Source organism: Dama dama, chromosome 5 (genome assembly GCF_033118175.1).
Source record: "Dama dama isolate Ldn47 chromosome 5, ASM3311817v1, whole genome shotgun sequence".
NCBI lineage: Eukaryota > Metazoa > Chordata > Mammalia > Artiodactyla > Cervidae > Dama > Dama dama.
This window is the reverse complement of record NC_083685.1, coordinates 80732145-80876323: the sequence shown is the minus strand read 5'-3', so window position 1 is coordinate 80876323 and position 144179 is coordinate 80732145. Positions and strand designations below refer to the sequence as shown.

The 144179-nt window shown below is 45.4% G+C and overlaps 2 protein-coding genes, 1 long non-coding RNA gene, 1 other non-coding gene and 1 pseudogene across 7 annotated transcripts; 3 read left to right on the top strand and 2 right to left on the bottom strand.

The window, feature by feature from the left end:
• The first annotated feature begins 17418 nt into the window (after positions 1–17418).
• Positions 17419–17823, top strand: LOC133055871 (cytochrome c oxidase subunit NDUFA4-like). Its single transcript, XM_061140955.1, has one exon. It carries the CDS (start codon positions 17446–17448, stop codon positions 17692–17694), a length of 249 nt encoding a protein of 82 aa, XP_060996938.1. The 5' UTR covers positions 17419–17445; the 3' UTR covers positions 17695–17823.
• Positions 17824–30257: 12434 nt separating this feature from the next.
• LOC133055870 (ubiquitin-like FUBI-ribosomal protein eS30 fusion protein) lies at positions 30258–30805 on the top strand (annotated as a pseudogene).
• A 17358-nt stretch (positions 30806–48163) lies between these two features.
• LOC133057995 (U12 minor spliceosomal RNA) lies at positions 48164–48313 on the top strand. The gene has a single exon (XR_009693127.1). It is a non-coding gene; the product is annotated as a U12 minor spliceosomal RNA (small nuclear RNA).
• Positions 48314–49912: 1599 nt separating this feature from the next.
• LOC133056848 (uncharacterized) lies at positions 49913–62872 on the bottom strand. The gene is made up of 5 exons (XR_009692920.1): positions 62758–62872; positions 55733–55851; positions 55093–55130; positions 50667–50794; positions 49913–50409 (listed from the first exon to the last, which is right to left on the bottom strand). It is a non-coding gene; the product is annotated as an uncharacterized LOC133056848 (long non-coding RNA).
• A 15582-nt stretch (positions 62873–78454) lies between these two features.
• On the bottom strand, positions 78455–143046 carry YPEL2 (yippee like 2). 4 transcript variants are annotated; one of them, XR_009692919.1, is made up of 6 exons: positions 142941–143046; positions 120401–120714; positions 88358–88401; positions 87236–87344; positions 81404–83255; positions 78455–79031 (listed from the first exon to the last, which is right to left on the bottom strand). XR_009692919.1 is itself a non-coding variant. In XM_061142657.1 (5 exons), the coding sequence occupies exons 2-5, from the start codon at positions 120515–120517 to the stop codon at positions 83166–83168; spliced, it is 360 nt and encodes a 119-aa protein (XP_060998640.1). In that variant the 5' UTR covers positions 120518–120714; positions 142941–143046; the 3' UTR covers positions 78455–83165. The 4 variants fall into 4 exon arrangements, 3 of the variants coding, with proteins under 3 accessions (XP_060998640.1, XP_060998642.1, XP_060998641.1); XM_061142657.1 differs by having other exon boundaries at positions 78455–83255; XM_061142659.1 differs by lacking the exon at positions 142941–143046 and adding an exon at positions 136103–136143 and having other exon boundaries at positions 78455–83255.
• Between the last annotated feature and the right edge of the window lie 1133 nt (positions 143047–144179).

Here is a 144179-nt window from a genome sequence, read left to right as displayed (position 1 = left end):
CCCAGGCCCCAGCTGTGAAAGCACTGAATCCTAACCACTGGACTGCCAGGGGATGCCCAAGAAAAGGCCATTTTTTCCCTCACAATCCTGTTTGCATTGAGTCTTTTGGGCCCAAAGAGATGGATTAAGTATTTGGCTAAAGAGGGACAATGCTACATTCAAAAAGAAAGGACTGAGAGGGGTTTATGAAAGTGTTACTCAGACTTGAAGGGACTGTCCCTAATTTGAAATACTTTAGGATATGCAGTGTTTTTGTTTTTCTAACAGCCATTTTGGTGGTATTTACCTTTTCTACTCTTCTTCTGCAAAACCTTGTACACAAAATTCAATTATTATTTTTATTCTCACTCTTGAACAGGTATGTGTTCCCTTCCCTATCCCCTTTGCCTTCCCTCTACTTCCTCTAATACCTGGCTTCCCATTCTTCTCTGTCTGTTCATTCATCCTCTCTTCGCTCTTTCTTCCCCTTCCTCCTGAACTCCATTTATTTATTAAGCTATGTTGCCTGCCACATACCAGGCACATTTCTCACAATGTCTGAGGCTTTTTCATTTGCTCATCATGAGCAGCCCATGTACTTACTGCCCAGACCTGTTATCCCTGAATCCCTTTCTTCTGTTCATCCCTTCTCGAAAGATACAGCAAGGAACTCTAACGCTGAGAACAGATTCAACCAGAATGAAAATGAAAGCCAAAGAAAATGTCCCCACTTCCCCTTCTCATGGCTATGAGGAAATATATGATGTGGGTCTACATCTGTGTTATCTCAGTTTATACAGTTCATGAGAGAAAGAGATTTGATTCCTGGCTCTGTCACCTACTGTCTGGGTAATCTTGGACAAGTTACTTAAACTAGATGCCTGAAATCCTTTCTGAAACAAGGCAATGGAATAAATAAATAAATGATCTTTCTTAGACTTAATTTCCTAATCATAGCTTAGAGATTAAAAGCACGGAGCTGACTTAAATATACTTGGGTGGCAGTCTGGGACTTTCCACTGACTTGATTGAAAGTCTTTGTTTCCTCATTTGTGAAATGGGGCCACTAATAATGTCAACCGAATAAGGCTGTGGTGAGCTTTGAATAAGATAATGCATTTGTTGTTGTTCTGTCGCTAAGTCCTGTCTGATTCTGCGATCCCGTGGACCACAGCATGCCAGGCCCTCCTGTCCTCCACTGTCTCCTGAAGTTTGCTCAAATTCATGTCCATTGAGTAGCTGATGCTGTCTAATCATCTCATCCTCTGCTTCTCTCTTCTCCTCCTGCCTTCAGTCTTTCCCAGCATCAGGGTCTTTTCCAATGAGTCACTCTTCACATCAGGTGGCCAAAGTATTGGAGCCTCAACTTCAGCAACAGTCTTCCAATGAATATTCAGGGTTGATTTTCTTTAGGAATGACTGGCTTAATCTCCTTGCAGTCTAAGGGACTCTCAGGAGTCTTCTCCAGCACCACAATTCAAGAGCATAAACTCAGTGCTCAGCCTTCTTTACGGGCCAACTTTGACATCCATACATGACTCCTGGAAAAACCATAGCTTTGACTATATGGACCTTTGTCGGCAAAGTGATGTCTCTACTCTTTAACACACTGTCTAGGTTTGTCATAGCTTTACTTCCGAAGAGCAAGCATCTTTTAACTTCATGGCTGCAGTTACCATTTGCAGTGATTTTGGAGCGCTCAAGTAAATATAGTCTGTCACTGCTTCCTCTTTTTCCCCTTCTATTTGCCATAAAATGATGGGACTCGATGCCATGATTTTAGTTTTTTTGAATGTTGAGTTTTAACCCAGCTTTTTCACTCTCCTCTTTGACCCTCATCAAGAGGCTCTTTCGTTCTTCTTCATTTTCTGCCGTGAGAGTGGTATTATCTGCATTTCTGAGGTTACCAATGTTTCTCCCAGCAATCTTGATTCCAGCTTGTGATTCACCAGCCTGGCATTTCGCATGATGTACTCTGCATATAAGTGAAATAGTAGAATGACAATATACTCTTCTAGTTCGTTGTTCCATGTAAGGTTCTAACTGTTGCTTCTTGACCCCCATACAGGTTTCTCATGGGACAGGTAAGGTGGTCAGGTATTCCCATCTGTTTAAGAATTTTCCACAGTTTGTTGTGATTCATGCAGTAAAAAGGCTTTAGCATAGTCAGTGAAGCAGAAGTAGATGTTTTCCGGAATTCCCTTGCTGTCTCCATTAGCCAATGAATGTTGGCAATCTAATCTCTGGTTCCTCTGACTTTTCTAAACCCAGCTTGGACTCTGGAAGTTCTCAGTTCAGGTACTGCTAAAGCTTGAAAGAGTTTGGTACTGCAGGTACTGTTAGCTTGAAAGATTTTGAACATAATCTTGTTAGCGTGTAAAATGAGTGCAATTCTCTGGCAGTTTGAACATTCTATGGCATTGCCCTTCTTTGAGATTTGGGATGAAAACGGACCTTTTCCAGCTCTGTGGCCACTGCTGAGTTTTCCAAATTTGCTGACATACCAGAGCTATTGGTAATTGCCCTCCACTCTTCCCCAGTATTTTATTGGACACCTTCCAATCTGGGGGGCTCATCTTCTGGTGTCATATTTTTTTGCCTTTTCATACTGTCCATGGGGTTCTTCAAAGAAGAATACTGGAGTGGGTTGCTATTTGCTTCTCCAGCAGACCATGTTTTATCAGAACTCTTCAGGTACTGCTAAAGCCTAGCTTGAAAGATTATGACCCGTCTGTCTTGAGTGCCCCTGCATGGCATGGCTCATGGCTCATGGCTTCATTGAGTTATGCAAGCCTCTTCATCATGACAAGGTTGTTTTCCATGAAGGGGAAGATAATGCATAGAAAGATTTTAACATAGTGGCAGGCACTCCATGAATGTTCATTATTATTATCACTGATGCTATTTTTAGTAAAGTAGTATCATGACAATTAAAATCTTGGAGGGTGTATTAAGAACTTAAATGTGAGATATCACTTTTTAAAATTATTTATTTGGTTGTACTGGTTCTTTGTTTCTGAGTTCAGGCTTTCTCTGTTTGCGGCAGGTGGGGGCTATTCTTCATTGAGGTGCACAAGCTTCTTGTTGTGGTGGCCTCTCTTGATGTGGAGCACAGGCTCTAGGACACTCAGACTTCAGTGTTCGCAGCACGCAGTCTCAGCAGGCGAGGCTCTCAGGGCTCAGTGTTATGGCGAATGAGCTTCATTGCTCCGTAACATGTGAAATCCCCAACCAGGGATCGAACTTATGTCTCCTACAGTGGCAGGCGGATTCCTGTCCACAATAACACCAGGAATGTCCGAGATACAACTTTATAGAAATAATCAACTGTGAAACAATAAGAAGAAACACATATATATGTATATATGTTATATAATATGTGTGTGTGTGTGTGTGTGTGTGTATCTGCTCTTGATTCCTGGGATAGAACTCCTAAGATCTTTTTAATTTCCTTAGTGATAGGAGAATCTGACACCAATCTTCCAAATCCTTTAAAATTTCCTGGTTAATAGGGATGTTTTTTGTTCTAATGAGGTGACTCTTGGTGGGCTCCTGGATGGAGGTTGACCCCCCAGAAAGAACATGTTGTGAATAGAAGCTTGAAAATTCCAGTTCCCTCCTCCTGCCTTTCTCCATGGAACTAATGATCAATCATGCCTGTGTAAAGAAGCCTTTATAAACATCCCAATCATACTGGGATCTGACAGCTTCTGGGTTGGTAAGCACATCTACGTGCCAAGAGTTTGCTTTACCCAGTTCGCCAGGAACAGAAGCTCCTATGCTTGGGACACTTCCAGACTGCATCCTGTGTATCTCTGCAGCTGGTGCTCCTTCCCATCTTTTATTATGTTCTTTATAATCAGCCAGTGTACATAAGAGTTCTCCTGAGTCCTGTGACCACTCTTCCTTTTTTTGGCTGTGCTGGGTGTTCCTTGTGACGCACGGGGTCTTTGTTGCTGCGCGTGGACTTTCTCTAGCTGTGGCGACTGGGAGCTAGTCTTTAGTTGCAGTGTGTGGGCTTCCCACTGCGGTGGCTTCTCTTGTCGTGGGGCACAGGCTCTAGAGAGGGCTCAGTAGTTGTGCTGATAGGTTTAGTTGCTGCAAGGCATGTGGGATTTTACTTCCCCACCCAAGGATCGAACCAGCGTCCCCTGTGTTGGCAGGCAGATTCTTCACCAGTGGACCACCAGAGAAGTTCTATTCTTGAAAATTATTGAACCCAAGGAGGGGAGCAGAGGAACACTGATTTATAGCCAGAGGGTCAGAAGTACACTTGAGATTAGCATCTGCAGTGGAAACAGTCTTCTGCAACCGAGCCCTTAACCTGTGGATCAAATGGGTTAAGGAAGCTGCAGGTAGATGGTGTCAGAACTGAATTGGATTGTAGCACACTCAACAGTGTTGGAAGTTGCTTGATGTGTAGAAAACCCACACATTTGGTGTCAGATGTATTGTGTGGTAATAGTTGGAGAATCAAGGAGAAACACAACAGTGTTTTTCCAACTCACCTGCAAGCACATTTAAGTAATACTGTCTCTGCTTTTACTTAGTAACACCCTGTTTTAAAATAAGTTTATTGTCTTTTCTGATTATTGAAGTGAAAACATACTTGGTTGTGTGTTCTATGTTTATTTACACTTTTAAAAATATATATATATATATGCTGTCTACCTGAAACACTTAATATTATGTTACAATTATATCTCAATTTAAAACTTTTTAATGTGCATATATGTATGTATTTATTTTTTTAAAAAATAAGTTCATACTGTACATACTATTTATAATTGCTTTTTTCACATAATAGTACATAATGGACATGTATCTATGTAAACAAATATGTAACATCATAATTTTTTTCCCTTAGAAAAATTCTACCTTGTGAACTGTCTTGATTAAAGAATGTGTCCTTAAGAATATATGTGTGTGTGTATATATATATATATATATATATACATATATATATATATATATATATCTTAGGGTACTATCAGCCTCCAGAAAAAGCCAAGACAACTTACTTGCAACAGTTGCATATGAGAACATCTATACCAACAGTGAGTCTTGGTAAATTTTACATCTTTGCAAATCTGATCACACTGGATCAACCAAAGAGCTGTCAAATGCCTCAAGTTGGGGTCAAACAAACTCTCTTCAGGACTTTTAATCTTGTCTGGAGTGACCCAGAGATGGAAGAAACCTTAGGGGGAGATAGTTGAGCAGTTCTTTCTACCAAGACATTCTGGAATTGCCAGCCTCTTTCCTGTCTTCTTCAACCTTCTCAACCTCTTCTGTTATATCCTCACAGCTTTCCATAAAATTTCCTTTTCCCTAGGTAGTTAAAATTAGTTTATGTAGCTTGTAACCAAATTGAAATATCAAGCAGGTTGTTGAATATATAAATCTGGGGCTCAGTCAAGGGGAAGTCTGGGCAGGAGCTATAAATTTGGGAGATACCAATAATACTATCAACTCCAGAAGGAGATAAAGTTAAATATCCAACTCTTAACCTGCTCCTAAGTACAGCACTAATTTATTTAGAATGAATTTGACTTTTAATTTACCTTGCAGAAAGCAAAGCAAATTAACCATACGGATTCATCTTAAGTATTATAGATGTGTTTGTAATGAAAAAAAAATTTATAGGTAGATATATACAAACACACATATACATATATCTACATACACAAATACGCACACTGATTAACATTGTAAAATTAGTGGGTTATTTTATAATGAAACCACAGTAAGCAAACAAAATTTTTGAACTGGAGCCCAGGTGCACCTTGGACATTTCTTTAAAATTCAAATTAATTTCTCATATTTTCATCATTTTGCCTAAGCAAAAAAGATATCAATTTGTCATTTCATTTAGCTCTTCTCATTTCCAGCTTAAGAACAAAGCCCAAACCCTAAATGTTGGTCCAGAAATGTACCCTAAGATTACTAAACAGTGTTGCATAAAATAATAATGCTATTTATTTTTGTAGCAATTTTGCCATGCAACTACCTAGAATTTAATGCCAACTTCCTCGATATTTATGTACCCAAGCCAATTTCCTTGGTATTTATATACCCAAATGAACAGAGTTCAGTATTGTATATGGTACCTTCTGAATCAAAAGGCCTTTTCTTCGGAAAAGATTAAAAAACCATGAAAAGAGTGTTTTGGTGCCAACTTTCATAAACCTGCAAAAACATGAAGGAAGTTGGGGGAAAGGGCAATTGGGATGTGAGACAGTGTCTTTACTTATGCCATGCCTAAATTTATTCTGAGTGTGTGTGTGTTTTAAAATTTTTTACTGAAGTATAGCTGATTTACAATGTTGTGTTAGTTTCCAGTGTACTGCACAGTGATTCAGTTATACCTAAATTTGGATCAACAAGTTCCCTTAGGAAGTGGGGTGGGTGGGTAAATTAAGAGTATGGGGTTAACAGATACACAGTATCATATAAAAAATAGAGGGACTCCCCTAGTGTGGTTAAGACTTCATCTTCCAATTCAGGCTGTGAGAGTTTGATCTCTGGTCAGAAAGCTAAGATCCCATATGCCACATGGTCAAAAAGCAAAACATAAAACAGGAGTAATATTTAAAAAAGTCAATAAAGAATTTAAAAATGCTCCACATAAAAAAAAATCTTTTAAAAAATGAGTGCATAAAAAACAAATCTAAAATAAAATAGATAAACAACAAGGATTTATTGTACAGCACAAGGAACTATATGCAATGACTTGTAATATCCTATACTGCAGAAGGATTGGAAAAGAAAAGACTATTTTAGTTCAGTCGCTCAGTCATGTCCGACTCTTTATGACCCCATGAACTGCAGCATGCCAGGCTTCCCTGTCCATCACCAACTCCTGGAGTCCACCCAAACCCATGTCCATTGAGTCGGTGATGCCATCCAACCATCTCATCCTCTGTCGTCCCCTTCTCCTCCTGCCTTCAATCTTTCCCAGCATCAGGGTCATTTCCAATGAGTCAGCTCTTCACATCAGGTGGCCAAAGTACTGGAGTTGCAGCTTCAACATCAGTCCTTCCAATGAACACCCAGGACTGATCTCCTTTAGGATGGACTGGTTGGATCTCCTTGCAGTCCAAGGGACTCTCAAGAGTCTTCTCCAACACCACAGTTCAAAAGCATCAATTCTTCGGTGCTCAGCTTTCTTTATAGTCCAACTCTCACAGCCATACATGACCACTGGAAAAACCATAGCCTTGACTAGTCAGACCTTTGTTGAGAAAGTAATGTCTCTGCTTTTTAATATGCTGTCTAGGTTGGTCATAACTTTCCTTCCAAGGAGTAAGTGTCTTTTAATTTCATGGCTTCAGTCACCATCTGCAGTGATTTTGGAGCCCAGAAAAATAAAGTTAGCCACTGTTTCCACTGTTTCCCCATCTGTTTGCCATGAAGTGATGGGACTGGATGCCATAATCTTCGTTTCCTGAATGTTGATCTTTAAGCCAATTTTTTCACTCTCCTCTTTCACTTTCATCAAGAGGGTCTTTAGTTCTTCTTCACTTTCTGCCATAAGGGTGGTGTCATCTGCATATCTGAGGTTGTTGATATTTCTCGCGGCAATCTTGATTCCAGCTTGTGCTTCCTCCAGCCCAGCGTTTCTCATGATGTACTCTGCATAGAAGTTAAATAAGCAGGGTGACAATATACAGCCTTGACATACTCCTTTTCCTATTGGGAACCAGTCTGTTGTTCCATGTCCAGTTCTGACTGTTGCCTCCTGACCTGCATACAAGTTTCTCAAGAGGGAGGTCAGGTGGTCAGGTAGTCCCATCTCTTTCAGAATTTTCCACAGTTTATCGTGATCCACACAGTCAAAGGCTTTGGCATAGTCAATAAAGCAGAAATAGATGTTTTTCTGGAAATCTCTTGCTTTTTCGATGATCCAGCAGATGTTGGTAATTTGATCTCTTATTGCTCTGCCTTTTCTAAAACCAGCTTGAACATCTGGAAGTTCACGGTTCACATATTACTGAAGCCTGGCTTGGAGAATTTTGAGCATTACTTTACTAGCGTGCGAGATGAGTGCAATTGTGCAATAGTTTGAACATTCTTTGGCATTGCCTTTCTTAGGGATTGGAATGAAAACTGACCTTTTCCAGTCCTGTGGCCACTGCTGAGTTTTCCAAATTTGCTGGCATATTGAGTGCAGCACTTTCACAGCATCATCTTTTAGGATTTGAAATAGCTCAACTGGAATTCCATCACCTCCACCAGCTTTGTTCATAGTGATGCTTCCTAAGGCCCTGAAGAAACTGAAGTTGAACATTTCTATGAAGACCTACAAGACTTTCTAGAACTAACGCCCAAAAAAGATGTCCTTTTCTTTATAGGGGGCTGGAATGCAAAAGTAGGAAGTCAAGAAACACCTGGAGTAACAGGCAAATTTGGCCTTGGAGTACAGAATGAAGCAGGGCAAAGGCTAATAGAGTTCTGCCAAGAGAATGCACCAGTCATCGCAAACACCCTCTTCCAACAACACAAGAGAAGACTCTTCACTTGGACATCACCAGATGATGATCAACACCGAAATCAGATTGATTATATTCTTTGCAGCCAAAGATGGAGAAGCTCTATACAGTCAGCAAAAACAAGACCGGGAGTTGACTGTGGCTCAGATCATGAACTCCTTATTGCCAAATTCAGACTGAAATTGAAGAAAGTGGAGGAAACCACTAGATCATTCAGGTATGATCTAAATCAAATCCCTTATGACTATACAATGGAAGTGAGAAATAGATTTAAGGGACTAGATCTAATAAGAGTGCCTGATGAACTATGAATACAGGTTCATGACATTGTACAGGAGACAGGGAGCAAGACCATCCCCAAGAAAAAGACATGCAAAAAGGCAAAATGGCTGTCTGAGGATACCTTACAAATAGCTGTAAAAAGAAGAGAGCTCAAAAGCAAAAGAGAAAAGGAAAGATATACCCATTTGAATGCAGAGTTCCAAAGAATAGCAAGGAGAGATAAGAAAGCCTTCCTCAGCGATCAATGCAAAGAAATAGAGGAAAACAAGAGACTAGGAAAGACTAGAGATCTCTTCAAGAAAATTAGAGATCCCAAGGGAACATTTCATGCAAAGATGGGCTCAATAAAGGACAGAAATGATATGGACCTAACAGAAGCAGAAGATATTAAAAAAGAGGTGGCAAGAATACACAGAAGAACTGTACAAAAAAGATCTTCATGACTCAGATAATCATGATGGTGTGATCGCTCACCTGGAAAAGAATATAGATATATACATATAGATGCATAACCAAATCACTTTGCTTTACCCATGAAACTAAGATAATAATATGTCAACTCTACCTCAGTTAAAAAAAAAAAAAGCCAAATTTCCTTAGATGGTGTAAGAACAGTGCCCAGCACTTGGCAATAGTGCTTGAGTCAAATATTTGTTGAAATTTTTAATAAATGATGCTGTTTAAATGAGAGTTAGTTTGCATAGCAGTGAAAAATTGGATGTATAATGTAAAAAATTCCATTTTTTGTTATCGATTAGAAAATATTAGAACTAGAAGGATTATTAGAAGTGACTCAAGTTGCTTCTTATACCTCAATCATAAGCAAAAGCTTTTCATAAGTCATTAAAATCAAACACAGTACTTACTTTTTAAAAAAATTAAAGGCAGTTTTATTGCTCTTTGTATCCTTAATTTTGGTTCTTCTACCTGATTAGAGTTTCAGTTACAGTTGCTACATAATAAATTACCCCTCAAATTTAGTGACGTAAATCAACAACCATTTGCTTTGGCCTGTGACTCTGAGTCAGGACGCTGACGAGAGCTCTAGGGGGCACTTTTATCTCAGGCTCTCTCACCTGGACGCAGTTAGGTTTTGGCTGGGACTGAAATCATCTGAAGCCCCGAGTGGGTCGGACATGAAAGATGGCTCACTCGAGTGGCTGGCAGTTGCTGCAGGCAGTCGTCTGGGAGCTCAGTTAGGTCTGTCTCCTGAACCATTTACACATGATCTCCCCAGCAAGGTGGCTGACTTCTGGCGGAGCCGTGTTCCAAGAGAACCAGGAGAAAGCTGCAGCAACCTTTTATGACCAGCCTCAAAAGTCGCATACCATCACTTCCTCTGGATGTTATGGGGCAAAACAGTCACAAATTCACCTAGATTCAAAAGCCAGAGACATAGAGGCCACCACTTAATGGGAAAAGTATCAAAGAATTTTGAGGCTGTGTTTTTAAAATCACCACAGCCACATTAGAAAAAGGGTAAGCTATGACCTTACCTTTTATGAGACTTTTCATTTGATTTGGGGCATAACTATCTCTAGGTTACATTTTTTTACACTTTTTATTATAGAGAATTTTAAACATATAAAAGCACGCAGGGACTTCCCTTGTGGTCCAGTGGTTAAGGTCCATGGTCTGGGAAGCTTCCACCCACCACAGGGCAACCAAGACTGTGCTCCGCAACAAGAGAAGCTGCTGCCAGGAGGAGCCTGTACATCCCAGTCAGAGAGCAGCTCCCGCTCACCACAACTAGAAGGAGCCCAAAGGCAGCAACAAAGACCCAGCGCAGCTAACGAACAGACAGACAAAATCAAACCTGAAAGTAGAACTGCCGCTGTTGTTCAGTCACCAACTCATCACGACCCCACGGCCTGCAGCATGCCAGGACTCCCTGTCCCTCACCATCTCCCAGAGTTTGACCGAACTCATGTCCATTGAATCGGTGACGCCATCCAACCATCTCATCCTCTGTCGCCCTCTTCTCCTTCTGCTTTCAGGCTTTCCAAACATCAGGGTCTTTTCCAATGAGTCAGATCTTTGCATCAAGTGGTCAAAGTATTGGAGCTTCAGCATCAGTCCTTCCAAAGAGTATTCAGGGTTGATTTCCTCTAAGATTGACTGGTTTGATCTTGCAGTCCAAGGGACTCTCAAGAGTCTTCTCCAACACCACAGCTCAAAAGCATCAATTCTTCAGCACTCAGTCTTCTTTATGGTCCAGCTCTCACATCTGTACATGACTACTGGAAAGACCATAACCTTGACTACATGGACCTTTGTCAGCGAAGTGATGTCTTTGTTTTTTAGCACACTATCAGGGTTTGTCATAACTTTCCAGCCAAGAAGCAATTGTCTTCTAATTTCAGGGTTGCATTAACAACCCAGAGCCCAAGAAGAGGAAATCTGCCACTCCTTCCACCTTTTCCGCTTTTATTTGCCATGAAGAACTACCATATAACCCAGCAATCCCACTACTGGGCATACACCCAGAGAAAAACATAACTCAAAAAGATATGTGCATCCCAATGTTCATTGCAGCACTGTTTACAATAGCCAAGACATGGAAGAAACCTAGATGTCCATAAACAGAGGAATGAATAAAGAAGATGTGGTCCCTGTATACAATGAAATATTACTCAGCCATAAAAAGAAATGAAATTGGATCATTTGTAGAGACATGGATGGACCTAGAGACTGCCATACAGAGTGAAGCCAGAAAGAGAAAAACAAATATTGTGTATTGATATACCCATGTGGAATCTAGAAAAATGGTATAGATGATCCTATTTGAAGAGCAGAAAGAGAGAACAAATGTATGGACACCAGGGGAAGCAGAGAGTGGGGTGAACTGGAAGACTGGGTCTGTGTAAAATAGATAGGGGCCTTCCTGATGGCTCAGTGGTAAAGAATTCACCTGACAATGCAGGAGACGAGAGTTCGATCCCTGGGTTGGGAAGATCCCTTGGAGAAGGGAGTGGCTACGCACCCCAGTATTCTTGCCTGGAGAATTCCAGGAACAGAGGAGCCTGGCAATCTACGGCCCATGGGGTCACAAAGACTTGGACCCGACTGAGCGACTAACTTTACTTCACTTCACTTCACTTCATAAAATAGATAACTAACGAGAATCCACCATATAGCTCAGGGAACTCTAATCAGTGCTCTGTGGTGACTTAAATGGGAAGAAAATCCAAAAAAGAAGGGATATATGTACACATAGAGATGATTCACTTTGTTTACAGTAGAAACTAATACAACATTGTAAAACAACTATATTCCAATAAAAATTTATTTAAAAAATACAAAATGTGGTATTTTATTTCAAAGATTCTTTCTCCACTTATTATCTGGGAGCTCCATAAAGAGGAATTTTTCCTTACCTGCATTTGGTTACCCAAGAATTCATTTAGCATAGAAAAAGCAGAATGGCAGAACAATGCTTGGTTCATTCCCTATGTTTTCCAGGATTTAAAATGGTTAGTAGATTAGTAGATAAAATTCAAATAAGAATTTATTATGCAAAAAAAAGAACTTTAGAAGGTATACTGTATATGCATCGGTGGTTTTTTGTTTTGTTTTTACATTTTAATGACATATAAAAATAAAATCTAGGAATTTTAAAATTGGCAGTGGTGTACGGCCCCAGAGAACATTCTTCCTAGTCAAGCATACAAAGGAAGATTTTGGGAGCACTCTGGAAAATTATGGAAGTGGCATGTACGAATATTTGAGAGACACAGTTGATTATATAAAGACGACATGCGTGCTCAATCACTTCAGTCATGTCTGACTCTTTGTGACCTCATGGACTGTAGCCCACCAAGCTCCTCTGTCCATAGGATTCGCCAGGGAAGAATACTGGAGTGGGTTGCCATGCCCCCCTCCAGGGTACCTTCCTGACCCAGGGATCGAACCTACATCTCTTATGTCGACTGCATTGGTAGGTTTATCATTAGGGTCACCTGGGAAGACTCATGAGGATGACAGGGGTATCAAAATGCTTGGGGTAATTTGGATAAGTTTATAGACGAATAGGCAAATGAAAAAACATGGCAGTTTTTAACAAAGGAAAAATGTGGATTGTGTGAAAAAGGAGGTATGGTTGTCAATACTACTTGGCTTGCCTGTCAACAACATTTGCTAGGTCATACTAACGTAAACACTGACTTTTAGTTCATTTCTCTTTTATTGGCCTTGCCACTCAGCTTTACGGAATGTCAGTTCCCTGACCAAAGATTGAACCCAGGCCATGGCAGTGAAAATACCAAATCCTTATACTAGACCACCAGGGAACTTCCTATATCTTTGATATAACAAAAATTATGCAGATGACACCACTCTTACGGCAGAAAGTGAAGAAGAACTAAAGAGCCTCTTGATGAAAGTGAAAGAGGAGAGTGAAAAGGTTGGCTTACAGCTCAACATTCAGAAAACTATGATCATGGCATCCAGTCCCATCCATCACTCCATGACAAATAGATGGGGAAACAGTGGCAGACTTTATTTTCTTCGGCTCCAAAATCACTGCAGATGGTGACTGAAGCCATGAAATAAAAAGACACTTACTCCTTGGATGGAAAGTTATGACCAATCTAGACAGCATATTAAAAAGCAGAGACATTACTTTGCCAACAAAGGTCCATCTAGTCAAGACTATGGTTTTCCCAGTAGTCATGTATGGATGTGAGAGTTGGACTATAAAGAAAGCTGAGCACGGAAGAATTGATGCTTTTGAACTATGGTGTTGGAGAAGACTCTTGAGAGTCCCTTGGACTGCAAGGAGATCCAACCAGTCCATCCTAAAGGAGATCAGTCCTGGGTGTTCATTGGAAGGACTGATGCTGAAGCTGCAACTCCAATACTTTGGCCACCTGATGTGAAGAGCTGACTCATTGGAAATGACCCTGATGCTGGGAAAGATTGAAGGCAGGAGGAGAAGGGGATGACAGAAGATGAGATGGTTGGATGGCATCACTGACTCAATGGACATGAATTTGAGTAAACTCTGGGAGTTGGTGATGGACAGGGAGGCCTGGCGTGCTGAAGTCCATGTGGTTGCAAAGTGTCAGACATGACTGAGCAACTGAACTGAACTGAACTGATTGATATGCTTGGATTTCCCATATGGGTCAATGGTAAAGAATCTGTCTGATAGGCAGTAGACACAGGTTCAGTCCCTGTGTCAGGAAGATCCCCTGGAGAAGGGCATGGCAACCCACTTCAGTATTTTTGCCTGGTGGGCTACAGTCCATGGGGTCGAAAAGAGTCAAACACAACGGAGCGCACACACACACACACATACACCCAAACACATTGCATGTGTAAATATAGAAATTAACCTTAAAAAAAGGATATATTGTTCATGCAATATGAAAAATATAGAAAAAAGAGAGCTGCAAAGTAAAGCTTACTCTAAGGTCAGAAAAAAACACACACAGAAATGTTTCAGTTTACATTTTACCTGTGGGTTTAACAGTGATCTCTTTCATCCACTTATAGGGGCTTTCTTAAAAAATCAGAATTTTTTCTTTACTTCCAGTACATTCTCAATCATAATCACTAGCTTCCAAGTCCTTCACAGCTTATTTCAAGTCACTTTATCTTATCATCTCACTCCTAATTCTATACCTGATTTCAAGCTGAATCCTCTTCTGGAAATGGCCTACTAATCAAACTGATCTCTCTGAACTACCCCAATCCATCATGGAGTAGTGGTTAAGGGCTTGGAACTCTGGAATCCAGCAGACCCAGTTCCATCCTTGCTGGGCCACCTGGGGATTGGATGATCTTGGGGAAGTTACTCTGTTTGCCTCAGTTTCTCCGGTTCATGAGAATAGCATTAGTACCTATTCCACAAGTGCTGAGGTTAAAAGAGGCTTTCCAGGTGACTCAGTGGTAAACAATTAACCTGCCAATGCAAGAGATGCCAGAGACTTCGGTTCGATCCCCTGATGTGGGTCAGGAAGATCCCCTGGAGGAGGGCATGGCAAGCCAATATTCTTGCCTGGAGAATCCCACAGACAGAAGAACCTGCTGGGCTACAGTCCATGGTGTTGCAAAGAGTCAGACATGGCTGAGCAATTGAGCACCCACACACACAAAGCTTAAAAGAGAGCTCCCTGCTGGCTCAGTGGTAAAGAATTCACATGCCAATGCAAGAGATGCAGGTTCAGTCCCCGGGCGGGGAAGATCCCACAAGCCACGGAGTAACTAAGCCCATGTGCCACAACCATTGTTCTGCAACAAGAGAAGCAGCTGCAAAGATAAGCTCACACACCACAACGAAGAGTAGCCCCCAATCGTTGGAACTAGAGAAAGCTTGAACAGCAATGAAGACCCAGCATAGCCAAAAATAGATAAATAAAATTATTTTTTAAAAAGTAGAACTGCTTTGCCTTTGGGGAGCTTGAGCCTTTTTAAAAAAAAAAAAAAAGTTAAAAGAGATAACATTTATAAATAGGGTAAGTCTTCCAGGTAAATATGAGCTATTATTGTTAAAAAGCAGGCAGGCATGCCATCAGAGGCGTCTCTCCTAACTCTTATCTAAAAACACTAAATGGTGTTTCTATGCAGGGGACCTGGGATTCATTTACAGGCTAATTGGGAGAGACTAGCACGTGGTAGACACTGGAGGTAGAAGAGAAATAAGACATTACCATGCTTTCAAGAGGCCTAAGACTAGAGGAGAAAGCGGACATACAATGCGGTTGTTGTTCTTCAGTTGCTAAGTTCAGTTCTCCAGTGGACTGCAGCATGCCAGCCTCCTCTGTTCTCCACTGTCTCCGAGTGTTTGCTCAAATTCATGTCCTTTGAGTAGCTGATGCTAACTAATCATCTCATACTCTGCTGCCCCCTTATACTTTTGTCTTCAGTATTTCCCAGCATCAGGGGCTTTTCCAGTGAGTCGACTCTTCACATCAAGTAGCCGAAGTTTTCGAGCCTCAGCTTCAGCATCAGTTCTTCCAGTAAATATTCAGGGTTGACTTCCTTTAGGATTGACTGGTTTGATCCCCTCGTTGTCCAGGGGACTCTCAAGGGTCTTCTCCAGCACCACAATTCGAAAGCATCCTGTGGTAAGTGATAGAATAAAGGTAGAACAGGCAAGATGTTCACCAAGACTGGTAGAGTGGGGCTACCACGATTCTCCACGTGGCAACAGTTGTCTTCTGCAAGAGCGTTGAGAAGGAGGTTGTGAACAGTCTAATGTCCACTGACACAAAGAGGAACTTTTTTTGTAAAGTAGATTTTTTGGCAAACTTTTTTGTCAAGTGGGTTCAGACCTGGAATCTGTTAACACAGTGGCAGGGGTGATGGTTGTGGTGGTTGAACCTCTCAGTGGGTCAAGTCTGCTAAGCTCACACAGATTGCGTCAAATAGCTCCTTAGACTCATTTCAAACTTCGAAAGATGCGTGGATGGTGATAACCCTGGGTTGGGCTGGCTGGGAGAGACATGACTCATCAAGGGGGTCTGATGGATACTAAAAGAACAAAGTAACCATGTAATAAAAAACCAAACTTGCCCAAGAGAGGTCAGGTCCTTTGTCTTCAGCTATAGAGAGGCGGGAAGCCTGGTGTGTTGCAGTCCGTGGGGTCACAAAAAGTTAGACATGATGGAGCAACTGAACAATAGAGAGGTAAACTCTAGGCCCCTGGAATGTCCTACCTGACAGGAGTGTTTTTGTTTGCATAGGGGCTTTGGTCATTGGATAGTTAATATTGTGATTTATGATGAGGACTTTGGGTCACACCATATCAATTCTGAACTCCAGAAGGGGCTGGAGGCTAAAAGTTAGCCATGTAGGAACATCTGACCAAGCCCCAATAAAAACTGGACGTCAGTGGCTTGAGTAAGCTTTCCTTTTTGGCAAGTCTATGAGCGTATTGTCACATCATGGCCAGGACTTCAGGACTCCACCCCTCCATGCAGAGAGGATGACCATGTAGAGAGGATGACCAATGACCTTCGGACCCCTTCTGACTCTGCCCTCACATCTCTTTCCTTGACTGATTTTAATAAAGCTGTAATTGGGTTTACCAGGTGGCTCAGTGGTAAAGAATCCGCCTGCTGATGCAGGAGACACAGGCTCAATCCCTGATCCAGGAAGATCCCACAAGCCTCAGAGCAACTAAGGCCATTTGCCACAACTGGTGAGCCTGTACTCCAGAGGCTGGGAGCCGCAACTAGTGAGGCCCGTGTGCCCTAGAGCTCTGCTCGGCAGCAAGAGAAGCCGCCACAATGAGAAGCCCACACACTGAAACTAGAGAGTAGTCCCGGCTCTCCACAGCTACAGAAAAGCCCACACGGCAGTGAAGGCTCAGCACAGACATCATATATTTAATATAAATATATAAAACCATGAGCACAGCCCTTCCTGAGTTCTGCGACTTGTTCTAGCAAATTATACAAGTTGCCATGATCTAAGGAACCTCTGATTTTGTAGCCATCTAGTCTGAAGGGAGAGAGGTCCTGGGAATCCACATATTTACAGCTAACGCCTAAAGTGAGGACAGTCTTGTGGGGACTGCTCACTCGAAATGTACTGTTAGCTAATCTCATTGCAGTAACTGAACACTGGGGAGTTTCCAGGACAGGATGGATCATGTGGGAACTGAAAGTCCTTCCAGGTGAGTATCCGACCCTGCTTAACTCTGTAAGCTGGCTCTCGGTTTGGGCTCGAGGCCTCTGTCGCAACCATGCCCCGCCAGATCATCGGTCAGGCCAAGAAGCATCCTAGCTTGATCCCCCTCTTCATATTTATTGGAGCAGGAGGGACTGGAGCAGCACTGTATGTCACACGCCTGGCATTGTTCAATCCCGATGTCAGTTGGGACAGAAAGAATAACCCAGAACCCTGGAGCAAACTAGGTCCTAATGATCAGTACAAGTTCTACTCTGTGAACGTAGATTACAGCAAACTGAAGAAAGAAGGTCCAGACTTCTAAATGAAATATTTCACTTAAAGCTGCTTAGAATGAAGGTCTTCCAGAAGCCATCCGCACAATTTTCCACTTAACCAGGAAATATTTCCCCTCTAAATGCACGGAATCATGTTGGTGTATTGTATTGGGGTTTACACTGATGAATAAATAGTCTGAAACTTGAAAAAAAAACAAGCAAACAACTCTGTAGGCTGGGCTCTGGCCCTCTTCCCATACCTCTAACCACAGGGGACCCATGTCAGTTTCAGCACCTCTTTTCCGCAACCCTGAGTCTCAGAGACCAATCCTGCCCTGAGACTGCAGGGGTTTAAAGGGCTTCGTTAGTGGCTCAGATAGAAAAGAATCCACCTGCAATGCAGGAGACCTGGGTTCAATCCCTGAGGTGGGAAGATCCCTTGGAGGAGGGCATGGCAACCCCCTCCAGTATTCTCACCTGGAGAACCCCATGGACAGAGGAGACTGGAGGGCTGCAGCCCATGGAGTCGCAGAGTCAGACACCACTGAGTGTAAGCACAGCCCAAGGAGCACCGAGCCAGCTCTCAGGGACTCAACTCCACTGGCTGGGAGTGAGGGGAAGAATGGGATAGAGTTAAAGGCAAAGCCTTCAGCAACACACAGACCTGGCAGACCAGTCATAGCCTCCCTAGAAAGACGACAGTAAGGAAGGATGTGTTACAAGCGATTTCCTACAAAAGGGTGAGCGCGGGTAACCACAGGGTATTGGGCAGTAGCCTGGAATAGCTGTCCCAGACTCAAAGTCGCAAGGAGAGAAAAAGGAAGGAGAGGATTCTGCAGAGACAACACAGCCAGATAAAACTACGTCTTCTTACTTCCCCCTTCTCTGTGGGGCTGTCCTGTATAGCGGTCCCCATCCTTTTTGGCGCCAGGGACTGGTTTCATGAAGGACAACTCTTTTCATGAATTGGGGGAGGGGGGGATGGTTTCAGGATGATTCAAACCCATTACATTTATTGTGCACTTAATTTCTATTATTATTACATCAGCTCCACCTCAGATCACCAGGCATTAGATCCCAGAGGTTGGGGACCCCAGCTAAAACAGACCTAATCAGAGCCAGGGGGGCTGTTGCTGCAACTGATGCAGGTCGGCCTCTGGAGTGCAGAAGAGCAGAAAGTGGGTCTGGAGGGAAAGACGGAGATAGTCAGCACTGGGGTTCAGGTCTTCGCTCTGTAACTACCAGCTGTGTGATCTTCAACAAGTCCCATGAGCTTAGTTCCTTCGATAAAACAGAAAGTGAGGGTGAAGGTGTTAGTCGCTCAGTCATGTCCAACTCTTTGCAACCCCACAGGTTGTAGCCTGCCAGGCCCCTCTGTCCATGAAATTCTCCAAGCAAGAATACTGGAGTGGGTAGCCATTCCCTTCTCCAGGGGATCTCCCTGACCCAGAGCTCAAACCTGGGTGTCCAGCATTGCAGAAAGACTCTTTACCTTAGCAAACAAGGATCACAAGGAGATAAGGCCCATGAAGTACTTGATGTGGCACTGTCTTCACAGGAGGAGGGACTCAGAATTTGCCAGACAGCAGTGCTATGATGCCCAGCTCTAACAACCAGGCTTCTGATTTGTTTCTGAGAACCAGTTGCCCCCCTCCCCATATCCCAGGTGGATCGCCGGATCTAGGTGATTTTCATTGTGCCAGCGGCCCTTTGTTATTTGCCTAATCCGGGGCCCTGTAGGAATGCCACCTTGCTGTGTGCTTGTAGGTAACCATGGAAACCTGCTGCCTTCGTCAGGTGACTAAAAGACAGGTTGGTAACAGCCTGATGATGATGAGGGAGAGAGAGGCTGAGAACAAAGAATTTCAGGATCCAGGTAAACAACACCATGACTTGGGGGTTGAGTATTTTTAATCCCTCTAGAGAGTGAGCACCCAGCTCTTCACCGGGGAACTCCTCTCTCAGGCCACAGTGTACATAAGATAGAGTGTCTAAAGTGCAAGGCAGGGCTGGAGGACTCCGTGCCATTCTGCCTGCTGCCTTGCGATGAGCCCTGCAGACCTTGCAGGATCTGTGGGAGCCATTTTGTTTGAAACATTCTCTTCAGCGCCACCGCCTCTGAGGCTTTGGTTCAGGAAACCAGGAAGCAGAATAGAACCGGTTTATAATTTTAGAGAAAGGAAGTATATTCATCTCCTCAGGCTGCTGTAGTAAAGTAACACAAACCGTGTGGTTTCAGCAACAGCTATTTATTGTCTCACACTTCTGGAAGCTAGAAGTATGAGACCAAGGTGCTGGCAGCATCGGTCTCTTCGGAGAGCTGAGAGGAACATTCTGTTCCCTGCTGGTTTCTGGTGCTTTGCTGGTGATCTTTGGCATTCCTTGGCTTGTAGGAACGTCACCCTGATCTGTCCTCATCTTCACATGACCTTCTTTGTGTGTGTGTGTCTCTGTGTCAAGCCATCCCTTTTTTAAAGGATGCCAGTCACGTTGAATTAGGGCCCACCTTGCAAGTGCATACATAGCTGCTCAGTCGTGTCCGACTCTGCGATCCTGTGGACTGTAGCCCACCAGCCTCCTCTGTTCATGGGATTTTTTCAGGCAAGAATACTGGAGTGGGCTGTCATTTTCCTCCTCCAGGGAGGGATTGAACCAGCATCTCCTGTATCTCCTAAACTGTAGGTGGATTCTTTACCCACTGAGCCATCAAGGAAGCCCACCTTAATAACCTTAATTAACTAACTCCATCTCCAAGGACCCTATTTCCAAATAAGATCACATTCTGAGATACTGGAGCTTTGGACTTGGAGATATGAATTTTGAGGAGACAACTCAACCAGTAAAAGGGGAGATGGGTGGGGGAAGGCCATCCCATGACCCATGACACCTGTCCTGGTTCTTAAATAACAGCCCCTCTTGAATTTCCTCACTGATAGATTGCCTGTCAACAAGCCCTTGCTGTTCTGGGGTGTGCCTTTTGCCCTACAACTCTTAGCTTTGCCTGTCTACGTGCTCCCTTTCAGTAAATCTAGTTCCATCTCCAGCTCTCACCGCTGAGCAGACATCTCTGTATTCCTATCTACCCGCGCTTCTTCTGTTTGCTTGGAGATGAAAATGGTGATCCACTCCAGTATTCTTGCCTGGGAAATCCCATGAACAGAAGAGCCTGGTGGGCTGCAGTCTATGGGTCGAAAACAGTGGGAGGCAACTGAGAGACTAACACTTTCTGTTTGCCTGAGGGGACTTCCTCAGAGCTGAGCGTAGTCCTCTTAGAACAGCCTCACCTCAGGTGGGAGAATGTACAGGTAAACAGAGTTACTGCGCAGCTTGGCAGATCTAAGCGTGTCTACTACTGCCCCCCTTGTATGGATGCAAAATCACTGTGGATGGTGACTGCAGCCACAAATTAAAAGATGCTTGCTCCTTGGAAGAAGAGCTATAACAAACCTAGTCAGTTCAGTTCAGTTCAGTCCTTTAGTCATGTCTAACTCTTTGTGACCCCATGGACTGCAGCACGCCAGGCTTCCCTGTCCATCACCAACTCCCAGAGCTTGCTCAAACTCATGTCCATCGAGTCTGTGATGCCATCCAACCATCTCATCCTCTGTCGTCCCCTTCTCCTCCTGCCTTCAATCTTTCCCAGCATCAGGGGCAAACCTAGACAGTGTATTAAAAAGCAGAGACATCACTTTTGCAACAAAGGTGCATATAGACAAAGCTATGGTTTTTCCAGTAGTCATGTAGATTTGTGAGTGTTGGACCATAAAGCAGGCTGAGCTTTTGAACTGTGGTGCTGGAGAAGACTCTTGAGAGCCCCTCGGACTGCAAGGAGATCCAACCAGTCCATCCTAAAGGAGATCAGTCCTGGGTGTTCATTGGAAGGACTGATGTTGAAGCTGAAACTCCAATACTGTGGCTACCTGATGCGAAGAGCTGACTCATTGGAAAGGACCTTAATGCTGGGAAAGATGGAAAGCAAAAGGAGAGGGGGGTGGCAGAGGGTGAGATGGTTAGATAGCATCACCGACTCAATGGACATGAATTTGAGCAAACTACAGATAATAGTGCGAGGACAGAGGAGCCTAGTGTGCTGCAGTCCATGGGGTCACAAAAAGTCGGACATGACTTAGTGACGGAACAGCAACAACCTTGTGTTGACCATCTGGTCCCACAAGGCTGGATTATGGCCCATAAAAATTTCTGCAGAGTCTGAAAATGTAAGCATTCAATATGTTAACTATGGGGACCATGATGGCCATTTACCTTCATTTTACTGCTTCCACAAAGTTCCGTGTTGATGACTAAGTAGTTTCAGGGTATGACAGATTAGAACTTCTAATTTTTTCTTGACATTAAGTACCCGCACAAAATTACTGAAACTCTTGTGAAAATGCTGGTATTCTATGGGATATTTCTACACAGTAGTATAACTGAGTTATAACCATTGATCCAGAACAGGGCTATCAATTTGCAATCTACTTAGATATTTTAAGCAGGCTTCCCAGATGGTGCTAGTGGTAAAGAATCCACCAGCAAATTCAGTAGATGCAGCAGACTGGGGTTTGATCCCTGGGTTGGGAAGATCCCCTGGAGTATGAAATGGCAACCTGCTCCAGTATTCTTGCCTGGAAAATCCCATGGACAGAGGAGCCTGGCAGAGCTACAGTCCATGGAGCTGCAGAGAGTCCAACATGACTAAGCAAGTAAGTAGCAACAGCAGCAAATATTTTAAGTAGCTTTTCTGTAATGAGCAGGGGAAGGGTAACAGAGATCTTTTCCTTTCCCTCCATAGAGAGGAGGAATTCTGTGGATTCGTGAGATTTCAACACTGGGCTAGAACTAGGCCCTCTGAGTGCTAACAATTATCCTACACGCTTCCTAACTTAGCTCAAAAATACCCACACTCTGTGGAACAGGGTCAGGAGCACCGTGATCATTTTGAAAAGATAATTTCCTCGGATGAGAAGTGAACCACTTAAGTAGTCATTATGTGCATCCCCTCCTCCCCCCACCCAAAGCCAAAGTGTGATTTGATATATTTTAGGAACTGAAGTTCAAACTGTGAATTTCCTGTGTAGAAAAAAAAAAAACAATCTGTCAGAAAGCACTTAGGGAAAGGCAGAGCAGACAGATTAAACGGGTTTGAAGATCGGCCCTTGGACTCCTTTTCTGTTTCCCCTGACAATGTCATTCTGACTCCAGCCTGTGATGGAGATCGCTCCCTGCCTGTGTCTGGGCTTCGCTCAGCCTCTGGGGGCTGTGTTCCCCATCCCTGGTGGCCTCTGAAAGGTTTGCTTACAGCATCGTGGACGCAACAGGTCTCAGGGGGAAGGGACCATCTCTATTGTTTTCCAGTCAACCCTGCCTCTTCACTTCTTTTTCTTGCAATCTCTTTTTCCTCAATGCTACTGACATCCTGCTGGATATTTGGGCTCAAAGCTGCTACGTCAGTGGTTCCTAGCCTTTTTTGAAGTCTCAGACACCTTTGAGATTGGACTGAAGTTATGGACATTCTCCTCCAGAAAAAGAAATCTGTAGCTATTCCCACAATTATGAACTCAAGATTTCAGGGGTACTTTAGGCTCACATTTTCATGAGTTCTTTAGGCTCCCCTATTCAAGCAATCTTTATTTTTCTCTCTTATTTTCTTATAATAACTGTTCAAAAACCTTTAGTGACTCCCAACTGTCAATAAAATAGAATGTGTCCATATTCCCTTGCCTGGCACTTAGAACATACCATGATCCAGTTGTAGCCCATCTTTCTAAAATAACAGGTTAATGTAGGTAATTTCCTGGCAATCCAGTGGTTGGGACTTGGGGCTTTCACTGCCAGGACCTGGAATTCAGTCCCTGTTTGGGGCACTGAGATCCCACAAGCCATATTCTTTGGTATGGCCAAAAACCTGAAAAATAAAATAATAGGGTCATGCAGGCAAAGCACAGTACTTGGCACACAGTCAGCACTCTGGAAGTGTCGGCTGTTATTAGTATTGTTATTATTATTATTCTTTGTTTCTGTCCAACTAATCTCTCCCTCTCCCTTCACTCTTGGTGTCTTGGCTTTCATTCCTTCTTTATCTTTTTATTCTCTCCCTACCAGCCATTTACTCCCCCTGTCCCTAAACCCTCTGGCCTTCTTAGATCACAATTCCCTTAACTCATGCCCCCATCCTATAAGAAATTCAATCTCTTCCTCAGTATTTCTGAATTAACCCAGAGCTATTTCCCTTCTTGCATTTGAGGCTTATCACCTCCTGCCCCAACGCCCTGTCCTGACTTTTTCTCTCCAGGCTCTGGCTCTTGCACAGTGTGGCCACCCCCCACACCTCATCACCCCAGTTTGCACACAGCCCCTCCTCTTCACGTCCCCACTAACCCATGTTAATTGCATAGAACCCAGCAGCCAGGGCCATCTTTCTAAAACATCAGTCTGTTCATGTCACATGTGTAACCAAACACTCTTTTAACAGCTTTCCATCATACCTAGAAGGAAATCCAGATCCTTCCCTCAGCCAGCAAAGCCAGCCCTCATTTTATACCCACAGGCAGATCGAGGTTTTGTGCAGCTTAAAACTTCTACAGAAGAAACCAACACAGTTCTGTAAAGCAATTATCCTTCAATTAAATAAATTTAAAATTAAAAAAAGAAACTTATACAATTTATTTCGGTTTGGGGGAGTAGACTCTTTAGGAAAAAATATAATATCACAAATAAAATATTAAATTGAAAGCACATGATCAATATGTGCACTGATTCACAGTTACTGGAAACTATGTATATTATTATGAACCTTATAAAAATTAGTTTCAGCTCTGCTTCATTATCACAAATTAATGAACACTATTGTATATTCTAATTGTTCTTGCCAGATAATCAATAAATAACTTATATTAGATCTACACCATTTTGATCTGAATGTAAATGTCTTTGCTAATCCATTTCACATAATGCATTCAAAAAGTTGGATCTCTTTTCCAAAAAATTAAATTGAAAATGAACAGTTATTTAGAATCTGAATGGAAGCTACAATAAATTTCAAACTAATCAATGCAAAGGCTTACAAATATTATAAATATCACTGAGTTCAGAAAAATAACAGAGTATAATATTTTTATAATTAATTGATTAACACAACTATAATACTTTATTCGACATTTTGGGGCTACTAATTCTTTGTCCCTTCAAAAGACAACACATTTTAATATCATCTGATATTTCATTTCCTAAAGAGAGAGTAGAAAGGTAATTCATTCCTCCTCCAGCATAATTGTTCAAAATTTGTTTTTTAATCATCATTTAAAAGAAGTTCTTTCAGCTTCACACTCATTATTATGTAAATTTTAGGACTGATGTCAAATGTAGCAGATGAACTGTAAGATTTCAGGGCATGTTATGTTTTCTTTTTAAAAATTAATCTTAAGTATTCTTTGATTTGGGGCTTCCCAGGTAGCGCCAGTGGTAAAGAGCCCGCCTGCAAATTCAGGAGACATAAGAGACGTAGGTTCAATCCCTGGGTCAGGAAGATTCCTCTGAAGGAGGGCATGGCAGTATATTTCCGTACTCTTGCCTGGAGAATCCCATGAACAGAAGAGCCTGGCAGGCTACAGTCCATAGGGTCATACAGAGTGAGACACGACTGAAACAGCCTAGCATGCACGCACATTCTTCAATTTGACAATAACTGTTTAACCTGTTTGTTGTTGAAATCCTTATTTTAACGGTAAATTCTGAGAATTAAGTCACTTGCATTGACATCAGTATTTCACACCAACTCAGCAAGACCTGAAAATCTTTGGTTCTTACAATACCCTCATTTTCATCAACTGGATTATCAGACAATTTAGGAGTGTATTTATAACTTCTATTCAAGTTTTGTCTCTTCATCCTAATACACAGTACTTTCTGTAGTACTTTTTGTTGTCCTGTCCTTTTCGTTGCTTTCTACTTCACTTCTCAGAGTATTTACTATTGAATTATCTTCATATTCTACTAATTTTCACTCTGGATTTTTTTTCCCCCAGTCTTTTGGTAACTAAATGTAAAAGATTTCAAAAGAAGATGCCTTTCATATCCACATCAGAGGTCTGTAACTTCTCTCTAATTTATTGTAATGTTGCAAAAATGTCATTCCATTGACCTCATGGTAAATCAACCTCGGATTACAGGGTCTGCTCCTCCGCCTCCGCCTCATCATGCTCCAGCCACTTGGCCATTTGCTTCTCTGAACAAGCCCACCCTGTTCCCGCCTCAAGTCCTCAGGGCCTTTGCACTAGCTGAGATCTCTCTCTTAGAATGCTCTTCCTGCTGATCGTCACTTGCCTGCAGTTGTTTGTCATTCAGACCTCAGCAGAAAGTCATCTCCTCAAAGAAATCTCTGGCTACCCTGTGTGAAGTAGCCACCAATGTTGTCTATGGTATCAACCTACATTAAAGTTTTACAAATTGCTAAATAAATGCAAAGTGTATTCTCTCATGAATCCAGCAAGGTAGGTATACTATCTTCATTACAAAGGTCACTAAACAGAGGTCACCTCATGGAGCTGGGATTTAAACCCAGTCTGGTCTATTTCCAGAGTCCTAGTGTTTGGGGGTTTTTCGACTATGTAACCATTATGTCTATTCAAGAATAAAGATTTTAAAAGAAAGCAGTCTTGTAAATGGATATTTTATTTGATTATTTTACTTTTTCTTGATCTATTTAGAAAGGTTAAAAATACATAAAGCCATAACATGCACAGTTTTCAATGAATTTTCTCAGATAATCAACTATGAAATTTGGTGGATGGCCTATCTCATGATTCTCTATCCTCCCCCAACCAAACCCCATTTAAGAACTCATAGCAATGGCTTAAATGTTGAACAAAAATTCCTATCACTTAGTTATTAGAATGGATTCTCTGTTACACTACCTACTTGGTGGCTCAGTGGTAAAGAACCTGCCTTCAAATGCAGGTGACATAAGAGATATGGGTTCGATCTCTGGGTTGGAAAGATCCCTCGGAGGAGGGCATGGCAACCCACTCCAGTATTCGTGCCTGGAGAATCCCATGGACGGAGGAGCCTGGTGGGCTACAGTCCATGGGGTCACAAAGAGTCAGACATGACTGTAGTGACTTAACATGCACTGCCTACCTAGATTCCTTCTTTCATGACTGAGCACTCAATTCCCTACCTGCTGGGAGAGTTGACTAACAGCTCTTAGAAGAATATCTCTCCAAGAATTGCCCACCTGTCTTGTTCAGGATCGTGCCCCTATCCCTGGGGGCAGACACTTCTAATGACTGGCCAATGATGGGCGGTGGGGGCCAGATGGGGAGCGGTAATGAGGGGTGGGGAGGGCTCCCAAGTCTTTATTTAGGTGTTCAGTGAGCAGATTGTGCTCGGGAGTAATGGGCTCCAGGTTTCAGAAGAGCTAAAGATTCCAGAACAGGTCAAACCCTTCTCCCTCCAGTGGTCCCACCAGCAGCTGTAAGCATTCCAGCCCCGTTGCTCGGCCTCCCCAACAAAAGATACTGCATGTCTGAGGGTGTGAGAGTGACTATCAAGACTGAAAGAGAGGAAGAAGACCCACTGACTCCACGATGCCGGGTGATGTCGGCCGAAGTTGTTTACCTTCACCTCTAACTGGAAAAACTGAAGTTGCGGGCAGAGGTATTTTATGACTCAGGGCTGTGTGCCAGGAACAGTACCATTTAGCCATTACGATGAGAAATAGCTGCATTTTACAAGATGTTTTAGGTTTTGTTTTATTGTGGCTTTCCTACTAAAAGCCAGTCACTGTGCGTGCATTGTCTCATCTAATCTTCACAATAGCCCTTTGACACCAGGGTCATATTAAATGATTAAAAAACTAAAGTTTAGAAAGACTAAGGAATTGCCTCTGGGACTCAAAGCTAGTTAAAAAAAAATATTTAGTAAGTGGAAGCTAGTTATATCAGGAATTCGCTTGCCTACTGCTCTCTGCTGACTCCCCATGAAGCTATAGCCCACCATAATCTTTGTCCAAGGAGCCTGTATGGTGAGCTTAAAAAGATCCAGTGACTATCTTTCTATCTGCAGCACCTCGCCTAGTGTTTTGTACAAGGAAATGAAATTGAATTAAAAGGCGCTGAGAGATTTCTGTAACACGAGATGTCAACGTGATAGACCACAAACATACTGAAAAAGGCAGCACTGACTTGTTTTTCACACCGTGGAAAAGAACTGAAGTCCCATCCTAATTTATCAGACCTTTCTGTTTCCTGCAACAAAGCAGAATTCACAAAATCAGGATTCCAAGGTGATGTGTTTTCCTCCAGCTAAAAGTACAGATGAGTCAGATGCTGTCATTGCTGCTTGAGACAAATGGTTAGGTGGGCTTCCCAGCCTGCGTGAACACCCTTCTGAGCAGCTCCCATGCTGCGAAGGGGGTGGCGGGAGGTCTCGGCTACCTCCTTTGGCTCCTCACTCTATCTCTAGATGCTGACCCAGTGCCTGGCACAGTGGGAGAGCTCAGGGTGAATCTGTACTGAAGGTCAATGCAATGTCCAAGGGACGTCTCAGGGTACTGGGTGGGGGAAGAAGAATTAACCTTTATTGAACCCCCATGGAGCACCATGCTAAGTGCTGGGCTTACAAAGCCAGATTGAGGACAGCTACAAAATGTGCAGGGCCCAGTGCAAGATGAAAATCGGTTCAGGGGACAAGACAAAGGCATACTCAGTGATGATTTGATGCTGCGTGTTTGGTGAGGATGGCATGAGATGCTGTGAGAACAAAGACTCATTTAGATCTCACGCACGTATTTCAATCTCTCTTTTTTCTTTTAGTCTAAAACATTTTTGGAAAGTATTTATTTTTGGCTCTACTGTATCTTGTTGCAGCGTGTCGGCTTCTCTCTAGTTGTGGTGCTCGGGCTTCTCAATGCACCGGCTTCTCTTGTGGAGCGCAGGCACATTCGGGCTGCGGTGGTTGTGGCCTGCGATCTCAGTTGCCCCGAGGCGTGTGGGATCTTCCTGAATCGGGATCGAACCTGTGTTTCTCGTGTTGGCAGGAGGATTCTTAACCACTGGACCACCAAGGAAGCCCTAGCCTGAAATATTTTAAAATACCATCTGTTTGGGAATCCCCTGGCAGTCCAGTGGTTAGAACTCAGTACTTTCATTGCTGTGGCCCAGGTTGAGTCCCTGGTTGGGGAACTAAGTAAGATCTCACCAACTGCAGAGTGTGGCCAAAAAAAATGTAACTGTGAACCGTCCTGAGGTAATATAATTCACAGACCATAAATTTGATTCACCCATTGAAGTACAATTCAGTAGTCTTTGGTATATTGATAGGGATATGCAACCATCACCACAATCAATTTTAGAACATTTCCATGACTCTAAAAAGAAACCCCATACCCATTAGCAGTCACTCCCCATTTTCCTACATCTCTCCCAGCCCTAGGCAACCTAATCTGCTTATCTATTTTCCTATTCTTAGGAGTAGAATTGCTGAGTTATATAGTAATTCTATGTTTCTGAATTTTTTTATAGCAGCTTTATTGAGATGCAATTAACATGCCACAAAATTTACGCTCTTAAAATGTACAAGCCAGTGGTTTTTAGTATATTCACAAAGTTGTGCCACCACTAATATCCAATTCTAGAACATTTTTATCACCTCCCCCTCCAAAATCTTATATTCCTTAGCAGTCATTCCCCATATCCTCCTCCTCCAGACCCTGGCAACCATTCATCTGCTGTCTGACTCTATGGATTTGCCTGTTTAGGAAATTTCACATAAATGGAATCATAGAATATGTGGCTTTTGTCTCTAGTTTCTTTCACTTAGTATAATGTTTTCAAGTTGCATCCATGCTGTAGCATGTGGATAATCTCCTTTTTACAGCTAAGGAAGCCAAGACTCTGGGAAGCTAAATCATTTGCTCAAGGCCACCTAAGTGACAAGTAGCAGGACAGTTAGGGTGGCCAACCATTCCAGTTTGCCCAGGACTGTCCCTATTTTAGCCTCGATTGTCTCCTGTCTCCGGAAATCCCTTAGTCTTGAGCAACCTAGAACAGTGGGTTACCCTAGAAAGATTCAGCCTAGTTTGCCTGTGATACAACTGAAATGGCTCTAAGTGATAAAGATGTCCAATATCCTTCAAGTGGAAGGACACCAGCATCTCCTAAGATAATATAGAAAACTCAGACATCATCTCAATATCACTTAAATCAATCTCTATTCTCCTTTCACTTATTTAAGTCTCTTTAAAAAAGATGTTAATTGGCTGTGGCAGCTCTTAGTTGCATCACAGGGCTCTTCAGTCTTCGTTGCAGCATGTAGGGTCTTTCTAGTTTCCTGACCAGGGACAGAACCTGGGCCCCCTGCACGGGGAGCACAGAGTCCTAACCACTCCACTTCCAGGGAAGTCCTCTCTCTCCCTCTCTTTCTTTCTTTCTTTTTGAAAAGTTTTAAGTTTCCAATTAAGTTGAAAGAAAGAATAGTTCAATAAACTTCCTAAATCCTTTACATGCATGCATGCTAAGTCGCTTCAGTAGTGTTCAACTCTGTCTAACTCTATGGACTGTAGCCCATCAGACTCCTCTGTCCATGGGGTTCTCTAGGCAAGAATACTGGAGTGACGTGACACGCTGCAGGCGGAGAGGACGTGCGCGCCCTCGCTCCTTCCTCTTTCTCGACTCCATCTTCGCGGTAGCGGTAGCGTTGTCCGCGATCTAGTCGCCAACATGCAGCTCTTTGTCCGCGCCCAGGAGCTACACACTCTCGAGGTGACCGGCCAGGAGACGGTCGCCCAGGTCAAGGCTCATGTAGCTTCGTTGGAGGGCATCGCTCCGGAAGATCAAGTCCTGCTCCTGGCTGGCACGGCCCTAGAGGATGAGGCTACTCTGGGCCAGTGTGGCGTGGAGGCTCTGAGCACTCTGGAAGTAGCCGGCCGCATGCTGGGAGGTAAAGTCCATGGTTCCCTGGCCCGTGCTGGGAAAGTGAGAGGTCAGACTCCCAAGGTGGCCAAGCAAGAGAGAAGAAGAAGAAGACAGGCAGGGCCAAGAGGCGTATGCAGTACAACCGGCGCTTTGCCAATGTTGTGCCCACCTTTGGCAAGAAGAAGGGCCCTAATGCTAACTCCTAAGTCCTCTGTAATCTTGGCTTTCTCTAATAAAGCCACTTAACTCCCCCCCCCCCCAAAAAAAAAGAATACTGGAGTGGGTTGCCACACCCACTTCCAAGGGAATCTTCCCGACTCAGGGATCGAACCTGCGTCTCTTACGTCTCCAGCATTGGTAGGACAGTTCTTTAACACTAGTGCCACCTGGGAAGTCCAAATCCTTTACATAGATTTACCAGTTATTAACATCTTGCCACATTTGCCTCTGCATGCAGAAACACACACACACACCATATTTCATTAAAAAGTAGGATGCAGCTATTGTGACACTTGATCCTTAAATATCTCAGTATGTATCTCCTAGAAAAAGAATATTCAACCAAATAACCATAGTACCCCTTCTATCACACATAAAAAAATTAACATTAATTCAATAATGTACTTTAATATTCTATCTATATTCAGATTTCTCCAATGGTCTTTGAAATTGCTTTTATAGCCAAATTTGCCCCTTCAATCCAGAATCTAAGCAAAGTTTGCTGTGCGTGCTCAGCTGCTAAGTCATGTCAGATTCTTTGCGACCCCATGGACTGTAGCCCACCATGCTCCACTGCCCATGGGATTTCCCAGGTAAGAACAGGGGCGTGGGTTGCCATGCTCTCCTCCAGAGGATATTCCTGACCCAGGAGTCGAACCCACATCTCCTATGTCTCTTGCGTTACAGGAGGATTCTTTACCACTGAGCTACCAGAGAGGCCATACACACTGCAATTGGTCATCTCCTTAGTTTCCCTTAGTCTAGAAAAGCCCCCACCTTTTGGGTTTTCCATGACATTGAACATTTTAAAGATTCCTAGTCAGTTGTCTTGCAGGTTTTTCTGAATTCTGGATTTGCCTAACTGCTACCTTATGTTTAGATTCAGGTTAAACATTCCCGAAAGAATTCTGCATAGAGGGTACTAGGTACCTCTTAGTGCACAAGATAAGAAGGCTGTCTATTGTCTTGTCATTGGTGATGTCAAGTTTTAGCTCTTGGTTAAGACGGTGTTTGACCAATCTTTCCATGGTGAAGATATATTTTCCTTTTGGAATTATTAATTAATGTAGAGGATGCTACTTTGAAATCATATGATTATGATTATCTTGCTCCCCTACATTCCTTCACTCAAAGGCTTTAGCATTCATTAATGATCCTACCCTGAGCCAATACTGGCAATTACAACTCTCATTCTATCATTTATCTACATTTATTAGCTGACATGCTTGTGAATCACTATGGACTCACAATTTTCTTTTCACTTTTCTGGTGATGTGTTACAATCTATACCATCATTCTTTTTTTTTTTTTTCTTTTTTCAGTGCTGAAATTGTCCAAAACTTGGCAATTGGGAGCTTTTAAAAAACAAAATTTGAGAGATCTTTATAATAACCTAATGTATAGGTCACAAAATCTGATAGCTTTAGGGGCCATGAAACTTTGAAATGTTTAGAATATACTCATATATTTTTAACTACTTTTGGGATAGTTTGTTAACATAAAATATTTGCTACTTAACTAGTTCAAAAAGAATCTGTCAACAGTACCTTTGATTTTCTTAGAAGCTGTATTGTAGAACATTTTCTTTGAAGTTGATGTTGATGTATTATAATAGGACTTCCTAAGAAAACCAATAAATTTTGATCTTTACATATTATTTGGGTTTGTAGCAAGATTTTGAATGTCCTTAGCCCAACTCTTTAAAGCGGCACAGAAGAGTTGGAGAATTGATATGACTACACTGGATGCCAGAAATTTCATTTCCTGAGCAATTAGAAGCAACCTCTAAATAGCCCCAAATAGATAGCATTGGGTTGGGTTGCAAGAAATAGAAAACCAGGTAATAATGGCTTTACCTCTCAGGGAATTATTTTTTTTCCCCCTCATGTAATAAGAAACCCAAAGGTGGTAAGTATGAGCTAGCGAAACTGGGGCTTCCCTGGTGGTCCAGTGTTTAGGACCCCGAGCTTCCATTGCAGGGAAACTAAGATCCCAAACACTCTTCAGTGAAGCCAAAACAACAGCGACAGACGGCTAGTGCTAGCTGCTCGGTGATATCATTAAACTTTCCTTTTTCTTTACACTCCACCATTCTGTCTCTTGCTTTTGCCCTCCTGGTTTTGAAATGCTGTGGAACTGCTAAGGTATTGTGTCTATGTTCTGGGTTAGGAAGAAAAGAGAAGGGATATGAGGTCAGACTGAATCAGTGCCTGTTAGGAAATATTCTTTGAAGCCCCCCAGCAGGTACTTGGGTTTATATCTTGTTGGTCAGAATTGGGACATAGGAGAAAGAGGCTATAAAGAGCTTCAGTAACCAATACACGGGCTTCCCAAGTGGTGCTAGTGGTAAAGTACCCACCTGCCAATGCAGGAGATGTGGGTTTGATCCCTGGGTCGGGAAGATCCCCTGGAGAAGGGCATGGCAACCCACTACAATATTCTTGCCTGGAGAATCCCATGAACAAAGAAGTCAGACAGGCTACAGTACATAGGGTCACAAAGAGTTGGACACAACTGAAGTGACTTAGTACGCACACACGCACAACAAATATCCGGTATCTACAGCCATACAAATAGCTAGGCATCTTTAGTTGACAGTTCATAATCATGAAAGAGTCAGACACGACTGAGTGAGAAATCACTTTCAAACATACATCAGAAGAAATTAACATGGACATAATGCCTCCTATTCATAAAGCAAAAAAAATTTGAGCATCTTCTATTTACTATTATCTCATTGAGAATAAAAGGATGAAAGTGGTATATTGCTTCATTTGTCCTCTTTAGAACACACTTATGAAAGTTCCAAGTAGTAAAGCCTAGGACTCAGGAAACAAACAGGTGTGTTCAGTTTTGTGTTGTCTCTTTACAACAGATTCAAACGCCAACAAACAACCATGCAATCACTTTATTGAGATAACTGCCTCAGTCAATGGTTTCCTGTATAAATAGTTCTCTTTGTGAAAAAATTTTCCTACATTAAATTCATATGCAGACAGCCTTGCCAAACTAACTTCAGTAGCTAGAATTATTTCCAATGTTTATAGGAACTTGTTTATGTTTACTGGGCTTCCCTGACAGCTCAGTTGGTAAAGAATCGGCCTGCAATGCAGTTCGACTCCTGGGTTGGGAAGATCCCCTGGAGAGGGGAAAGGCTACCCACTCCAGTATTCTGGCCTGGAGAATTCCATGGACTCTATCGTCCATGGCGTCGCAAAGAGCTGGACACGACTGAGCGACTTCGGTGACTCAGATGCTAAAGAGTCTGCCTGCAGTGTGGGAGACCTGGGTTTGATCCCTGGGCCGGGAAGATCCCCTGGAGAAAGAAATGGCAACCCACTCCAGTACTATTGCCTGGAAAATTCCATGGACGGAGAAGCCTGGTAGGTTACAGTCCATGGGATCGCAAAGAGTCGGACACGTCTGAGCAACATCACTTTGTTTGTGTTTACAGAATAGTTATAATCATTTGTATTCTACTAAATGATAATAGAGAGCTATGTGGAGCATCTCATAAAAATATCTTTAAAATCATATTGATAACACCCTAAACCCTGGTCTTAGAAAGTAAAGCATAAGCAAGTCAGACTCCTTAAAGAAAACTGTTGTGATTTCCTTGGTGGTCCAGTGGCTAAGACTTTGCCCTGTAATGCAGGGGGCGCAGGTTTGATCCCTGATCAGGAAGCTAAGATGCCTCATGGTGCAACCGAAAGATTTTAAGAAAAAGAAAAGAAAGAAAACGGTTGCCTTAGGCTACAAGTTCTCAGATATTCTAGATCAAGGATTGGCAAACTATGGACTAAAGGCCAACTGCTGCCTGTTGTCAATAACGTTTTTGTTGTTGTTTTTTAAGAACAACCACACCCATTTGTTTTATACAGTCTAAGGCTGCTTTGCGACTGTAACTGGCAGAGTTGAATAATTTTGTGGGAGACCATATAGCCCTCAAAGTCTAAAATATTTATTCTCTAGCCCCTCACAGAAAAAGTTTTATTTATCATTACTTAGCACATATTAAGTGCTCAACAAATGCTTCTTGAGTTATTGAATGAATACATTCAAGACTTTTCAGCTGGATCTGAAAAATTAACAGATGAACAAAGTCTAAAAACAAAGCATTTTATACTTCCCCAATTTATCTGGTATTTGCTTGTTTGATGGTAGTTTGCTATTGTTGACGAAAGACCACATGCCTTGACAGCATCATGTTAGTGCTTTGAGATTCCAGAATGCAAATTTCTCTGGGTCCAACTTTTCAAAGAGTTGGTCTTTGGGCTAAATATGTCTCACCAACATGTTTTATGTGGCCCACACAATGCTGCTGTTTGTTTTCAAAGCAGCATTAGTTGCCAACATTTAAAATAAGGGGACTTCACATAATAATTCAAATTTCCAGCTTCTCTTTAAAATTTGAAAGATCAGGCAATACACATTTTGGTTAGGGCCATAACCACTTGCGGCTGAGTAGCTATTCCCTTCTTGGATGGGGTAAGTGACCTCCAGTTACCACAATCCCCACTGTTCCTTATAGCCTGACCCCCAGGCTGGCACCATCCAGGTACTTCATCTTCCTAGCCCTTCTGCAACATTTGCATCTAGGATCCTTACTCCAGAGGAGTATCATTTGCTACAAAGTTCCCTGAATTACAACACTAGCTGTACATTTATCTCATTTTCCTGGCTTGAAAACAGACTGGTGCATCTGAAGACAAAACAGGAAAGAACAGCAATGCTCTTAAGACCATTACCTTCATTCCAACTAGAAGGCAGCTTTCTTCTCCCACTCCCCCTTTCCTTTTTCAAACCAGCCTGAAGACTCAACCTGCTTTCCGTTCAGCTCTTGGGCTCCATCCACCCCGCTCCATCTCCTGGAGCTGTTTACCTCAAACCCTGGAGGGCAGTCTCCCCAGTTCCCTGCTTCCTCCCTGCCCTGGAAAACAAACACTGTGGCCCTTTTTTGTTTTTAGAGTTTTACTGCTAATCACTACAGGGAAACACAGGAAATAACAACAAGGAGGAAATTACAAAGCTTAAAAAGCCCTCACAGTTCTTACAGTCATAGTTCTTGATTCCCTGAATGAGGTGGCACCTGGAAGTACTCTATTTTTATTCTCTCTTCTTACACTCTCATAGATGAAGGATTGTAAGGGCCTAAAGACTACAGTAAACAAATGGTTTACTTTCCTGATGCTTGAAGGCAGGAGGAGAAGGGGATGACAGAGGATGAGATGGTTCGGTGGCATCACCGACTCAATGGACATGAGTCTGAGTAAGCTCCGGGAGTTGGTGATGGACAGGGAGGCCTGACGTGCTGCAGTCCATGGGGTCGCAAAGAGTCAGACATGACTGAGCGACTGAACTGAACTGAAACAAATGATGCTGAGGTATCACCTTGATAGCAGCTGAACCGTTAGGTGGCAGCACAGGGCATATCTTTCCAGTCTTCCCACAACAGGCTGGCAGATGCGAGGCACCCAGTTGTAGGATGGGACAACTTAGCACCACATCAGGGCAAGCCTCCCGGCTGAGATCAGGCAGCGCTTAAGAGCCAGGAGGCGCCCAGTCACGCTGTGCTCCCAAGGAGCCAGATGTGGAATTCTTGTCTCCTTCTGTGCCTTCCCCTGACATGTTGATTAGAATCACACACTTTAAGGAATGGTAAGACTCTTCCTGGCTTCCCAGGTGGTGCCAGTGGTAAAGAACCCGCCTGCCAATGCAGGAGACATAAGAGATGCAGAAATGCAGGTTCGACCCCTGTGTCGGGAAGATCCCCTGGAGGAGGGCACAGCAACCCACTCCAGGATTCGTGCCTGGAGAATCCCATGGACAGAGGAGCCTGGTGGGCTGCAGTCCACAGCACTGCAAAGAGTCAGACACTGAAGCAGCTTAGCAGCAGTAGCAAAAATCTTCCAGACCAACATCTTGATTTTATGACAAGTAAATCGAGGTCTCAAGAGATTTGACTTGTCCTAGCTGTCTTTGCAGTTTCAGTGGTGTCAGCTTATCCTTCTGATCTGTCCCTCTGGTTAAAAAGCATTTATTGAGGTCTGCTTAGAAATAAAGACTGATTTTCCTCATTTCAAAGGTGAAATGAAAAGGGGCATTTTGCCTCTAACAGAGCAAGACTTTATAAAGGAAACAGAGACTTACTGGATACAGGTAAACACAAGTGAGCTTTGTTTCTGCTTCTGCTGACCTAAGCCATCAGAGAGAAAAGTGAGGGCCCCTATTCCAGAAGGGGAGTTGCAGTTCTCAGCACTCTGGGCGGGCTGGCATGTGCTCCCTTCCATGGGACCAGATAGCGTCACTGTGACTCTTATCAAGAGTGGCCTAGGGAGACTTTTCTGCCAGTTCAGTGGTTAACACTTCACCTTCCAATGCAGGGGGTGTGGGTTCGATTCCTGATGGGGTAGCTAAGATCCCACATGCCAAAAAACCAAAACATAAAACAGAAACAGTGTTGTAACAAATTTAATAAAGACATTAAAACATGATCCACATTAAAAAAAAAAAAAAAAAGTGGCCTAGGGACTTCCCTGGTGGTCCAGGGGCTAAGATGCCACACTCCCAGTGAAGGGGGCCCAGGTTCAATCCGTGGTCAGGGAACTAGATCCCGCAAGCCACAACTAAGAGTTTGCATCCGGCAACCGAAGAGCCGGTATGCTGCAATAAGACCTAGCACAGCCAAACTTACTAAGTAAATATTTTTTTAAAAAGGGATTTTGCTTAAATGAAAAAAAAGAGTGGCCTAGCATGGCAGGGCTGGGCCATGTACACCCAATGCTCGCCAATGCTCTCAAATTACTTCAGTAAAACTACCCATATTCCTAGAGTTTAAACACAAATCCAAACTGCACTGTAATAAAAGCATGTCCTCAGGCTCTAATTGGTTTAGAGAACAGCTTAGTGATCAAAGGATAAGGCCTTATTGGGAGGTAACTTTTGCTTGAAGGGGTCAGGCCTCAGTAAAGGAATTTTCCCAGAACTACACCTAATAGAAAGTTGAACTTGTTTATTTTGAAACACCTTACTGAGTGTTATAGGGCCTTGCCACTCAAACTGTGGTCTTCCAACCAGAGGCAACACCTGGAAAAATGGTTGAAAATAGAGACTATCAGGTCCGATCCATTCCTGCTGAATTAGCATCTCCATTTTAGCAAGATCCCCTGCTGATTCCCATGAGTGTTCAGGGGTGAAAGGGGCAGCTTTAGAGCATTCTAGAAGAAAGACCAAAACCACTAACATCTCCCTCTATCCTAATAGTCCCTACCTCAAGGAGCTTATGGATGGGTGTAAGAGCTCAAACCACACATATGAAAAATGTCATGAAAATGACCATTTATGAATGTGTTATTAACACCATATGGGCTGCCCTGAGACACACAGGACACGTGTTGAGAGGGTGCAAGACAATGATTGTCTGCCCAGGTGGCTCAGTGGTAGATAATCCGCCTGCAATGTACAGAACTCAGGTTTGATCCCTGGGTCAGGAGGATCTCCTGGAGAAGGAAATAGCAACCCACTCTAGTATTCTTGCCTGGGAAATCTCATGGACAGAGGAGCTTGGTGGGCTACAGTCCATGGAGTCACAGAGTTGGACACAACTTAGAGACTAAACAACAAAAAGAATGATTACAGGTGAGAGTGGTCACCCTGGGCAGTCTTCCCCAGAGTGGTGAAATTTTGTTAAGTATGTATGAATGGAGAGGAAAAGGACAGGGAAAGACCTTCTAGAGGAGAGGGCAGGGGCAAATTGTAAATTCTAGGCAGTGGCCCCCAGATACTTCATTATCTTATGCAGGTCTCCTGACTCTCCCTGGGTCCTTCCAGCCCGTCACATGTTGCTGTGGCTGCCCACACAGTTAATCTTATCTCATGTTACAAATTTTGGTTTAATTAACAGTTTTCATGGGAATTCTTCAAGGGTTCTCGCCAACAGGCAAACATTTTTTCCTTCAGATTCAAAAAGGCAACAGGTCCTCACCCCTTTCTAGGATAGTTGGCTGTGATTTCTAACTCTACTTTTATAATCGGGTAAAAGGAAATTCCTTACATGTACACTCTCCCAAATTGCTGGAGCCTCTAAATGGTGCAAATCTTCCCCGTAAAGCTCTTAATCAGATCTCATAAACGATTAGCCCAGTGTGTTTACAGTTTCTCGATAAAGTTAATCATCCTCGAAAGCCAGGAATTAACAGGAAAATGGGGAACTTAGTGGTTTCCCTGCCTTAACATCTAGATTTACTTTGCAAAGCAAAAGTGATGGCACTGAAGATGAAATCGAGTTTCAGTGTTTATTTTCCGAATAAGCTGGTGTGATTGTAACCCTCTCCTTGTCACACTCAGCGTATCCAGTAAACCAGAATTGTTCCAAAAATTAAACAACTCTTTGTGACCCCATGGAGTATACACAGTCTATGGAATTCTCCAGGCCAGCATACTGGAGTGGGTAGCCTTTCCCTTCTCCAGGGGATCTTCCCAATCCAGGGATCGAACCCAGGTCTCCTGCATTGCAGGCAGATTCTTTACCAGCTGAGCCACAAGGGAAGCCCAAGAATTAAACAGTGGGGACGAGATGGAGGGTATGAGAGTGCCCCCACTGGATGCCTGTAGGACACAGCATAAGGAGAACCTGCCCTCCCTCCCGCCCTTATCTCCAGCCTCCTGAAGGGGCACAAGTAAAGTGGAGACTCCAGAGAGAAAGATGATCAGTGTGAGGAGATAATGTTGTCATTGTTTAGCCGCTAAGTCGTATCTGACTCTTGCAGCCCCACGGACTGTATGTAGCCCGTCAGGCTCTTCTGTCCATGGAATTTCCCAGGCAAGGATAGTGAAGTGGGTTTACCATTTCTTTCTCCCAACCCAGGGATCGAATCCGAGTCTCCTGCATTGGCAGGCAGATTCTTTACCACTGAGCCGCCAGGGAAGCTTATGAGGAGATCAGCTTTAAATAATTCTTTAGATAATTAAATAATTCTTTAAACCCTTTAAATAATTTTTTAGAATAGTTCTACCATAAGTTCAAGGGCCCTTCGCCTTGTCTGAGCACCATTACAGGTCCCTGAAATCAGGATGGAGCTGAGTCTGTCGGGTGGGTGTCTGCCTCTTGGCTTCAGGGCTGCAAACTCAGGGCTGACTGTTCATCTCTGTCAGAGCCTATCAGCAAAGCGCTTGTCACCAGCTGCCCAGCACACTGGGGAAAAAATGCTTCCTATACTCACAGAGATAATTTGGGCTGATAGGAATAGCATCAGGGAAGAGAATGGCGTCACCAAATCAATCAATACTTGAGCTTTACGAATTAATATCTTTCTTGGCTCTGGCTCTCCGTTTATATCCAGAAGGCCATTGCTCCCAGACAGAGATGCTAAATGGAACAGACGTTTCGCTCCAAACAACAGCAAATTCCCTTTCCTTAATGAGAAGTTGACTCAAGGCTTGACATATTAAAGAAAATTCATTTAGAACATCCATTAGCTGTGAATTTTATCATGTTCCTTGTGGCACACTACTAGGAAATAATGTGAATAAGCTGGGAAAATAGGGAGCTGCATGCCTGGCATGAATGCTGGTCACAAGAATGCATCTTTCTACACCCATGTTCATAGCAACACTATTCACCACAGCGAAAACATGGAAGAAACCCAAATGTTCACTGATGGATAAATGGGAAACAAAATACAATATATACACAGAATGGAATATTATTTAGCCTTAAAATGGGAGGGGATTCTTTTTTATATAATTTTTAAAAATTCATTTATTTGGGTGCATCAGATCTTAGTTGCAGAGACCTTAGTTGCAGAGATCTTAGAGAGCGAGCAGCTCTCTAGTTGCAGACTTAAGTTGCCCCACAGGCATGTGGGATCTTAGTTCCCTGACCAGGGATCAAACCCACAACCACTGTATTGGAAGGTGGATTCTTAGCTGGGGAAGTTCCCCAAATGAAGGAAATTCTGATACAAGCTACAGCATGGATGAACCTTGATGGCATTATGCTAAGTGGAAAAAGCCAATCACAAAAGCAAAATATTGGATTCCATTCATAGGAATCTAATTTCCTGGCCTCAGCACTTACCTAAGCCTTGGTTCATCTGTAGGCTCAATTCTAGATAGATGTTTCTAACAGCCCATGGGACTTGCCCATCTGAAGGTCATGTGCGTATCTTGAAGGTACTATGTCTTATCATTCCTTTCAAACCTGTTCTTCTATTACCTATTGTAGTTAATGGAACCCTCATTTCCCTGGTGGTCCTGGCAATGGGAGTTATTGTTTAGTGGATACAGAGTTTCAGTTTGGAAAGATGAAAATGTTCTAGAGATAGATGGGTGTGATGGTTGTACCACAATGTGAATGGACTTATTGCTACTGAATTGTACACTTAAAAATAGTTAAAATGGTAAATGTATATTATGTGTATTTTGTCCCAATGGCACAAAAACAATGAACCTTTCACCCATCAGCCAGAGAGCGAGCCCTCCATCTCAAGGGATCTCAACCTCACTGGCTCTAAGGAGATTTCTTGGAAATGTTTAGTAAAGTACAAACAGTTTAACCCCTGACTGAGTTTACTTTTGGACATAAATCAGACTCATAGGGGCTGATAAATGTATTACATATCAATTAGCCATGCAAAAAAACTTAAGATTGCAACATGGTAACAGGATTTACCAGTTAAGCAGTTTTCCTATCTTTAAATCAGGGTTTTTCAAACTTGCATGTACATGGAAATCACCGGGGCATCTGGTTAATAATGCAGATTCTGACTCAGGTTTGAGGTGGAGCTTGAGATTCTATTTGTCTAACCGGCTCCCAGGAGATGTTGATTCTGGTAGGCCAGGAGTCTCATTTAAGCAACAAGAGTGTAGACCTCTCTTCAGTGAAGATTCCTGTCCATACCTTGGAGGTAACAGTCTCTCTGATAAGAATTATTTTTGGAATCCTGTCAATCTTTTGCCAACAAAGGCTCAGGCATCTCCAACTCCTTTTCCTCTAGCCCAAGCATGGACAAATCATAAATTGTGCCCTTATCCTTTAGATACAGGCCAGATCAGCTGCAATGTCCAAAAGCAGGCTTGTGGGAAGGACTGAAGGAAGGAAGAAGGACAGAATGGCGGGAGGGAGGGAGCAAGGGAGAGAGGAGGGAAGGAGGAGAGAAGAGAGGAAGGGGGTGAGGACAGAAAGAGAAGTAAGAAAAATGTCAAAAGCCAAAGACTTGCTTTGAAGTCCTCTATAAGGAAAAAAAAAAAAAGTCCTCTGTAAGAATCCTTCAGTGGCTCTGTTGCTTTCAAGCTAAAAGTCCAGACTCCTTAGAAGGGCTTCTAGTGGCCTAATAACGTCTTTGTCCACCTCTCCCAGCTCACTCCTTACCATTGCCTCCGTGTAGTCTATGTCCAACCATAATGAATTCTGTTCTTCCTTGCCTTTATTTCCCTGATAGCTCAGGTGGTAAAGAATTGCCTGCAATGCAGGAGACCCCGGTTCGATCCCTGGTTGGGAAGATCCCCTGGAGAAGGGAAAGGCTACCCACTCCAGTATTTTGGCCTGGAGAATTCTATGGACTGTATAGTCTATGGGGTCACAAAGAGTTGGACACGACTGAGTGATTCTCACTTTCACTTGCCTTTACAGTTGATCTCCCCTTGATCTGAAACCTTACCCTCTCCTTATATCACCTAGCCCAGGTGTTATCTCTTCTGGAAAGATTTCTGTCACCATTTCGCCACCCTCATTTCCCACCCTCTGAGTGAGGTAGTCCTTCTCTGCTTTAATTGCATACAATGCTATCAGAGCACTTCCCAGGATATTTGGATTGTATTCCCTTCTTTACATCCTCCTACCCCCAACTCCACTGGACTGTGAGCTCCTTGAGGGATGGGAAGATGTCTTTTGTCCCTAACATGGTGTCTAGGGCATACAAAGTACGCAAACAGTGTTTGTTGAAAGAATGAGCAAATGCAGAACTGTAACATTGTGTGACATTTGATGAAGACATTGCTTAGTTCCTCAAACACCATGAAGCTGCCCTCAGAATGACTTTGCTGAAGGTCAAATACATTGACATCAATTTCTGTGTTCCAGCAACTGCTACTGAACTCCCCTATTCTGATAAATTATGCTTCCCCAGCTTCTTCATTTTATAGTATTAACCCTGTATCTTCTCTGCAAGACCAAATGCCAAGATATACTATACAGGGTGATAATAGAAGTTTTAATGGAATTTGGGGGAAAGCTAGTATCTCTTTGAATATTAGTATGCTAGTTGTACCCTTTTTTTAAATTGAAATACAGTCAATTTACAATATTATATTAGTTTCAGGTGTACAACACATTCAACATTTTTATAGATTATACTCCATTTAAAGTTATAAAATAATGGCTCTATTTCCCTGTGCTGTACAATATATCCTTGTTGTTTATTTATTTTATACATAGTAATTTGTTAGCTGTACTCTTCTTATTGCCCATTTGAACCTAAAATAAGTCTTCAAAATTGCAGTGACTTCAAACTTGAGGTCTCTGGGCATCTAGCTATTACTAGCAATTTCCAAACTTGTATGTCTTTGTATGTTCCTGTAGATTTTTACTGAGATACTGCTTGCTTTGTGCAAAGTACTATGCTAGGGGTTTGAGGGACTATCAAGTTACTAATGTCAAAAACTTTACCAGTCAGTGGTCTAATCTGTGCCATCTAATACCATAGCCTCAGCACCTATCTAAACCTTAATTCTTCTCTAGGCTAAACTCTGGACAGGTATTTCCAATAGCGCATGGGGCTTGCCCATCTGAATGTCATGTGGGCATCTTAAAGACAGTATGTCATTTTTCTTCCCAACCTGTTCTTCTTTTACCTACTGTACTTAATGGAACCCTCATTTCCTCAGCTGCCCTGGCTCCTGACTCTTAACTTCTTAAGTCATCCTTAACGTCTTCCTTCCCCACATCATCTCCCATCAGTCAATTATTAGATCTTGTTGGTTGCATCATTCTCTGCCTTCTTCCCTGAACCCATTCTGTTTCCTTTGTTTCAGCTATCAAGACCTTGTCACTTCTCACCTCCCTGTTGATTTACCTCCTGTTGATTTAGGTGTTGAAATACCTCCCTGTTTTCTTTGCCTCCAAACCCTCCCCATAATAACTCTTCCTTCAGACTGCTGACAGAACGTCTTTTTAAAGCCCAAACCTAATATTGTCCTTCTTTTACGTAAAGTCCTTCAACAAATTTCCTTTTATCTGTAAAAATAAAGTCCAGTGCCTACAGCAAGATCTATGTATGACGCTCTGGTGACTTATCTCTTACCCTCCCCTTCTGACACTCTCCCTACATACTTCAAGATCTGTCCATACCAAACTATTTACCATTTCCTCACATACCATGCTGGCTCTTTCCTTAACGGACATTCCAGATAACGTGCAATTTCAGCCTAGAAAACTCCTGTTATCTTCAAGATCAAATGTTACCTCCTTTGTAAAGACCTCACCTCCAAGCACTCAGTACATGATTCTGTTAGGGCACCTTTCATGTTACCATTATTCTTTTTATATGCCTCTGCCCTGAGCTCCCAGAAGGTAGGGACCGTGTCTCACTCTGCTTTGTATCCTGGTCTTCCACACTGTACTTGGTGCATAACAAGCCTTACGTAAATCTTCAGTGAGAGACTGACCAAGGAACTGAATGAATAAATAACTGACTGTGACAGATTCAGAATAAGAACGTTAAGAAAGGTGCAAATAAACTGTTGCTGTTTAGTGTTCAAAGGACTGAGTCACATTCATTTGGGAGACCAAAAAAGACTTTCATTGATTACAATCTTTCAACATAACTCTATATATTTGTTTCTGTCTTAAACCAAGATTCACTTAAATCTGGCCATGGCCCCCTCTGTCTCCAACATCTGACCCCAAATGAAATTAATTTTACTGTGATCTGTCTCTGGTATAAAAGTAGGTCTTTTATTCATTTTATGCAGCACATAGTAATCTGGTTTCTTATAATAATTTACCTATGTACAAATGGAGATTCCTTCTCTTTTCCAAAAAAAATGATTGAAGTGGCAGCCTTGGTTATGTGTTCTTACTGTGGCTTCTTGTATAGAAAGTACCCATTAAGTATTTGTTGAATGAAGAGGTGAAGGATTGCTCAGGCCTGCTGGTACTCTTGAGTTACTTGGCAAGTACTGTGACCTCTTGAGAAATAGCTGGGTACTTAGTAATCTTCCTACCCTGCGTGTCTGATGGCATTTATGTCTGTTTTCACCTCATTTGGGTTACACATTCTTTTATACAGATCTTTTGAACCCTGCACATTGACAAACGTGCTTCCCAGGTGGCGGTAATGGTTAAAGACCAAGCCTGCTGGTGCACAAGACATGAGACTCGGGTTCGATCCCTGGGTCAGGAAGATAACCTGGAGGAGGGTATGGCAACCCACTCTGGTTTTCTTGCCTGGAGCATCCTATGGACCGAGGAGCCTGGCGGGTTACAGTCCATGGGGTTGCAAAGAGTCGGACACAACTGAAGTGACTTAGCACGCACGCACAGGCACACTAACAAACAACGCTGAAGGCCTGTGTATCTTCAGGGTTCATGTCTCCTGGGGTGCTGGGGTGCTGAGTCTGGCCCAGGGTAGTTAATGTTTAACCCCTAACTGCTGGCTGGATGTCCATAAATCAGAAAGAATAGCAAACACAGGCCAACTCAGCTTAGGTTTATTTAGCGACAGGCGCTGTGCGGCTCTCACCTTGGTCCTCTCAAGCACCTTAGCCTCCTTTCCAGAAAGAAAGAAGGGATCACAGGGCAGAAGAATCCGACGGGAGGGGCAGTTCCTGAGGGGCCAGACCAAGAAGCACAGTCTACTAACCTCCGTGACTTGAGGGCCCGCTGTGCAAAGGAGTCCTGCCCAGAACTGGGAATCCAGACCTCTGATTCCGAGGCTTGTGCTCCACTGGCCAGGTGAAAATGGGATATCTGTTTTCTGTGAGCTGAAGTGTTCCCTCAGAGCAGAATTACTTTATTTATGGCCTTTCCCTTCTATCATGGACAGTTATTGGTTGCTGCCTCTCCTCTCTTCCTAAGAGGCCCGTCCCCCCGATTTTTCTTTCTTTTCTTTTTCAGTTTTCTTTTTATCTTTACACCCACAGCTGGAGGGAAGGAGGGCACAAAGCCTAAAGCTCTCCCTAGGGCTGTTCCCTCCCACACTGCCTCCAGGAAGGTCCTGGGCCCATCCCATCTGTAGGTGGGCCCTCCCACCCCTCCAGGGGCCCAAGGGGCTCCTGAGACCTTGCCTCCAGGAGCCCCCAAAGCCACACTCACTATGACTGTGGGGGGTGCTCTGCTCCCAGCTTCCTGGACACCCACCATGCCCCATACCCCACAGTTCTTCACCCTGGGTGCCCACCCTGAGGGTCCCTGAATTTCAGTGAGTTTAAGCCCATTGGTACATAAATGCATCCGTTACACTGAGTCCCAGTCATTGCTTTAGGAACAGCCTGCTCCCCAGTTGGCACTAGTGGTAAAGAACCCGCCAGCCAATGCAGGAGATATAAGAGACCAGGGTTTGATCCCTGGGTCGGGAAGATCTCCTGGAGGAGGGCATGGCAACCCACTCCAGTATTCTTGCCTGGAGAATCCCATGGACAGAGGAGCCTGGTGGACTACAGTCCACAGGGTCGTAAAGAGTCTGACACAACTGAAATGACTTAGCATGCATGCACATGACCTAGAAAGGTCTCATCAGAGTGGACCTCGAGAGTGTGTAGGGAAGTTGGGGACTTGGACTCTTCTTAGCCCAAATGGTAAATGGTATGTCTTATTTCCACTGCAGCCATTGTGGAAGCTGCCAGGAGAGAGGAAGCGTGGATCGTGTGTACACAAATGAATGGATCCCTCCCAGGGAAAGCAGAACCAAGCAATGGAACCTGTTGTTTGAGTCCTGGATCAAATTGTGCCTGCCTCCCCAGTGAGCCAATAAATTTTCTTTATTGCTTAAGCTTTTCTGAGGTTGTTTGATTTCACTTGGAACATTAAATTTTCTGATACACACTAGCTAGATTATAAATTGTGTGACAACAGATGGTTCATGTTGATCGCCCTTGGCACATAGTAGGCATTCTATGAACAAGTTCTGAATGGATACATTTCAACTCCAAGGAACACCAGTAAACTCTCCTTTACTCATTTGACAGCTAAGGAATTCGGGATGTGGATCTAGATGCCAGGATCTCACCCCAACACAAAGCTTTTTCTAACCACCAGGAGGTCTCCAGTCAATGTTGAGGTCTTTGAGAAGGCTCCCAAGAGGCAGTCATCCCCTTTGCTCTGCAAATTTTAAACTAAATCAGAGATAAGACAGAAGTAAGCTAGATAAGAAAGAAAGAAAACTGAGCACCGTAGAATTGATGCCTTTCAACTGTGGTGTTGGAGAAGACTCTTGAGAGTCCCTTGGACTGCAAGGAGATCCAACCAGTCCATCCTAAAGGAAATCAGTCCTGAATGTTCATTGGAAGGACTGACATTGAAGCTGAAACTCCTATACTTTGGCCACCTGATGCGAAGAACTGACTGATTTGAAAAGACCCTGATGCTGGGAAAGATTGAAGGCGAGAGAAGGGGACGACAGAGGATGAGATGGTTGGATGGCATCACCAACTCAATGGACATGAGTTTGGGTGAAGTCCGGGAGTTGGTGATGGACAGGGAGCCCTGGCATGCTGCAGTCCATGGGGTCACAAAGAGTTGGACATGACTGAGCTACTGAACTGAACTGAACTGAATTGAAGCTAGACAAGGACCAACAGTGCCCTTTATCACTAGTACAGCTGATATTCAGAGAAAAGTGTTAGTCGCTCAGTCCTGTCCTACTCTGCAACCCCACAGACTGTAGCCCACCAGGCTCCTCCGTCCATGGAATTCTCCAGGCAAGAATACTGGAGTGGGTTGCCATTCCTTTCTCCAAGGGATCGTCCTGAACCAGGGATTGAACTCAGATCTCCTGCATTGCAGGCAGATTCTTTACTGTCTGAGCCATCAGGGAAGCCTTATATTGTCAGGCCAGTGAGCATTGGAAAAGCAAAAGAGTTCCAGAAAAACATCTACTTCTGCTATATTGACTATGCCAAAGCCTTTGACTGTGTGAATCACAACAAACTGTGGAAAATTCTTTAAGAGATGGGAATACCAGATCACCTTACCTGCCTCTTGAGAAATGTGTATGCAGGAAGAAGCAACAGTTAGAACAAGACATGTAACAACAGACTGGTTCCAAATTGGGAAAGGAGTACGTCAAGGCTGTATATTGTCACCCTGCTTATTTAACTTATATGCAGAGTACATCATGAGAAATGCTGGGCTGGATGAAGCACAAGCTGGAATCAAGATTGCCAGGAGATGCCTTAAACTTATGAGTAAGGAAAATAACAATTCGTGGTGACGCCCGAATCGTCACTGCTAATGTGAGATGAATTTTTGAGCGGGTAAAGTTTGCCCCTAAGGTGACCTGCCTACTTTGAGGGATGCCTGGGAGTTACGATCTGCCCATCCTCCTTTTACTTTAAAAAAAAAAGATTGCCGGGAGAAATATCAATAACCTCAGATACGCAAATGACACCACCCTTATGGCAGAAAGCAAAGAAGAACTAAAGAGCCTCTTGGTGAAAGTGAAAGAAGAGAGTGAAAAAGTTGGCTTAAAACTCAACATTCAGAAAACTAAGATCATGGCATCTGGTCCCATCACTTCATGGCAAATAGATGGGGAAACAATGCAAACAGTGAGAGACTATCTTTTTGGGCTCCAAAATCACTGCAGATGGTGATTGCAGCCATGAAATTAAAAGACGCTTACTCCTTGGAAGAAAAGTTATGACCAACCTAGATAGCACATTAAAAAGCAGAGACATTACTTTGCCAAAAAAGGCCCATCTAGTCAAAGCTATGGTTTTTCCAGTAGTCATGTATGGATGTGAGAGTTGGACTTTATAGTCCAACTGAGCTGAGCATAGAAAGCTGAGCACTTGAAGAACTGATGCTTTTGAACTGCAGTGTTGAAGACTCTTGAGAGTCCCTTGGACTGCAAGGAGATCCAACCAGTCCATCCTAAAGGAAATCAGTCTTGAATATTCATTGGAAGGACTGATGTTGAAGCTGACACTCCTATACTTTGGCCACCTGATGTGAAGAACTGACTCATTTGAAAAGACGCTGATGCTGGGAAAGATTGAAGGTGGGAGGAGAAGGGGATGACAGAGGATGAGATGGTTGGATGGCATCACCGACTCAATGGACATGAGTCTGAGTGAACTCTGGGAGTTGGTGATGGTCAGGGAGGCCTGGCATGCTGCAGGCCATGGGGTCGCAGAATCGGACACGACTGAGCGACTAAACTGAACTGAACTGAATGAGCATGAGCTACCCAGTACTCAAACTCAGAATCTGACAATCTGGCCACTTAGCAATGGACAGGTGGGCCAGAACAGGCCTCCCCTTCCCACCATGCAGGAGCAGTGTGAACTCTCAAGAGGAAAGGAAGACTTTCCTGGGAAACGCAATAGTCCTATTAAACCACTCTTCCTTCCCAGGTAAGCAAGATAGAGTGAGTGTTGTGTTAATTAGGCTTCTTTCACCGGGAAGCAAACAGCAAGAGTGGAAAGATGATGTCCCTCCACCCCCGGCACACATCAAGTGTGATTTGATAAGGTCAGTTGATTCTGCTTTGTTTTCAATCAAAATGGGTTCTTTTTCAAAGTGATGGAATTTGTTTGCTGTTTAAAACATCCTTCTCCATGGAAGTAACACACACCACTGTAACATCAGGCCCCCAAAGGAGTTGGAGATCTTCATTAAAAATCATGCAAAGTTCAGAGGAAGAACCAAGAATTGATGATAAAAGGATGCAGTTGAGGGCACTCGATGGCAATCCTCCTCATGCCTGCACACCATGCCCCTCAAAGGTGTTGCAAGAGCCCTGAAATCACACGCTTCCCACGCCGACTGTCAGTTTCTTTCTCACTGAGCTCAGAGCCACACAGTGCCTATTAGTCACCGGACAGCAGAGCCAAGGTTTAACTCCTTGGAGGTGTAGGGGAAACGGCGCTTCAAACTGGATTCCAGGAAATCTAGGGAAGTATTAGACAGGAAGTCTGGTACAGTGTTTCCAATTTGCCCAATGTCAAGGCTAGAGCTGGAAGTGTTTTTTGAAACAATTAGTCAGTTTAGCAATGTGACTGTCTGCACATGGTTTTCATTTTATTCACCAGGGCACTCTTTCCAGATCCAGGTTTTTTGGGGGGTTTTTGTGTTTGTTTCTTTACAGTAAACATTTACCATTCACGCTTCAGGAGGCTTTCCCCAGAAAACCATTGTTTATAATTTTGAAGTTTGGTAGACAAATTACCACATCAACTGGACAATAATAATTCCCCACATTAGCTAATCATACATGTCAAATTCATCAGGTTTCACTAAAAGCTGTGGGGTTGGCTCTTTAATGTGACCCATCACAGTGAGGACCAGAATGCCCTGAACCCAGCGTGGATGTCCTCTGGTCTGGCTGCTGAGACAAAGCTTTGATCTCATCCTGAGAGGCTCCAGGGCGGACTTCTTGCTGGAGGTCAGGAAACAGGCTTCACTGGCCAGTCCTGGGAGAGAACCCAAGCTGACAGTGGAAACCCAGATTGAAACAATATGTTCCCAACCTCTCTCCTCAAATGCAAAGCTCTTTTCTCATCTATTGTCTGCCCCTATTTTTACCATGAAAAGCTCTCCAATGTCATTTTAGCTATCAATAATTGGCAGTGAGTTTTTGCAATTAACAGCTGCTGAGAATCAATTTCAAGGAGCTGCACAGAAAAACCATTGCCAAAAAAGCACATTTGGGGATTACTCAGCTGCTTACCTGTTCCTCAATCCTTTTCTTACCCCACACATCATCTCCAGGAAGAACGTGAAACTTGAACCATGTGCCTAAAGGCCCAGTTCTGAGTATGTGGTAGATATTTGAGAAATTCTCTGATCAATGTGTACCTGGAGGAAAGGAATGGACAGTTCCACAAGGAGCTGCTTTGTAATTCATAACAAAGAGCTGACTCATAACTTCTGTCTAATTTCAGATGAAAGACCCCAGGGAAAGATTTGCGTAAATAAGTTGGCCTCAAAAGAAAGCCACTGAAGTTTATTTGTTCCTTCAAAGGAAAGCAATAGAGAATCGCCAGCTGTGATGGGCACATCTCAAGCTTTGCTGGTTTATCTCACTCATCAATAATACCAACCAGGGTCTTCTGGGAAGCTGAACTCCCCACCCACCACACCCAAGCCAGCTGGAGACATAACTCAAAACCTTGGTGAGTTTCTCAGCTTCGGAGGGAGCCAACCCTCTAAATGACACTTTCCAATGCTGAAGACCGCGGGGCTGCCAATCACTTGAGAACTAGGAGGCATATATATTTTTAGAGACCTTCCGTCATCTGGGCAGCCTCGAGTGGATTTTGTTTTTTCTATCTCTCCTCAGTTCCTTACCTGGTGGGCTTGGGGCAAGAAACCCTCCAACGGCAGCAACCTGGAAGGACGTGCTTGCTAAGGCAAGAGGTCGAGCAAGAGGGAGCCCCGAGGTGCACAAGCTCCCAGAACCCTCAGCCGTTCAAAGACTCTCCCAACCTGACTCCACCTCAAGCTTCTTTAAATCAGCCTTCGGCCCAGGAGTTATCCGGGGGCCTGGTATTTACAGCCGAGCCCCAGATAACAGAACCATGGAGATGCCACCCGGGTTTCTATACTGACCCAGTGGTCAAGGATCAGCCCCTGGGCCCAAGGACAACCTGTATTGTTCCCTCGCTGCAAACGCCAGAATGCCTTTGCCTCCAGGACATCGACCCTATTGTGGGAAAAAAACAGCCGCCGTTGCTATTTACACCCTGAACTGCAAGCTGGGTAAAAATAGCTCTAGCAGCTTGGTCCAGCTTTAAACCCCGCTGCAGAAAGACATTATTTTTGGAAGAGAAGATTTTTCTCCCCACCCACAGATCTGAAAACGGTCACCTCCCCGGAGGAGAAGAAGACAGACAAGCCCACGCAAAGGTGAAACGTATCCCCTTCTCCATCCCTCCTGCCGGGGACAGCAAGAGCCAGATTAGAAATTCTCTTCCTCCCCTAGCAGCCAAGTCAGGCCCCGGCACAGACCTGCGGGTGACCTAGTTCAAGGTACAGTGGGAATTAATTAACTTTGACTACAGTGAGAGGAGGCGGCTGTCTGAACCTGGGTGCCGACACCATCTTGCTGACTATTATGGCTGGTAGGCTACTTGCTTGCCTTTCCAAAAAAGGAAGAAAACAGAATTGACTGACAGAGTCTATAAGGCTTCCCCAGTGGCTCCGTGGGAAAGAATCTGCTTGTCAAGGCAGGAGACACCGGTTTGATCCCTGAGCCAGGAAGATCCCCCATGCCAAGGAGCAACAAGGCGTGCACCACAACGATTGAGCCTGCGCTCTAAAGCCCGGGAGCCACAACTACTGCGCCCGCATGCTGCAGCTTCTGAAGCCCGCGTGCCCTAAAACCCATGCTCTGGAACAAGAAAAGCCGCCGTAAAGAGAAACCTGTGCACTGCGACTCGAGAAAAGCCAGTGCAGGAACAAAGACCCAGCACAGCCAAAAATAAATAAAATTAAAAAAAAAAAAGAGAGTACATAAAACCCCAAAACAATAGCTCAGATGATCTACTGCCTGAGAGCTTGTAAGTTATCAGGCTTGGTCTGGTCCCACCTCTGTATTTGGGGCCCCTGACAGCTGGGGGCTGAAACTCTTCCCTTATGTATTTGCAAGAGCTTAGTGCCTGGTGTTTGGGATCCTGGAATTTCCTTCAGGTTCAGGAAGTAGTCTATATGACAATCAGTGGAAGGAAAGTCACTTCTCTCTTTTCTGTGAAAAGGTATTTGGTAGATGCACGTAAGTGTGTAGATTATGACACCTTTGTAACTCTCAAGAGATATCCATATATGGATAGTTTCTAGGATATGTGAAAAACAGCAGAGAAAAACACCAGATCCATGATGTCATTCAATTGTCCCATCATTTGAAAGTACCCAGGGCTGAGCTCAATAGGTGCTTAATAAATATTTTTAGGAAGGAAGGGAAAGAAATCTCCCACATCCTATCTCCATCTGAACCTCCTTCTTCAGAGATCCAGGAACCAAAACAAATCTTCTACTTTGAAACATGCCTAGGCATGCCTAGCCAACTAAAAGAAAGGTGACAAGATTATAACACGTCAGTCCCCCACTTCTCAGCACCTCCCAGCAACACACATACAGACCCCTACCACCTTGACCTCAGTGTCAGTACTGGTGTAGCTATAGGGGTAGGGGGATGGCTGGATCAAGGTAGAAGAAGCTGAAAGGATGGGGGTATGCTTTGGGCACAGAGGCAGGAAGCCTGGCTTTCCCCCTGGCCTCAGACAGACCCAAGTTTTAGTACTATCTTTTTCACCCACTGTGTGACCAAGTCACTTACCTTTCTGAATCTCACTTTCCCCTCTGAGAAGAGGGGTGATAATACCCACTGTGGGGGTTGGTGCAGAGCAAATGTGTCAGCATACACAGAACATGTGCGCGTTCAGTGCCTGGTTCAGAGTGAGAGATATGCCGCACCCAGCATCCATGGCATGCCATGGCTAGATTGGTTTTTTGGTTTTTGTTTTTTTTGGCTGTGCCATGCGGCATGCAGGAGTTCTAGTTACCTGAGCAAGGATGGAACCCGTGTTCCCTGCTATGGAAGCTTAGAATCTGGACTGCCAGGGAAGTGCCCATGGCCAGATTTTGGAATGTATCCTGTTTCCAGCATCAGGAGGTTGACAGATTCTACTAAATGTCAAAAATCTTAACTCCCTGAAAAAGGCATTCCATCGACAGAAGTTTCCAAAAACTTTCTTCCTCATTATTAGGCCCTTTTTGCACCATGCCCTTCATTCTCCCCTTGCACCTTTCTTTAACACCCACTTCCCCAAGCCTTATCAAGCAGCCAGAAATAGAATCTCCCTACTCTGACGTCTCTGCCAGTGGGAAGGGCTGGCCAGCCAAGCGGCTGGGTCAGCACTGGCTTGTCAGTTGAGGGAGACCACAGAAATATAGCCCCAGCACCTTTCCAAGTCTCGCTGACTGATGCCGTAGCTATTTAAGCTATGTGTTCTCAGGGCTCCAAGGCTCCCCAAGGACCTGGGAAAGACGGCTGGATATCCTTTTGATCGGGACCGCTTCGGGTTTCTATTTCCAAAGTGGAGAAAGCCAGATAGTGCTGACTGTGGCCCAGGAATGAAAAGAGCTCAGGCCTCTCTCTCTCGCTCTCGCTGACCTGTGTCCGAGGACTATGGGCCAAGGTGGCCAGGCTCTCCCCTCCAGTCTAAGTCCGCTCCCTCCTTAGTCAGCTGTCCTCGCCTCCCTATTAATAGCCAGTGCTTTGGCTGGCTCCTCTGGCAGCCTGATTACAGTTTAATAAGACGTCTTGAATAAGAAAGCAGCAGACTTCCTGGAGCGGGGCTGCCGAGGGCCGGGAGGGTTCAGGTTCCCTCCCAGAAGGTAGAGGCGAGGTGTCGCCTTCTACAGAAGGACAGAGGCCCAGGTGACCGAGTCACTGGTCCCAGAGACGAGACACTGCTCTGGGGTTTCTGTCTTGCTGAACTGCCTCTGGTTTAGGGCAGGAGACAATAATCCAGGCTACCTTGCATTTTATTGAAGTCTTTATTCCCACAGATATTCCTGGGCAGGACTGCAAAAGTGTGGCTCTTATTCAATGATGCAGTAGCTCTATGCATGTAGCTCTACTGCAATGATGCAGTGCTCTATGAAGAGTAGGTGGAAAGCTAACTTTGGACCAAGTTAGCATTGTGGTTTGGTTTAGTTGCTCAGTCGTGTCTGACTGTTGCAACCCCATGGACTGAAGCCCACCAGGCTTCTCTGTTCATGGGATTTCCCAGGCAAAAATACCGGAATGGAGTGCCATTTCCTTCTCCAGGGGACCTTTCTTACCCAGGGATCAAACCTGGGTCTCCCAAATCCAAAGGTGGATTCTTTACCGACTGAGCCAGCAGGGAAGCTAAGTTAGCATTCGTCCCTACCAAGTCCTCTTTTCTCTGACACTACAGAAGCAAGGTAGCAAACTTGGAGAGGTTCGGGTTATCTGTATGGGACAGGGTGCTGAGAACAGATTAAATCCCAGCAAAAAAATATTTTCAGGCCCCGCTCCTCCCCCTCCTCTGTCTCTCCGCAGTAAATGCAGACATGCTTAACAATCTTTAGTGTTAGATTCATGCTGATAAGTAATGTATTTGGGTTACCGTGTAATTTATTCCAGCATTCCTGTTCTTCCTGGGCCCTGGAGGGGAAGAACACACAAATTTAAGAGCAAGGCAACCTGAGTTCACATTCTGACTCAGTCCCTCAGCTGAGGGGCTCAGCATCTTTAGTCTATTTTTCCTGAGCCTACATCTTCTCATTTATATAAAAAAATAATAATCTATCCTGAAATGGTTTTATACAAATGAAATGAGACAACTTTGGAAAATTGGCCTAGTACAGTGCCTGGAATATAGTAGGTAGGCAATAAACAGTCTTAATTTTCTTTTCTTCTGCTTTTATATTTTTAATAGTTTCATTTCCATTATATTTTTTAATTTTTTTTTTTTTTTTTGACCACATCAAGTCTCAGTTGCTGCAGCAGGATCTTCAGCTGGGGCATGTGTGACCTAGTTCTCCAACTAGGGATTGAACCTGGGCTCCCTGCATTGGGAGCGTGGAATCTTATCCAGTGGTCTAACTTTTCTTTCCAGAAAATAAAAAGGAAGGGAACTGTGAGAGCAAATCAGGGTCATCCAAGTCCCTCAAACCAGTGGGGAAAACGACCAGCCTCAAGACCATCTCTGCTATGAAATCTCATAAGAACAAGTAAAACTTTTTTTCACTTCTCTAGATTCATACCATTCAGAAGTCCCAAAGAGAGGCGCAGTCTGGACTGTGATGCATCTTGCTGAGCCCATAGTGAGGAGTCTCCCAGCTCCATTCATCATCCCTCAGGTCATTTATCAGAGGTCTCACAGCTGATAAAGGAAGGATGACATCAGGAAGAATGGGTTGACTATACCTTTAGCTACATTTCAAGGTCCCCTTAGAAGAACCAGGTCAACCTGACCTCATGGGTGAACCCTGTTATCGACAAGGCCAAAGGAGAAACAAAACATCACGCTTGCCCTGGTTTTCAACCTGCTGAGAAATAATCTGATCCTCAAACACCTGCTTATGAGATGGCAAATAATGGTCTCCTTAACCCAGGACCAGCTGACTTCCCTCGGCAACTACTTCAAGTTCTGGGAGGGTGACAGACTTTGTTCCTGCTACAGCTTGCTTCCTTCCTGCTTGCCAACAGCTAGCGTATATCTGATGGGAGCCAGCCAGAGCTCCTGGCAGCACAAAGTGAGGCAAGCCCCAGCATGACCTGCCCCCCAACCAGGCGCTGAGTGGGGGCTGGTGTGGGGAGGAGAGATGGGAGCTAAGTTGACTTTCATTTTCATCAAAGAGCCCAGGATTCCCTGCACCTCAGTAGGCAGAGGGCAGGACTTCCCAGACACCTCTTGGGGAGCGGTCTTTATTTCTCCTTTGGACCTATGCTTGGTATGAACCCTAATATGATTTTGAGGGGATGAGCACACTATAATCTATTTACGTGCCACCGATACCATCCCGTTTGAGAATCAACCACCCATACATCATTCACACCTTTGGTCATGCAACAGATACTTACGGACATTACCTTCCCACCTGTTCTGAAACCAGCCCTGTTCTGGTTTCTGAACACACATGGTAAATAAAACAATGATGGTCTCTGCTCTAGCGGGTGAACCACACACAGGATGTGAAAATTAACAAGTACATCATTCAAATCGTAAGACATGCTGGTAAGAGACGTGCTCAGCTGCAGTGATAGAGAAGGGTGTGCTATGCTCAGTCGCTTCAGTCATGTCCAACTCTTTGAGACCCCATGGACTGTGCCCCGCTAGGCTCCTCTGTCCGTGGGGATTCTCTAGGCAAGGATACTGGAGTGGGTTGTCATGCCCTCCTCCAGGGGATCTTCCCAGCCCAGGAATCGAACCCATATCTCTGGTGTCTCCTGCATTGTAGGCAGTTTCTTTACCCACTGAGCCCCCTGGGAAGCCCGTGAGCACACTGAGACCCCCTAAGCCTTGTTCCCGTTAGCTCACGGTATCAGAATGTGCAGAAGCAAACCTACAGATCTCTCTCCTGACTACCTTCATAAGGCACGTAGCCGGTCTGTTATCAACTGCACACAGCCCTCCTGAATGCATGGTTTCTCCAGCCCTGCAGAGCCCCTTAAACTGCTGCCGTAGGACATATGCAGTAAGCAAGGGCACCAGGATAAAGACAAACGCTAACTGAATAGCATCGGAGCAACATGTCACATACTCCCATCAAGTATAGGATATCAAGTGAAGGACAGAACCAGGAGAAATCACGTCCTAGAGCAGGACTGGTGGGCACTGCGAGGGGGCTGTGCAGTGGAGAACGGTGTGTGGAGATAACAGAGAGCGATAGAGGGGGAATGTCCTGGCAGCCCGGTGGTTAGGACCCCGAGCTTTCACTGCCAAGAGCCCAGGTTCAGTCTCTGGTCAGGGAACTAAGATCCTTGTAGGATCCATTAAAAACGAAAACCAAAAACCCAAGAAGCAAAAGAGAGAGAAGAGAGAGAGAGAGCTGGTGGGGGTGAGGGGTGACTGATTTATGACCTTAGATGAGAAGGTCAGGGGCGGCCACTCTGGGGAAGTTAAGAGCTTGATGGGATTTCATTGGAAATTGACTATGAAGGTCACACCCACCCACCACCCACCCCCACCTCAGTGTTCAGCCAAGTTCCCTTCTCTCTGAGTGAAACACTCTAAGCGGAACAAAAGGGGACCTCAGCCAGGGATTCAGTGAAGACTGTCCTGGGAGAAGGAAGGGGGCTCCCAGACCCCCCTTCCCAATCTCCTGCCGTGGGCACATCTACACCTCTTCCCTCTCCTGAATCCCATCCCCAGCATCCGTCTGTCCTCTGTCCAGGGCCTTTCTGACGCCACTGGTCTCCTTACAAACCTCTTGTTCCTGTCACCCAGCAGGGTCTCATAATGGGGAGGACCCATCACTGGCTCTCTGTCATTGACAACTGTTTTCTCCAAGGTCCCCACAGGCCTGCCCCCGAAGCTCCAGAAGCCAAATAGCTCTGACCTGCAATAGATAAAAACTCATCATTCCCGCTAGGCCAGCAGGCTCATTACAGTCTTCTTGCTCTAACTCTTTATCTCAGGGTTGTTTTCCTAAATTAGCATCAGCTAGGTTGACATCAGTGCCATCTACCACCTGCATTAAGGAGTTGGCCCTCTAGAATGCTGGGGAACCAGCCCAGACATCAGAGCCAGACAGACATGTGTCTGAACCCCAGCTCCCCACTTTAACTAGCTCTGTGACCTTGGGCAATTATGCTCTCTGGGCTTCGGGTTCTTTATATGCAAGACGAGGAGGAGGGAAATGCTTACTCTGCAGAGTGGGTGTAAGAATGAGCCAAGAAGGAGGCAAGGTGGTTGGAATGTAGCAGGTACACTGCAAATGGGAGCCTTTGTTATGACTTCAGCTATAAAATAACCTCAGTAAAGTCTGGCAGTGCCTCTTTGAGGAAGGTGACTGATTGCTCTCTTAAGAGTGGCGGCCAGGTCTCCATTTCACCAACCATTCGGCCACAGCAGGTCTTTAATCTGAGTATTACTAAAAACTAGGTGAAAAGAGGACACTTCAGGACACAGTAAAAGGCACGGATCCCAGAAACTTGGATTGGAAGGAATTCTGAGAAAATTCTAATCCAAGTTCTTGCTACCAGGCAGGACTGAATTTCAATTTCAGACAGATGGAAGTCTTTTCCAGTACATAGTTGAGCAGGCATTACCCCGCCACCCTAGCTGTACTGTTCTTGTGATCACACAGACTTTATTATGCACTCAGCCCTTCAATCTTTAATTCAAAAAATATTTTTGGAGCAGATACTATGGGCTGCGTCTTATTCAAGACACATGGATATGGAGGCAAGAAGACAAAGTCCTGCCCCTCATGGAGACCAGTTATATGTAGAGATTTTAAAAAGTGGGATGGAAGGACTTCCCTGGTGGCTCAATGGTTTAGACTCTGCTCCACTGCAGGAGACACAGACGGGTTCAAACCCTGGTCAGGGAACTAAGATCCCACATGTGTGTCAAAAAATTAACTTAAATTAAAAAGGAGGGAGAGAGAGATAGAGAAAAAAAGTGATATCAAGAAAATAAAATAAGGTAATGGGTTAGAATGATGGGGGTGGAGTGGGGTTGGAAGCAGGTAATGGGGTGGGGCCAATGCAGTTGGGGGGCCTCCTCTCTGAAGAGAAGACATCTGAGCAGAGACCCAGTGGGTGAGGAGGAGGCATGTGTGAGAGGATGGCTAAGGGCTTCATGTGTTCAAGGCACAGAAAGATTGTCTGTGTGGCTGTGGTTAGTGAGACTGCAGGTGCATGAGCCAGTAAGGCTTTGAAGGTTGAATTTTATTCTAACTTCAGGACTTTAAGCAGAGGACCTGCAACATCTGATTTACACTTTGAAAAGATCCTTGTGGCTCTTCTCGGAAAATGTGCTATAAGGTGCTTGAGTGAAAGTAAGGGGACCAGTTAAAGAGCTCATTGCTGGAGTCCAGATAAGTGAAGATGGTAAAAGCTGGCCTGATTTGAAATATCTTTTGAGGGCAGAGCTAACAGGACTTACGTGTGGATTAGATATGGGGCCTGGGTGCAGGGGGAGGGGGGAAGCGGGGGCAGTAGTAAGACAGGAATCAACGATGACCCTTTGATTTTGAACCTGATAAACTGGGAGAATAGTAGCTGTTTAATGAGATGGGATTATTTGGGGGAAATTACTAATTCCATGTCTTTCTCCTCCTCCAGACTATATACTCCATGAAGACAGGGCCCCAAACTCTTGTTCACAGCTGTGTGTTCTGTGACTGGCACAGCGTCTGGTTTGTGGAATAACTGTCACTTCACAGCAAAAAGATGGGGAAAAATGGAAACAGTGTCATATTTCATATTCTTGGGCTCCAAAATTAATGCAGATTTTGTGACTGCAGCCACAACATTAAAAGACGCTCATTCCTTGGAAGAAAAACTATAATAAACCTAGACAGTGTATTAAAAAGCAGAGACATCACTTTGCTGACAAACATCTGTCTAGCCAAAGCTATGGTTTTTCCAGTAGTCATGTATAGATGTGAGAATTGGACCATAAAGAAGGCTGAGCACTGAAGAATGGATACTTTCAAACTGTGATGCTGGAGAAGACTCTTGAGAGTCCCTTGGACTGCAAGATCAAACCAGTCAATCCTAAAGGAAATCAATCCTGAATATTCATTGGAAGAACAGATGATCCAATACTTTGGCCACCTGATGTGAAGAGCCAACTCAATGGAAAAGACCCTGATGCTGGGAAAGATTGAGGGCAGGAGGAGAAGGGAGTGACAGAGGATGAGATGGTTGGATGGCATCACCGACTCAATGGACATGAGTTTGAGCAAACTCAAGGAGATAATGAAGGACAGGGAAACCTGATATGCTGTAATTCATGAGGTTGCAAAGAGTTGGACATGACTTAGTGACTGAACAACAAAAAACAACCACATACCAATATTGAGTATGTAGTCAATGCCTAGCACTGTGCTCCATGCTCTATAGTCATTCTAATTTAATCCTTACAAGAGAAATGTGAGGAGATACTTGTTTGAATCCTCATTTTACAAACAAGGAGTTGGGTTCAGAGAGGTTACATGACAGCCTCAAGGTCGCATAGGTAGTAAGTGGTAAAGCTTTATAGTGGTAAGTCTGGCTCCAAACTCTAGACTCTTCACCAGTGTACCACACAGCCAAAGAAGTCTACATGGGTAGATGGATGGGTAGGTTGGTGAATGAATGGATCCAAGGATGTATGAATGGATGGATGGGTAGAAAGCAACACCATATGCTAAAAATCATTTGTACCAAAGTGTCCCTCTGAAAGTAAAAGAGATTCAAACTGGAAGGATCTACTCCTACAAGCAAGAAATTGAGGAACCAAGCATGAATTCCCACTAAAGTTATTCCCAGGAATTCAGAGGTAGAATTCATTTGGGGGAGAAGGGGAACAGAAAGTTCTAGAATGCTTTGTTAAGCTAAAAAAAAATCTAGAAATTTGAAGAAGTAATCTTTTTCAGGGAGTATTTCCTAGTACTTTTTTCAATGATCTGGGATTACTTTAAGAGCATTAGAATCACATGAAATACTGTTGATACTTGAAAAATATCTTCTAAGAACAAAGGCAGAAAATCTTGCTTGCATCAGGCAGCTCAGATCCTGGAGCTACTCAGGAGTGTCACTCATTACTTACATGGCTCAACAAGTATATCAAATCTTAGTTGTGGCCCATTAGGATCAGCTTCACGGTGTTTTTTCAGTAAGTGCTCTTTGGCTTTGCTTAGTCGCTCAGTCATGTCCGACTCTTTGTGACTCCATGGGACTGTGTCCATGGGGATTCTCCAGGCAAGAATACTGGAGTGGGTTGCCATGCCCTCCTCCAGGGGATCTTCCCCACCCAGGGATCGAACCCAAGTCTCCCGCTATTGCAGGCGGATTCTTTACCATCTGACCCACCAGGGAAGCCCAAGTGCTCTATGAAATTACAACCTTTTCAGGGAAAGTAGCCTACACGTAGTCCACATTGACACAGTGACCCTGGTCAGGAACGTGGAATCTAGCATAGATATCTCCCCTTGTCACACTAAAATTACATAAACAGAAAATTTTTTGAGCACTTACTCCTCTTTTTTTTTTTTAATTTATTTTTGGCTGAGCTGGTCTTCATTGCTTTGTGAGGGCTTTCTCTAGATACAGTGAGCGTGGGCTACTCTCTAGGTGTGGCGCATGGGCTTCTCGTTGTGATGGCTTCTCTTGCTGTGGAGCACGGCCTCTAGGCTTGTAGGCTCTGTAGCTGTGGCCCACGGGCGTAGTTACTCTGAAGCACGTGGAATCGTCACGGACCAGGGACTGAACCCTGTCCCCTGCATTAGCAGGTGAAGTCTTAACCATTGCGCCGCCAGGGAAGTCCAGCACTCACTGTTCTTGACGCATGGATCTCATTTGACTTTTGCAACAAGCCTTTGCTGTGAGTACTATTGTGTCCTCATGTTATAGATGAGGAGACCAAGGCGGATGGTTTAAATACCTTGATTGAGTCACACAGCTATGAAATGTACGGAATCAATGCAATGTGGAGCCACATGCAATTAACCACTGCAATACCTCATGGTGAAAGCAATCCTCAGTCCCAGAGATCCCGCCTTCTTAATCTCCTTGTTTGTCTGTTCCTCCCTATCCCTTTGGGCACTGCCCCAGGTTAAGCATTTCATCTTTTCTCATCTTTGAAATTGTCCCATCCTCCTAGATTTTCTGTTTCCATGTCTTCTTCTGTAACTGACCATGTTGGAATCTGATACTTATCTTTTTTTTTTCCCCTTTGACTGAACCACTCACCTTTCCCAGCATAGTGAAAGCTCAGAGTCCTAACCACTAGACTGCCAGAGAATTCCCTTGACACACATCTGATCATGTCACACTTCTGCTCAAAATCCTTTAATGGTTTCTTGTTGCCTGTGAGTTGAAGGCCCTTATAAGGCCTTTCAAAGACCTGGTCCCAACCTCCTTATGCAGCCTTATCCTCCTCTCCCACTGTTTCCACTGAAGCCCCTATTCCAGGTACACCAAACATGTGCTCTCAAGTATGAATACTATGCTTTTTCCTTTTCTCCTCTGTGCAACACCCACCCCATATACACAAGCACCTGTGCATGTATACAAACACACAGACGCACACACACTATTCATTGCCTGATTCCTCTTTATTCTTTGAACCTACTTGCAAAGTTGCTTCAGTCATGTCCATCTCTTTGTGACCCCATGGACTGTAGCCCGCCAGGTTCCTCTGTCCATGGGATTTTCCAGGCAAGAATACTGGAGTGGGTTGCCATTTCCTTCTCCAGGAGAGTTGCTTGACCAGGGATCAACCTTGAGTCTCTTATGTCTCCTGCATTGGCATTGGTAGGCAGGTTCTTTACTACTAGCATCGTCTGTGCTATGTTTAGTCACTCAGTTGTGTCCATCTCTTTGTGACCCCATGGACTGTAGCCCACCAGGCTCCTCTGTCCATGGGGATTCTCCAGGCAAGAATACTGAGTGGGTTGCCATGCAGGGGCTCTTTCTCCCTTGCCTCCAGGGGATCTTTAAGCCCCTATTCTTTGAGACTCAGCTGCTAAAATGTCTTCTCCAGGAAGCCTTTTCTCACACTCATAGTCAGGTCTAGGTACCTCTTCCTTCTTGGCATTGCACCTTCATAGGTCTGATAAAATACATCAATTTTTACCATAATTTTCCCTTTACAAACTGTTTCTCTTTAGGATTGTAAGATTCATGAGGGCAGGAACCATAGTTTTAACTAGTGTATGCTCAACATCTGTACATGCTCATACATTTTTGTTAAATGAATAAAAGAATGACTTAATGAAGTGAATTGATTTTCGGAGTAGATTTCAAAATCTGGGCAATTTTGATCTTCACGTTTTCCCACTGTCAGACTTATCTACCTGTGGATTTTTGCTGCAATGGAGCTCTAGTTGAGATAGGATGTAGCAGTTTTTTGTTTTGTTTTTGTTCTTTTAAAAACAATTTATTTATTTATGCTGTACTGGGTCTTAGTTGTGGCACACAGGATACACTAGTTGTGGTGTGTGACCTCTTAGCTGCAGTCTGTGGGATCTAGTTTCCTTACCAGGGATTGAACCTAGGCCTCCTGCATTGGGAACATGGAGTCCTAGCCACTGGACCACTGTGGAAGTCCCCTGAGAATATAGTAGTTGTTAAGAATGAAGACTCACATCATCTATTAATATTAGCTCTACCAATTATAATTAAAACTTAGCTCTACTGTCTGCTCTGTAGAAGGACATGGCAGCCCACTCCAGTATTCTTGCCTGGAGAATTCCATGGACAGAGGAGCCTGACAGGTTACAGTCCATGGGGTCGCAAAGAGTCGGACACGACTGAGTGACTAACACACACACACATAAACACACTACTATCTGCTAACACTGGGCCCTTAGGTAAAGTCACTCTCTCACTGAACTCCAGTTTTCTTTACTGTAAAACTGAGTTAATAATAGGATCTATCATAGGGTTCATGTAAGGTCTAGTAAGGAAACAAACATGTGGCAATTCCCTGGCTGTCCAGGGGTTAGGACTCGGCGTCTCACTGCCAGGGCCTCAGGTTTGATCCCTGGTTGGGGAGCTAAAATCCCATAAGCCATGCAGCATGGCAAAAATAAAAAGAACATGTGGAGCATGCGGTGGTTGGTGCAGAGCTAGGGCTCAATACATATGAGCTATTCTTAGGAGCTATTTTCCTGACAGCTTCTCTTGACCCCATTGTGTCACCATCACATTTTGAACCAAAAGTCTGGAGTCTGGCTCTCAAATATGAACAGTCAATGTCAGCACACTCTTCGTTTGCCAAACTATCGGGTCACCCTGGATACAGGGCCGTGGGGAATATGGATGCAGATGATGGCTGAAGACAAGAGTAGCCTTTTGCTTATAAATCATGACTTATTGCCTAGAAATGAAAAGTAAGCCTTGTCAACCAGTCAGCGGATTACCTGAATTCTTCAAAATGCCAACCCCTCTGCCTGCTTGCTCTCCCTTGCATTTGGTAAAAGAGAGGTGACTGGTGCAGGCAAGTATGGCTACAAGCAGCAGTTTCTCCTTGGAGGAAAGGAAGCGGGACATAGACTGTCAGGGTAGGATGTGGGTCCTTTGTTCTTTTTGTTGGCTGCACGGATGTGTTTGAAGCAACCCTGGGTAAACAAAGCCCCTGTGTGTGTCCCAAACACAGCTGGAAGAAATGCCTTCCTTCCCAATCTCATGCATAAGGAGGGGGTGGCAGTCTGTTTCACACCTGAGGTTTCTGGATCTTGATTCAAGCAGCCTCTTTTAGAGGTCATAATAGTCTCAGTGGAGCCTGGAAATAAATGGCCAAGAGATAAATTGCAAGATTATCCTGCAAATGTGTGTGTTGATGAAGTGAATGAGGAGTGACAAGGAAAAGTACAAGATGAGTCTTCAGAAGAATTCAAAGACTCTTTATGTCAAACTACCTTCCAAAGAACTGAAAAATAACATAATTTTGGGCCAAGGGTGAGGTATTCCTTTGAATGTGCAATCTTTTATAATAATTTTACATGTGGCTATTTTAGCAATGCTATTGTCTCACCTGTCTCTGTGAGCACTGACATTTCCGGTTTAAAGGAGACTAAGTTGGAAAACAGGAGTTAACAAAAAGTGGTTGGTTGTATAACCAATGCTGAGAGAAAAGTAGATTTTTCCAAATGGATTAGTCAGAAAATTTGGCCAAAGGTATGTGCCCTGTCTGAGTCTCTTGGACAGCAAGGAGATCAAACCAGTCAATCCTAAAGGTAAGCAACCCTGAATATTCACTGAAAGGACTGATGCTGAAGCTCCAATACTTTGGCCACCTGATGCAAAAAGCAGACTTATTGGAAAAGACCCTGATGCTCTGAAAGATTGAGGGCAGGAGGAGGAGGCAAGAGAGGATAAGGTGGTTGGATGGCATCACTGACTCAATGGACATGAGTTTGAGCAAGCTCTGGGAGATGGTGAAGGACAGGAAAGCCTGGAGAACAGTTCATGGGGTCGCAAAGAGTCAGACATGACTTTGCCACTAACCAACAACAGCATTGTGTCCTGTATAAATGGATGACAGAAAAGAACTATACTGGAAAGGTTATGAGACCACATACCTAGGTCCCACTTCCCAACATTGCTCCTCACTTCTTCAGTTTTTCCTTCTTACCGTTATGTTTTCTTATGAAATTATACATTTTTGCTTATTGTGTAAAGTTACTCTTAAATTTCCTCTTGGCTTTATTTGTCAAATAGGATTTTCTGCACATTTATCCCAAAGAAAAAAATAAGTGAGCGTCTACATCTATCAGAGGGACTAAATTGAAAAATAAACAAACAGACAATTCTGAGTGCTGGCAACAATGTGGAGCAACCAGAACTCTCATGCACTGCTGGTGGGAATGCAAAACGGCACAGACTCTTTGGAAAAAGTTCGATAGTTTCTTCTAAATTTAAAACATTCATTTGCCATATGATCTAGCAATTTCATATCTAAGAAACCCAAGAGAAGTGAAAGCATATACAAAATACATACCAAAACCTGTCCACAAATGTTAACAGCAGTTTCTACAACAATAGTCAGAAACTGGAAACAACACAAACATTTATCAAATGGTGAACATACTGTGGTATATCCATACAATGAAATACTATTTAGCAGTAAAAAGGAATGACTTACTGATCCATTCAACACTGTGGATGAACCTTTAAAGCGTTATGAAAGAAACCAGATTCAGAAAGCTATTTATTATAGCTTATATATATATATATATATATATATAACCTATATATTATATAGATTTTCTAGAAAAGGAAACAGAAAACAGATCAGTTGTTGTCAAGGGGCTAAGGAAGGGAGAAGTGGATTCATTATAGAAAAGAAGGATGTTAAGGAATGTTTGAGATGATAGAAATGAATAATATCTCGTTATTTTTGGGGGGGCCATACTATGTCATGTGGGATCTTAGTTCCCCAACCAGGGATCAAACCTGTGCCCCCTGCAGTGAAGTACAGAGTCTTAGCCACTGCACTGCCAGGGAAGTCCCAAATTATTTCTGATTTGAAAAAATATTTGTATTTCTTTAGCTTTTGAGTTTCAAAATCCTAGGTCAACAAGGGTAAGAAAAGAGGACTTTATGCAAGAACAAACCATGTGGGAGAAAACACCATGAATAAAAGCAAGATTTCTCCACTTCTATCCTTCACTTGAAAGGGGTTCCCTAGATTCTAAGAGATGAGGGAAAAGAGAGGACGAGCAAAGGATACATGGGGCCAAGAGATGTCTGTTCCCCCAAGATGTTGCGCAGTTCTTTGTCGAGCTTACTCCCCGTGGAGATAGCCTCCTTCTTGCTATTACATGAGTGACTGCCAGCCACCCCATTCTCCTACCACTTGTGAAACTGTTTGCCTCAGATTGGGACTTGAACCCATGTGGTGGGAACTCAAACCCAGACAAAACCCTGCTTGGGACTTGAATCTACGTGACTGGGACTCAAGCCCAGCCAAAGCCCACGGTACATGGTACAGACCTAATGAAGCTCAGTTTCTTGATGTCTCATTGCAGAAAGAATACAGTGAGAGACAGAGACAGGTAAGAAGTGGATTTATCCAGATTCAGAAAGAAGCAGATTCAGATTCAGGCAGAGTGTGGGCCATCGCGGAGGGTGAGTGTGGCTGTGAAATGTGGCATGGTTAGTCTTTATAGGCTGGGTAATTTCATATTTTATAGGCTGGGTAATTTCATGTGGCCATAAGCAGTGACCAAAGGACTGAAAAGGTCAGTTTTCATTCCAATCCCAAAGAAAGGCAATGCCAAAGAATGTTCAAACTACTGTACAATTGCACTTATCTCACATGCTAGCAAAGTAATGCTCAAAATTCTCCAAGCAAGGCTTCAACAGTATGTGAACTGTGAAATTCCAGATGTTCAAGCTGGATTTAGAAAAGGCAGAGCAACCAGAGATCAAATTGCCAACATCCATTGGATCACTGAAAAAGAAGAGCATTCCAGAAAAATATCTACCTCTGCTTAATTGACTACGCCAAAGCCTTTGACTATGTGGATCACAATGAACTGTGGAAAATTCTTCAAGAGATGGGAATACCAGACCACCTGACCTGCCTCCTGAGAAATCTGTATGTAGGCCAAGAAGCAACAGTTAGAACCAAACAAGGAACAGCAGACTGGTTCCAAATTGGGAAAGGAGTATGTCAAGGTTGTATATTATCAGCCTGCTTATTTAACTTATATGCAGAGTACATCATGAGAAATGCTGGGCTGGATGAAGTATAAGTTGGAATCAAGATTGCAGGAGAAATATCAAAAAGTAACCTCAGATACACAGATGACACCACCCTTATGGCAGAAAGCAAAGAAGAACTAAAGAGCCTCTTGATGAAAGTGAAAGAGGAAAAAAAAAAAGAAAGTGAAAGAGGAGAGTGAAAAAGCTCGCTTAAAACTCAGCATTCAAAAAATCAAGATCATGGCATCCAGTCAAATCACTTCATGGCATATAGATGGGGAAACAATGGAAACTTTATTTATTAGAGACTTATTTTGGGGGGCTCCAAAATCATTGCAGATGGTGACTGCAGCCATGAAATTAAAAGATGCTTCCTCCTTAGAAGAAAAGCTATGACCAACCTAGACAGCATATTAAAAGGCAGAGACACTATGATGACAAAGGTTTGTCTAGTCAAAGCTACGGTTTTTCCAGTAGTCATGTATGGATGTGAGAGTTGGACTATAAAGAAAGCTGAGAGCCGAAGCATTCATGCTTTTGAACTGTGGTATTGGAGAAGACTCTTGAGAGTCCCTTGGACTGCAAGGAGATCCAACCAGTCCATCCTAAAGGAAGTCAGTCCTGAATATTCATTGGAAGGACTGATGCTGAAGCTGAAACTCCATTATTTTGGCCACCTGATGTGAAGAACTGACTCATTTGAAAAGACCCTGATGCTGGGAAAGATTGAAGGCAGGAGGAGAAGAGGACAACAGAGGATGAGATGGTTGGATGGCATCACTGACTTGATGGCCATGAGTTTGAGCAAGTTCCAGGAGTTGGTGATGGACAGGGAAGCCTGGCATGCTGCAGTCCATGGGACTTCAAAGAGTCAGTGAATGACTGAGCTGCTGAAATTCATATGCTAATGAGTGGGAGGATTATTCCAACTATTTTGGGGAAAGTGTTAAGTTGTTCAGTCATGTTCGATTCTTTGGACTGTATGTAGCCTGCCTGGCTCCTCTATCCATGGAAATCTCCAGGCCAGAATACTGGAGTGGGTAGCTGTTCCTTCTCCAGGGGCTCTTCCCAAACCAGGAATCGAACCCAGGTCTCCCGCATTGCAGGTGGATTCTTTATTGTCTGAGACACCAGGGAAACCCATTTTGGGGAAGCGGTAGAGATTTGCAGGAATTGGGCCACTGTGTACTCTTTGGTCTTTCGACAGTGTCTTGGAACTGTTACTGGAGAAGGAAATGGCGACCCACTCCAGGATTCTTGCCTGGAGAATTTCATGGACAGAGGAGCCTGGCAGGCTGCAGTCCTTGTGGTTGTAAAGAATCAGACATGACTGAGCGACTTTCACTTCACTTGGAACTGTCATGGCGCCTCTGGGTGTGTCATTTAGCTTGCTGATTGGGGATCAAGGTCTAATCAAAATCGACTTGTCTGCCATCTTGGACCCATTTGATTCTAATTGGTTTATGTTGTGTCCTTGGGCTATGTGATTCTTTCAAAAGTTGTGCCCTGCCCCCTTCCCTCCTGTTACACTTGTACTTGGTTAGACTGCAAGAAACCATATGACAGGCTTCACTCCCACCAAGGGATATAAAATATGCCCACTTTAGTTACCTTACCTGTCAACCTTCTCTTGGGGACTTCCCTGGTGGTCCAGTGGTCAGGATTTGGCAATTCCACTTCCAAGGGCCTAGGTCCAGTCTCTGGTCAGAGAGCTAAGATCCCACAAGCCATGTGGCATGGCCAAAAATAAATAAAAAATAAACCGACTTCTCTCATTTCCCTTATTGTTTCAAATGGAATGAAGGTAAATGCTAAAGCAATCTTTCCTTTCTCCACATGCATTCAATAAATACCACATTTCCTTTTGGGTTGGGGTTGAAAGGAATAATTCTTTTGTTAACTGACCATCCCTTACATCCACACATGTTTTTTTTTTTTTGGCCACGCAGCATGCGGTATCTCAGTTCCCAAACCAGGGATTGAACCCAAGCCACATCAGTGAGAGCCTGGAATCCTAACCACTAAACGACCAGGGAACTCCCCACGATTATTTGTTCATCAAACGTTCACTAGTCGGCTATAAGGAGTTCTGGACTTCCTTGGTGGTCCAATTGTTAAGCCTCCACACTTCCAACGTAGGGGGCGTGGGCTCAATCCCTGGTCAGGAAACGAAGATCCCACATGCTGAGCAAGCCAAAGGAAAAAAAAAGAGAGAACCTGGGTCCCTGTCCAGGAGGAAGTCCTATGGAAGGAGTTAGACAACAAACCTGGTAAGGACCATAGAGGAGGCCTGCGTCAAGCGCTACAAGGACCCAGAGGGAGAAAGGCAGCAAGGGAGCCGCTGGGAAGCGTTTCTAGAACTCTACTTTCTAGTCCAAACCAGTCATTGCTGTGGTAATGCTGACCTTTTTTTTCACTGGGCAACCCCTTCTCCCCCTTGTAACACAAGCACTCCCTAAAGAGATTGAGAAAACTCCCCCAAGGGCAGGGGAATTATCCCTAAGCCTGGCTCAAAAAGACTTATTGAAAGAATGGGTAAATTACTGTCCTTGGGTAGAATTGCCCAAATATACAGACATTAATAATTGCTAAATATACAGAAATGGAGAAAAATAAAATATGTTCAGAAAGTGCATGCAAAGGAAAAGGAAAATCATAAACCAGCCTACCAGTAATCCTTGTCATTTGGCCATTGGTGCACATGCATTTTTCCACTTTGAATAACACACATCCATGCTCTGCCTTTACTACTATTCAAGCAACAATAACCAACATTACACCAGCTTCCCTGGTGGCTCAGTCAGTAAAGAATCCACCTGCAGTGCAGGAGACCTGAGTTTGATCCCTGGCTCAGGAAGATCCCCTGGAGAAGGAAATGGCAACCTGCTGTAGTATTCTTGCCTGGAACATTCCAAGGACAGAGGAGCCTGGTGGGCTACATTCCAAGGGGTAGCAAAAGTCAGACATGACTTAGGGACTAAACCACCCATCCAACCAACATTTCTTTAGCTTTAGGGGTGCCAGGCACTTCAGATACATTATCTCACTTGGTCTTGACAACAACCTTCTTTTACAGATAAGTCAACTGAGCCTCAAAAGGTAACTAATCCAAGGTCACACAGCTAATCAGAGCCTGGAAGCCTGCTTTTTAATCCCCAACTGCCTGGTAGTCTCATGCCCACAGGCAGAAAAGATCTTTATAGGCTTTCTAATGTTGAGTTCTTATCTCTCCTGGCTATTCTTTGGAACTCTGCATTCAAATGGGAATATCTTCCCTTTTCTCCTTTGCTTTTTGCTTCTCTTCTTTTCACAGCTATTTGTAAGGCCTCCTCAGACAACCATTTTGCCTTTTTGCATTTCTTTTCCATGGGGATGGTCTTGATCACTGTCTCCTGTATAAGATAACAACAGAATGGGAAAGACTAGAGATCTCTTCAAGAAAATTAGAGATACCAAGGGAACATTTCATGCAAAAATGAGCTCAAAAAAAGACAGAAATGGTATGGACCTAACAAAGCAGAAGACATTAAAAAGAGAATATCTTCTTAATACAAGAATACACAGAACTGTACAAAAAAGATATTAATAACTGTATTAAAAAGATATTAAGAAGAGAATACTTCTTAATACAAGAATACACAGAAGAACTGTACAAAAAAGTTCTTCATGACCCAGATAATCACAGTAGTGTGATCACTCACCTAGAGCCAGACATCCTGGAATGTGAAGTCAAGTGGGCCTTAGAAAGCATCACTACGAACAAAGCTAGTGGAGTTGATGGAATTCCAGCTGAGCTATTTCAAATCCTGAAAGATGATGCTGTGAAAGTGTTGCACTCAATATGCCAGCAAATTTGGAAAACTCAGCAGTGGCCACAGGACTGGAAAATATCCGTTTTCATTCCAATCCCTAAGAAAGGCAATGCCAAAGAATGCTCAAACTACCGCACAATTGCGCTCATCTCACTCGCTAGTAAAGTAATGCTCAAAATTCTCCAAGCCAGGCTTCAGCAATATGTGAGCTGAGAACTTCCAGATGTTCAAGCTGGATTTAGAAAAGGCAGAGGAACCAGAGATCAAATTGCCAATATCTGCTGGATCATCGAAAAAGTAAGAGAGTTTCAGAAAAACATCTATTTCTGCTTTATTGACTATACCAAAGCCTTCGATTGGGTGGATCACAATAAACTGTGAAAAATTCTGAAGGAGATGAGAATACCAGTCCACTTGACCTGCCTCTTGAGAAACCTGTATGCAGGTCAGGAAGCAACAGTCAGAACTGGACATGGAACAACAGACTGGTTCCAAATAGGGAAAGGAGTACATCAAGGCTTTATATTGTCACCCTGCTTATTTAATTTATATGCAGAGTACCTCATGAGAAATGCTGGGCTGGCAGAAGCACAAGCTGAAATTAAGATTGCCAGGAGAAATATCAATAACCTCAGATATGCAGATGACACCACCCTTATGGCAGAAAGTGAAGAGGAACTAAAAAGCCTCATGATGAAAGTGAAAGAGGAGAGTGAAAAAGTTGGCTTAAAGCTCAACATTCAGAAAACTAAGATCATGGCATCTGGTCCCATCACCTCATGGGAAATAGATGGGGAGACAGTGGAAACAGTGTCAGACTTTATTTTTTTTGGCTCCAAAATCACTGCAGATGGTGATTGCAGCCATGAAATTAAAAGACACTTACTCCTTGGAAGGAAAGTTATGACCAACCTAGATAGCATATTAAGCTTTTTAATAAAAGCAGAGACATTACTTTGCCAACAAAGGTCTGTCTGGTCAAGGCTATGGTTTTTCCAGTGGTCATGTATGGATGTCAGAGTTGGACGGTGAAGAAAGCTGAGCGCTGAAAAATTGATGCTTTTGAACTGTGGTGTTGGAGAAAACTCTTGAGAGTCCGTTAGACTGCAAGGAGATCCAACCAGTCCATCCTGAAGGAGATCAGTCCTGGGTGTTCATTGGAAGGACTGATGCTGAAGCTGAAACTCCAATACTTTGGCCACCTCATGCGAAGAGTTGACTCATTGGAAAAGACCCTGATGCTTGGAGGGATTGGGGGCAGGAGGAGAAGGGGACGACAAAGGATGAGATGGCTGGATGTCATCACTGACTCGATGGGCATGAGTTTGAGTAAACTCCGGGAGTTTGTGATGGACAGGGAGGCCTGGCGTACTGCAATTCATGGGGTCTCAAAGAGTCAGAAACCGACTGAGCGACTGAACTGAACTAAACTGAATGTTGAGTTCTGCCTGCCTTATCTGCTTTTTCAGGTAACTCTCCTTCAGGCTAAATCTAGCTCTACCCAAGGCAAGATGAAATACCTTATGTATAGGACACAACAGGTCCAAACCAGTTAGCTCAGTGATAACTCTAACCTTTTCTTTGCAAGCCTTGGGCCTGTCCTCAAGTCACTCAGTATCTAACTCTTTGTAGCCCGCCAGGCTCCTCTGTCCATGGAATTTTCTAAGCAAGATTACTGGAGTGGGGTGCCATTTCCTACTCCAGGGGGTCTTCCCGAGATGACTCCCTAACTCCCCCTGGTTAAACAGAAACTTCCAGAGTTCCCTCCTATAGCCAGGGCCCAGAAGGTCAGTGATGCTTCCTTTTTTCAACTTCTCTCCTTCATGTGGTTAACATTCTCTCTGGTACTATTTCTTTATAATATCATTGAGAAATAAGAACAGAATGAAACCTGAGCCCTGGACATGTCTCATCACCATGGAAACAACTTCAAGCCTGCATGCCTCCATGAGATGTGGGTACTGTTTGTCCAATGGGTGTGGAAATAAGGCTCTGGGAACTAGACAAAGTTAAAACAAGCCCCTGTTGGCCTAGTGGCTGTTTTGGTAATAAACACCATGTTCAACATAGGATTGTATCAGCAGCCACATTATCAAACTATATCCTCCATTCCTGACACTGTGCCGGTTTGGTACAGAACATACCAGCCAAATGAACATCAGCTCAAATTATCCTTCTTTTGTGAAGTGATGTTTGAAATTCTATTAAGGTGGCTCAAAGACTGTGGTAGGAAGAAAAAAAAATGTAAACAGCAAAAAATTTCAAGAACATTCTGTAGATGATTTTTCACTTCTGGGAATGGGAAACCAAAGTTTTCCCAAGAGACTCCATTATTAAAGTCATAAATAAAACATCCCTGATTCAACTGCTTGGTCGGTGGCTGTGCTCTGGAAAAGTGGCTCAAAATCAGAGGCGGGCAGTCCCGGGGAGGCTGGGGAGGTGAGCCTGTCTGAGAACATCTTGCTTCCTCCACAAGCTGACCGCACATCAGTCTCGGGTGTAAGGATAACGAGCAAATTTTGCTGTATGGAAGATGACCCAAGATGGGTACATTTCAAACAGGATTCTAAAATGCAAGGATGCTTTCCTAGCTGACACCCTTTCTTTTTTAAAGGTATATACTCTCCTCTCGAAGTAAAAGTGTGGTATAGGGACTCCTAGTCTGATTGCCTAGGTGTTCTGGGTTCCAGTTCCAGTTCTGGCTACATACCAGGCCCATGATCAAGTGTAGGTTACTTAACCTCCCTGAGTGCCAGCCTCCTTGGTAGAGATGGGGAGGAAGGATGACTGTTAAACCTTAAGTATCCTATGTGCTGGGACTTTCCAGGCAGTCCAATGGTGAAGACTTGGCCCTTGCAATGCAGGGGGCATGGGTTTGAACCCTGGTTGAGGAATGATGATCTTGAATGCTGAGATAATATCTGGGCCAAAAAAAAATAATAATAATAATAATCCTATGTGCCAGTGGTGCCTACCACAGTGAGTTTACTCAGCAAATAAAGGACAAGTGACACCTGCTAAGGTCTACTTGGTCTGGGCAAAGCGCTGAGCACTTTCTGGCTGTTATTGATCCCTACAATAACTTATACATGGTTTCTGGTAGCCCCAATTTACAAACAATGAAAACTAGTCCTGAGAATTTCAGTGACTCCCTCAAAGTGATCAATGCGTGTCCAACTCTTGAGACCCCATGGACTGTAGCCTGCAAGGCTCCTTTGTCCACGGAATTTTCCAAGTAAGAATACTGAAGTGGGTTGCCATTTCCTTCTCCAGGGGATCTTCCCAACCCAGGGATCGAACCTAGGCCTCCTGCATTGCAGTCGAATTCTTTAACAAGTGAGCCATCGGCGAAGCTATAAGCACGCATTTAGGCTTCAAACCCCCATCTGTCCAACTCCAAAGTAACCTTTCTACTTGACCTTACTAATACCTCAGCTTGGAAGAAATCATTAATATGATTTTAATTCAAAATAAATATAACTCAATAGTTTGGTCATAGTTTTCAAATAATTTGCTCAGGCCTTAAAAAAAAAAAATTGCTCAGGCCTTGAAAAAGTCAGCTTCTCTAGCTATCCTGTCTCTCATTAAAATGATCCCACATCACTTGGGAATGAGAAGAATCTTCATGCAACATGAACTTTTAATCTTTGGCTTGTTCAAACAGGCCCGGAGCATCGCCCCCTATGGCTCCAAAGAAATGTCATGTGTAAGGACACTTTAGTCACATCCAGATGGGTAAGTTTTGGGGTTTCTATCTTTCAGTCTGAACTGAAAGTAATACTTTTTTTTTTTCCCTCGAAAGAAATAAGAAGTCATAGTACTGAAATCAATATTCATGAAATCCTGTAAAATAAAGGTTTAAATTATGCTTCCTCAGTTCTAAGCTCTTGGCTTCTAACAGAAAAGTCAGGGTTGCCATTTCATGAAAAAAGAATAAAATATAAGAGAACAAAATAGCATGACATTTTGGGTGTGTGCTTAGTCAGACCTGCCGGAGAGTTTCCGATTTGGTAGTTATTCCTTTTTCCTGAATGGCAGGCTGGACCAGATATGGTGTGGACTTCAGAATCAGAAAAACAGTTCAGAGCTCTTCCATGTATATATTTATGCTCACTCAACCTCAGTTTTTCCCTCTGTAAAAGAGGGAAGCTTCATGGGATTGTTGTGAAATTAAACAAAAAATATACATACAGAGCAAAATACAGTAGTCCTTTTTTCCCATGCCAAATTCAAAACGGACTTGAGCAGTCTGTGATGATAACAGTTATTTTAAAATCATTGACTCCTCCCTGGCGCTGGCCTAACACTTTCCATAGATTCCTTTTTTTATGAAGGGAAACCAGTATTTGAAACCAGGTGCTCTAATTCCAGTGCTTGCCCTGTGCCCTGCTCTAGGACACGAGCCATTTATTGGGTTCAGATTAAAGGATTTATGAGCAATTGCTTCTGCAGGAAACAGCTGCCTGAGGGTCGTGGTCCCTGTGGCTAGGTATTTGGCCAACGGTAGGGAAAGCCATGCATAATCCTTTGTTCTCCCTCAACACAATTAGTACCCCTGCTCTTCTCCTCCCTGGGGTTAGTTTCCTGACCAGACTAGGTACATAATAGATGCCCCCAAAGTGCTTGCTGAATAAATAAACCCAAGTTAATAAACTGATTGCTCATGGTGTAACAATTTATGGAACATTTAATGCTAACCTCTTCTCCATTCTTCTCTTAGGGAAACTAACATGTTAAAGAGATTAAGGGAAAAAAAAAAAACACCTATGAATGCCACACATTAATTCAGTGTTCACCAAGCACTTATTAAGGACCTTCTATTAATCAAAGGGCCAAGGATTACATATGTAATTCATTACAGAGTATTAAAGGAGCAACAAAGCTCAGCTTACACTCAGCTATGGACACAATACTTTTCAGGTAGAATTGAGCTTTGTGGCTTTGTTTGCACCGCTTTTCTAATTTGCATTCCTCAATCCTTATTTATTAAACAGTCATGGTGGGCAGACTGGGCAAGTGCCCTGTGAACCACGCTAGAATGAGGGCAGGAGAAGACAGAGGCTAACATGTGGGACACGGTGTAGGGAACCAAGAGCATAAGGTCAGATGGGCTATAATTCCTCTCCCTGTCATGAGCAAACCTCGGTTTCCTCACCTACAAAATGAGAATGATTGTCTGCCCTGCTCTCCCACGAACGCCTATAATGATATGAGGAAACACTTCCTTGTGAACATCCTACGTGAGGTCATGCAAGCAGAGCCCAACACAGGCTCTCACACAAACCAGGCACTCCATGAACATTCCTGCCTTCCCCTCCGTTTCTTCGGGAGGCGTCCCTGGTGACTCAGTGGTAAACAGTCCTGCCAATGCAGGAGCCGTGGGTTCAGATCCCTGGGTCGGGAAGATCCCCTGGAGAAGGAAATGGCAACCCACTCCAGTGTTCTTGCCTGGGAAATCCCATGGACAGAGGAGCCTGGTGGGCTGCAGTCTACGCGGTTGCAAAGAGTTGGACATGACTTAGCGACTAAACAACAATCCCTTCTCCCAGCCTGATCTCCTGGACAGCTGCCCTGGTTTGAGTCTGGTCCTCTCCTGCACATGTTATCTTTCCCCCCTCAGTGGCTGCCAAAGGCAAACACAAATGAAATGGTAACAGGGTAGCCACTGAAGCAAAACAGGTCACAGGAAGGAGATAATGCATTCAAGGACAAATAAAAGTCAACTGTAGCTGGGGCCAGAATGGGTAAGTAAAAAGTCCAGGAAAGTAGAGATGGTATCTCCTATTTTAATAGGGAATAGGCTTTTAAAATATTATTACCAACGTGAAAACATACAACACATATACTTGTGTGGCTTTAATGTCCTCTCTGCTGTTTAGGTTGCTTGCACAAGTTGTCGATGCAACCTTCTGAAAAAATGCTTTAAAATACAGAATAAACTGATGATGTTTAGGTAAAAGTAGCCTTGTTAAAACTGTACTTATAATGACTGGCTATGCAAGGCTGTGTGTGCATTTAGACAAGACTAGAGGGAAAGGTATTTGGGAAATAAACAGCTGCAATGTTAGGATGGTTGAATTGCCTTACCCAGTCCCTAGAACTGAATGTGAAAGTGAAGCTGCTCAGTCGTGTCCGACTCTGCGATCCCATGGACTGAAGCCTGCAAGGCTCCTCAGTCCATGGGATTCTCCAGGCAAGAATACCGGAGTGGGCTGCCATTTCCTTCTCCAGGGGATCCTCCCGACCCAGGTATCAAACCCCGGTCTCCAGGGAGACACTTTTACAGTCTGAGCCACCAAGGGAAGCCACCTAGAACTGAATAGATGTTTATTATTTGTTCAGTGAGTGAGAAGACTTGCTTTTCCATATATTGTAACTATGCTTATTTCCCTTTGTTAGTCAACCATTCAGAGGTAATGTTGCCTCTTTTTGACTTTATTTTATTGATTCACCTGTTTTTTTCCCCCTTTGCCTAATGTAATTCTATCTCCAAAGAAAATTGGTGTAAACAGAAAATGTTGCAGAGACTAACATGGGACTTAGTAGACAGAAATGATAAAGGTCACTCCTGCATTTCTGATCTCCAAAACCAGGAGAAGTGTTTATAGATAAGCAGGAGACCTGATTTTTATTCATTAATCAGCCAAGTGTCCTTAGAGAAAATAACCCCCCAGGGCCTCAGTTGACAGATCTGTGAATGGGCTTAGACAGACGACCTCCTTCTGACCTTTCAGTTACTTTTATGTGTTAAATGTCGAGATAAAACATGTTGGGTCAATTAAGACAGAGGAGCCCTGCAAAGAATTCATATTTGAAAACTTTATTTTCTCAAATGAGCACCAACACAGATCGGAAATATGACAGAAACAATGCACTTTTCTCTAATACTGAATCACTATGTACAAATACAGGAAATGGTGAAGACAAATTACTTGAAAATAATTTTCTTTGTTATTGAAGCAAAGTGACCTGAAAATGCCACTTAAAAAAAAAAAAAAGATAAAAGAAAAACAAAACCCAACAAATACAGTTTGTAAACACAAGCATAAATAGGCAGAGTCTGTATTGAAAGATAGTCTCTGCAGGCTGGAAAAGGGAACTGACTCTCACTTTCACCCAAATGTTATACAAAAACATACGGGCAGGTAGAATTTGATAATATGAGAACGGCTTGTTTCTTCTTGGCTTTATCTTTCACTGCTGGCTGATTTCATGACGTTATCTTAATTTTAAATATTAAATATTAATCTCTTTCCTTGACCTAGACCACTAGCATGTTTTCTCATTTGAGGCAGACTCATTTTTTAAAAAAAAAATATCTAAGTTGATTGTGTTCAATATTTGATTTCCCAGCCTCTTCCTGAACCTGAGGCAATGTGACCTTAAAAAAAAAAAAAAAAAAAAAAAGCTATTTACCTACAAAATATGTGTATTATTTTATTGACATTCTTTTCAACCCAAACCAGTTTAATGTTTAACATGATGTGGCTTCCACAACAACTGGAGCCCTGGGTCCATGATGAGTACACCCTCACATCTCAGTGAGGAACACAGCTGTGACTCTGCTGGGTCTTCACAAACAACAGATTTCCTTTACAGTCTGGAAAAGCTGAGCACACACAGACAGAGGAGCAAACACGCAACAGCTCCGAGCTCGGGAAAACAAACTCCTCGAGGGTTGTGCTGTTGGTCCACTCAGAAACAAAACCAGCAGAGAGAAAGGGAAGAAGAATCTCAAGTGCCCAAGGTGTAAACTGTAGGTATAGTGTCCCCCAAAAAAACAAAAACCAGAGGCACAATGCAGTGCTTTACACACACACGCACGCACATGCACGCATGCACAGGCGCGCACACACACACACACACAAACAATTAAAAACAAGACTCCCATCTGTTGGAAATTCTTCCAACAAGAGGAATCGCTCTAAGTTGTTACTAAACTTATTTGATTCTATTTATTTTCTTTTCTGGCCAATAGTGGTGCAAGAAAATATTTCAATTCTCAACCTGGTAATGTACTGCAGAGTCAGTTCCATTGGGAAGAAATACAGAGGCATTGCTTCATTTATTGCCTCTGTCCAGACTAAAGTGATGGAGATCTTTTTTTTTTTCTTTCCTTTTCTTTTGCAAGAGTATATTGGTGATCACTGTTTCCCTTAAGATATACTTCAAGAAATGCAGAGGAAACTAGAGAATTTAAAAATGAAAATAAAAAGTGCTCTCAGGGGATCTGAGAAAACAGCACCAAATATATTATTTAAAAAATTAAATATTATTTACAAAAGTATATTTCACAAGCAACTGTTTCTTATACATCCTCTTGAAAATCTTTTATAAAGGGGACACCTGTCTTTCACACACTGATCCACCAGTAAAGATTGACTCTATCCTATCTCCGTCATCCTGTTGTCCGGGGAACTGGGCAGGCCCAGCTGACGTTCCGTGGACGCTGAGCTCGGCTGGGTTGGATACACATCAAATCAACCCATCAGCGGCCTGAGACTAATATCCCAGCGGGCTGGGTGTAATCCAGGGCCGCCCATGCCATATGACCTGGGGAGGCACAAGGGAGATGGAACTAGAATCTGCCGGCTGGACTTCAGCTGAAAAGGAAGGCAGCTGCTGGCTGAGGTCTAGCACGTCATGCCTTTTTCTTTTCCCCTTCTCCCTTTCCCTATTCTGGGCACCCCACCTAAGCTTTACCATCGAACTCCAGTTCCCCAAACCCACCAGGGGTTAACGGATGAGGTCTTTGGTTATGCTCTGAGTCCATAATTTGGTGATGAAATTAAAAAATGAACCGACTGAGGCATCTCCCTCGCTCAGCTGCGGTCTCTCCGATGCTGCCAGACATTAGTAGACAAGCCATGAATGGAGCTCAAGTCATAAGAAGCACTTTTGGTTTTTCTTAGGGAAAGCCTAATGAGTTGGTTTTTTTTACCCTTGTCATTATGGAAAAACCAGCATTTTGTTCAGCTCTCTCGCACCATGTGCCCACTGGATGTTCAATGGATCGTAATTTAAATTAAAGCAAAACAAAACACCAGAACCCGGGCCTAACTGGAGCCTGCTCTGATCCATGCAAGAGTCAGAGGCCCCATCCCCAAGGGTGAACAGTGGCACTTCGGTCTCCTCTGCCCCTTTAACATTCTAGGGCACCTCACGTCCAGTTTCTATATGACCACGCTTGGTATTTACACACCTACATGTTCCCCCCACCCTGACCCTGCCTGTTTTCTTTTCCTGGAAAGGATTATCAATAGCCAGGACATTCCCTGAGTAAAGGGGCTAATCAAAACACAGAAATGAGAGCCACTACCTTCAGCAGGGACGCAGAGGGGAATTTATGATTTCTGGGCTGGCAAACCAGCTTAGGAATGTGAAAGTTGAAAGTGATATATTTTTTTTAATTGAGATCTTGGGCCTGGGAACCAGAGGAACTGTGTCTCTGGGATTGGAAATTAAAGACTTCTGAATCTCGGTCTGCTTTTTAGTAACAGTGGAGAGAACAACTTAATCTCCCAGGGTCACTAAAGCACCGAATGATGTGGGCCAAGAAGCTTTTTGGGAACCAAATTTGGTTTTGCAGAACCCTCTGTCTCGCAGAGGCTGCCTGCTGCTAAACGTGGGGCTACCTGGCTTTCCGTTAGCTCTTCGCCCAGCACTACCCGGGCAGGGCCATGCCCAGCTCAGGCCCCGCGTCACACCAGCAGCCCCCACAGACATAAGAAGGCATTTCCACGACAGACTCACCCTCTCTGGGAATCTCGTTCCATTCTGAAAACATCCCGGGTTGGCTGCTTTAATCTTGCTTAACAATTTTACAGGTTCTCCTTCAACTCACTCTTTTGTGACTTTTAAGGTGAATTTTCCTATAGGATCAGCCTACTGGGAGAATGAGATGCTGAGAATTACCTAACATAACCTACACATATCTTAGCAATGATAATATTTTCAGTCTAAGCAATGAAATTATCTCAGTTAAATGAGTTTCGGTCATGCACTGCGTACTGGCTAAGTTGCTGTAGAACAGACTTCACAGTGTTGATTAAATGCAACAAACTCCTCTCTCACGAGCCTCACAGGGATGCGTTCCCCCACTTCCCTAATATAATGAACTTTGGATGGGGAGGTTGGGGGTGGGGTGTAACACTGGAATTTATAACTTGCCGTCTGACATCAAATCGGAGACCTTCCCGTTGCTGGATCACACGGACAGATTTCTCTCCACACAAAAACATTCAAGTACAAAGAGAACAAGTTAGGGGCATGAGGAATCTACCGGCCAGGGTATCACTAAACTCGAAGCCTTGGGACTTTGTTTTCCTCAACTACAACGATAGAGCTGGAGGAAAACACCCAAAAACTCATACTCATAAAGAACTGCTGTTTTCAGTGAAGCCAATGCATACCAAAAAAAAAAAAAAAGATGCACTTAACCTGTAACAGTTCAAACCTAAACTATTCCAGGCTCTGCCCCACCCCACCCCCACTTCCTTGCCACAGTGCTCTTCTCTTATGAAGGTTCAGAAAAAAAGGTCAGTCAGAATTGCTAACTGGTTCTACTTTTTTATTTTCTCTGGCCCAAGATCAAGGCCATTTCTGCAAGAGCTCCCCAACTGCACCTCCCCCCCTGGCTTTGTTCCCTGTTATCCTCAATCACTGATTTTTTTACTTGATTGCTGGTCAAAGCCTTTGGGATATTTGCATCTCGCGCACATTGCAAATGACAGTCCCCTCTCCTGTCACCTACAGGGGCTGAAGAGGCAGAGATCACCCAGAGGAGCAGTGAGGCATCAGAGTCATCAAAACCTTCTGGGCTTTTCCCAAGTCATCCCCTGCTGCCAGGACACACCACCCCCCACCAGCTCGGGCCCGGGAAAACCAGGCCGGCCCCCTGCCCCACCAGCGACAATTAGGGGCCATCCTTCTTGTGCTCTCATTTGCTAACCTGGCACATTTGGTGTCAGGAACAGAAGCTTCTGATCAGAGAGAATGCAAGTCATGAGGTATTTTTTTTTTCCTCTTTGTCCTCTTAGACAAGTCGATTATTTCAAGCCTAAGTTCCCAGGTCTCCAGGAGCAGCACAAGTCTGTTCCTACCTCTCCCCTCCCGTCCCCTGCCCACCCGGGACCCTCACACCCCCAGGCTGGGCCACTGTGCTCCCGACCCAGCGGCCTCCGGGCAGCTCTTCAAGGGCCCTGGGGCCTTTGTCAAAGTGGGCTGCCGCCACGCGGGCAGGTGTCTGTTCCTTTTTGTTGTTTTGTTTTTTCAGCCAACACTAGAACAGAGAGAGAAGCCAGGATCAACTCACAAACAGATACAAAGCAAAGAGACAGAGAGACAGCGGTTTAGAGGCCGGTCACCAGAAAGATGGCGTCAGGGTGGGAGAATGCCCCAGATGGCAAGGCCCCTAAATGGATGGAACCAAGTGTTCATCACTCTCTCACGCTTGGGTAGAATGTTCGGTTGGATGGCATTCGCGTGGACGCTGGGCTGGCTGGATGCTCTCCCCTCAGTCCCAGCCATTGTCTTTGATCATGTGTGCTAGCTCAATGATGTATTTGCCTTCTTTATATTTCTGGCTGCTTTCAAAGGCGTGTTCCTACGGAAACACAAAGGAAGAGAAGACATCCAATGACCAAAGACGCGCAGGTGACTTCTGGCTACAGGAGCAAAGGCAGGGCCAGTGACGGGCCTCGGGGCCTCTGAAGTCTGGCCCAGCCTCACCCAGACTCATGGAGAAGGCCCACCAGTCAAGCAGGCCATGTCCCCTTGGCTTAACTGCAGGACTGAGGCATCACCAGCCCTTTCTCCGTATTTGCAGTAGAATTTAAATATTTTTAAATTTAAGTATCCTAAATAGTTTCTCAGTATTTGCAGTAGAGTTCCTTTAGCATCTTTGCTCAAACGTCATCATCATCGCAGTAAGGTCTTTATTGAAAACCACAACCTCCCCTACAGCCATCCCCTTTGCCCCCTGTCTTTTCCTGCTTTACTTTTCTCCACAGCACTTAACCACATTCAAACATACAGCGTAACTTGTATCTATTTTGTGTCTGTCTGTCTTGGTCATTGTATATCTACTTTGTGTTTTGTCTGCCTTGTAAAATCTTACGGGCACTTAGCTTTTTATGTCAACCACAAATCTGTCCTATGGAGGTATCCACAGAGTTTGTGTGTCACATTTTTATTATTTTTGGGGGCTGTGCCAAGCAGTTTCTGGAATCTTAGTTCCCCGACCAGGGATTGAATCTGGGCCCTCAGCAATGAGACCACGGAATTCTAACCCCTGGACCGCCAGGGAATGCCCACTGTGCCATTATTTTAAACCATGCTTGTTAGGCTTAGAGAAAAGACATTTGGGGAGAGGGACAAAGTGTACTGTATTGCCAAACAGGTCTCTCTTTTATTTCTTATCTTGCTATTTCCATGTCGGATGGCTTAAGTTTGTTTTTCCGTCACTGCCTTTCTCCAGGGAGCAAGGAGCTGTATGAACTGCAGGCTGAAGGACCTGCCAGCCCTTGAGCCCCACTCGGCTGCGAGGCTTCCAGAGGGCAAACCCATTACAAACCAGCTGGGAGGTGTCCATCTGAAACAGCACCGCAGGCTCTCCCAGCTAACAAGCCCCACGGAAATAAGCCCTGCGTCGGTGTGGCATCACGATGATATTCTATTTGCAGAAACAGATACTGAAAGCCATCTTGGTGTGGCATCTAAAAACCAGTGGGTATCAGGGTCATCAGATGGCGAAGCTTGATAGGCCCCCCAAATCGGGAAGGAGCTGAATCCTACTGTTGATAGGTGCTAGGCAGCAATGAACTGTATCTTCTGTTCTAGGGTGCAGGGGCTCTGGGTCTCAACACGAGTTCAGACTTGAGTCTCTCGTTCAGAGAGGAGTCATTCCACCTAGCAGAGAGGGGAGGGGCGTCGAGAGAAAATGCAAACACATCACACACACACACAAGAGCTGTGGGCTCAGCAGTAATTTCCCTGACACCTCCTTATTCCCCAGCTCTGTCTGCCTGAGTGTGATGTGTACACAACAGAGGAATATGGTTTAGGAATAAGACCTGTTGTTCCGTGGCAGGGTGTTCGGAATACAGAGGGAGGAAAGAAATAAAACTAGGAAAGTGACAGTGTGTCCCTATTTTAAAGAAAAAAAGAGAGAGGGAAAAGAAAGTCAATACGCCCACCCCTCAAGCCTCGAGACACTTGCAAAATGTCACAAGTGGACTCCAGGGGACAGAGCACTGGATCTGGAATTGACACAAACATCGCAGATTAAACCCCACTCCTACTGCTTCCCAGCATCAAAAGCATTATCTAAGCATCTGACTTCCATTAATAGTTTGCAGAATTATAAACTTTCCACTTACAAAGTTGGGATAATCGCAAGTACTTCACAGGGTCATCGTAAGGGTCAGAAGGAATAATAGAATGAAAGGTTGGAGCACTGGGCCTGGTATGTGAGAGGGAATCAGGGAATGTTTGGGGAGATGGATGTTTCTCTGTTGTCCTGTCCAGCTGTTTTATAGTCACCTGCGGCTTTCCTCCCAAGTATCATGACTGTAAGCATCCTGAGAGAAAGGACTGGATCTCACTCACTTTTGTATCCAACACAAAGGCTCTTAATAAATAAAGCTTTGTCAAAGGACTGGGTTTTTTTTTTTTTTTTTGGCCACTCTGTGTGGCATGTGGGATCTTAGTTCCCCAAGCAGAGATCCAACCTGGGTCCCCTGCATTGCAGGGTGCATTCTTAACTGCTGGTCTGCCAGGGAAGTCCCCAGGACTTAATCATTTAACCCAAGGTAAGGAGAGAAGCTGGCCAACTCAGGATTATTTTCTGTCTATAATCCAGCACATCTTCAAGGAATAAGATAATCAAGAAGTTGGGAAACAAAGAAGGGGCAGAACGTTTCTGGATAATCAAAACCAGAACTGTGGCCCCCAGACCACAGAGGGGGCTAGTGGCCACACAGGGGAATCAGATCGGCCAAGGCCCTTTCTCCCAGATGAACCTGCGGCTGAACCTTCTCAGCATCATGACACAGTGTCTAGGTTTTTCCGTTCTCATTCTGAACATTCCAAGGAAGACATGAAAGACAGAATCTAAAGGCTGTGCTCCTTCCCTGGAGACTCTACCTGCTGCAGTTTTTATGATCTGAGTATTTTTAAACTTTATTTCAACGGAATCATACTTTCATGGCTGGCTTCTCTTGCTCAATATATTTTTTTCCACACAGACTCATATTTTTAGAGCAGTTTTAGACTCATCGAAAAAAGGAGCAGGAGACACAGAGACACAGAGATTTCCCCTACGCTCCCTGCTCCCACATATGCAGAAGCTCCTCCACCAGCAAAGTCCTGCAGAGTGGTGTCTTTGCTGCCATCAACAAACCTACATGACACATCCTTAGCACTCTCCAGGAGGTCCTGACTGCTCCTTCAGGCTCCTTCCCAAGCAGGTCCTACGAGCCAGCCCCACACCAACCCTTTGCGACAACATGGAATAAAGTTCTCTCCCAGAAACAGGAAGACTGACTTTTAACATCCCCACAATGACAGAGAGGACAGAGAAAAGCACTGTGAAAAGATCTACCGATAATAGCAGCAACAACAATAATAATACAAGTTGACTTTGACAGAATACACAAACCTCCTCTCACCCCGGCAAGGCTCTGCACACTCTCCTAGCTGCCAAGGAGACATTGCAACTATCTGTCGAGGGACTCCCCTGGCAGTCTAGGGGTTAAGACTGCACTTCCAGGGCAAGGAGTGTTGGTTCGATCCCCGGTCAGGGAACTAAGATTCCACATGCTGCATGGCATGGTCAAAAAATTAAAATGTTCTGGGGATGTTTACTGGAGCAAAGAGCTCTGCAGTCAGACCACTACCTGCACTCCTATTTTTCTTTGGCCACCTAATGACTAGACAATATGGGACATACTATCACCCTGCCTAAGCCTCAGTTTCCTCATCTGTAAACTAGGGATTAAAATATGGCCCACACTCTAAGGATTCTGGGAAGAGTAAATAAAATAACGTATGCCCGGAACACAGCAAGGCGTCAGATGTTATGTGCCATTGTTATTACTACTACCACTATTACTACTGGGCTTCCCCGGTGGCTCAGACGGTAAAGCGTCTGCCTGCAATGTGGGACACCCGGGTTCGATCCCTGGGTTGGAAAGATCCCCTGGAGAAGGAAATGGCAACCCACTCCAGTGCTCTTGCCTGGAAAATTCCATGGACTGAGGAGCCTGGTGGGCTACAGTCCATGGGGTCGCAAAGAGTCGGACACAACTGAGCAACTTCACTTTTCACTGTTACTACACTGAGAGGGTGTGTGACTGTGTGTCTGTGTGTGTCAGAAGCAGGTGAAGGATTGAGTAGGAAGAGTGGACTATCAATGAAAAGAGGACGCATGTGTGCCAGGAACTGCTCTTGGAACTCGGTTTCCCATCCTCGTTGAAGAGAATCCCACAAGGCCAGGGGAAGCAAGTGGGAGGCTGCATTCCAGTGTCCAACTCTGTTCGTTTCTTTACGGCACGCTCTCCACCAACCAGACTGCTCGGTACTTACATATTTCCAGCCCAGGGTGGTTTTGCAGTTTTCACAGTAAATGTCTGCGACGGCGTGCAGTCCTGTTAGCAACACGCGCTCTTCCGCTGGCCCGCAGCCCACATTAACTCTGTGCCAAGGGTGGGGAAAGAGAAAGAGGGGAGTCAGGCAAATGCCCATTGGTTGTTGGAGCTGAACTTCCAGCAAAAGATTAACTGAATATGGCTGCCCGAAGCGAAGCCAACGCTAAGAGCATCACCTCTAACGGAAACTAGTAGCAACCTCCAAAAGATAGCCACGTGGAAACATCTCCACTGAGTTGTCTGTCAGATCTGAAAGTTCTGATTCAGTGAGTCGACTCAAAACAGTCTTTATGGTTGAGACTTTGCTTGGAATTTTTCTTTCTTCAGAGCTTTTCTTAACAGGTGCTTTTAGGCTTGTGATTTAAGGGGGCAAATGGACAACCACACTGAAGCCCACAGCCTGAGCATAGCTTCCTGAGGACGGACCATGGCCGGAGATGTCAATCATGACAGCAGAGTCCTGTCCTCATCAGGGACCAGTGAGCCCCATCTATCAGCTACCTAAACTCCTTCACGGAGAACCTATTATTTCAAGCTGAACATGCTAGATTTCCATTTTCACAGTTCATCAGGCTTGCTTTCCCAGAGAAAGCTGTAAACGATGCTGAGGGCTGTGGCAGACCGTACGAGGTGACAGGGGCTCTTGGCTAACTCCACTTTACAAAGCCTCCTCCAGCCTCAGTCCTCCAGTGGATCCCGGGGTCTTCTGTTCATCCTCCTTTCTTCCTCAGAGACATGTCTCAGGTCTAGTTCTGAGACCTTCGTGGTCAGGCTTCAGAAGAAGCACGCCAGCTTCTCTGCTAGGAGACTACAGCCCTCTCTGCTTACTGGAATACTGCCTACATTATTTTTAACCCAAGATGATGCCCCCCCACCACCACCAAATTCCCCAAGGATGACTGGCTAACATGTGTGGTTAAATAATGCCCCACAGGGTTGTGTGTATGTGTGTGTGTGTCAGAGAGGACAGGTTCCACCGTGTCATCATCATGGAGTGTTGCTTTTCCCCATCCCTCAAAATTTGCACCAAACAATGGATGTACCATTCAGAGACACTCACACTGAGTTAAAGAGGTAAGCTCGTCCTTGACTTCCTTGGAACGACTGAAATGCAAGAAGACAAATCGATGGTTAGAGATCCATTTCACCCACCCAGGGGGGAAACCAACCCCAAAGCACAACAATCATGACCTTGCACGACTGACAGAGCTAAAAGGGAGCAGTGAGGCAGCTAACTGTCCAGCTGGCAGATGGCACGGTGGGAGGAGGAGAAGGCAGAACAAACAAAGCTACGGAACCCGGGTCAGCCCACACTTGGATTGGCAAGGAGACAGCATTAATCCACATTGGCCTTTCCTGGACCCATTTGCTTTTGGCCATCTGTGCTGCCCACAGCTTTCCTCAAGGCAGCCAGGGTACGGCAAGAGGCACAAGCACCTCTCCCTGCCCTCTTGTACAACCCCCAGGAGACAGCAAAGAATTCCCAAGGTAAGACTGAACCACCAAACCCACACTTCTCACTGGTCTTACTTTCCTGGAGACCCTAATTGCTCTAACAGTCACTGTCTTCCTAAATGCAGCACGGAGGACTTCCCTGGTGGCCCAGTGGTTAAGAATCCACCGTCCAATGCAGGGCACACAGGTTCAGTCCCTGGTTGGGGAACTAAGATCCCACACCCTGTGCATCCAAACAAACAAACCAACCAACCTGCACTGCAGGAGTTCTCTCTCTCTGAGGTGTAAGCAACTTGATCTCCAGGTCATAGGAATGCCCACTAAAGGGTAATCCCACTTTAACTTCTAGCTTAAATAGGAGCTGGACTGCACGGAGATCAAACCAGTCATTCCTAAAGGAAATCGACTCTGAATATTCATTGGAAAGACTGATCCTGGGAAAGATTGAGGGCAGGAGAAGAGGGGGAGACAGAGGATGAGATGGTTGGACGGCATCACTGACTCAACGGACATGAGTTTAAGCAAATTCCAGGAGATAGTGAAGGACATGGAAGCCTGGCGGGCTGCAGTCCATGGGGCCACAAAGAGTTGGACACAACTTAGTAACTGAACAAAAACAACAACGGATAGGAGCTTCTTTCTTCTGGCTGGAGGATGGCAGGGACTGGGAGAAACCGGAGCCTGAAAGCTCACCCTGCAATACTTCCTCTAACACGGGCCCTGTCCATGTTCTCCTCCTCTGGTTACACTGGAATGTCTGGTTGACAAGAGCCAGCCATGTCCCACACTGCTGCCTGCATTTTTAATGTGGCTTGACAACTGTACTCTGAATTAAACATCCTCGTCTGCTTTGAAGACCACTCGGAAAGAAACAACCAAACAAAATAAGGGACTTTCCCATGACCTCTGTTATTCAGTGGCTGGAGAGATCCAGGGCTGACTGGTTAACAGATGACCAGAGGGTAGGAGAGAACCAGACAGGACACAGATCACTGCGTCCATGACAGCTGCCGTCAGAAGCAATGGACTTTAGGGATCGGGGCCCGCCAGCCACAGAGAAGGGTTAAAATCTGTCTTTGGGGCAGCTGGATGGTTGGCTACCTCCAATGTGCAAATACGCCAGAAGCCTTGGCTCCCAGGTGCAGCTCCGAGGAGCAAGCAGGTGTTCCCCAGCTGCTGCTCAGGCAAAACCAGCTCTCTTTGCTTTGGGTCCTGAAGCATCTCCGGGGAACATATGAGCTCCAGGCTAGAATTAAGCATGAATCCAAGTGTTACAGCCTCGAGACCTGGAACCTGGAAGTCCATGCCACGTGTTCGGATGACACAATGTCTCAGCGAAACAGACCATACATTTGGCCAACCAGTTAGTTCAGTCTTGCAGCGCACAGACACCCAAGCGCCACCAGGATAGCAAGTTTTACCATCTGGTCCCACCACCCCCTGCAGTCTCTTCTCTTGCTCCTCTGCCACTGTGTCTTTTGCTCTAGTCAGGCCAAACCATGTGCAATTCCTGGAACTTGCATTTCACCAACTTTGCCCATGATCCTCCCTAAGACGGGGAGGTTCCTTCACTTGACCAGTCTCAAGCCTCAGCTCAGCCTCCTCTCTTTCGTAAGGTTTTCTCTGACCTCCCCAAGAAGAGGCACCCCCTGGTACCCATGGACGGGACTCGTTTTGCTCACTGCTTGTTCCTTTTTTCTTAGCTCTCAGCATACTTGATTTCAACTGCCTGTCTAACTAACTCCCTCACTAGACTGTGAGCTCCCTGAAGACATGAACCGTGTCTTCAATGTCTCTCTGAACCCGCAACATATAGCATGAAAAATCTGGTATCATTTACAAAATATTTATCCCATGAGTCAATTGCCTCTTCCTTTAAAAAAAAAAAAAAAAAAACGCTGCTTCTGTGCTTTAAGATGTCAATAATGAGACTGATGTTATAAAAATAGGATCTTTAAACAGTAGGATCCTTGTAATGTTTTATAATGGGACAGAGTAGCCCAAAGAGGTTCATTTACACCCAAGTACTTAATAATGTAAAGATAACGTTATGCATTTTTCCTTTGCAAAAAACATCCCAAACTATCTTAACAAAAAGTTGCTGACAAAATACTGACTTGGCAATATTTTTTTTTTAAAACACACACACTAAATCTGCCCCTTCAAAGTAAAGGCAACATTTTGACAGGGAATGGAAATGTAACACCTTTTCCAAAGAAACTTGTACTACAGAGAGAACTGGTATTTAGCAATGCTTTCATTTTATATGATCTTTGTAGCTCAAAATTGAAATGCCTGTACAAAAAAACTAATTCAAAATGGAGGCTATTAAGAAAAAAAAACGCAGGAGAAAATCTTTCTTAGATACTACATCAGCAATACAATTTATAAAGAAAAAAACTGCTAATTTCATCAAAATTTCAAACTTGTGCTCTGAAAAACACTGTGTAGAAACAAATCATAGACTGGGAGAAAATATCTACATATTGCTTTTTTAACAAAGGATTTGTATCTAAAATATATAAAGAACCCTCAAAATTCAATAATAAAATAAGAAATCCAATTTTAAAATGGGCAAAAGATTTGAAGAGACTTCACCAAAGAAAAGCAGATGGGACAGGCCCATGAAAAGATGCTGGACATCACTAGCCACTAGGGCAATGCAAACGAAAAACAACTGACATACCCCTATGAGAACGGTCCAGAAAAAATTTTTTTTAACTGACAAAACTAAGTGCTCTCAAGGACACTGCAAAATGGCCAAGTCTGGACAAGCATTTGGCAGTTTCAATTACCCAAATGTAATGAAAACCTATGTTAATACACGTAACAACATGGATGAGCTTGAAATGCTTTAGGTTAAAAAGATCAGTGGTTGCCAGAGGTTATGGGTAAGGGGTGAGTTTGACTACAAAGGAGTAACATGGGAGATGGAATTATTTTCTCATCTTGATTTTGGTGGTGCCAAAGACTATGCATGTGTCAAAACTCATTGGATTTTTAAAAAATTATTTTTACCTATAGTAAAATATACTCTTGCTAGTGAAATCCAATAGAATCTTCCCCAATCAGGATTTGAGCCCAAGCCCCTAGCAGTGAAAGTGCCAAGTCCTAACCACTGAACCACCAGGGAATTCCCACAAATATTCCATTTGAATCTACCTGTCTCTGTAAAGAAGTTTTCAGCAAGGGCAATAGTTAGAATGAAGTACCAAAGGGCACTGTCTCTGGACACACCTCTGAATTACTGAGGGCTTCCCTGGTGGCTCAGATGGTAAAGAATCTGCCTGCAGTGCACGAGACCCGGGTTTGATTCCTGGTTCAGGAAGATGCTTGGAGAAGGAAACAGCTACCCATTCCAGTATTCTGGCCTGCAGAATTCCATGGACAGAGGAGCCTGGCGGGTCCCAGTCCATGGGCTCAGAGTCAGAAACGACTGAGAGACTAACACTTTCACTTTCTGAATTACTGAATCAGAAAGTGATAAACGAAGATTTTTTTTCCCCTGAAAAGAGAGCATATTCAATCATATATACCTTCAATAAAATAAGATTAAAAAGTTATAATTGTGTTACTTTTTCTTCCATCCTTTTAAATTGCATAAATTATTAAAAATTTCTAGTAAATGTTTATAATGTACAAATTAGCTACCCCATGTAAACCATTTATAAATAAATAGACACATTAGGAGTACACGCTCAAAACACTTTCCTGGTAGGGGTATGTGACTTTAAATGCTCAGAGGTGACTGTTCTTGGGGTTCTAAGGCAGGGCCTAAGAGTCGCTTTCTCTCATCAGTGTTTTATAGTTTTCTATATATACAGGTCTTTTATTTCTTTAGGTAGATTTATTCCTAAGTATTTTATTCTTTTTGTTGCAACAGTGAATGGAACTGTTTCCTTAATTTCTTTCTGTTTTCTCATTGTTAGTGTATAGGAATGCAAGAATAAATCAATTTTTAAAAATCATATGAAAAGTAAAAAAAAAAAAAAAAAAAGAGAGAGTGGCTTTCTCTAGCCTGACACACATTCGAATTCCTAGACAGTGGGGTGGGGGAGGGCACATGAAGAAGAGTCTTCCATCAGGCCCAGAGGTGCCTCCCAGGGCGACCCCGGCTCCTCCAGGCGTCTTCTCCGAGGGTGTACTGGCAGAGGCCCACACTCTGCGAAGGGTGCTGAACCCATCAGGTGCCGATACCCACAGCGGCACCCCACTAGCGACAGCATCGATGAGCCTGTCTCCCCAGCTCTGCACCCGGGACCAGCTGAGCCTCTGAGGACAAGGGAGATTCTGCAAGCTCTTCCGCCATGGCTTCCACGCTGGGCCGCTGCCAAGCCAACATTTATGATGAGAAAAACATTCACGGAGAACAACAGGCATCTTGCAAATAGACACAGACAAGAATAGCCCGGCTGGGTCGCTGTATCCTGTGGGGCCCGGCCCAGCCTGGCACGACCAGGCGCGGCCCGGCGCTCCCTTGAGGGAGGGTGGTACGGAAGGTGGGGAGACAGAAAGCCAGCGCAGGGAGCAATTAGAACGGAGCAAGCAGGATTTCAGACCAGGAGAGCCCAAACAGACGGTCAGACACATTTGTTTGCTATCATGACTGCCAGGCAACAAGGCAGCTCTTTTCCATGTTGTATATCAACCAAGGCTGGTATTCAGGACTCCAGGAAAGGGTTTTTTTTAGTTGTTGTTGTTTTTTTTAAAAATTACCCCAAACTTTTCTTCTGTCCTTTAAAGGAAAGTTATAGTTTCAGGCCCAGCCCTTCCAGCCAGCTCAAAGGAACGGAAAGGCTTTGAGTTTCCTGTTTGGTAGCCAAAACCACTGATTTCTGGCCCCTTTGAAAGTCTGGAAGGCAGCAATTCCTTTCAAAAGCAGGAGGACCATTGAAAAACGAATATTTGTCGGGGGAGGTGGCAACAGAGCAAACATGCAGATTCCTCCTTCTCTCGAACAGGCTCAGGCATGAAGTCCTCCTCACATAAAGAGGGCCTCTCAGTCTCCTTTCTCTGGGAAGGTCACTCATCGTCAACTGAGTTCATGCCCAAGGAGGTGCCCACGGATGAGGCAGGCAGAGGCCCACCTGATTACTCAGCTCTAACAACTGGGAGCTAGTCCTGGGGTATCTGCACATGATAAGAGGATCTCATCTTGGCTCAGAAATTCAGGATAAAATCTTGGCTTTACAATTTCAGCTTACTAGCTCTACTTGACTTTGGGAGAATTATCTACCCTCTGGGCTTCCACATCTTTTACATCTGTGGATGGAAAATGTGCCCACGTCCTAAGTTGTTGAGAACAAGAAGTAAAACAAGGTAAACCAAGTGCAGAGGGAAAAGGAGATCAGTTCTCCACCTTCCCTCTTTGGCTTTTTCAGAAGCCTGCAGAAGAGAGAAGAAAAAGTTGACTCTGTCTGGTTCTTCAAAATCCATAAAAATATAGGGATAGCCCTTCAGCTGCTGATGACCCTTACCAGTTACAATAATACGAACCATTTAAAGTACTGTCCATAGGCACAATGTCCATCACATGGGCTTTGAAGATATGGGACTGCCAGAGTTGGAGCCTTGGCGTGGCCATATACTCACGATGCTACTAACTGGGTCAAGCCAATTTACTTCTCTGAGAGTAAACTTCCTCATCTATAAAATGCACACAGTAAAATTGTATTCACACTCACACCAGATTTGTATAAGAAATAAATAATACTGTGTATGCTTCATGGCATGATAGAGAGAACCTTACCATAAAAGTCACCATGAACGTATACAATTCAGGGGCTCTTGGTATATTCACAAGGTTATGCAACCATCACCACTATCTAATTCCAGAACATCTTCACACCCCACAAAGAAATCTTGCATCATTATCAGTCACCTTCCATTTCCTTTGTCCCTGGCAACCACAAACCTACTTTCTGTATTTACGGATTTGCTCATGGTATTATATGCTGTACTCTGTACCTTGTCGGGGAGAAGGTAACAGAGGTATTAGATAAAGACACAATAAAGGATAAGTAAAACTCCTCCCTTGGGGTGTGGGCTGAACACCCCACCTCAAGATTCTCCTGGGGAAGGTCAGGTCAGTCCTTTTTCCTTTCTCATTCCTTTCTGCATCCAAGCCTGGTGGAGTTTGCTATTCAGGGTCAAAGTAAACCACAGGCTCCATTCCAAAGAGCTGAAACCCAAGCAAAATAACCTTGTCTGAATTTCACCCTTGAGGAAGCATATGGAGAAAGTGGGAAGGGTGATAATAAAGAACAATGAAAATGATGAAAACTTCCACAATTAGAACCCAAGTGCAGTTTAAAGACTGAGCAATTAGCTAAGAGGAAAGAAAATCAAAGGGGATTTCTTCCATTTTCTTTGCAATAAGGAGGAAGTGGACTGATACGGAAATAAGAGAGACTTGGGTTCATTATAAGGGAAGAATTTCCTGACTGTGTAAGACTTCCACACTGGGACACAGGTCACCAGGAAAGATTAGGAAAGTATAAAGCCATTTGTATGTGTTTATGGTTTATAGAAAGTTTTCACACATCTGTCTGGAGGTCTGCATGGGGTAAAAAGCCACGTGTGTGCTGCCTAGGGGCAGAAGCTTGGCTGCCTCTGAGCTCTGGGAGGTCGCCACTCACCCTCCCGTTCCTGAACCAGATGAAGGGAGGGGCAGGGAAGGGACTGGCTCTAGAGGAGGAAATATCTGCAGTGTGGAGTCATGAAATTCCAAGGGCATGGGAGCATACATGATACAACAAACTGAATGGCAAAAACAAAAGGTGGTGTGGGGCTTGGGTGCCACATTTTATTGCTGAAACGTGGAGGCTTCAGGATCTAAGTTACTTAATGATCAGACCTTCCAAATTCAGCAGATGCCAGCAGCTCCCTACAACCTGTTCTCCTCCTTTCTCTCCACAGAGAAGTCCTGGGACACTTGCATTCTCCACAAGGATACAGAGGAGGGGGTTTCTATGATCAGACAAGCCCCTATCCTCTATAGAAGAAAGCCTATATGTCTGCTGGGTGGGGGACTGGCTTCTGAGACAGAGAGTGAACAGGTGGAATCAGGATGCAATGGCAGCCAGAGCCAACAGGGAAGTCTCATTAAAGCTGGGCCCTTTGCAATTCAAATATAAAACTGAAACTTCTGGAGCGGGGACTTCCCTGGCAGTCCAGTGGTTAAGACTCTGTACCCCCAGTTCGATCCTGGGTTGGGGAACTAAGATTCCACATGCTGCACAGTGTCACCTAAAAAATAAATAGATAAAAATAAAATTTCTAAGGGGGCTAAAATAATGGAGCTCAAATTTCTCTCAAAACCATCAGGCCCTTTCACTCTTGAGTGTATATCTGAAAAATAAAACACTAATTCAAAAACATATGTGCACACCCCTCCCTACCTGCAGTGTTCACAGCAGCATTATTTATCATTGTCAAAGTACAGAAGCAACCTAAATGTCCATCAACAAATGAATGGATAAAGAAGATGTTTTATATGTGTGTGTGTGTGTATATATATGTAATGGAATACTACTCAGCCAGAAAAAAATTATGAAATTTTGCCATTTGCAGAAAGATGGATGGACTTTTATTCTGTAAGTCAAAGAAAGACAGATACTGTATGATATCATTTATATGTGGAATCAAACTAGTGAATAAAACAGAAGAAGCAAATTCACAGACATAGAGAATAAACTAGTGGTTACTGGTGGGGAGAGGAATGCGGGGAAGGGCAGTATAGGGGAGAGGGATTTTTTTTTTAAAGGTTTATTTTGAGATCATATGAAATCATGTGTGTGAAACTTTTTCAGGCCTTTAAAAACAATTTACTACAAGCCCCTGAAGTTAAAGACTCTCAAGGCAAGACTTCCCCTGCAACCAGTCCAGACAGAAATGGTTCCTGCAAGACTGAAGCCACATGCTAGGGGGGGGGGGGGGCGCGGGGGGAGTTGATTTCTAAATATCTTCTAACAAGCAATCATGATAGTGAAATTGGAGACAGTTTATAGATGTGAAGTGAAAGTCGATCAGTCGTGTCTGACTTTTTTTGACCCCATGCAGTTCATGGAATTCTCTAGGCCAGACTGCTGGAGTGGGGTAGTCATTCCCTTCTCCAGGGGATCATCCCAACCCAGGGATAGAATCTGTGTCTCCTACATTGCAGGCGGATTCTTTACCACTTAGCCCCCGGGGAAGCCCAAATTGAGATGCTCATTAAAATAAACTGGAAATGGTGAAATAATAATAGTCATGGCTCATATTTATATGGTGATTACTATATGCTATACAGACTCAGCCGGTAAAGAATCCGCTTGCAATGCAGGAGACCTGGGTTCGATCCCTGGGTTGGCAAGATCTCCTGGAGAAGGGGACGGCTACCCACTCCAGTATTGCGGCCTGGAAAATTCCATGGACCATACAGTCCATGGGGTTGCAAGGAGATGGACATGACTAAGCGACTTTCACTGGAGAAGGGAACGGCAATCCACTCCAGTATTCTTGCCTGGAGGATTCTATGGACAGAGGAGCCTACAGTCCGTGGGGTTGCAGAGTTGGACAGGACTGAGCAACTAAGCCAACATATTCCAGACAGGATTCAAACTGTTTTACATAAGCCAGGTAATTTAATCCTGTCAACAATCTAATGAGGGAGGTACTTTCATCCATCCTGTTTTACAGATGAGGAAAGCAAGACAAAGAAAGGTTAAGACATATGCCAACACAGGGTCAAATACCAACATATGCCAGTGACCCCAGGCAGTCTGGCTCCAAAATCTAAGCAAGAATGAAGATGGGATGACAAGGGTGCTGTCCAAGTGACTTCCTAAAAGAAAGGAGCTCAAGAGAATTAGACTAATACTGACATATTTAAAGATCTTTCACATATGTTAATTGATTTACCTCCAAAACAACAGAGGAGGAATCTGAGGTCCAGAACTGTTCAAGTGACTTACACAGTTTCCCAAAGCTTGTAACTCAAGGTCAATACATAAACCTACAGCTTCTGACTCCAGGTCCCAAGATTTTTCTAGAATGTGTTCACTTGGAAAATCTGTCTCTTTGAAGAAGAAGGATGGATCAAGCTGTCAAAACTGATGAAAGTCTCTTAAGCTATTCACCCTCCTCTGCTCTGATTCCATATTTACTCAGCAACTGCCTAAATTTAATTCAATCACTCAGTGGGTTTACCTTCAAGGAAGATAACACACATCTAAGCTTTCGGGATTATCTGTTCCACTGTAAATTAATTAGAATTCTGGTCTACCAATTAGCTTTCTGTGAGTTATGTTAGGATGAATCACTTCACCAGGGCTTGGTCACTCTTGGGAGAATGGATAAAATTTAATTTGTAAACTTAACAATGCTTAAGGCTGATTAAGGGCCACCAAGAGAATGCTCTCTGCAACCTAGCCTGAAACCAGCCCTCCCAGGTAACAACTGAATGAATGATTCTCATTTCACAACCCATGGAAAAAGAAAATCAATGAAGCCCTTAAAAATCCACTCCCCTCTTTTTGGGTACATGGACTTCATGACGCAGAATGAGCAGAGAAGCTGAAAGAATGCTTTGGGGAGCTTTCAAAAAAAGAAATAACAAATTACAGTCCGTAGGAATCTCATGAAGTGGACTGCAGGTTAGGTATAGTGGCAAAAGGCCTCCACAGTCACGGAGGATCTCCAAACAAAACAAAATATACGTATGACTTTATCCAGTTTTAGTTTCAGAGACCACTGGGCTTTGAGGAGCCGGGGTCAACCACTCACCTGACGCATGGCTCTTGTCCACGTTTCCACCAAAGATTGAAGTGTGCTCAGTCGTGTCCGACTCTCTGCAACCCCATGGACTGTATCCTGCCAGGCTCCTCTGTCCATGGGATTTCCCAGCAAGAATACTGGAGTGGGTTGCCATTTCCTCCTCCAGGGGACCTTCCTGACCGAGGGATCGAGACCCGCCTGCGTCTCTTCTCGTCTCCTTGCATTGACCGGCAGACTCAACCACTGCGCCACCTGGGAAGCCCTATTTCCACCAAACTTCTGCCTAAATACTTTCAGGGATAGTGAAAGTATTTCACCCTGCCTCCCGAGGAAGCCCATTCTGCTGCCAGTCGCTCTGATATTCCTTAATCTTTACACCCTTTGGTGCCAAAAAATACTTCTGGTTAGAGCTTTATGTTGTGGTTTCCTTCCACGGGCTAAGCTTCTCCCAGTTTAGCAGATGAACTAGATTCAAATCCCATTTCTGGCATTTTCTCTATTGTGTGTTCTTGAAGATGCTCCCCTTTCTGGTCTCGAGTTCCTCACCTGTCAAGTGGGGTAACAGTACCCACCTCGCAGAGAGTAAAGTGACTGGCATAAGCCAGGCCCTTGAAAAGTGGTAGCATCCTTCAAATTTCCTGTACATGGCATGGTTTTACCCTCACAGAGTCTCTCACTGTCTTCTTAACCTGATTTTTTCATTTCATCTTAGGGGTTCCTGAACTCCCCTTTCCTCTCCTGGAAATGCTAATCAAAGCACAAGGACTTGCTTCACCAGTCAGGTTGTTCACACAAACTAAAGCAGGCTGAGTAAATGGTCTTCTCTGCCAGGCCACAGGTCCATTACCAGACTTTCCTCCCATGAGCGTATTAGCATCTATCTACATTTAACCTCCAAATCCATGCATCCCCAGGGACTGGGCTTAGTCAGGAGCAGAGTTAAATGAAATAGTTATGAAGGAAGAGACAATGTTATTTAAAAGGGTTTGAAGAAATCACAGCCAGGGAGCTCTTATGAAAAAGACTCAAGGATACAAATATTAGAAAGATCTGTGCATTACGTGCTTGCCAAAGTGCAAAAGCTGGGCAGTGGAGATTCTCAGTATTCTGTCTAGAGGCAGAACACGAGCGGGTCAGAACAACCAGCCGGCCTGCTCCCAGCCCCAGCCAGGCAAGGCTTCATCATCTGCCTCCAACTCCATGCCTTCCTCATGCAGAGCCCTGCCCCTCTGCACTGGGAGTTGCATCATCTGTGAAATGAGGGGGTTGACTGAGGTTTCTTACAAGGGCGAATATTCCATGAGTCCATATTCTCCAGAGAGTAGACGCCTTGCACAGTAAATGAATATTTCTGAGTCAGAACCTCTTTTCTGGTGTTCTTTCAACTTCCTGTTTATCTGGATAAAAGGTCTTTTCTGCTCATCAGCTGGTCTATCTTATCTAATTCCTTGATAAGACTCATCCTCAAGACTTAGAGACTTAAATCCCTGCCACATATTCTGGTGCTCAACCTTCTTCCCTGGCCAACAGAAAAACCTAAGGCACGCTGAAATATCAGGCACTGGAAAATCATCTCCTGGGCAAAGAGATTTTCCCACAGTAACACAGTCTATGATATTTTAAAAATAGGAGACATGGGGTGGGGTGAGAGCTAACTGTTCAATAACATAGATACGGCTGAGGGCTTCCCTGGTGGCTCAGTGGTAAAGAAGCTGCCTGCAAAAAAAAAAAAAGAATCTGCCTGCCAATGCAGGAGACATAGGTTCGATCCCTGGTCCAGGAAGATCCCACATGCCGCAGAGCAACTTAGGCCACATGCCACAGCTACTGAGCGGATGCTCCAGAGCATGTATCACAACTACTGAGCCCACGGGCCGCAGATGCTGAAGCTCTTGTGCCCTACAGCCCATGATCTGCAGCAACAGAAGCCACGGCAAATGAGAAACCAGTGCTCTGTAGCCGGGGAGTAGGCTCAGCTCGCCGCAACTTGAGAAAAGCCTGTGCAGCGATGAAGACCCAGCACAGCCATAAAGAAAGAATGCTGTACCTCCATAATTTTAAATCAACAAATACTTAATGTCCCAGACCTTGCATAGCCCCAGAGGGTATAAATAGTCTGTCCCAAAGATTCTTAAATTCCAGCAGAGGGCTATCCTCCAAGGTGAAGATGACGAAGAGGACTGGGAACAGCCGAGGCACGGCCTGCCTATATGCGCACCTCTTTCCCAGGGAAGGATAATAACTCAGTGAGCAGCGGTCTCCAGATGCTCGCTACATAATAAGAAAAACAACAATATCTTGTATCTCCCCTAGTTTGATACCACCTCAGGGCATTGTCTCAGGTATTATGCCTGTTCTATAAGACAGCTGATGGGGACTTCCCTTGTGGTCCAGGGGTAAAGAATCTGCCTACTCACGCAGGGACCACGAGCCACCCCAATGAGAAGCCCGTGCGCAGCAACGAAGACCTAGTGCAGCCATAAATAAATAATTTTTAAAAAGATAAACTGATGAGGACAGAGCCACACCCAGAAGTTAAACTCAAAAAAGCACCCCCCACGCCGGGGGCAGCTCCTTTGTTTGGAAGTGTGGGTGAGCCTTGTCTATTGTATACACATCATTCCCCTACCCATTGATCTTTCCTGTTGATGGGGGCGGAGAGAGGGTGTGGGATCCATAACAGCACTGGACAGCAACTTTGAAAGCAGAACTTGTTAGTTTTTAAACAAGGACCAGCCAGTTGGACCACTGAGTGGGTGTTTCCATGCAAATTCCAGCGCTTTCAAGTTGCTCCATGAACAGAGCCTACCCAGGACACAGCAAGCCTAGTTTTTCTGCAACCAGCTCTTTGATTAGGTTTAGTGAGGGACTCAATTAGCATCATGGAAACACAGAGCAGATTTCAGAAAGGAAAGGTCAGCTGCAAGCCCTAGCATTTGCTATCAGCCATCTGCCAAGCAGGAAGTGCTACTCAGATCTATTTTTAATCATATTCCCTAGGCAAAGGCTCCTGGGAGAATGCACAGGCCAGGCTTATTCCAAGAGAAACAATAAATTGCTACCTTTCTGAACACATTTTTAAACCTGTCTCTGGATACTTGGGATATCATTTTAAATATATTCTGGACACCAACTTATATACAGAGGCCCAGTTCTTGGGTTCTCTCACACTGACACCTACCTCCAAGGAGGCCATGGTTGGCCTGTATTCTCCCTTCTTGGGAAAATTCCCTGGGACTGTTCAGTGGATGGACTAATTCCACATACCATAGCAATCCCTACAACCAGGTTCCAGGTATTTGATTTGGCTGCAAATGAAGGGGGAAGGGAAGACAAAAGAGGTGGTAGTTTAAGTCCAGCGTCCACATCCATTTCCCAGAGCAACGAGACTGGCGAAGCTAACAGGGCAGACGTCCCGGTCACTCTCATTTTTAAGTCCATCTATCACTTCAGAAAGCTGAACTAACACCAGTTCCTCTGGCAGGGACTCGACTGTGACTCAAGATATGGCCTGGCTACAGAAAGGAGCAAGGTTTCAGCTCGCCTCCCAGGGAACCCGGCCTGTGCCGTGGCTGGCTGGTCCGCCCAGGCACAGGAACATTCTGTCCACTGGCTTCTTCCCCGTCTCGACCCGCAGCAGCACTCATGTCTCAGTTCCATCCAGCCCGAGGGCCAAGACGTTTCTGCGAGGCCTGGACGGGGAGTCTGGCACAGCCGTGGCAGAGGAGGTGCAAATAGGCCAGGCTTCTCCCAGCCTGCGCGCTCATGGAACACAGAGTTTCCTTGTTTCTGGACGCTTACAGACTCTCTGCCTCTGATTTCCAGCCGAAGGTAAAACCTAAGTGTATGTATGACTGTGCCTCAGCCTAGTCCAGTTCCATTTGCCAACGAAGGACGGGGGCCCCCACCCGGGGCTCACCCCATCATCAAGCCCTGCAGTGGCGCTGCCGGACCCAGTGGGCCCCACGACAAAGGGCACAGCAGGGTCTGCCCGCTGGTCTTACCCACCTCTCCACCCGACCCCGCCCTCCTCTTAGCAGCTTATCTGTCAGTGAGCAGCCGATGGAAAAGCTAAGCTGAAAGGGCACCTTGGCTGTGGGATCTTTGCCTGAGAATGTGAAATAAGAGACTGGGTATTTGGGGCAACTTAACACCGGGAGGCGCCCGGCCAGAGGGCTGGGGAGGAAGGGACTGAATAGGCAGACATGAGCTTCGCAGGAGATCTAACTCCCCCGGGCTGGCGGGGTGGAGGGGGGGGAGACAGCAGGGCTGGAATGCCTTCCCTCATGGCAGGGAACCCTGCCCCAGTGAGCCTCAGCAGACATGTCCTTGGGGAAAAAAAAAAAAGGCCACTGCCCAGGGTCATTCCCCCTGACCCAGTTGGACCACAAATTAATTAGGGCTTCTGAGCCCTGCTGACTCTTAAGAAAGAAGAACTCTTCTTGGGCCCGTCTGAGGATCACCGGTGCCCTTCCTCTGCCCCTTCCCCAGTGAGCCTCAGCTGTGTATGTACCCGGAAACCCAGTAACAAGTGAAAAAGGAAATACGGGGTGTTGGGTTTGGTCCAAGTGCTAAATCCCAGGAACAGGAAGTTACCTGGAGATTTCAGAGCCAGGCAGACAGCCAGGGAAGGACCAAGAGAGGAGGCTGGGCTCTCAGTTCCTCTGCTAATTCAGAGCAAGAAACAGGCCTCCAGGTAGAACTCTTAGGGGAGTGGGCTGGGGAATGAATGGGGGCAGGGGGCGGGGGCGGGGCGCGCATCACACCTGAATTCCAACTCTGGTTCTACCACTTCCTTTTCCTAGCTGAGTCCCCTTTGGTCAACTCAGTTTGCCCAAGCCTCACTTTCTTCACCTGAAAATGGGAACAAGAGGAGAAAAGGGACCCCCCCCCCAACACTGTTGATGGGAATGTAAATTGGAGGAGCCACTGTGGAAAGCAGTACGGAGGCTCCTTTAAAAACTAAAAAGAGATTTGCCATATGATCCAACAGTCACAGTCCTGGGTATATATCTGGAGAAAATTCTGATTCGAAAAAATACACGCACCCCAATGTTCATGTGTGTGCTAAGTCACTTCCGTCAACCTGACTTCCGCCAGGCTCCTCTATCCATGGCATTTCTAGGCAAGAATACCGGAGTGGGCTGCCATGCCCTCCCTCCTCAAGGGGATCTTCCCAAACCCAGAGATTGAACCCAAGTCTCTCTCTCTCTTTTTTTAATCAAATAAACATTAAAATTTTTATTAATATATAAATAAAATAATTTTAAATGTATTTACTATTTAATAAAATTAATAAATTAAAAAATTATACTAAAATAGAGTATTAATTACTTTAAGGTTATAACTGTCAACAAATAGTGGTTATTTGTCTTGGGGGGGAAAAAGAATACAGAAGATAACAGTGACAAATTCACTTCAGCACAAAAGAAAGGACATTAGAACGTACTGTCTTATTCCTTAAGAACCTGAAAACAAGACTACTGTAAACATGAATACAACTAAAAGACTGTAGTATAAATCGACTGAGACTAAACCCAAGTCTCTTATGAATCCTACACTGGCAGGCAGATTCTTTATCACTAGCGCCACCAGGGAAGCCCATATATACAATTTGAGCCAAGACATGGATGCAACCTAAGTGTTCATGCCAAATGAATGAAGAAGACGTGGTTCAATGGAATACCACTCAATCATTAAAATATAATGAAATCACACCTCGTACGGCAACCTGGGTGGACTTGAAGGGCACTACGCTAACTGAAGCAGGTCAGAGAAAGACAAATGCCATGCTAATCACTTATATGTGGAATCTAAACACATGATACAAATAAACTATTTACAAAACAGAAACAGACTCACAGACATAGAAAACAAAGGTAAGGTTACTAAAGGGTACAGTGGGTGGTGGTGAGGGAGCAGCAAGAGATAAGCTAGGAATCTGGGATTGACAGACACATACTACTATGGATAAAATAGGTGAACAATAAGGACTTACGGTACAGCACAAACTGTACTCAATATCTTACAATAACCTACAATGAGGGCTTCCCTCATTCATAGCTCAGTTGGTAAAGAATCTGCCTGCAATGCAGGAGGCTCCAGTTCGATTCCTGGGTCGGGAAGATCCCCTGGAGAAGGAAATGGCAACCCACTCCAGTATTCTTGTCTGGAAAATCCCATGGACAGAGGAGCCTGGCAGACTACAGTCCATGGGATCGCAAGAGTCGGACATGACTGAGTGACTAAACCACCACCACCAATAACAAGGACTTACTGTATAGCACAGAGGACTATACTCAATATCTTACAATAACCTACAATGGAGTGAAAGTGTTAGTCGCTCAGTCGTGTCCGACTCTTTATGACCCTGTGGACTGTAGCCTGCCAGGCTCCTCTGTCCATGGGATTTTCCAGACAAGAATACTGGAGTGGGTTGCCATTTCCTTCTCCAGGGATCTTCCCGACCCAGGGATCTAACTTGGGTCTCCCGCATTGCAGGCAGATTCTTTACTGTCTGAGCCACAGGGGAAGCCCAAATAGAGTGCCTCCTTAAAGCTGCTGTCCTAGGAGACTTGTTTCCTTCCCCTAGTAGGGGCTTCCCAGTGACAGTCAGACCTACAGAATAGGAATCCCTGGAACCTGGAGACCAGCCATTTTATCCCATGTTATTCTGATGTACTCTCCGCCCTAGGAATCACTGCCCAAGAATCTCCATTTTCCAAAGCCAGTTTCAACTACTCTCAGACCCTAAAAGACATGAAGGCTGTAGAAGCCACTTAATCTCCTCCTTCACTTTTCCCTGGCCTAAGCCTCAAAAGGACATACACCAAAGTCATCTGCATTCTGCAACTCAGTTCTCCCTTGAAAGTAATAGGAAAAAATCCATACATGAAGGCTGCAACGGCCTGCTTATGATGACTCAGTGAGTGAGCTCAAGAAGCTAGGAATTCATAGGAGAGGGAGCATCTCACCCAGCGAACCAGATAACCCAGGTCCCAGAGTACTTTGAAAGGCCTTCATCTCAGAGTCACGGGTGCTGGGTGTTGGCCAGTAATTTATCTGGCTGCCGTTTAGCTGACAGCATCACCAGGAATGGACTGGCCTGGTTATTAATTACAGCCACTGGCTTAATTATCAGCACTTATTAACTTTATACAATATCAACATTCCTCTTCACACAAAGCTCATAGGCATACGGTTTAGAGCAGTTAAGAGAGAAGCTGAGTGGAACCAAAGGCTATTATTCCCTTGCTTGGAAACTATTCGTGGCTCCCCAGAGCATGCAGCATACAGAATTGTGTCTAAACTCCTTCCCTGGCCTTCTGGGCCCATGTGATCCACCCATGCTGACCTTCTGCTTCCCTCTACCTGCCCTCTCCATCTCTTACCTGCGGTCCTTTAGGCTGGATCTCCGCTACGACGTTTCTACGCCTCTGCTTGGAATGGACTCCCCTTTCGTGTTCACTTAGTAAACACTCATCTTGCTCTCTGACCCTGTAAGCAGCCTAAATAATCACCTATTCAAAGCCTGAGTTTCACTTCAGCCTGTAATAGTTAACTTGTTTCTTTTTGCCCACTAGATCATGAGCTGCTTCAGGGCAAGAATTTTATCGTGTCCATTTCTGTATCCCCAGTGCCTCATATGGCAGTACTCAGGACAACGCTGAATGGTCAGAGAGGTCATGTGCCTTATCCAAGGCCACACTCAACATTCAGTGGCAAAGCCAGGCCCCAGGGCAGAGGTGGCCTGACTCTTCATTCAGGGCTCGTAAGGTGGTGCCAATGACTCGCCACCCACAGGGCACCACGCTGTTTTCCCATGGAAGTGATGAGATTGTTTGAAACTACGGGCACTGTCTGGCTCACTCACCGTGTAACCTTTGGTGGGAACCAGTGCACTAGATGGCTGAGGATGCAGTTTGGCCCGTGCAGAGGATTTCCCTGGCGCCAATCAGACTGTGACACTGAACAGCGTCCATCAACTCCTGTACTATCCCTACCAAACGGAGCTCCCCTGTTGATCTGGGACACCTCCTGAAATCACATTGACCCATTCTTCCAACACCGATCTCATAACGGTCATTCCAATCATCAGGGGTCAGCAAACAGTCCTCTAGGGCCAAATGGGGCCTCTCACCTGTCTTGTGAATAAAGTGCTACCGGAACATAATCAGGTTGACCCGTTTATGAATTTTCTATGACTGCAGAGTTGAGGGGCTTCCCAGGTGGCGGTAGTGGTAAAGAACCCGCCTGCCAATGCGGGAGATATAAGAGACATGGGTTCGATATCTGGGTTGGGAAGATCCCCTGGGGAAGAAAATGGCAAACCACTCCAGTATTCTTGCCTGGAGAATCCCATGAACAGAGGAGCCTGGTGGGTTATAGTCCAAGAGGTCGCAAAGAGTCGGACACGACTGAAGCGACTTGGCAAGCGCACACACAGTTGAGACCATATGGCCCGCAGAGCCTTAACTATGTATTATCTGGCCTTTACAGGAAAAGTTTTGCTGACCCCTGATCTAGCTGAAGGAACAGGGAATGAAGACTCCAAACAGGCCCGCCCTGCTACCAAGGGACTGGCTGCCCCCACTCTGGAAGTCAGTGGACCAGACTGGCTTTTGCATGATGTCATTGCTTTTTTTAGCTCTGGTTCCCGGCCTGGGATCCAGGAGGAGATTTTCCCTATCAGAGACACACACACAGGGGCCTGGGGCACCCGAGCATATGACTTGGCTTGGTTTAATGGTATTCAAGCAATGTTTATTAAATAAAAAGACAAACAAGGTCCAGCTAGTCTGGGCCTGAACCCTGAACAAAGGTCCACCCTCCCTCCCGTCAGTTTCAAGGTGACTAGTCACACAGGTGTCTGGCAGCAGCCTGCTGACCTAGATTTGTCAGACCTTATCTTATCAGCTTTCCTTCCTCCCTGCTTACCCGACACCTGCCCCCACGGTGCCCAGGGCAGCCTGGCCTGGTGTTTTTATAGAGGAGGAGAGAGACTGGGAGGACCTCTCTCCTTCCCCACAGATATACTTTGTTTTGTTTTTCTTTCTCCTGCAAAGGGGAGGATCAAGATATACGGAGACTTGGGGCTTACAGGAGCTCCGGGAAGTCTGGTTTTTCTCACTTCCTCTCCCCTTGGGTTTCCTGGGTGAATCTGTCTGGGAGGGACCTCAAAGGACTCCTCGGAGCCCCGCCTGCCCGGTGGCACGTCTGGCACGTACAGGGGAGGGACCGGCTGCGGGTGAAGCGTGCAAGGCAGCCACCACCCCAGGGCGAGAGAGGCCTGATCCTAAGAGCAGACATTCCTCCAAGGACACCTGAGAACCGCAGGCCTGGGTCACTGGCCACCACACACTACCAGCAGAGCTCAGGCAGCAGTTTTACACTCGGGGCCACGCTGCAGTCGGGGGAGCGGGGGCAATCAGAGGGTGAGCGGGACACATTTGGCATCTCCTGAAAACCAGGCAAATGGGACAGAAGATGATATGGAAATGTTGGCTTCTCAGCTGCTCCAGCCAACCCTCAAGATGGAGTTCCCCACTTGTCCTGCCACCGGCTGCTTCTTCAGACGGTGGGCTTGCTAGTAACCAAACGATTCTGCGTGCGAGCTGGGTGAAGGCAAGGCTGTCTCCCCAATATCTAACAGGTCAGAGGTGCTCGCTGAACTCCGAACTGGCAGGGCTTAGCACAGGAGGTTTCACACCGAGACCGTTTGCTTTTGTGTGTGTGCTCGGGCGTGTCCGACTCTTTGCAACCCTATGGACCGTAGCCCATCAGGCTCCTCTGTCCACGGATCCTCCAGGCAAGAATCCTGGAGTTGGCCTGCCATTTCCCCTGCCAGGGGATGTGCTTCTCCTCATTCATCTGTAAGAGCTGACGCTACAGTGAAGGCTCTTGGTGGAACCAGTCCTAACAGGGAAGAAAAGGAATTTCCCAGGCCCTCCAAAGGTAGATTAATTTCCCTTTTGACAACCGTAAACCATCCCTTCAGAGACCCAAAGGTGTTAGGCGTGAGGGGTAGGGGAGAATCAGGGCCACCCGCGCTGCCCCCTGTCCTCACTGTGGTCTGGAGGGGAGGGAGGTGATGGACGGATGAGATGTTGTTTTTTGCAGCAGCTGGCGGAGCTGTCTCCTCCTCTCTTCCTCCCCGCTTCCTCCTCCTCTGAGTCACTGTCCAGCCACCAGCAATAGGCAGGGAGGGGAGGGAACCCGGAGCTGAGGCTCTCCTTGGCAAGACAGCCCTGACCCCAGAGATAATACTCTGGGTCACCGGGTCAAATCCTCCCCCTGGTAGCTGGCTGAGTGCTTTGAAAACAAAGGTACCAGAGATGCTTTTTTTCTTGGTTTTGTTTTTGAAAGATAAGAAAAACAGCATCTCACCCTACACCCACCATGGAGCATCACAAGGTGAACCAAACTGATGAGCAATTCTGAGCTGCTGCTCCCACACTGACGCCCCGAATTCTCTCCCAGCTGCCTGGGCTGCTGCGGCTATCATGGTAGTTCGAGGTCTCTGAAACTGTCTGACATGTGGTTCACGGGCAAAATCACACCACCGCGCAGACTGGAGGGGAAGGGGCAGGGGGCTGGTTTTTCTGTTTACACTCCAGAGAGGCCTCCCAGCCTTACCTGCCTTACCTGCAGGTAAACCCCAAGAGCAGGATGGAAGCTGCTGCTGCGGCTGTCACCCCAGCACTGTGACGGGTGACGGCGACAGGACCTGCGTCTCTTTGTCACTTTCTGTTTGGTTTTTGCTTAGGCTTCCCTGGTGCCTCAGATGGCAAAGAATCTGTCTGCAATGCTGGAGACCTGGGTTCTATCTCTGGGTCTCAGAGTTTTTCCCTGGAGGAGGAAATGGCAACCCACTCCATTATTCTTGCCTGGGAAATCCCATGGACAGAAGAGCCTGGTGGGCTAGAGTCCATGGGATGGCAAAGAGTCGGACACCACGGAGCAACTAACACTTTCACTTTGCTTAGTGATGTGCACAGAAAACAACATTTACCGAGCATTTCCGATAGGCCAGGCACCGTGAGAAGTACTTTATACTGATTACCTCACTTAATGTCCACAAAAAAAATCTTAGAGACATCTAAGATGAACATGATTCCCACTTTCCCAATGAGAGCACCGAGAGCAACCCAGGAGTTGCTTAGCTTACATAACTATTTAGGTGAGGAGGCCAGGTTTGAACCTGCGTAGCCTGACTCAAATGTTATATACTGTTAACCACTGAGTTATGCTGCCTCGCATCATCTCCTGCTGCTATCTTATTAATAGAATCAGAGGATGGGGAAGGTGGAGGGAACCTTCAGTGACAGTCTGATCTAAAGCTTGGATGGATGAAGAAAAAGGAGAGCCTGAGAGAACAGTCTTGCCCAAGATCGCACGGCTTGATACTGTCCTTCTCCTGGCTGCCTGCGCTCTCCTCCAGGGCTGCCTTTAGCATTTTCAAGCACCTGTTAAGTGGAAGGTGGTAGGTGGTGTGTGTGGCAGGGAGGAGGTGGCAAAGTGCAGAGTCAAGAGGCACTCGGTTTCTCCGGGCCTTGGTTTCCTAACCTGTAACATGATGAGCAGAACTAGAAACACCCCGGTTCAAAGCCTCTAATACTCAGAGAGTCTATGACTCCGGGTCATTTAGAATCTTATTAGGAAACCAGACGATTACACATAGAAGTACACATGATGTATGATGTAATCACAATCATATAGACTATATTATCACAAGACAGTCATGACTGATTGCTGAAAGAACAAAACCACCAGGCGGTGAGTACCACTGATGTTCAGTGGAGGGAGAGGACCCTGTATCCAGGAAGACATCCTAGAAAATACTTAAGCTGGTCTTCAAGAATGAGTAGACACTAGAGAAAAAGAAGGATTTTCCAGGAAAGAAAAATGACAGGAGGGGAAGAGGAATAGGATTGACCACCAATATTAACAAGACCCAGAAAACAGTGCCAAAGGAGCTACCTCAGTCAAACTATGGTTAAGAGGGCAGAGACCCATCTAGACCTGTATTCCATTTCTGACTACCCCATGGCCTTAGGCAAGTCACCTAATTCCCACCTTGAGGGGCCGTTGTAAAGTAAGGAATCCCAAGTACATGGTAGATCTTCTATAAATAATAGTTAACAGCAACAATGTAGATTTTCCATCCTGTGTTTTCCAGGTCACCAATACAACCTCATCTGTAACACTCTTCTGCCCTCCCAGTGAGCCTTATGTTTCCATGTAGCCCAGAGATCACAGGCTCCCTGAATGTTGTGATCTCAGTAGGCTGCTTCTCCCTATCCCTAGAACCCAGCCTAGGCCTGGCATGTCATCTGAAACACAAAAAAATATTACTGAAATGAACAATCAGCATATGATGGTGGATTCCAGTGAGGTCCCAAAATACAAACAACCAAAGAGGCAACGGTGCAGCTTTACCATTCCAGAGACCTCGAGAGTGCTGGCGCTCCAACAAAACATGGGGATGGGGTTCTGCTTCCACCGCCTGCTTCCCAGGGAGAGGGCCCTGCTGAAAAGAGTTTGGATTTTCACAAGGAACAAAGCTTGCAATCACCGGTGTCCTTGCTGAAGGCCAACACACAAATGCACAAACCAATCTTAGGATTGAAACCTTACAGGCATCTGCAAACCGCAGAGTTAATTTTCAGGGTACGCCTCATAGCTCAAGTCAACATTTCCTTTTGGTATTTAAAGCAACCACATAGAAAGGACCGCATTTGAGCAGATTTGTGCTCCAGCTGCCTGCAGTCTGCAGCAAACAACACAAGATGATTCACTTGACTTGATCTCCAGCAGCTCCTTTGATAATAAATTGGTGAGCAATTCTGCTTATGCCCAGATCATTAATTTTCACAGAGTGTAGGACAGGTCTGCCTCCCATCCAAAGAGTGTGACTTCCTGAACTCAGATCCTCTTGTTCGTCGCTATAAATGATAGAGCAAATTTTTCTAAGCCGTAGAATGCTTACAGCTCTTTCCCAAACAGTGGTCAACGGTCTGCACCTGATGATCACCACGTGCATGAACCACCTGCAACCACTGCAGCGCGTATGCGCTCGTTCCCTCAGGTCTGGTTTCTTCTTCAGTAGTTCACCTACGACACCGTGACATCTGCCATCTGAAAGCCAGGCTCTGGTCAGGGCATTACATGCTCAAAAGCCTTCAGTGGCACCCAACTGCCAGCAGAATAAAGTCCCAACTTCTCTTCTCCCAACAACCTGGCTTCAATCTGTATTCACACAGTACCTCACTATGTGACCCAAAAGGATGACCCCTCCCCACACACTCCGGGCCTTCACTTCTTTGTTCATGACGCTCCTTTTACAAGTCCCTCCCCATCCACTTCCACACATCTAGGTTCTTGCTTCAAGGGACATCTCAGTATCACTCCTACCAAGTCTTCCTAGAACTTTCGTTTCTAGAAAGATAGACCTATTGAGTTTTTCATCAAGAATCCTTTGAGAATCTAATGAAAGCTATGGAAACTTCCCTAGAAAAATATACATAAATGTAGAATTAAACATACAATTTCAGGGACCCTTTGAAGTCAGCCCAGAGACCCCAGATGTAGAGCCCCTTATTGTCTTTCTCTGAGAGAACTAACAAGTTATTTGCACAGATACTCCCTGGAAATTGGCCAGTATTTAAAAGCTGTGCCAGGGGCCAGAGACACAAAGATGACATCACAATCACCTCCAGGAGTAGTTCACAGACTACTGGGAGATATGCATCATTACACTGTGATAAATGCTTTAAGATAAACATAAGGTGTGGGATTCCCTGGTGGTCCAGGGGTTACGACGTGGCACTTTCACTGCTGGTGCCCAGGTTCAACCCCTGGCCAGGGAGCTAATATACCATAAGCCTTGAGGCACAGCCAAAAGAAAGAGAGAGACAGCACCTAAGATAAACATAAAGTGAAAGACAGTCATTCTACTGTATCTGAAGGGGATTGGTCCACCTCACAGATCAAAATTCAAGGATGCTGAAGTCCCTTATATAAAATGGCATAGTATTTGCATATGAATTAGTAGATTCAAGTTGGAAGCTACGATAAGGAGTTTGGGGGCTTCTCTGGTGGTCCAGGGGTTAAGAATTTGCCTTCCAATGCAGGGGACACAGGTTCAATCCCTGGTTGGGGAGCAAAGATCCCATGTGCCTCATGGCCAAAAAAATAAAATATAAAACAGAAGCAATATTCAATAAAGACTTTTTTGAATAAAATTAAAGACATAAGGTGTCTTTAATTATATAAAAGTTAAAATAATAAAATTAAAATAAAGACAAAAGTCAATAAAGACTTTAAAGATCTTCAGGACCCAGGAATTGAACCAGGGTCTCCTGCACTGTAGGTGGATTCTTTACCAACGGAGCTATGAGCCACCAGGGAAGCCCTCTAAATATACGTGTATAATTTGTTAAATTGTTCTAAGGAAAAAAAAGGGGGGTGGATGACTTATCTGCCTGCCGATGCAGGAGACGCTGGAGATGCAGGTTCAGTCCCTGGGTTGGGAAGACTCCCTGGAGTAGGAAATGGCAACCCACTGCAGTATTCTTGCCTGGAAAATTCCATGGACAGAGGAGCCTGGCAGGCTATAGTCCATGAGTCCAAGAGTAGGACACGACTGAGCGTGTGCACGCATGCACATACACACACACATACACACCCCACAACTAGTACAGTGCGCCACCACCCCACAATACATATCTATTCATGCAATAATAGAACACGGACAGTGAAACAGATGACCAAGTTACAGGCACAGGTCCCACTGCCATCACCCACGTGTACCAGAGGCCTCTGATATCCAGGGAAGGTGGTCCCAACTCTGAACAATTATGCTATACAAACTATACCAGCCTAACTTATGATTTATCTTACCCTGAATTGATTCAATCTCTGCCCCATGGGGAGAAGATACCGTAAGAGATTATATTTTATAATCTATAATCTCTTTTCACCAAGAAACACTATAACCACATTCCTTTGTTTGGAGATTCGCTGTATAGACATGGTTCACCTGTCACCCCTTCCTGGGTGGTCAACAGCTCATCTGCAACCCCACCCCCACCCCACACCGCTCCCCCGCCCACCCCCCAAGAACTAACACTTCATTAGCAGGAGATTAGAGCTTTCAAAGATCAAACAGTTGAGCAAAACAAGCTTTAGGTTGGATATGGATTCTCTTTACAAAAGCAAAATTGATTGTGTCTTTAAACTAGAGTATTGGTGTATGTTGGAACACTTCCATAATTTATCACTTCTGCCTTCACTGCACCTCAGAAATGCTCTTTAGGAAACTGACAAACATGTGACAGTGTTTTGCAAACATTGCAAAAGAAGCAAAGGCACCCGCTATTTGGCATGGGTCCCAAATTGGTGATTGTTCTCAACCTTTTGTTTCTTAAAACCCATCAATCACTCTAGTCTCCACGATTTTAGAAACAAAAACGGACACTTTTATTGAGACAGACATTTACATGTTTATATGCAATCTGCCTTTTTCCCCTCCTGCTAGAATGAAAAACTAATTTTACTAAATTCGTTGTTTGTTTTTTTTTTTTGTAAAAAATAACTGTCATCACTGGATACCAAAACTGCTCAACTAATAAAATTACAATTTGACATATTTTGCAAATCAGGTAAGCTCACAGAATTATCTTCAAGACCCATGTCTTACTGCATGTGTTCTTTAGGAATTATGCCATTTAATGTGACACAGTGGTCACTAATACAATCCAATGCTTATTATAACATTTTCCAGGGCACTTAGAGAAAAAAATGTGTAGTTTTTTTTTTGTTTGTTTGTTTGTTTTTTAGAAATTCTGTTCCTGTATTTATTTTTCACATGAGGTTTTCAGGACAAAAATAACTGCATTAACATTTTGGAGAGAGAGTTTTATTACCTGTTAAAGACAAGCTGGCGGGTGGTGGGAATGAAGACAGATACATCCTTGACAGGTAGAGTTGACAGGACTGGACGGTACCCTGCTTTTGTCCACAATCTCTAAGTCATCATTGTGTTGGGGGAACAAGACTTTTTGGGAGCCACTGGTGTAGAACACTGTGTTGAGAAGTGGCGATGGGCAAGTGGGCCTCTCAGCTGCCACCAGGTCAATACAAGACTTCAGAGCACCTTCCTCCCTGCCACTTTTCTCACAGTGATGCTGCATTTAGTGTCTAGGCAGGAAGGAAAAACCCAAAGGCCACCACTATGAGCCCAAAGGAACCCCAGAGGGAACAAAAAGAACCTGCCTCCTAATGAGGCTGCAGCCTCACAAGGAGGCCCAGCTGCTCCCACGCTGAGCAGTGCAAGGGGGTGAGGTGGAGACCGGGCTGGGTAACCTCAGCTGGTCACGGAGGCACCAGCCTCCGACACCTTCCCTCTAAGGACCCAGGGTGCTTAGAGCAACCTGTGTCCCGGAATGAAGCCAACGTGCCCAAGTGGGTTCACGGTAGATTAGTCCAATTCACCTTTCTTAAGTGGCCTCCTTGCCAGCCTATCCAAGGGCTAGCAGGAAGGTGAGGGAAGGACGAAAGAGTTTTTCAGGAAAGGCTTTGTGAAGATCCAGGTTGCCGTGATAGATAGCATCCACTGAAGTGAGCATTAGATTGTTTTCACTGGGGGGGGGGGGGCAACTGCTCTGATGTAAACTATTATTATTTTATAACCAAAGTGTATTTTTATACTGTGACTTGCACCATTAAGTGAGAAACAACAGCGTGAGCAATTCCTCGTGCCAACTCAAAATACCTACGAGTGCAAACACTTCAGCATTTAGACCACAACACCCCCTAAGAAAGCAATTGTAGGAGGCCTCAGCACATTCCCTAGATAGCTCTGTCATCGATTCAAAAAGCAGCATCCCCTCCCAGCACCCCCCCATCCCCAGCATCCTACAGAGCAAATGCTGTTACCTTTCTGCCAACACACACAGCTTTGCTGTCCTCTTCTTAGCCTTGCAAATCCAACTCCTGGTGCTCCACGTTCTAAAGCAAAACTATCCTGGTATAAAGTCAATTTGCTTAGTGTCAGGCAGTAACAATCCTGTCCACCCATCTCCTTGACTTTTTTTTTTTTTTTTGGGACAGCAAGACCAAGACAAGCAAAGGGACAACTTTATATTTGCATAGAGCTTTGTGATTTGCAAACCACCCACACATCCATGATCTCATCCAGTCTCATAACAACCCAGTGAGGTAAACCTGCTCCCCCGACACTCAAACAAGGTAGGGCTACCTCCTAGGGCTGTTAGGGCCATGGCACGTAGTAAGCACACAACAAGTGCTAACTGCTAGCCATCGACACAGCAAATATTACTCATTTTATTGGTGAGAAAGTGAGACTCAGAGGTTGGACAGCTGATTCCAGGCAACGAGGCCTCTAGGAATCTAGAGAGAGCTGGGAAGACAGAAAGCCCAGTGCAGGAGTCTTTCTACCACCGTATCAAAACGGACCCTAATTGTTCAAGACCTGACAACTACACATTTCCATGGAGGCTTAGCTACGTTGATAAGAAGGAAGCCTGAAGTCCCGATTCTGTTCCCAGCTCTCTGCTGGCCCCGGAGCTTTAGTTCTCTGCACCTTTGTGTCGCCTTCTCCATAGTGAAGGCAGACTCACTTAAAACAAAACAAAAACCCAAACAATGGAATGTCAAGCTTCCAGATGAAAGGCTCTATTACAAGGACAAAGTATCATTTAATTACACTGCTGCTCCAGTTAGTTGCTTCCCAGCTCCTAACTCCCACTGGGTGGATTCTGAAACCGCATAGGAGATTATGTCAAGAGGGGAGAACAGGAGAAACATTCTCTCCCTGAACTTTCTTAAATGGAAGAGAGAAACAAAATGAAAAGAAAGGCCTGTTTTCCAGGGAGGGGGCTGGGGCAACGATCTTTCCGTTAAGCGGACTTGCATAAGAAATCTATAGATTATTTAACGCCGGGGGTGGCTGTGGAATGAAATAAAGGAATCTTTGTGCGATGCCAGCCACAGTTCCCTCGCTCTCCCCGCAGTCAGGAATTTAACCCAGCTCTTTAAATCATCAAGCCCCAATGCGCCCCATCTGTGCACCGATTGTAGCCAATGAAACTAAAGCCTGTGCTGACTTTGGCCTGGACTTGTGAAGGAGGCTTTCTGCCCCAAAAGGTGTAGGAAGGAGGACATCAAGTCTTTTTTTGCTCATCACTTGTCTTCTCCCCAGGCCCAAAAAGAGCCATCCATCTGTTTATTTGATCATTTATTGAGCTCTTGACGTGAGCCAGGTTCTGACCCAAAGATACAAAGCTCATAGGATATGGCCCCAGGAGGAAAAGGATGTGTAGGAGCCCCTCGGAGAGAGGAAGGAGGTAAAGAAAAATGACAGCCCAGTGATTAAAACTCTATGCTTCAGAAATGCAGGGGTTATGGGTTCGATTCCTGGTCGGGGAACTAAGATCGCATAACAGTGTGCAGCATGGCCAAAAAAAGAAAAATGGATGCTCCTGGCTGAGGCACAGAGGCCTGAGATACCCCTATCTGCAAGTTCAGGGAAACGCTGCTGGATATGCCAAGAGGTTAGAACATTAAGCAATGAACCCTAACTCTAAAGCTAGGCTCTGCCAGATCATCTAAGGCCATGAAAAAAGTTAGTGAGACTGCAGATACATCAGCGAGTAAGGCTTTGAAGGTTGAATTTTATTCTAACTTCAGGATTTTAAGCAGAGGACCTGCAACATCTTTACACTTTGAAAAGATCCTTGTGGCTCTTCTCAGAAATGTGCTGTAAGATGCATGAGTGAAAGTAAGGAGGCCAGTTAAAAAGAGCTCATTGCTGGAGTCCAGACAAGGGAAGATGGCGAAAACTAGCCAGATTTGAAATATCTTTTTTGAGGGCAGAGCTAACAGGACTTACCTGTGGATTGGATATGGGGACTGGGTGCAGGGGGAGGGGGAAAGGGGGCAGCAGTAAGAAAGGAATCAACAATGACCCTTTGGCTTAAAACTGAGCATTCAGAAAACTAAGATCATGGCATCTGGTCCCATCACTTCATGGCAAATGGATGGGGAAACAATGGAAGCTGACAGGCTATTTTTGGGGGCTCCAAAATCACTGCAGATGGTGACTGCAGCCATGAAATTAAAAAGACACTTGTTTCTTGGAAGAAAAGCTATGACCAACCTAGACAGCATATTAAAAAGCAGAGACATTACTTTGCCAACAAAGGTCCATCTAGTCAAAGCTATGGTTTTTCCAGTAGTCATGTATGGATGTGAGAGTTGGACCATAAAGAAAGCTGACAGCTGAAGAATTGATGCTTTTGAATGGTGTTGGAGAAGACTCTTGAGAGTCCCTTGGACTGCAAGGAGATCCAACCAGTCCATCCTAAAGGAAATCAGTCCTGAATATTCATTGGAAGGACTGATGCTGAAGCTGAAACTCCAATACTTTGACCACCTGATGCGAAGAACTGACCCCTTGGAAAAGACCCTGATGCTGGGAAAGATTGAAGGCGGGAGAAGGGGATGACAGAGGATGAGATGGTTGGATGGCATCACCGACTCTATGGACATGAGTTTGAGTAAACTCTGGGAATTGGTGATGGACAGGGAGGCCTGGCGTGCTGCAGTCCATGGGGTTGCAGAGTCGGACATGACTAAGCAACTGAATTGAACTAGAACATTAAGCAAGGTACCCTAACTCTAAAGCTAGGCTCTGCCAGATCATCTAAGGCCATGTGCACCAGGTCACAGAGGTAGGACATCACTCTGATGGCCAATGCCACCCCCACATACTTCCTTCTGCTCACCTTACAAGGCCCAGCTCAAATTTCTTCCAGAAATTCTTCCCGAACACTCTCAAAGTCATTGCCCTCTCTTCTTTGAGAACTCAAGACTTGAGTTCTTGGACAACTTGTATGCGTCTCAACTTCTCCCTCCATGTAATATATGACTAGCATCACCTACCTCAAAGGCATCTTAGGAGGGAATGAGTGAGGTACTATTTATACAGTGTTAGGCAGCAGTCCTCTGTACTCGGAAGGTACCTACACACAGTTTACGGTTACCTCCATTTCTTAGGACACACAGCACCTCTCCCTCAAGTTAAAAAGACATCTTGGCTTCTGCTTTCTCTGGAGACTTCCAGGAACAGGACAACTCACATGTTTTTTCCCCTCCAAGCTTGCAGGCCCCCTTCCAAAGCAAAAAGGACTGACCACCTCTCTCCTCTCACTGATACAGCCTCCCCACATCCAAACCTCCAGACTCAGGGGGTTCCCAAAAGATCCAAGAGCAATCTGAGACAAGATGAGTCTGGCTGACAGGGGAGGAAGCTATAGGCTGGCCGGAACATGAACGGCGCCGAGGAGAGTGAGCAGCAGAGACCTAGAGAAGGGCCGGTCGGGGTTCCAGGTCTGGGGTGATCCCAGAGCCTGGGAGGGGCCTAGGAGGAGCCGACCCAGCCGCAGCCCTGCCTCGTGGGTCGCGGCCACCAGACGAGGCTGTTGGCGCGGCTCCCCCGCTTCCTGTCAGCCCGGCCAGCTGGACGGCACTCTCTGTGACGGCCGGCCCTTCCTCCCTCTGGCGGCGGCTCACCGAGCCAGAGGCGGGGAGCGGGCGCCATCTTTTCTAGCACCTCTTGTAAACAGATCAAGAACACTGGGTTGTTTTTTTTTTTAACTTAGTCTGAGTTAGCATAAAAGTTTCTTTTCTTTCTTTTTTTTTTTCACTTTAACGATATGAAGTCTACATTCTTCAAGTGTGAAAGTGAAAGTGTTCATTGCTCAGTCGTGTCCGACTCTCTGCGACTATAGCCCGCCAGGCTCCTCCGTCCATGGAATTCTTCAGGCAAGAGTTCTGGGGTGGGTAGCCATTCCCAAATAATGCTTTTTTTTTTTTTTTTTAATTAGAAGATAACTACTTTACAAAATTGTCATGATTTTTGCCACACATCAACATGCACGAGCATCAGGGACAGGTATGTCCCCTCCCCCCTCCCTGCGCACCCCACCCTTCGAGGTTGCCACAGAGCACTGGCTCCGGGGTCCTTCGGAGCCAGCTCCCACGGGTCACCTATAAAGGCACAAGTCCCCCCTGAGCTCTTCTTCCTTTTCATGCAGCCTAGCAAAGCTGTTTCTCCTCCCTTGGGAACTCAGAGCCAGAAGGAAGGGAGCAGCCCTGAGAACGCTGCTTGCAGGAGCCGGGCTCTGGACTCCCACTGGGGCACTCAGTGTTTGTTATGAATAATAATCCCTCACCCCAGCTTTAGGGAGCAGTTGCCAAGGCTCCTCAGGGAAAACAGGGTTCCCGTCTTTCTTCTGATTGTGATCAAATGTCATGCCATGTTACCTCACGTAGAAGCCCTGAAGGGACCCACAAGCCAGTGGGTCAGCTTTCACCAAGCCACTTGTGACTCACCCAAAGGTCACCCACTTTAGTAACTAAACCATCTGGTAACCGTCCCCGGGAGCTTAAAAAGCAATATTCCCTCTCATTTCGGCCATTAACTGCTCTACCTTTCTCTCTCCTACCTACCACCTTTCTCAGAAGTCCTTTCCAGGCGGGCAGCCCCCACGTTGAGTTCATCTGCCAACCCAGGCCAGGCCAGCTGGCTGCAAGGCTCCAATCACTCCTTGGCCCCTCTCCCCACAACCTGGGGATGTCAACAGGGATGACACCCACTTTCCAAAATTACAGATTAAACTAGTACTGTATCCCCCCCAACTCCAAGTTCTTTCTTAGTTTTGAGTGAGACAGCCATGCAGATCCGCCCTCCCTGGACAGAAGGAGGAATACAAACGTCCCGGGCCCTTTGGGAGAGCTTGTCCATGTCTGCAAACCCAGAAGCGCCCTCCCCCGAGGTCGGCAAGGAGGGCCTGCAGCGAACATGTACCTTGGAAATAAGTTCATCGTGATTGGCCAAGTGGGCTCTGCAGTGAATGCAGCTGTAGGTCCGGTGGCAAGAAGGCAGATAAGCCTGGAAAGTCTTGGATCTGGTCATCTTCACCATTGGCGCTGCTGAGCGGGGGGTGAACTCTGGGGTGGCCCACGAGGCACTCCCACAGGACGGGTCGCACGGGAAACACCGAAAGACGCAGGTAAAGGCCGTGGTTTGGCGGGGGGTGGGTGTGCGGCAGGCTCCACACACTGGTGATGTCTTCAGAGGAAGGACCCTCAAGCAGAGGTCTCGGGCTGGTTCTCAGCAGCCTGCAGGGCCAAGATAAGCGAATATCATTAGCTAGATGGAGCTGGGCTTCCTGTAAAGCCAGCAGAGTCCAACTGCCACCCGAGAGAGGGCAGCATTTACAGCACAAAAAGATCCCCCTTCTGCGTTCCTGCGCTGTGCCAAGATGCCCAACGAGTAAGAAAGAAACCAGTGGAGATCCCACGGTTGCTGCAGTTCTAGAGCTGGAGATTCAGAGCCGACTGGGGGCTCTCAGGAGTTATTCTACCAACGTCCAGCAAACTGGCAGGATCACCACTCCTGGGAAGTTTCCTAGACGTGGTGGTTGTTTAGCCACTAAGTTGCGTCTGACTCTTTTGCAACTCCATGGACTGTAGCCCACCGGGATCCTCTGTCCATGGAATTTCCCAGGCAAGAACACTGGAGTGGGTTGTCATTTCCTTTCTCCAGGGGATCTTCCCGACTCAGGGATCAAACTTACATTTCCTGCATTGCAGGCAAATTTTTTGCTGCTGAGCTACGAGGGAAACTCACAGCTACAGAAAAGGCCAGGCTTAAAGATATGCCACTTACAGCACAGGGAGAGGACCCTTGGGGGTCCCATTCTCCTGATCCAGCCAAGATGAATGACTTTCCTACAGTCAACAATTCACAGATAGATGTGTATTCATCTCCAAATGCCAGGAGTCCTCCAGCAGTTGAGGTTACCACCATCTGAAGAGGCAACAAACCCCATGGTCCCTTGTGCATATAAACAAAACACAGGATAACAAAGGATCAAGTTCCCAACCAAGAGGATCCCTCATGGCCAGGCAGTCCTTTTGAGAAATGATTCTCTTTGTAATACCTTGTCCAGAAGGAGATGCTCAGCGCATTTGTTTTTAAGCAAGTAAAATGAAGGCAACTAATGGCAGAATCAGACTCCTGCATCTCAAATTCACAATAACAGTGAGTCTGACCAGAATTTCTCTTCAACACTCAAACTTTCCATTACTCACCCTACAGTACCAAGTATTTCTCCTACCACAGCCTCAGCTTTGTGATTCCCATGGAGAATAAGGACACGGAGGGGTGGCTCCCAGGTTATGTCCAGTTAAAGGTCTGAGGGCAAAACCCCAAGGGCTGAAACCCATTCTGCTTCTCTGCGGCTCACACACCTAAGGCTTCTGAATCTACCTATTCCCTGGGCTTCACTCTTCACTAACGGGGGTGGTGTTCCCACTTGCCTACCTCCCAGGAGAGCCAGAGTGCTAATTAACGCCTGCGTCATGCTTTGAAGATAAAATTATTTAGAGAGACGGGGGATGAAGACAAACAAAATCAGATCTTCCTTGCCGCATTATGCTTGGGATCCATCTGGATGTTCGGACAAAGCCCGCCAATCACAGTCTTTTCCCTCTAGACCTCCACTGGAACCAAATCTTCAGCACGAAAGCCGCCCTCCTCCCTGGCATCCTTCCCACTGCTGCGCCACTGAAGGCCACTGTGCCCCTGGGGCACTCTATAGCTTCCTGAGTGGCTAACACCCCTGGCCGGCATTAGGCTCAAGGACAGCAGTGGTCATCATCTTTCACCCCGCATGTCCCTTGAGAGCTGAGCCAAGGAAGCGCCACATCCAGAGTGACCAACTGGTCACCTGAAATGTCCAACTGCTATAGGGCTTCAGACCTAGAGGGGCCCAGGCACAGTGTCTTGGCTGCTAGATTCTCTACCGCTAATTTTAAAGAGGAGAAATCGGGGACCTCCCTGGCGGGCCAGTGGCTGAGACTTCACGCTCCCAATGCAGGGCGCCTGGGTTCAATCCCTGGTCAGGGAACTAGATCCTACATGCCACAACTAAAAAGAACCCATGTGCTAAGACCCGGCACAGCCAAATACATTTAAAAAAAAAAAAAGAGTAATCAGATTAAACTGAGCATCATAGAAATACTTGAAGAATATGGGAAGGGTTAAGAGGGGCTTCCCAGGTGGCGTCAGTGGTAAAAAAAAAAAAAAAAAGAAAGAAAACCTGCCTGTCAACATAGGAGATGTAAGAGATGAAGGTTCGATTCCAGCATCAGGAAGATCCCCTGGAGGAGGGCCCAGCAACCCACTCCAGTATTCTTGCCTGGAGAACCCCATGGACCGAGGAGCCTGGCGGGCTATAGTCCATGGGGTCGCAAAGAGTCAGACACGACTGAAGCGACTCAGCACACGTGCAGGGATGGGGGTCAGAATTCACCTGCTCAGCTTTGCCTCAGCGTGAGGCCTGGCCATAGCAGGAGATAGGAGACACAACAGGAGACAACACGACCCCTTGGATCAGAGCCCCCGCATCTCACCCTAAGCTTACTCTGCAAACGCTAAGGTGAGTGGTCCAAACCAAAGCCCACGGTAGACCAAGGCTGTTGGGTATTGAAGTGTTGCAGGTGGCAGAAAGAGCCAAGGACCCTGCTTGGGGTTTCCTGAAAGATCCTAGAACTCTGCAATACTTCTGTGCTATTCTCAGGAATGGCAGCATTTCCAGGAAAGGAAGTGGTGAAAGGTCAGGGGGCAGGAACAGGAAAGACAGGGCAGGGGAAGTGGGTGGGAGGCTTGCCCCAGACCAGGCTCTCCTGAAGGCCAGGGCCCCCGCTGCCTGGAGGAGAGCAGGAGGAGCACTGCTTCTGGCCTGTCCGCCTTTTATCCAAACTTGCGGGAAGGCGAGGAAACAGTGAGTCCTGGCTGCCAGTCTGGGTTTACAGAGCAGCCCCAGAGTCTGTTTTCTTACACACGCAGACGGCTGCTAAATTATGCATTTCCCCAGAGTAGAATTATTTCTTTTTTCACTTCTCTTCTGTAGGAAAGCCCCCAAAAAAGTTCACAGGCAGGGATTTCTGCTCAGCTTCAAATGTGAATCTCAAAACTTACACAAACCTTTGGAGAAATCGGCATTCATAATCTGCATTAAACATGCATGTGTCACACACGAGCACATTCATCCAGCTCAGAACTTAAGAAGAGAAAAATGGACCATGCAAGCAACATCGCAGGCTGCCTGGTGCTAGAAAAGCCCAGAACAGCCTTGGACTTTGCTCTACTTTGCTCTCCTTGCAAAGTCTCCACTCATTCCTAGGAATTGACAGGAACCCACAAAAGGGGACTCCTTCCCCAAGACAGAAAGAAAGAAAAAGTGGCTTGCTGAAATATGAATCTTGTTCAACTGCTGTGGGGCAGACGAGAAGGAATAAGAGGGGGAAAGTGGAAAGCAAGGTGAAAGAGGATCAAGAGAGGGGTCCTTGAGCCTGAGAAGAAAGAATGGGCTGAGTCAGAGAAAAAGTGAAGAGCTGGAGACAGAAAACTAATCACCAATTACTGTCTCCTCCCCTCTTAAGGTCAAATATTAAAAGCTGCTTCTTTAAAAAGCAGTCAGTTTTTAAAAAGGAAGTAAAAAGAAGTCAGTTGTTAGGAAGGAAGATGAAATAGCTTTGTTTTTGTTTTTCTAAGGAAGAAGTTAAGGCTACAGGCTGCAGAACTCACCGCATTTTAATCTCTGGACTCCGGTACCTGCTAATGGGGCCACAGGCTCCATGGGGCTTCCTGAGTCCACCTTGCTGAACACATTGTGGAGTTTAAATTGATTTCCAACAATAATCAAATGAGCTCGATATTTAAAAGCCTCAGGGCACGTGTACAAATTAAACACCATTTTAAGCGAAATAATAATCCATCACAGTGGAAATTAAAGGGAGATTTGCTACCACCTCCAGCTGGCCCCTGCTGGTTGGCGTGGAAAGAAAAGATGTGAACTATTATGATTAAAAACAAAGACCTCAGATATGCCACACTGAGAGCCAAACTCACAGGGAGCACACAGCGAACCTAGACATCCCACCTCATGGACTGGGCTTTTCCACCAGAAGCCACAACTGCCCAGGTGGAACTCAAAACAGAACCTTCTGCGTGTCCCTAGGATGGAGGGCAGGGAGGTACCGAGCCCTCAGATAAGTCATGAAGGCACTGGATAAGTGACAGCGAGCAAAGCTGCATCGCATCTCACAGAGCCCCAGAAACGGGGAGGGCGCAACTCGCCGATGGAAGTGACCACCCCCCCGCCCCAGCCACAGGCCAGGACCACCCCGAGGTGTGCCTCCATGCTGTTGTGGGGTGTTGTTCTGGTGGAGGGCGGGCAAAGACTGCCTGGAAAAGAAGTGGGCTCTGGAGTCAGAAACCGGTGGTAGGGGACTGCCCTGGTGGTCCAGTGGTTAAGACTCCACGCTTCCAATGAAGTGGGTGTGGGTTCAATCCCTGGTCAGGGAACTAAGATCCCACGGGCTGGCCAAAAAAAAAAAAAAAAAATTTAATAAAATAAAAATAAAATCATGAAAATGATAAACTAAAAAGAGAGACTGGTTCTGCTCCACTGTAGCTGAGTGACTTTGGCAAGTTATTCAACTCCTCTTACCCCCCGCTCCCCCAATTCTAATAAAACCGACATACTCAGGGTGAGGAGAATCAAATGAGAGGATATAAGTACACGCACAGTACTGGCACACAAAACACCAAAATTGTAGCAACTGCTATTTTTAGTGGTCGATGAATTTAAAAAAGATGCTGCTGCTTCAAAAAAAAAAAAAAGAAGAAAAAGGAAAAGGAGGCCAGAGAGTTCAGAGACAGACATGGTTTTCCTGCTGCTTCATTAGGATTGTCTAGCTTGTTTTCAAGCAAGGTAGATGGTACCTTTGCGATCACTGGGATGACATTTCTCTAAACCTAGAATTCTCCTCTCAAGGTGGTGAGTGCACTGGAGGATCTGCAGCAATGTTCCTTCCCCTAAGGGGTCACTTCCCTCATGGCCATGCTCGCAAAGGGCCTAAAGCACTGCCAGGAACACAGCATCTCTGATGCACACAGCCCTAGCAGGGCTGAGTCTCCTTCCCCCTTAAGCCCACCTTCTGCATTCAGCCAGTGTCATGTATTTAAAAAGCATGTATGTATTTAATCTCATCACTCTCATGTCCTTCAGAAAGACAACATGAGGCAGTGGGTGAACAGATGGATTCTGGATATTTAACTGAAAAAAAAAAAAAACCCAAAACATTTAATTCAAAAAGATCTACATACCCCTATGTCCACTGCAACACCCTTTACAATAGCCAAGATATTGAAGCAACATGTGTTCACTGATGGATGAATAAAGATGTGGTATATATATATTTATTCATATACACACACAATGGAATATTACTCAGTCATAGAAATGAATGAAATCTTGCCATTTGCAGCTACATGGTTGCATGTGGAGGGTACTGTGCAAGGTAACATAAGTCAGACAGAGAAAAACAAATACCATATGATTTTACTTATATATCTAAAAACAAATCAAATGAACCAACATAACAAAACAGAAACAGAGTCACAGATACAGAGAACAAACTGGTGGCTGCCAGAGAGGAGAGGTGTGGGGGGACAAATAAGACAGGTGAGATACAAACTTCCAGCGATAAATGAGTCATGAGGATGAAATGTACACACAGGGAATTCAGTCAACAATACGGTAATAACTTTGTATGGTGACAGGTCTTACTGTGGTCGTCATTTCATAATGTATAAAAATATTGAATCATCATGTTGTACACCTGAAATTAATATATTGTGCAGTATGTAATTAATTACAACAATATTTTTAAAAAGGGTTTCTGGAAACAGACTCCGAGGATTTCAAACCTCAGTTCAATAACTTATTAGCTGTGTGACCTGGAACAACTTAACTCTCTGGACCTTGCTCTCATCATCAAAATCTAGGAACACTGATAATGACCTCATAAGGCTCTTGTGAGAATTAACTAAGCTAAAACCTATAAAGTACTTACATAGGCACCTGGCATATAGTAAAAAAGGAAAGAAAGCAAGTGAAGTCGCTCAGTTGCTCCTTCTCCAGGGGATCTTCCCAACCCAGGGACTGGACCCGGGTTTCTTGCATTGCTGGCAGACTATTTAACAACTGAGCCACCAACAGAAGCTGTCTATCTATATATAAATACATATATATATCTGTTGAGGTTACAGCTTAACCATTTTCCAGCTTTTCCATCTTGTACTTATTGTAGGCCCTAAAGGAGGAAGTGGCAACCCACTCCAGTATTCTTGCCTGGAGAATCCCATGGACAGAGGAGCCTAGTGGGCTACAGCCCATGGGATCGCAAAGAGTCGGACACAGCTGAGCACACACGCACTTACCGCAGGAACTCTCAGGAATCCTAAGGAGGATTTCATGCTGGCTTTAAGAACAGGAGGGTAGGAGCATGAACAGGAGGGTAGGAGCTTGTTCCAGGAGGAAAGAGAGAAGACCCAACTGGAGGCAAGAAATAGGCTGCAGTGGAAAGGGGATAGGTGAGCCATTCTGGGACTGGAGACAGAAAAAAACAAAGAGACAGAATGGCTGTGGAAAACCTCTATCCCAGGAGATACTCCTCTCTCTTCCCCTTTTTCCTGATCTCACCAGAATCCTCAATCCTGCCCAGGAAGTGGGGAGACCCAGTTTCCCTAGGGTGCCACTTAAGAGAAGTGGGTGGTGGTATCTTCCCCTGGTGAGGAGGACAGGATTAGAGAGGGACTTGGATTCTGTCTTGGTTCTTCTCACTAGCTGCATTGCCACTGGGCAAGCTGCCTGAAAGAGACTAGCAGTGCCTACCTCGTGGAGGAGACAAAAGCATCAGATGACATAATGCAAGTGAAGCATTCAGCAGAGCACCTGGCATGTGGCTGGTACTCCATAACCTTGATTAGCTGCGATCATCCTCACCAGCAAGAGAGAAGAAAACACGGGAACCCTTCCTGTTCACAAGACCTGAATAAGCGGTGCTCCTGTCTGCCAGGTTGACTCATGGTGGTTAGAGGGTTAGGCCTAAATTAATCCACTTAAAGGTATACTGTGGTTTAAGCAGGTTCTGGTGGCTTAGCTGGGGATCTGACATTACTGCAGTGTCATTGTGAACAATAGACCACTCCATCACTTCGTGCAATGGAAGGTACCTCTGCAGTCAGCATTGACTCTACTAATCCCAGGAGGGGGCCGCTACTGAAAACCTTATTGAAACTCTGTATTAAAACTGCCACAAGCTGATGTGCAAGGCACGTGGGAAAAACAATGCTATCACTTCATGGTTAACCACTTTATACCTCTGAACTCAGGTGGTACTTTAAATCCATCTAGTTAATGGGAAAAAAAAAAAAAAAACCATTTGGATATTCAGGAAACCACTCTTTCATAAACAAAACCAACCATTCATCTCTATGTTGGATACAGGGTCTAGTCTTAATTTCAGGGGGATTATCTTTCAGATGATAATCCAACATGATCTCTAGGATTCCTTCAGCTCTTAAAAACCTGATTTCATGTTGTAATGATGTCTCTGCCAGCTGAACCCTGCCCCAGAGAAAAGTGCCCACCCACCAACCTTCTGTTTTGCGAGGTCACAGAAACATCCCAGCCTCGCAGAGTCCACTGGCTGGACAGTGCTTTGCAACATCTGTTAGCAAAACAATATATTTCCACATGGCCCTTAGTTCAGCACTCTGCCTGGGAGGCCCCCATGTGAGGTTTACATCTGTTAGAACATCTGCATAGAGAAGAGGCACTTCCTCTTGAATATTCTGAAACTTGCAAGTAATTTACTAGTCATTACATACAAATAGCTGTTGCTAGCTGGCTAGGAAGAGATCAGATATTACTTTGGGTTGTTTCTAACCAAATACAACCTGTCTGAAGATTCATTACCAAGCACATTTGGCTCAAGTTCACTGATGGCTTCCTTCTTTTTCTTATACAACACCAAGATCCAAAAAGGATTTAAGGGGGCTTTACAAAAGCACAAATCATACAACACTATTAAAATAGATTAAGAAATTAGGGTAGGAAGAATTAAAGAACAAAAAGAGAGTTAAGACACAAATACATGCTATTAAATTGCTAAAGATTTTCTGAATTTCAACTGCAAATTTGGCTTTGAGCTCCCCAAGAACCAAGGCAGGAAAAGAAAATACCAGCCGTTAGACGTTTTGTATTTCCTATGAAATGAAAGCATCTTGGCTGCTCAGGACACAGATTCTCTGAGAGACATTTCTCCTCTGGGTGGTTGCAGGAGACAGTGAGCAGGCCAGTGGACGGAGCCCCAGTGCGTCAGCCCTTCCCGCCACGGGATTCTCTTACAAGACTGTCTCAGAGGCCCCTCCGCGAAAATGGACAGCGCGAGGAACACTGACGATTCAGTAACTGGGATTCTACATGGGGTCAAATGAGGGCGGCCCAAGAACGTGGCTTTCGGATGGTCTGGCTGGATCCAGCGATATCGGCTCTCCAGAGGAACGGGAGAGCTACACAGCCTTCTGGCAGCGCTCCACGAATATCATTTATCACAACCAGGCTTTTGAGTAACAAAAATATGGGCAGCCTCCAACATGCCAAGTCCAAACACTAATACTTTTGAATGCTAGCACTTCTTTGGCCTGGGTGCTGCATTCAGCTCTCTCCCTGGGCTGTTTTTTCCCCTGAAACTCTCCCTTATGGGCTCCTCTTGCCTCTCTGGGTTCCTCGGTCTCTGATGGAGCCTCAGTCTCCCAGGCAGCTCTTCCATCCTCCTCCTTCTTGGAGGAGCTTCCACCAGATGCCTGCTTGCCCTCCCCCCAACCCCCTACACCTCCAGCATTCTCATCCACACTCAAGTCTTCTAAATACCTCTCTGGATTCCTTTCTTTCTTTCTTTAATATTTATTTTTTATTTGGCTGCACTGGGTCTTAGTTATGGGATCTAGTTCCCTGACCAGGGATGGAACCCAGGCCCCCTGCATGGGAAGCGTGGAGTCTTAGCCACTGGACCACCAGGGAAGTCCATGGATTCCTCTCTACAGGGGGACCCCTTTCTGGCTCCTAGGAAAGCACTTCGAATTCCCAAAGCCAGCACCATCTCTCCCCCTCCCCCTGGCTCCCATCCCCTTTCCTCCTCTTCTGTTTCCTCCTCCTGGAGGCCCAGCTGCCCAGGCAGGAAACTCCCTTTTTTCTCTCTCCCTTCTATGTCACACACACACACACAAACACCAGCCTGTCCCCTACACAGCTACTGCCTTGACAACCCACCCTCCCACCGTCATCCTCAGTCACAGCCAGCAGCTTTGGGAGCCAGGTCCTCTCTCTCATTCTGAACTTCCTAAACTGGTCCCCCTGACTCAGCGCTTACCTCTCCAACCCAGCCCCTTCTAGAATTCTATTTATACAGCACAATCTGATCACAGCTCTCGCATGTTTCAACCTCCAGTGGTTTCCTAGCAGCCTGCAAGGCAAGGTTCAGCCCCCGTGACGTGGCACTGAAGCCTGGGCCCAATTCTCTCTATCTTCTCATCAGCTTCCCACACTGCGGTAAACCTGTCTCCCCATCTGACCGAGCTCCTTCATTACCCTTTCTCAAGTTATTTCAGCCTCCTGCAAAGCCTTAACCTATCTTCTCTGCCCAGGAAATACCTCCTCATCCCTTAATACCCAGCTCCAATAAGACCCTGAGGAAGGACTTCCCTGGCAGCCCAGTGCTGCCGATGCAGGGGACGCAGGATCGATCCCTGGTTGTGGAGCTTAGGATCTCACATATCTCACAGGCCAAAAGAAAAAGAGAGCCTAAGCAGAGCTAGGGGCCCCCTTCATCCAGCATGCAAAAAAACCGTTCTCTGGAATGGTACTTTTCCACTCTCAGCCTGGAAACTTCCTGCAGTCAGAGGTCCAGTCTCTATCCACCCACCCTCCTTGGTTCCCAAGGACTCCGGGTATCCAGCACACTGGAGATTCTTGATAAATGTTAATTAACTGAGTAAACTGAATGACCATCATTGGCTCTGTGCTGCCCTATAAAGCTGGTATTTTTTTTATAGTCTCCTTACTTTGCCCTTATCCAGTACATTTAAAATACTGAATTCCGGGCATTACATGGGACTCACACACCAGTAATGTTCCACAGACTCTTCTGATGTAAACTCACTTGGGCTGGCAGGTTGAAACTCAGGACTGCGGAGCCCTATCTCTGATATTACCCAGCTGCTGTCTGCTGGCAGAAATACTTCCCATTCAGCCTCCCCTGGCCCTTCCCACCACTGCCCACCTAGGGCAACTTCCCAAGGCACCCTCTCCAGGCTGGCAGTGGCTTCTAGACCCCTAAAGAAACCCCCAGGCTTCCCACCCAGGAACCTTCTCTTCCAGGAGGGTCCCCACTAAAGCCCCAAGGCAGTCTGAGCTGCTGTTCTAGGTAAGACTGAGTCAGAGAAAATGCAGTGTCAGACTTGGTTCAGGCCGAGGAAAGGGTCCCTTGACCTTGCCTCTGCTCCACGTTTCAAAGAAACCAGATCTACCTACTTGCCGGTCCCCAGGGACTGTCACCTTCAGTGTGAGTCCTTCATTTTCTGCTTGGCCATGCTCAAGCATGGCTTGATAATCCTGGTTAAAACAAAATGAATGCATTCTTCCCGTGATCTGGGCCCCAGACAGGGATCCAGCCCATTCCTCTGTCCCAGACAAGGCTACACTATGAACTGCTATGTAAAGCAGCCATTTAGAAGATCCATAAAGAAAACGTCTTGGAAAGCAGAGTATGAGATGTGGCCAGTCGTCAGGTTACTTCTCAAGGGAACCCTCACCTTAGACTCCTCCAGGCCCCACTAAGACAGACCCCCAACTCCATGTGATAGCACTTGTCACCGTTGTTATTGAGATGATTATTTGATTGTCATCTGTGTCTCACACACTCAAAGATCCAATATTATTTACTGAATAAATGACTGTCTTTTGGAACACGGGCACTGTGTGACCTTGATTTCTCTTTAACTGCTGCTCCCCTAGGGCGCAGCTGGGGCCCCAATTAACTACAAGCCATCCATCCCAAATCTGCCAATACCATTCTATTGTTCTCCTGTCAGCATGCCTTTGGCTTTCTCACTTTAACCTCCCAATTCAAATAAATCCAAAACTCGGCTCTGACATCTGTGGCTGGGCTCCCTGCCTTTCCACGATTGGAATTTGGAAACTGGACTTAAAACTCAGGAGGAAAAAAACGGGCAGAGGCACTTTCAAAAGGCTGCCTGTATGTCCAAAGTCTCGGCCGTCACCACCCCAGAGATGGATGCATTTTGTTCTAAGAATTAAAGTGTCACCTAGTGTGGCCATTTATTGAAGGAATGGAAAAGGAACAGGGTGGGAGAGACAGATTGATTCTAGAGCAAATTTCTGGCTTCTTCCTGTTATGGGAATGGCAGATTTTCATAAGAATGACAGCTGCATCTCCTTTTCAGCCTGGCACTCCTAGGTGGAGCCAAGCATGTTGCCGGTGCAGCCTTTTCACATACTGTCAGAGGCCTCCACAAAGCTAGTAGTTTATGGGTTAATCCTCCCACTAGATGCTGTGTCGTTCCTGATCACGTCCAGGAACCACATCCAGTTGATCATCTGTCATAGCTAGCCCCAAGCCCCACTGGCACTAAGAGCTCAGAGAAGGAAGGTAGGAAATGAGCGAAGGACAGACGTAGGAAGAATCACTGAGGCCTTTCAGCAACTGTCAGAAAGCCTCCAGAGCTCCACAATGTATTACTTTCTTACTGTGGGCCCATGAGGGGTGAAGCACTCGAAACATATTATCTCAATCCTCACAACAACCCAGAGAGGCAGGTATTATTATGATTACTACTATTTGAGAGATGATGAAAAAGCCCAAAAGAAGTTAAGCAATTTGCCCAAGGTCACTCTGCTAGAAAGTACCAAAAAGTGAAGTCAAACTGTTCGTCGCCCAGTGTCTGACTCTTTCTGACCCCAGCGACCACAGGACTCCAGGCTCCTCTGCCCATGGGATTCTCCAGGCAAGAATACTGCAGTGGGCTGCCATTTCCTTCTCCAGGGGATCTTCCCTAAACCAGGGATCGAACCCAGGTCTCCTGCACTGCAGGCAGATTCTTTTCTGTCTGAGCCACCAGTGGCTTAAATAGAAAAGTACCAGAATTGAGATTTGAATCTGGGAACCACCCCCCAACCCCACCAGGGGATCCTTCAACCAAGACATGACAGAAAGTGATCTGAAGAGGTGCATCCTTGGTCCTGAGCCCTCTAAGACAGTACCTCCCAGAGAGAGAGACCAAGTCAATTAATGACAATGCAAAACGAAGATGTCAAGTTCTCTCAAAACATCTTCAGACTCCCAGGGTTGGCCCAGTGAGTCAACTTTTAATTGCAGCAACCTGAGAAAACAAATGAGGGGAGGGAATAACCGGAACCAGAAGGTGGGACAGCAGAGTAGGCACAAGAGAATGCTCGTTTTCAGTTCTTGTCATCTCTTCACGCTAACGGGGTATTTAGCTTTCAGGCTGCAGTCATGGGTGGAAATACTTTCCCCCCTCAAATCCTGAAGAAAACAAATTAAGAATCATGTAAGCAAAACCATCCCAAAGCCCTATCTAATATATATTTACATAACACACGTTTATACCCTTAGCACAGCAAATACTGAAAGTGAATCCTTTCTACCATATGGTCCCTTTGGAGGTGGGTCAGTTTAGGTAGGGACACCCCAACAAAGACGAAAGTGGTCAAAGAAAACGATTAAGGGAACACAAATACAATGGATGACACACAGGGACTTACAAACAAAAGAAAAGGAAGAGGCAGACATAGAAACTAAGGGAAAGGAGGCCAGAGGTTAAGGAGGTTTAGTAGCTGGTTTCTGCCTGGGAGAGCAACTGCCTTAGTGATTTCCAGGCCTCGGACATGAGTAGGGTGGGCTCCCTAGAAAAACCTGGGAAATGGGGATATGCAGGAGTATTATTTGCTTATTCTTATTAGATTCCCTATTCCAAAAATTCTGATTCTATAGGCCTTTAGCTGGGCCAGGAATTCTTAAGACAATCAAGGTAGAGAATCCCTAGGGACAGTCTCACTTTTGAGGATGCCTATTACCTATGTATGATTTTTCCAGTAGTATGGATGTTGAGAGCTGGACCACGAAGAAGGCTGAGTGCTGAAGAACTGCTTTCAAAGTGTGGTACTAGAGAACACTCTTGAGAGTCCCTTGGACAGCAAGGAGATCAAATTCAATGGAAGAACTGATGCTGAAGCTGAAGCTCCAATCCTTTGGCTACCTGATGCAAAGAGCTGAGTCGCTGGAAAAGACCCTGATGCTGGGAAAGATTGAGGGCAAGAGATGGTTGGATGGCATCCTGACTCAATGGACAGGAATTTGAGCAAACTCAGGGAGATTGTGAAGGATAGGGAAGCCTGGAGTGCGGCAGTCCATGAGGTTGCAAAGAGTCAGACACGACTGAGCAACTCAACAACAATGATCTATGTCAGCTAGGCTGTTGTGCACAGGTCTTCATCGTCCAGAGTTCTACTGTGAATGTAAGTTACAGTCCACTTCTGTGGAGCTACTCGGCAGCAATGGCAGCCTAAGCAATTTCTTCTCGCATCATACATGCCTCCTGGCGCGCCTCGTACATTTCCGCTCACGTTCATACCCCCGTGGTTGTGCACACACTGTGTCCCCCCGCGTGTTTCTTTCTGCATGTCACTTCCCAGCCCTATCTCCAAAACGCCTACCCTTCTTTCTGTATCGCTCTAAGGACTTTAGACTCTACCTTGTACTCTGGTTATTGACATAGATGCCTTAATCACTCCTATTTGAGGATATGCTCTTTCCTAGGGGCCATATTATAACTTATCTTTTTCTCCCAAAGGTCTTATCATCTGTTGAATGATGATTACCCAGGGAAATAAAATCAAGGTTGAATTTCAGCCCCAGGCCAGAGGTTCCTCTTCTCTATCTCAAAAAAGGAATTGAAATTTTCCTGACTCAGGCAGGATATGTTCTGCCCCAGGTACTCCCACCCAGAACACCATGGGAAAACAAACCAAATCATTAGGTAGGTCAATATTTCCTATAACAAAATTCACATTAGCTAAAATAAAGCCACTTTCTTCTGCCCAACTGATCTCAACCACTGCTCACACCCAGGGGACTCTGAGCCTCAGTGGCATGCATGTGGCTTCCCCGGGGGGCTCAATGGTAAAGAATCTACCTGCCAAGCAGGAGACACGAGTTCTATCCCTGGGTTGGGAAGATCCCCTAGAGAAGGAAATGGCCACCCACTCCAGTATTCTGGCCTGGGAAATCCCACGAAAACAGAGGAGCCTGGCGGGCGACAGCCCATGGGGTGGCAAAGAGTCAGACACGACTTAGCGAGTAAACAGCATCCGGCACCCATCTGCCATCTGGATAGCAAGCCTTCCTCTCGTGGCAAGAAACAGCCAAGGGAACTCCGGACACTAGAGGCTAATTTCATCCTGAGTAGCGACTCTTATTTCAGCTAAAACCCACTAAGTCTGGACAGACTGCATTCCCAAGACCACGGGGAGGCCTGACTGCCCTGGAACACAGGAGACCAGAGAGGTCAGTGACCCGGCCAGGAAGCAGGGCTTCAGGTGGCAGAGCACACCTCACTGGCAGATGCTTAGTCCCATTCCAAGAGAGAAGGGAGGCCTGGCCTAGCACTGAGACATTATGAGTTCTTCAGAGTTTAAGTCAGGAGTTGGTACTCCTCCAAAATGCACAGGAGTTGTAAGAGCCCTGGATCTGAGAAATAAAAGATACAGTTTACAGTCTATGCTGTGCCCTACTTAGTTCTGTGCATTAATAAGCAAGTTCTTATGCCTGTTTGAGCCTCAACATTTATGTCTCTAAAATGTAACACCTAAAATGGATTTGAATGCCCAATCCAGCAAATATCTAAATAATACAGAGTTATAAACCATTAGCTAAAAAGCAGGGAAAATAAAAGGATAAAGTTACCACTGGAAAAAATTGGGATACAGGGCCCAACAGTTATTAAAGTCAAGCCACAAATTTGTTTCTCTGCTTCCTGGCAGCCAAAGCAAAAAGAGAAATATGATCAGTTACACCCAATTGTCCACAAAGGAAAATCATTCCAGTTCCTTGGGAGAGGCAAAGCTTTTCCTGGCACCGGATTCTGAAAGGAAATTTCTCCAATTAGCAGAGATATTAAATGAAGCTGTAGCTTAAGTCTTCAACAATGTAAACTCTTACAAGAAATATAGTAGCAAGTTACATAAAGCTATTTTGGAGAGCATCAGTCCATAAAGCAAAGGGCAGGACACCCAAGTTCATCTCAGTGAAAGTAATTCTGGCGGGGCTGAGCTAACATGGCCCAAGCATGCAGCTTTCACTGGCCCAACTTAAATCAAGGATAAAACTAAGACCAGGTAGACAACTTGTTCTTCCAAACACTTCTATAAATATTACTTCTTCCACATGGATGTTTATTAAGAATTGGGTAGCAATTTCCAATTAGATGACTTCTACATTCCATTCCAGTTCTGATAAATCTAAGTGACCTTTTTGGTCTTCATTTACTTACATTAATGTAAAATCTGGTAGTTTTCTCTGTCTTACTGCACTCCCAAATCAATGGAAATTCCTGCCAGTGAGAGAGACAGAGAGAATCTAACTATTAACATTACTCTTGCTATTAATAGCTAATACCAAGAGCTCATGTACCAGGCCTAGGACCTGGGTTCCTGTACATTCTCTCATTTAATCCTCCCACCAACCTTGTGTGATAGTAATATTATTAGTCTCATCTAACAAATAAGGAGCAGAGACTCAGAGAAAATGTCCAAGGTCACAGAGCTTTCTAGTTCCAAAGTCAAGATTCTTAGCCCTACTTATAGTGCCTAGTATTAATGAAACATGATTACTATGTTTGTCAGAACAATGAAGCCTAGTGAGGCCAGTAAAGCAGGCAAGAGTTATTATAACAACAAAAAAATAACCGTGGAGATTTTAGAGACTTTGGCAACCTATAAAAAGAAAAAAAGGATGAAAAATTTGTGAGAGGCAGAAATCTCAGAAGAAAGTAATTCCACAGGAACAGAAAATCTCAGGAAAAGGAATAGAAAACTTCTTTTCCTCCTCTTCTCTTGAAAACAAAATATTATAAAATAGACAATGAATGAAAACCTACTACACAGCACAGGGAACTCTGCTCAATGCCCCGTGATGACCTAAATGGGAAGGAAATCTAAAAAAGAGGGGAGGGATGTGTTATCTACACGTACCGGATTCACTGTGCTGCACGAGAGAAATTAACACAACATTGTAAAGCAACTACACTCCCGGAAAACTCACTCAAACCCACGTCCATTGAGTAGTGATGCCACCCAACCATCTCAGCCTCTGTCGCCCCTTCTCCTCCTGCCCTCCATCTTCCCCAGCATCAGGGTCTTTTCCAATTTGTCAGTTCTTCCCATTAGGTGGCCAAAGCATTAGAGCTTCAGCTTCAGCATCAGTCCTTCCAATGAACACCCAGGACTGATCTCCTTTAGGATAGACTGGTTGGATCTCCTTGCAGTCCAAGGGACTCTCAAGAGTCTTCTCCAACACCACAGTTCAAAAGCATCAATTCTACGGTGCTCAGCTTTCTTTATGGTCCAACCATCACATCCATACATGACTACTGGAAAAACCATAGCTTTGACTAGATGGACTTTTGTTGGCAACGTAATATCTCTGCTTTTTAATATGCTGTCTAGGTTGGTATTAACTTTTCTTCCAGGGAGCAAGTGTCTTTTAATTTCATGGCTGCAGTCACCATCTGCAGTGATTTTGGAACACCCAAAAAATAAAGTCTGTCACTGTTTCCATTGTTTCCCCATCTATTTGCAGTGAAGTGATGGGACCAGATGCCATGATCTTAGTTTTCTGAATGTTGAGTTTTAAGCCAACTTTTTCACTTTCCTCTTTCACTTTCATCAAAAGGCTCTTTAGTTCTTCTTCACTTTCTGCCATAAGGGTGGTGTCATCTGCATATCTGAGGTTATTGATATTTCTCCCAACAATCTTGATTCCTGCTTGTGCTTCATAGCCCAGCATTTCTCATGATGTACTCTGAATAGAAGTTAAATAAGCAGGGTGGCAACATACAGCCTTGACATACTCCTTTCCTGATTTGGAACCAGTCTGTTGTTCCATGTCCAGTTCTAACTGTTGCTTCCTGACCTGCATACAGCTTTCTCAGGAGGCAGGTCAGGTGGTCTAGTATTCCCATCTCTTGAAGAATTTTCCACAGTTTATTGTGATCCACACAGTCAAAGGCTTTGGCGTAGTCAATAAAGCAGAAGTAGATGTTTTTCTAGAATTCCCTTGCTTTTTCAATGATCCAGCGGATGTTGGCAATTTGATCTCTGGTTCCTCTGCCTTTTCTAAATCCAGCTTGAACATCTATCTGAAAGTTCAAGGTTCACATACTGTTGAGGCCTGGCTTGGAAAATTTTGAGCATTACTTTGCTAGCATGTGAGATGAGTGCAACTGTGTGGTAGTTTGAGCATTCTTTGGCATTGCCTTTCTTTGAGATTGGAATGAAAACTGACCTTTTCCAGTCCTGTGGCCACTGCTGAGTTTTCCAAATTTGCTGGCATATTGAGTGCAGCACTTTCACAGCATCATCTTTTAGGATTTGAAATAGCTCAACTGGAATTCCATCACCTCCACTAGCTTTGTTCATAGTTCCTACTCTTAAAAGACTCTAAACTTTGGCTCTCTTGGTCATTTACTCATTCATTCATTCCAGCAACAATTAGATTTTTACCCTGTGCTACTCCCTGCCAGGCACTGTCAGCAGTGAGCAAGACAGAGGAGCTTCCAATCCAGCCACCAAGTAGACAAATACATTTCCAGATGGTATTAAAGTGCTTTGGAGAAAAAAAAAAATTAAGGGGATTACGAGAGGCTGAGAGGGGCAGGGAGGGAGGACTGTTCTAGATAACAGGTCAGGGAGGGGCTCTCTGAGAAGCAAGTGAGGGAACCCAATCATGCAAAAATTTGGAGACCAGGCACCAGCAGAAAGGCCCCATGACAAAAACAAACCTTACATGTTTTAGAAACTTCTGGAAGGCCACTGCAGTAGACTGAAGCCAGCCTGAAGTAGAACAGACCAAGTGAAGGCCGGCAGGGAATGAGGTGGGAGAAGATGGAGACGGGGCTACAGGGAAAGGAGGTGGACTCCTTCTGAAGGGCAATGGGAGGGGCATAACCCTAGTGTAAAATCTCCAGGGCTGTGGTCAGAGCTCCAAGGGAAGTTCAGAGAGATGTAGTATCACCAAACTCAAAACTCTTAAGGGAATCCCTTTAGCCTGTAGGCCCTGGTTTTCCATTGTTTGTTGTTGTTTAGTCCCTAAGTCTTCTGCAACCCCATGGATTGTAGCCTGCCAGACTCCTCTGTCCATGGCATTCTCCAGGCAAGAATACTGGAGTGGGTTGCCATTTCCTTCTTCAGGGGAATCTTCCTGACCCAGGGATTGAACCGGCATCTCCTGCATTGCAGGCAAATTCTTTACCACTGAGCTGCCAGGGAAACCTGCTTTCCATCACTAGATGCCAAAAGTAAAAAAGACAGTTCCCTTTCCAGAGCTTTATACCCCCCATTATGAAGGGAATGCAATTGTCAGAGCAACTGGTGGTTTGGTTGACAGACTCTAGGGAAATGCCAAGATAATTTACAAAGAAAACTGATCCAGACCTCTATCTGAATCCCACCTGCTCTTCCCATCCTAGGATGTCGTATCCTTGGCCATCCTTTTGTTGTTTTCTATTCCAGAGGCTCAAAACTCAACACTCTCCATGTGAGCTGCTAGACCAGACTGAGTATTATTAAAGTTAATTTCAACAATCCCACTGTTAGCCTTCCCAAATAAGGCATACCCTTGGCAGGAAGGACCACAGAAGGATGAATTTGAATTTGAATCTTTTCTGAAGCTAAACTGCAGCTTTGATTAATTCGAAGAAACTTCTTTTACCAACGTGTTTGGACACAAGAATAGGAGGGAAACATCCAACATGTGGAAGCAGCAGGCGTGTGTTTCTGCTTGAAAGTAGAGATGGGTAAAGCGAAGTGAAAGTGTTAGTCGCTCAGTCGTGTCCGAGTCTTTGCAATCCCATGGACTGCAGCCCACCAGGCTCCTCTGTCCATGGGATTTTCCAGGCAAGGATACTGGAGTGGTTTGCCATTTCCTTCTCCAGGATCCAACCCCAGTCTCCTGCATTGCAGGCAGATTCTTTACCTGAGCTACCAGGGAACAGGTAAGAGAGACAGGTAACAGCATCAGAAAATGGGTGACTAATCAAGATCCAACTGCACACAGGAGCCGAGCCACCACCCAGGAAAGAAGCTGGGCTGAGGTCGGCAAGGGGGCATGGAAACTTGTTGTCACTTCTTGTTAACAGACAAACCCCTGGCTCCCCTCCCCACAAAAATAAAATCACCAGTATGCCCTTCCTCCAGGTTACACAGCCTGAAATACCCAGATACTAAACAAAATCAACCTTTCCTGCTGGCCAGACTCTTAATGTCCCAGGCACAATGACTGTTATCCTCAACTCAAAACCATTAAAATCATTAAAACCCTGAAAATTCACCTACATCTGGGAATAATGCAGCAGGTTCAACAGCACTACTCATGACCCCAACCCCACACACCTAGAAACATCCAGAATAGTGAATGTACAGAATAGTGAAAAGCAGCCCTCAAATGGACTGGAGCAGGGTGCTGCGGGGAGTAACAGAGCCCATGCCTATCTCTCAGGGCCAATGCTTCAAGGCAGCTGAAAGCAAACACTATACCCTTAGACGTTTCAAAGCCTGGGCCTGCGACAGATCAGCGGTCCTAGGTCTGTACACAGTGTGGGTCATATAATCTGACCAAGGCTTTGCATATCATTGTTCATCACCCCCAATTCCCACTAGTTCAGCGTTTCTTATCAACCATCTGTCTCACAACCTCATGGCCCACTTATTAAAAACGTCCCTCACTGACAATAAACATCTCCGGACTGGACTTACAAACTACAGTGTTTAAACACTACCCAGGTCGTCTTTATGCACATTTAAGTCTGAGAACTTCAGCAATGTTTCTGCAAACTCTGGGCCATGAGTCATGACCAGCAGTTGATTTTTTTTTTTAATTAAGTAGGAAAAAATTATAAATAGAACACACTGCAGGTAGTCAGGGCAATTATTGTTTCTGGGAACTTAAGCGGTTGTGGACCTCTGTGCAGTGATGTAAAATGTATTCATCACTGTGGTTCAGTTTAAAAACCACTCTCCTAGAGGGATGAAGGAATATTTTTATGGAATATTTTATGCTATTCCTATGCATGGTGTTTATTTACCATTTTTCACCCCTAATTCCGAGCTTCTGGATTTTAGTTCAAGCACAAGTTATCAAGACACAAAGGCTGTTATCAAATCCTAAACTGATGAGGCAATGTCAAACTGAACAGGGGGGTCAGCCCAAGGCTCCTTCCTGCCCCAGACCCTTCTCAAGGAGCTGGGGATATGGAAAGTGCCAAAGGGAAGTTTGTACAACTCTCCCCAGGCTGGACCTGTTCCTTGGTAAAGAACTTGCACACTCATTATCATACATTAGAAGAATTGAAATATTCCCTTATGGGTGGGTAGGGAGCCGGGCGGGGGAGGCTCAGTCTCAGTCTAAGGAATAAGAGAACTCAGGTTCAACCCATCAGTGCAGTCCTGGGGCAGTGACTAGGTCAAAGGAAAGTCAGGGAAGGGTGAATCCAGGCCCACTGACCAGCAGGCCCTGAGCTCTCAGAATCGGGACAGCACTGGACAGCATCCGGCATGTGAAGTCACGTCTCACCCCAGAACCAGTGACATCGGTTGCCTTGGGCAAGTCACTTAGCTTTTCAATCCCCTAGGTTCCTCGCATGGCCAATGTTCTGGGAGCAAGTGGAACACAAGGAATCAGACAGCGTCCCTTCTTGCCCAATGCAAGGACAGGCAGCCCCATCTGGCCCGACCAGAAGAGAGGAACATGGGAGGAAGAGCTAGGAGGGAGAAGGAATAGCTGGGACTTCTCTGGTGGTCCAGGGGTTAAGGCTCCAGCTGCCATTGCAAGGGGCGTGGGTTCCATCCCTGATGGGGGAACTAAGATCCCGCCTGCCAGCAGGATGTGGCCAAAAAGAAAAAAAAAAAAAAGAGTAGCTAGCTGTCTTTTCAGCTTTTAGACTCATCAGAAGCAACGACTTACTGAAAACAGCCTGAAGACTCGAGGAGAGCAACCGACGAGGAGGCCGGAGCTCAAAAACCAAACAAACAAAAAAAAAAAACCCCAGCGAAGCCCAGGAGCGGTTTCCCTGTGCCATTCAAAGCCGCGGGACCGCGGGCAGGTCAGCTACATCACACAGAAAAACCGAGGGCGCTCACTCCCTAGGCTTTATAAGCTCTTGTAAGCCGAGAGTGAAGTCAGAGGTGGCAGGCTCCTGGGCCGGGTCCAAAAGAACAGGTGGTTCCCCTCCCCCCCACCCTCGCCAACGAGAGAAAAGTCACCACTTGCGGTAAAGATACCCAGAGGAGGTCAGCGGCCAGGGAGGGTGCACCTGAAGCAGTGAGGGGTCGGGGCTGCCCCCCCAAACCCACTTCCCGAGAGATACTCGCTGGAGAGGCCCCCTGATTCCGTCGGGCAGGAGTGAACTCGCGCCCACCTCTTTGGCAAGGGCCCTGGGGAGGTGCCGGGAAGCGGCCAGGCAGGAACTCTGCTGCGGTTACCTCTGCCCGGGGCCGGCCAAGTGCTCCTCGGAGTCTTGAGGGCGGCCAGTCCCCCAAAAGGCGGGGGACCGGTGGGGCACCGAGGGCGGCGCCCCCGGATCCAGTGTCTCCAGCGGAGACCCAGCGACATCGGGGACAGAAAACGCCTGAAACTCCCACCACGGCCCCCCACCCACGAAGTGCCAACCCGCGGGAACTAAGCTGAGAAAGGCGCGGCCATCGGGTCTCCAGGTTCACACCCCCCGCCCCCGCCCCGCGCGCCCCAGACCAGCCCGGCTTGTCGCCCGGGTCCCCGGCCCCGACCCGGGGACCCGCGCCCCCTCGGCGCCCGCCGCGGGCCGCAGCCGGGCCCCGGCAGTGTTTGTAAACAAACCGATCACGTGGCCCCGGCGGCTCGCTCCCCGCCCCCTGTGCCCGCGGCACCCCCACCCCGCCCTGGGGCGACCCCCACGCCGGACCCCACCTCGGCCGCGCCGGCCGGAGGGTGCCGCGCGCGCTCCGAGAGAGCCGGGCCGCCGGGGCCCCGGGGCGGGGTGGCGGGGGGACGGGGACAGGCGTCCCGCGCCCCAAGCGGGCGCCCCGCGCTGACAGCACGCCCCACGCCCACGCGCGCCGCGCTCGCGTCTCACTCACCCGGCAGCCCGCAGCCCCGTCCGGCCCGCGCCGCGCTCGGCTCCGCGGGGATGCGCAGCAGCGAAGGACCGCCCGGCCGGATCCCGGGCCCCGGGCGCGCTCTTAAAGCCACAGCCGCCGCCGCCGCCGCTCCGCATCCCTCCCGGCCGGGCCGGGGGCTGCCGGGTGACGGACGCGCCCCCGCGCCTATCCCCTCGGCGCAGCACATAGCAACACGCCGCGGGTTGGCTGCGCCCGGCCGCAGCCCATCCTCCGCGAGCCAATCAGCGAAGGACGGAACTCCGCCCCCTGCTTCCCCGACCTCCGCCCCCCACCCCCCACCACCCCTTCGGGCCCCGCCGGGCTTGGGTGCGGGGCGCGAGGCGGGCGCCGGGATCTATCCCTGGGGAGGCTCAACCCGCCGGGCCTGGCGAGGCGGGGGGCGGCTGGCCCGAGGGACGGGGAGGAAGGGTGATGACGATGGAGAGGCTCTCGGCGCCCGGGCGGAGACCGTTTATTTGGGTTTGGAGTTTGTCTCCAGGTCAAGGCTGGGATTTCTAGAACCCGGGGTGTGTGTGGGGGGGCGGGGGGGGGGGCGCTTTCTAGTGTTGCTTCTGCTTAGAGGAGCTAAGACAGTAACTCACTCCTCACGCCTTAGCCGCCCTTAACTCAGTCTAAGTTACCTGGAGAGGCTCTCGGGACCCAGGGCAGTTGAATGTAATAAGACAACGCCAGCCCGAGGGGGCCCCCGCCAGGCCCCACTCAGCAGCAAGGCATTTCCCCATGTCTCTCTGTTCTCCTTAAACTGGGCGCATTAAATGCAGGATAAGAGGCATTTACATTGGAAGACACCTCGCCCCTAATTGCTGCTGGTTTTCTAAGGCTTTTGAAGAGAAACGATTCACCTGGGACACTAGGATAGTCAGTGACCATAGGGGCGGTGCGCCCAGTCTGGGTCAGTGGAGCGGTGCTTTTCACGGAAAAGACGGTTAAAAAATAAGCCCAGGGCTATCAGGAAATCTAGGGAGGCACCAGGTGGGCGGAGTGGGGCAGCCTCCCAGCAAGAAAACAGGTCACTTTGAGAAAGAATGCAGACTGGGATCAGGGGCAGAGAGCAGTTCAGCCTTTTCTTTTGGCCTCTGGGATTCTGCAGTTGTTCAGAAAGCAGGAGGAAACCCCAGGTTTTAGTTAGAGCCGCTGTCAGAAATGTGAGACACTTCTGGAAGTGACGCTGTCTTCAACCCCTTTCCACGCTGGTTT

Coding starts and splice junctions, on each gene's coding strand:
- LOC133055871 (XM_061140955.1), top strand. CDS start 17,446: ATGCCCCGCCAGATCATCGGTCAGGCCAAGAAGCATCCTAGCTTGATC.
- YPEL2 (XM_061142657.1), bottom strand. CDS start 120,517: ATGGTGAAGATGACCAGATCCAAGACTTTCCAGGCTTATCTGCCTTCT. Junction 87,345..88,357: donor GCTTACCTCTTTAACTCAGT/GTGAGTGTCTCT, acceptor CCCTTGGCACAG/AGTTAATGTGGGCTGCGGGC. Junction 83,256..87,235: donor CCACCCTGGGCTGGAAATAT/GTAAGTACCGAG, acceptor GTGTTTCCGTAG/GAACACGCCTTTGAAAGCAG.